General features: G+C 33.6%; 1 protein-coding gene and 5 long non-coding RNA genes across 8 annotated transcripts; 3 read left to right on the top strand and 3 right to left on the bottom strand.

Moving 5' to 3' along the window:
* Positions 1-25,400: 25,400 nt before the first annotated feature.
* Positions 25,401-34,453, bottom strand: LOC134262836 (uncharacterized). The gene is made up of 3 exons (XR_009991122.1): positions 34,329-34,453; positions 26,256-26,311; positions 25,401-25,552 (listed from the first exon to the last, which is right to left on the bottom strand). It is a non-coding gene; the product is annotated as an uncharacterized LOC134262836 (long non-coding RNA).
* A 3,536-nt stretch (positions 34,454-37,989) lies between these two features.
* LOC134262816 (uncharacterized) lies at positions 37,990-121,268 on the top strand. Of its 3 annotated transcripts, none has more exons than XM_062745145.1 (8): positions 37,990-38,056; positions 67,833-67,934; positions 81,791-82,017; positions 82,255-82,371; positions 102,513-102,684; positions 105,934-106,052; positions 106,152-106,190; positions 121,065-121,268. In XM_062745145.1, the coding sequence occupies exons 2-8, from the start codon at positions 67,891-67,893 to the stop codon at positions 121,184-121,186; spliced, it is 840 nt and encodes a 279-aa protein (XP_062601129.1). In that variant the 5' UTR covers positions 37,990-38,056; positions 67,833-67,890; the 3' UTR covers positions 121,187-121,268. The 3 variants fall into 3 exon arrangements, with proteins under 3 accessions (XP_062601129.1, XP_062601143.1, XP_062601135.1); XM_062745159.1 differs by lacking the exon at positions 106,152-106,190 and adding an exon at positions 116,041-116,069 and having other exon boundaries at positions 121,065-121,097; XM_062745151.1 differs by lacking the exon at positions 106,152-106,190 and having other exon boundaries at positions 121,065-121,267.
* On the bottom strand, positions 72,177-74,052 carry LOC134262802 (uncharacterized). Its single transcript, XR_009991110.1, has 3 exons — positions 73,966-74,052; positions 73,047-73,117; positions 72,177-72,564 (listed from the first exon to the last, which is right to left on the bottom strand). It is a non-coding gene; the product is annotated as an uncharacterized LOC134262802 (long non-coding RNA).
* LOC134262794 (uncharacterized) lies at positions 74,316-75,248 on the top strand. Its single transcript, XR_009991109.1, has 3 exons — positions 74,316-74,422; positions 74,600-74,743; positions 75,087-75,248. It is a non-coding gene; the product is annotated as an uncharacterized LOC134262794 (long non-coding RNA).
* Positions 98,739-100,629, top strand: LOC134262808 (uncharacterized). Its single transcript, XR_009991112.1, has 4 exons — positions 98,739-98,895; positions 99,116-99,240; positions 99,596-99,676; positions 100,215-100,629. It is a non-coding gene; the product is annotated as an uncharacterized LOC134262808 (long non-coding RNA).
* An 11,224-nt stretch (positions 121,269-132,492) lies between the features above and the next one.
* On the bottom strand, positions 132,493-134,292 carry LOC134262843 (uncharacterized). The gene is made up of 3 exons (XR_009991123.1): positions 134,217-134,292; positions 133,803-133,973; positions 132,493-132,594 (listed from the first exon to the last, which is right to left on the bottom strand). It is a non-coding gene; the product is annotated as an uncharacterized LOC134262843 (long non-coding RNA).
* Positions 134,293-135,627: the final 1,335 nt, after the last annotated feature.

Here is a 135,627-nt window from a genome sequence, read left to right on the forward strand (position 1 = left end):
TGAACTAAAACATTACTGTTAATTTTAGATTTCTATATTTCCATGCTGGTTGTACATAAAGCTGTGTTTTGCTGTGAAATGTTTTATGCTGGTTCTGAAATATCTATCAAATTATTTTTTATGAATTCATTCAACGAATTGTGACAAATATTGTAAATCTATTCTGAAAAACCGGGGAAAAATTGGGCAAATTTTAACCTAAAATTGACAATTTTTGAAAAATATCTGAAAATTTACATCAAATACCCCAATTTTTGATGGTGTTTTCTAAATATTTAAGATAACTTTGAACTGTTTGCCTAAATTCATAGAAGGTGTAAGACTTTAAAATAATTTTCAATTTAAAAAAAAGTAGCCAAGTCTATAATTAATTTTATTACATTCTGAATGACAGAAAAATCTCATTTTTAGTGCAGAAAGGTCAAATAATAAACTATGCGAAGCTATTTGAAGCTTGTTTTTAGTCACAATTTTAAAGTCTCTTTTTTAAATAGACTTTGAGTTCATTTAGTTTCATGCTTTAGTTCGATAAAAATATTGGACGGGAAACGTAATTTTTATCTAAGACTCAAATTTTAGTGCAAAAACGTCATATTAAATGTACTGTAGCGCAAAAAGAAGCATTATAACCCCCATTTTTTAAAATGAATTTTTATAAACAAACTATGTATGTAAAAAACACACCTGGCAAAAAATGTCTAATACTTTAAATATCAGGATCCAACGTCGTTAAGTCTCCTCCAAAAAATTGTTGGAATCATCTGTCCTCAAAATTTTTGAAACGAATACTAGATGGACTTTGACATTATGAGATTTGACAGTTGTTTGTCTCCTATTACGAAAGCTGTTCAAAAATAATTGACACATTTTACTTTTCCTCCATAAAAGGCCAGGGCAGAGATAAATACCTTTAGGTTAATAAATTTCAAACAGCCCTCGTATAACAAGAAAAAAACGAATTGGCTGATTTATCAGATACATCACGATACATGTATATCTCTATTTTGGAATATCATTAGTTGTGTAGACCAAATATGGAAAAAGAAATTTCTGACCAAAACCTTAAGATTGGCTTGATCTCGTACTGGTTAAAATTGCTTACCCCGAATTCTTCAGAAAATAAAATAGTTTGTGTTTTGTATAAATATCTATATTCTCAATATTTTCAAGGAGGTCCAAAAAATCCATGGGTAGATTTCATTTATAAAATTTTAACCTCTTGTGGGTTCTCTAACATTTGGTATGAACAAAGTTCCATTGACAGAAATTGGATACTTGCCAGAGACCAGTTTATTCAAAAATGGCATAGTGATATTAATAACTCATCAAAAGGGCAAATTTACAAAATTTTTAAAATTGATTTTGGATTTGAAAAATATCTAAGTATTTTACCAAGTAAACTCCAAAAAATATTAATAAAATTTAGAACCTCAAACCACCACCTCCCAACTGAAACTGGTAGATGGTCAAATATTCCATTAGATGAAAGAGATTGTAAACTGTGTAATACAGGACAAATAGCAGACGAATTTCATTTCATTTTAGAATGCAAAACATTGAATAGTGTCAGAAAGAATCTTTTACATCCCAGATATTGTAAAACGCCAAATACACTTAAGTTTTACGAAATTATGTCAACGACAAATTTAAAATCTCTTAAAAACCTTTGTATATTTATTTCTAAAATAAACGACACCGTCTGTCCTCCATAAGTTAAATGTTACCATATCTTCTTTTCTTTTTTTATTCTTTTTTCAATGTATGTTTATTGCTATACCTTGCACATATGTTATGCCTCTCATTTATGCTATTGTATCATAATTATATTTATTATTTTTCTTACAATTATGACGACTAATTTATATATTGTATCTCATGTACCACTGATGTTGGTGTGAGTGAATAAATGAACTTGAACTTGCTTTCTATAATATTGGGTAATGCTAAATGATTACAAATTGTCTTTGTCTCTTTCTGTCTGTCTGCCTGTTTTACTCTCTATCTTTCTCTCTCTTTACAACTTTAGTAGATATAACTCAATACTATATTTTGACAAAAATATTTGCAAATGTTTATTATTTATATTATGCCAATGTTAGACAATTTTTTCGCTTCAGAAAGGGAAAAAGACTCGTCTCGGTACATATGTTGTCGCCAGCGACAGTATACATATTTATTTTGCTCCTTATTATTAGTATAAGCATCATTCGAGGTTGACAACAGCATTCTATGACATTCTTCTCATCGAATCGTCAAGCAACGTGATACTTTCTATAAGTGTTCTACACTAAACTGCAATGATTTTGTAAAAAAAAAAAAAAAAACAAAAAAAAAAAACAAACAAACAAACAAACAAACAAACAAACAAAACACGAATTCTTTGGAACCTTTCAAAATTGTGTAATGTCATTACATTTTTCATGAATACGTCATGCACAACTACAAGGAATACCCTTAGATATTATTTATTTTTCATTTTTACTCATCAAAAATATATCACTTTTATGTTTTGTGCCTAATGGGCAAACCATGTCAAAGAATATCTCAAATTTTCTTTATAAGTTTAAAAAAAAAACATTTATTATGATTATAAAAAAAAAACAACAGGGCACTACTTATTTCCGAAAAAAAACCCTCACTTATATTTTAACAATTACTCTTCGAGTTGAATGAACAACCCCTTGTATACACATGAATACTTGATATAGATTAATATGGTAATCAATTGGGATACAACTGCGTACCAGATGTAAAATACATGTATGTACATCCTGTAGACACATTACAAAGATCCGGAGAACAATTGCAGAGCTTTTGGCATCTTTTACCATAATGAGGATAGGGGCATTGTTCACTGCAATTCTTTCCAACATATCCATCCATACATGCTACAATTAGAAAATCAAAGTACAACAAAATTGTGTCATGAAAAATGCAAAGCCATCAGAAATTCAATGTAAATACCTAATAAACTTAATGCATGTCTGTTCTTGGTCTTTCGGGACTTCATGTACTAAGGATAGACATTTAGGTTAATACTTAATATTTCACTTTAAAAGTTACAAAAAGATCATAATTAACCTGAACAATTTTGAATCTTCTCAATCCATTCATATCCTGAACAACACCCTTTATATCTAAAGAATTAAATAAATTGGATGCATAAATCGATGACAGGAAAATATTGTTGGGAAATATCAAGGCAGAAACAAATGATAGTTATCAATTTTTAATATCTTTTAAACACATTTTAGGATTAATCATTTAAAGTACATGTACAATACTTGCCCATCGCATTGTTTGTCCACACAACTAACAAAATTTATTACAAGGCATGTAAAAAAGTTGGTCTGCGCCAAATTAAAAATCATTTTATGTTGAAACTAATACTACTGATCGAGTGATCTTTGTCAATATTCCTCATACAGTTATTTTAAAACTCATGATTTTCCTATTTGTCGATTGTTATTTAAGATCATAATAAGGAAATTTTGCTATCTAGTTTTCAACATCTTAAACGCGGAAATGTGTCATATAGTTCGTACAATGCAGAGCTTAATTTAACTATAAATATTAATTGTGTAAATACAGCTTTATTGGAGAGTTTTAAACACTTAATTTTTTTTATTGAGGCGTTGAAAAATTGTATAATGACAAGGTGAAAGAATCTGACAATATTGAAAAAAATCAAAAAGGTTTAAGCATTCCTTTATTTAAGCATAAAATACTTTAAAAACCACGGTTGCTTACTTAAATAAGGAAAGAAATACATTTTAACTTTCAAATATGTTTTAGACTGCTCTTGTACGATGTTTCTGATACTTATTTACATTCCTTTCAATCTATATCTTTTTCTTCATTTCTACATCAGAGCCAGATATTTCTATGGTCCAACGCTTTCAGTGGAATTTATTCTTTACCGTATGCAGTATTCAGAAGATTGACTTGTTAAACGCGGGACTTCAATAATTAAGTCGTTAACCAAGAATTACGATATGCTAACCATACTAACAGCAATTCCTTGCAAAAACATTGAAAAAAAAGTATTCTAGAGGTGGCTTTAGGAGGATGGAACGCCTTAAAATGTACAACCCGAAGAGAATCTAGACCCAATATTTAAAAGATGTTCTTTGATCTTTATCCTACCACAGAATTATAGCTATTCTCAAAACTGGTATTGTCCTGAGAGAGTTTAGCGCAGATCAATTTTATTTCAAGTTTGTGAGGAAATTAAATCAAACAAATGTTCAGACATTGATCCCTTGTGAGCAAGTACACGTGTAAGTTCAGGTATCATAGAGGTTTAAGCAAGTCCTGTTGACCGGATGCTACAGCGCTGTTCTTGATCTGGAGTCATCTCCTGAGGAAAGTCTCTATGAGAAAAAAACCCAATTTGTATTATAAACGTCAGTGGTCATTTCAGAAAACAAGTAGTTGAAAAATTACCGGTTAGACTTTCTCAATTGGCGGAATGTTCGTTGTGGTTGCTGCATGTATACCTTGTTATAACTTTTGCATTCAAGACAGAAACGCATATCGAGGGGTTGGATGAAATACATAAAGATAACGAACAATATTTAAGATCAAAAATCCATTAAAGAATACAAAATAGGAGCAGACTAAATACATACCCACAAAACATCGTTGGTGGGATGAGGTACCACTGAGGAGTAAGCATCCCCTGCCGGCCGGTCACACATGTCTTGTGCTCCTTGTCATGATCGGGAAATCATGGAAACACCGGTCTTCAATTCGATGTGTAAATAATGTACTAATAATAAGTATAAAAAAAGTCAGTCAGCAGTTGACTAATGATAAATTGTATTTTCTGTCAAGGTAATTGTATTGACCATAGATCTTACGAATAATAGAAGAAATGACTTTAAACGAGACAGCTGAAATTCTTGTTTCATCAACTTGTTTGACAATAATTTACCTCGTTTTAGAAATTGTTAAAATGCAGAGCAAGCTTTTGCGTATCGAATTATCTGAGATATATAAACTCCGTATGCAGGTATATTGCTCCACAAGTTAAGGTGGATGACGATTGAAAAGTCAAAGTCATCACGTTTATCATAGAGCTTTGATGTTAGACTAGCATGAACGACTTTTTACGTAAATTATCCAAATAGGAAACAAATGTGTTAAACTCTGTGGTATCTATAATCTCAAACTCTCCAGGATATATCGTATCGACATACGAATGAAAATTACTATTGTACATGGATAACGCATTCTCAATTTATAGTGCCAAATCAATTTTGGGAAAAGTCAAAAAAAATTGTGAACTGTAATTAAAACTTTTATACGTCATTTGAAACATGAAAATGTATAGTTATTAAAAATCACAATTTGATTTACATACTTCATACTGTGTTTTGTTGACCTCCTTCGAAATGAATGCGGTTGGAGGGCTAATTTTACACAAGATATTTACGTGATTTTGAAGCCATATGTGAAAATGAAAGAATTTTTTGAAAAATACAAAATTGAGATAATACACATCAAATTTTGTTAACTATAAACATGTATGAAACTGTTTAAGCACATTTGTAAAAGGGTGTGAAATCTTTGATTCAGTTATTAGTAAAAACAAAACAGGCATAATTTTCATTTAAGTAATGGATATATGCCGAATACTGTTCTATATGTAAAATTATCAGACTGTTTGAGGCCCGTTAGGGCCGAAAACTGTCTGATAATTTTACATATAGAATAGTATGAGGCATATATCTTACTTAAAACATTGCCATTTAAATGTCCAAAAGTTACCTGGAGGAGTCCGATAATAACACAATGGGAGTTTAGGCATCCATTGTTTTCTAACCATCTGATAAGTAGATAAAAGAAATGAGTGAACTCTTGTTTCATTAATTTCATTCATTCAATGGCAGTCGTTTCGTTTAGCAGGACAGGGGTACGGTGGTGAAAGATTTTTTGGGGGAACATTTTTATTTATATATGATGTGCATAAATTGACATTGATACTGACATAATTTTGGGTGATATTTTTACCATAACCATGGCAAGTAAAATGCGGATTTTTAACTTAGCTGAATTTTTAGCTTAGATATTGGAAATTCTCAGGTTTTGAAAGTGTGGCCATTGGGGAACAAACATAAAAGGAGATAGCAGAATCTTTTTTTTCAGAAATGGATTTAAATTCGCTTATTCAAAGTGCTGAATCAAAAACTCTTAAAGAGTGAAAATTAATGTTGTGGAAGATTTAAACTCGGATATTTTTCATGAATTTGCTAGTTTGTATTGTGATCAACTTAATTTCCTTGCGTTAATTGGTTTCCCCGAATTTTTTTCCTAACATTTTTATTGGGGGTTTGTGGACATATTTCATCTTAATTTCACTGTTCTTTTTGTTTTTTAAATACCGTCCGATTTTGTTATCATTGCCGTCCGATAATATATTATCAGACTGGTAAGTAATGGATATATGCCGAATACTGTTCTATATGTAAAATTATCAGACTGTTTGAGGCCCGTTAAGGCCGAAAACTGTCTGATAATTTTACATATAGAATAGTATGAGGCATATATCTTACTTAAAACATTGCCATTTAAATGTCCAAAAGTTACCTGGAGGAGTCCGATAATAACACAATAGGAGTTTACGCAGCCATTGTTTTCTACCCGCCTGATGAGTAGACAAAAGAAATGAGACAGTAAAAAAAGTGAGTGAACTCTTGCTCCATTTCATTCATTCAATGGCAGTCGTTTTAGTTTAGCAGGACAGGGGTCAGGTGGTGAAAAAAATTTAGGGGAACAATTTTATTTATGTTATGCATAAATTGACATTGATACCGACATAATTTTGGTTGATTTTATAACCATCACCATGGAAAGTAAAAATGCGGATTTTTACCCTGAATGGATTTAAGAGGCAGTCCACTGAAAATCAGGCAGGGTTGTATTAATAGGCGGCACATCGAATGTGACGAATATTTGAAATTTTATTGAAAACAATATCAATGTAGTCCAAATGGAATAATGTAATCGAAGATTTGTTTTAAAATTGCTTATTTAGTAAAATATCCTTTTGTTTCGTGTTCTTGAATTCCCCTATATAAACCATTGAATTTAGGTCAGAAACAACGAACTGTAATTTCCAATACTTATTTAACAGGACTATAATTCATGCTGAACTAAATCTAGAAATATTTCGTCTTTCAGTTTCAAAAATAAAATTGGTGGGCAAAACACTTTTGATAGTAGTTTTCTGTCAAAATATATAGACGTTTTTATGAAATTTTGCGATGTAAGAGTTATCTCCCGTGGCATCGGTAAATCTGCTAAACACATTACTATCGAAATCCTAGTGAAATATTTAGAATATATACAGAAAATAAAATTATTTAACAAAAACTTACTACTTTATTTTCAAAATAGAATTCATTTTCGCCTCCAAACGTAATATTTAGATTAAGATTGGCAGTATTATTCAGGTTGAATCCACGTTTCCATTGATGTATCAGTGACGTCATTATACCTGGCTAATATTGCGTCACAATTAAATAGTTACAAGTTTTCCAAAGAAGTTTGTAAATTCTTTGCATAAAAGCGCAAATAAAACGATTAAAAATAATTTCTCTTTTTCTGTTCAATTACTTTTCAGAGTGCATTATCCTACATGTTAAATAATCATATATGTATTTTTTTCACGAGCGACGTCTCAGCTAGAAGTCCCTTTTGAAATGTAATTTTGTACATGTCCGAGAACTAATTTTTTAAACTGATTTACTAGGCTATGCGTACAAATAATTAATTGTTTACATTGAATATTTCTTATAAAATTGGGATGTGAAGAGATTTTATTTTCTTCTGATTATCAAGGAAAGATGAATATTTCAGATTTACGCAACATTTAATTCAAGTCAACGGAGTTGAGATGTTTATTTCATAACATTTGAAAATTATAAGTATTTAGGTATAACATTTACGCACACAGGTAATTTCATGAAAAACGCAGAAAATCTTGCTAAAGCAGGGGGGCGTGCACTAGGGAAAATTATATCTTCGATTCATAGTAATAAAGATTTCAGGTTTAATGCTTATGAAAAACTATTCTACTCTTGTGTCATACCTGTTTTGGATTATGCATCCAGTGTCTGGGGTTACAAAAAATTCCAGCCTATAGATAATATTCAGAACAGAGCTATTCGTTATTTTATTGGGGTTCACCGTTTTGCTCCTACATTGGGGATTTATGGAGACACTGGATGGATTCCAAGTCAATACAGACGTTGGATAAATGTAATCAGATATTGGAATAGAGTTTTATCCTTTAGCAATGATCGTATTACAAGAATTGTTTTTGAAGTTGATTACAATAAGTGCAAGAATAACTGGTGCAGTGATTTGAAAGATATATTACACCAACTAGAGCTGGATTACTATTTCGAGTCAAAGCTTATAGTAGATATAAATATGGTTCAATCAAAAATACACAATTATTACTCAAACCTTTGGAACAGTGAGATTTTAAGCATTCCCAAACTGCGGACTTATGTTAATTTTAAAACAATGTTTGGTAGGGAAAATTATGTTGCACTTGATATGCCTAAATATTTACGTTCAATTTTAGCACAATTTAGATGTGGCATTTTACCTTTACGAATAGAAACTGGTAGATATCATGGTGAATCTGTTGAGGATCGAATTTGCACACTTTGTTTTAGAAATGAGGTAGAAGACGAAATTCATTTTTTACTGCATTGTCCTTTATACTCTGAATATCGATCAAAACTTTTTGAAAACACTAGCATTAATCATATGGGGTGGTCAGATATGGATTTACTATGTGAACTTATTTCAAATTATCCTAGACAGGTTGCAAAGTACTTGTATTTTTCATTTATGCTAAGACAGTCCGTCATGTTCAGAAAATAATAATGTATTTCAATTTCATTTTCAACTACCAATAATCCTTATAATCAGACACTACCAATCTTACCATAAAAAATGTATAGATATATATTTATCACAATTATGTTTATTTTTCATGCACTTTTTTGTTATTCTCTTAACGTTGTGCTCCTTATTTTCTTTATATATTTCAATTTTGTGTTTAAAGTGGCATATAGGCCCGATGGGCCGGGTGTTGATTGTTATTTTATACAGTCTGTAAACAAAAGAATTTAATTGTACACATGTCACTATAAATAAATAAATTACTTACTTACTTTACTTACTTACATTTGTACACACACACACATACACACACAAAACAAAAACAAAAACAAAAACAAAAAACAAAAAAAAAAACCACTTGATTATATTTACATGTATCTACGCAGTCAAACCAAAGTATACGATCCGCGGTACGATTAAAAATATTTTATTAAAAGAGTGAAAAATAAGTTTTAAAAAATATTTATTGAGTAACTTACTGTTGAACTCCCCACTTCAATTTGCCACTAAAAGAAGATTTCGTGGGCGTATTTTTTGTTTTGTATTGTTTTTGTTTGTTTGTTTGTTTATTTCTTTTTTGGTTAAATTTGGTGATTGATACAATCACATACTCACATTCAATATGAAGTTAAAAAATGTGACCATGTTGGTCAATTCTTAAATGTTTTCCCATTAATGGAAGTTTTTTTTTAATATGCCGCCTTGCCCCCCCCCCCCACCCACCCCGTCCCGGTTTTTTGCTTGCGATTTAAAGGCTCTTAAATAATGATACTATATATGAAATAACTTATTTTCTTATTAAGATAAAATAAAATTTTATAAGATGAAAATATAGGGGAAACGGCTTTTATAGATGACAGGTTTAAAAAATTTGGATAAAGCCGAGACTGTGCACATTAAATTATTTTCTGCATTTAGGTACGTGCAAGTATATTTTCACCAATGATAGAATTGAACTCTTTAATTCACGAGAGAATTAAAAAAAAACTTTAGTCGGAAATAAGATATTTAATAAAGATAAGCTGTTTACTCTCAGTTGTTGCATAATGCATGTACAAATACTTTGATTTTTTAATACCGAGTATCAAGAAATCAAACAGATGTAATACATGATTGTAATCTTCATGTACGTAAAAGACATTAGTATTTTAAATACATTGTATAAACATTTGAATCCATGGATAGAATAATTTTAAAACAGTTGACTAACTGAACAGAAATAAAAGACAAGCATATTTTTTTTCTGATACAGAATATTTAGAGTTTTAGAAACCGATCCCGATTGAAATAAAACCGATCCCGATTGAAAATAATGCAAAATGTGTAAAGTTATAAAACTAAAGACAACTGCCACCCATAAGACATTTAAAAAATAAATCAAGTAATTTTTTGACCATATTACAACAAAAGAGTCAAATTTAACATTACAATCATAGTATTTCCTTCTTTATATAATTCCGGTCGGGATCGGTTTAATTGTGAAAAATTGTAAAACATAGGTAAATTTGACTCCTTTTATTTCTCTCAATATACGAGTGCCCACTGATTTTATTGAGTGACTCAAAAGTTTGTACTTTGTATTCATAATAACATGAGAAAAAAAATCTGTCATTGAAATGTATTGGGTTTTATAACGTAATGAAAATTGGATGGTGAATTCAAAAAGTTACTTGCTAAACTCAATTTTGGACCACATATTTTTTTCTAAAGAAATATAAATTGGAGTCTTATTCATTACTAAAATTAAAGATAAGAGTCTATGGTATAAATAATATTGATAGACACGTCCAGGTTTTGCGTATCTGGTACATATAAAACAAGATAAAAACGTAGTAATTCTTTTAACCCCCATATTGACCTTTTTGCACTTAAAATTGAGCACTTACCAAAAATAGGACTAGAAGAGCACTAAAAAATTTTTTGATGTTGTCATGTGTAAACACTCGCTTTAATAAGTCTATATGCAAGAAATAATAAAAATCCATGACATGCGATGTGCCACCCATTGCCTGATTTTCAGTGGACTGCCTCTTAAATTCGCTTATTCAAAGTGCTGTATCAAAAATTCTTTTAAAGAGTGGAAAGTATTAATTTTGTGGAAGGTTTAAATTTGTTTTTTTTTGTCATGGATTTGCTTTTTTGTAGCAATTTAATTTCCTTGCGTTTGCTTTCCCAGTGCTCTTAAATTCCTAACATTGAATGTGTGCGGCATAAAAAACCGACTCAATTATAGCGAGTTTTCAGAGAACATATTAAAATACGATGTGATCGGATTCACCGAGACCAAAACAGATGACACGGACAGTATCTGTATACCTGGATATGTCACGTACGTTAAAAATCGACATAAGTTAAAAAAAACTAGATCTGGTGGAATTTTAGTAGCAATAAGGGACAGTATTGTGAAATATGTACAAATTATCAAAACTGATTGTAAATATGTTTTGTGGTTTAGAATCAACAAAGTTCTTTTTAACACAAGTGATGATATATTATTCGGGGTTTGCTATATTCCTCCCGAAGGAAGTAAATATTCCTCTAATGATTGTTTTTTAGAAATAGAACAAGAATTGATTACTCTAGCAAATGATAATAGAAATGTCTGTTTAATGGGAGATTTTACTGCTAGAACTGGTCACCTACCTGATTATTTTATTCCCGATAGCTTTTTGTCAAAAGAACATATAAGTGATGATTTTTCTCACAATGAAATTGAAGCACGAACTATTATTTTTGAGAAATATTCAATACCTTTACAAAGAATTGTCCAAGACTCGAATATTAACAATTTCGGATATAAATTAGTAGATTTTTGCAAAAACAATGATATTTATATAGTCAATAGCCGTTTAGGAAATGATAAGAACATTGGTGCTGTCACGTGTAAAAACTGTAGTACGGTTGATTATGTCCTAGCTAGCGTGAAAGTTTTAGAAGTTATACAAGATTTTAATATTCACGATTTCTGCAATTTATTTTCAGATGTACATAAACCGTTATCTTTTACAATTTCCAGTCTTGATATACGGTCTGAAAATGTTCGCGTAGGTGAGAATCAGTCAAGTGTGAAACTGTGGTGTCAAGACAAAGCAAATCAATATAATAGTAAAATCTCACTGCCCAGCGTAGAGGCTATTGAAAACTTTTTGAATGAATTATCTACTCGTGATGATACAATTAGCGGAGCGGACATTTCTAAGGTAGCAAATGATATAAGTAAGGTTTTTACAAATGCAGCCAGAGAAACATTTGGATTGCAGAAGAAAATAACACCAGATAGTAAACAAAGTAAACCGTGGTTTAATAAAGATTGTAGAACTGCTAGGAAAAAATATCATTTAGCAAAAAGAATGCACAATAGACAAAAATCAGTAGAAAATAAACTAAATCTTACTTCCACGAGTAGAGAATATAAAAAGACCATGGATAAATGCATACAGAAATATAGAAATGATCTATCAGATAAACTAAAAAACTTACGCTCAAAAAACTCGAAAGATTACTGGAAAATTTTAAACGCTTCCAATAAAGAACAAAAATGTACAGTTAATATTGATGACATGTACAAATTTCTGAAAGATATCAATGAAAATGACTATGAAGAGCAGAATTTATTTCAAGATAATTCAGCACCTGTTGAAAATGAGATTAATGACACACCAGATATATCTGATGAGATTTTAAACTCTGTTATCAGTGAAGAAGAAATAAGGAAGGCGGTTAAAAAAATAAAAAATGGAAAATCTCCGGGATTTGATAGTATTTTGAATGAACATATTTCATCAACATTATCTATATTTATGCCAGTTTATATTAAATTCTTTAACATGATATATGAAAGTGGACTTGTCCCAGAAGAATGGTTAATTGGTTTAATTAAGCCAATATATAAAAACAAAGGCGATCCCACAAAGCCTGATAATTATCGCCCTATTACTCTACTAAGCTGCCTAGGAAAAGTGTTCACATGTATTCTTAATAATAGGTTAGAAGATTATGCAAATGAAATTGATTTATTGAAAGAAAATCAAGCTGGTTTCAGGAAATACTATTCTACACTAGATCATATTTTAACATTACAGTTTCTATCAAATATTTTAATGCAAAGAAAGAAAAAATTATTCTGTGCTTTCGTTGACTTTAAACAAGCCTTTGATACTGTATGGCGGAATGGCCTTTGGGCCAAGTTACAAATTAATGGAATAAAAGGCAAATGTTTTCAATATATTCAAAATATGTATAAAGGTATTAAGTCTATGGTGAAAATGAATGGCATGTCCACAGAATTTTTTAGCTGCAATGTAGGAGTAAGACAGGGAGAAAACCTCTCGCCATTTCTATTTTCCATGTATATTAATGATCTTGAAGATTTTTTACTTAACAAGAATGTTGTAGGCTTGCAAAGTATTTCAAGTACTATTGAGAATGAATTACTAATGTATTTTAAACTGTTAGTGCTTTTATATGCAGATGATACTGTTATTATGGCTGAATCAGCCGATGAATTACAACATGCAATTAACGAATTTCAAAAATATTGTTTGCAATGGAAGTTAAAAGTTAATGTCGAAAAAACGAAGATCATGGTATTTTCAAAAGGTCCAATGATAAAAAGAAAATTTTATTACGACAACTTAGTTATTGAAAACGTTAAAGAATTTAAATATCTAGGCGTTGTATTTTCACGCTCTGGTTCCTTTTGTAAAACAAAAAAACACTTATATGAACAAGCTCAAAAAGCGATGTATGGAATTATAAGAAAAATCAGACAATTCAAATTACCAGTTGACTGTCAATTTGATCTTTTTGATAGAGTTGTAGTACCAGTCTTACTATATGGCTCTGAAGTATGGGGCTACGAAAACCTTGATATTGTAGAACGTTTACACTTGAAGTTTTTAAAGCATGTATTTAATTTGAAAAGTTCCACGCCATCATACATGGTCTATGGTGAAACAGGTCGCTTTCCTCTGTACATCTCGGTATACTGTAGAATGATTTCATTTTGGGCAAAGCTTTTTTCAGGCCCACCAACTAAAATTGTAAATGTTTTATACAAACATATGTTTAAACTGTACTGTGATGGAAATTTAACAAACCCATGGTTAGATTGTATACAGAAAATATGTAATATATGTGGTTTACCAAATGTATGGTACGAACAGAGTGCGAATATGAATTATAAATGGATAACTGCTACCGTAAAACAAATATTACAAGATCAATTTATTCAAAAGTGGTCTAGTGACGTTAATAATTCTTCAAAAGGACAAACTTACAGAATCTTTAAACAAAATTTTGGATTTGAAAATTATATTAATAAGTTATCTCCTAAATTTAGAACAATATTTATGAAATTTCGTACCACAAATCACCGTTTACCAATAGAGACAGGAAGATGGCAAAGTTTACCACTGTGCGATAGAATATGTACACTTTGTAAAAACAATCAAATTGCAGATGAATTTCATTATATTTTAGAATGTAAAACTTTATCTAATGTGAGACAGAATTACCTGGGCAATTATTATTCTTCTAGACCGAATGTTATTAAATTCATGGAAATTATGTCAACCTCAAACGAAAAAGTGATGAAAAAACTTTGTGTATTTATCCAAAAAATCTATGCTGCTGTCTGTCCTCCTTGATATGTTTCCCCACTCCTTTTTTCTACCATTAATCTTTTGTTATGTTTTTTATATTGTGTATGTATACCTCTGACCAGACTGTTTATATTGTATATAATGTATATATGTTATTTATGCACAATACCCCATGTACCAATAGATTGGTCTGGGTGAATAAACTGAACTTGAACTTGAACTTGAACTTGTTTCCTAACATTTTTATTGGGGGTTCTGGACATATTTAACCTTAATTTCACTCTTCTTTTTGTTTTTAAATACCGTCCGATTTTGTTATCATTGCCGTCCGATAATATATTATCAGACTGGTAATTATTATTATCGGACGGCTACAGGTAAAGTTTTAGACTGCAAGAACAAAGGCATGACGTCACAGCAATGTTTTAATTATTATTATCGGACGGCTACAGGTAAATTTTTAGACTGCAAGAACAAAGACTTGACGTCACAGCAATGTTTTAAATGAAATTATTTTCTTTTTAATTTAAAAAGTTTTGATCAAATCTGACGATAAGCTAAATAATGACAATATTCCCTAAAATGCTTCATTATTTGATTCTTTTTTAATCTGTTCAGAGAAACGCACATTATTTAAAATATCAGAAGGTAAAATATTTCGTCATTACCTGATTACGAAGTGTTTGTTAAAAATCATGTAAATATCGCACATAGATATCATACAAAAATAAAAGTATATTCGGGGAAAAATGAATATATTATTTCAAATTATTGAATTTTATGAATTTTCTTATGTGTGTTCTTGACAAAGGGTTGCATTGAAAATTCATGTTATGACTTATCTATAGAGGATTCATTTAATTTATGACCCCCCCCCCCTCTTCCACCATTTAATCTTTTGATTATTTCCACTGGTTAATTGCTTGTGAAAACTTTATCGTCAAATGATCTCAAAAACAAAACAAAGTTACCATCACCACCCTTAAAAAGGTTTGTTGATAATTACAGTTGCATATTATATGTGCTCTATAGAGTAATAAACGTACATTCTACATTAATATGACGTAAATTGAATTTTCAGTACCATTAAAGCATAGACGCATACGTTCTAAGTTCTATGTCCAAGCAACAATTTAAATGGGAAAAATTTGGTGCACAATTTAATACATAAATTTCTTGCAAAGCAACAAAAATGGAAATGGATTCAATTTCGACCAGTTTCTTGACATCCAACACCCACAGCTTTTTTTTCTTTAACCCGAAGTGGAAGACCCCCCCCCCTCCTTACATGCAGCGCAGCGCCTATTTTCTGAAATTATATTTCCTACGAATAATGATATTTTCTTCTTTAAAAATATGTTTAGCTTGGTAAACAATTTAGGTGTATATAACGATTCTTTTAAGTTGACGATACACTATCAGTTCAAACAAACAGCAAAATACAAACTTTAAGAAAGTTTTGTTTCAGATTAACGTTCTGAATGATAACATGCATCACACTTGACGCTATGCAATATTAAACAATTGCTCAAAATGGAAACATTCGATCATTAAACCACAATTCTACTTGTGAATAATATTATGTCAATTCGATTTTCAAATCACACGAATGCACAAGATAATGTGTAAAATATGTTCACCTTTGCATGTGCACTTCCATTTGCATTTCTGCACTCTTGTTACAGAAAAAATGCCATTTTAAGAAACAATTTATTTCTTCATGTATTTAGTTTTTAAATCATTAAGATTCACTCGCAAATCTGTTCAAACAGCCTTAGAATTTAATTCTAATTTACTTTAAAACATGGCCACGTAAATATTGGTAACGTAAATATCGGTAACGTAAATATCTTTCTGAGATTTATCGTAACTTTTAATGCTTTTGTTTAATTATTCCACTGTTAATTATAGGCAATTTCTAGTGCCTGAGTGTAAGGTAATTAGACCCATAGGAAACAGTGTAGTTCTCTTACTTAATTTGTGAATAAATACTAACACGTAAATATCGATGAATTTCTTAACCATTGGACTCATTAGAAAAGGGGGGGGGGTATTTTTTTTTTTATAAATACAGATAAATAGTGTCTTTTTTACCATTCCATCGTTGGAACAGATTCATGATGTTAAAAAGTTACAACTTAATCTTATTGAGTCAGTTTAGCAATCCTTCAAGTCCTTTTGAATTTCCAAATAGAAAAGTAATAATTTTGCGGTGACATCAAAATTTGATAAATATATTAATTTTTTTTAAAAATTTGTGCCACGCATATGTGTGAAGGGTGTGATTTTCAGAAAATATAACTCAAATGTAGGACAATCTTACTAAGATAAAGATATGTAAGTGATTTAAAACTTCTTTTTGGTTTAAAATAAAAACTACACTATGAACGGCGACAGTAAGGTAAATATTGATTTCTGCTATAAAATGCAATTTCTGCTTAAGACAATCATTCAAGTTACAACAAACAATTGTTGTATTTAAATCAACAACCAACAATGGTTCATATGACCGGCAAAAAATAAAATTTATTATAGAAATATTACATTACTTAAAACGTGGTACATTATTTAAAGCGAATTGAGACTATAAATTGAGAATGGGTGAACTATGTCTTCGATATCAAAATATTTAAATGTCGAAAGTAAGTCTACTGCAAGCATTCTTCTTTTCACGCATAAGATTTTGAACAAATTCTACTCCATATGAAAATAAAAAAGCTCTGCTAATTTGGCACCCATGGGAAATCCATTAGACTTTTGAAAAACCTGGTCTCTATAACGACATAGATATTGTCAATCAAGTATCCATGTAGGATTAATTTCTATATAAATGAGACTTAAACTATATATAATTTAAAGTTATCTTATCTTATCGCGTTTATAAAATTACTTAGTCAAGTTTTGCAATGATATTGGTGTAAAGACGAGGCCATGAACATACTTATTACCGTTTTCTGTGAGACTGTAGGCAATCTGGACACATTTTCTTTGTCGAATATGAAAAAAAATCCCATATTCATGATTGGATATCTCAATTTTTATTGAAAATGACAGTTTTTCATCTTGTTTACCTACATATATGCCCCGATACACCTTATTTTGACCAAGCTAAAGTTGAAAAGCATCGATAAAGGAATTTATTTCTCAAATTTGACAAATCTGTAGGCACCTTTCATTTACTAGATCTTGACCTTAAAAATAACAAGAGGCCCAGGGGCCACAGCGCTCACCTGAGCACCCGGGCTTGAATTTACTCCCCCCTCCAGGCATTCATCATTTGAACAAACTAGAATCTACACTACCTGACTATGATTACATATAAATATCACTAATCATAGCTTTGAAGTACTTGAAAAGAAGATTTTTAAAGATTTTTCCTATATATTCCTATGTAATACTTGGGTCGGCCATTTTGGCCCCACCCTTGCCCCGGGGGTCATGATTTGAACAAATTTGAATCTACACTACCTGAGAATGATTCCACATGAGTTTCATCTTTCCTGGCCCAGTGGTTCTGGAGAAGAAGATTTTTAAAGACTTTTCTTATATATTCCTATGTAAAACTTGGGTCAGCCATTTTGGCCCCACCCTTGCCCCTGGGGTCATGATTTGAACAAACTTGAATCTACACTACCTGAGGATGATTCCACATGAGTTTCATCTTTCCTGGTCCAGTGGCTCTCGAGAAGAAGATTTTTAAAGAATTTTCTTATATATTCCTATGTAAAACTTGGGTCGGCCATTTTGGCCCCACCCTTGCCCCGGGGGTCATAATTTGAACAAACTTGAATCTACACTACCTGAGGATGATTCCACATCAGTTTCATCTTTCCTGGCCCAGTGGTTCTGGAGAAGAAGATTTTTAAAAAATGCCATTAATTTTTAACAAATTCATGATTATCTCCCCTTGGAAAAGGACGTGGCCCTTCATTTGAACAAATTTAAATCCCCTTCATCCAAGGATACTTTGTACCAAGTTTGGTTGAAATTGGCCCAGTGGTTCTTGAGAAGAAGATGAAAATGTGAAAAGTTTACGACAACAACGACAACGACAACAACGACGACAGACAACGGACAAATTTTGATCAGAAAAGCTCACTTGAGCCTTCGGCTCAGGTGAGCTAAAAATTAAAACTTATACCAGGGATGGGGTGATCGTAATCAGTAATCGTAATCAACTGTAATCGATTACAGTTTGCCAAGTAATCATAAGTAATCAGTAATCATCCATTTTTCTGATTACAAGTTATCGTAACTAAATCAATTACTCTGAAAAAAGTTCTGTAATCATGATTACTTTCCGATTACTTTATGATTACAATATTAAAACGAAGTTCATAAAATTATGATTTTTGATGATATTCAGTGAATATTTTTCAGTGAACAAATTTGTTTTTAAGCAAAAGCTATGAAAAAATCATAGGTATCTTCTTCTAATGCTTTCAAAAATGCTTATAATTAATTACATTGTCCAGACATTTAGTAAATCATACCAGTTTCTAGCTATATTCAGTAGTCATTTCAAAAACCTTCAGCAGCTTAGCAATTCGCCATTTTTGACTAGATATACGTATATACTGAAAGAAAATTCCTACAGGATACTTTTAAAGTTTGATTTTTTTTTTTCAATTAATTAAAATGTGTTTAATGCAACATTTTGTTTTCCCTATAAATCTTAAAATGCCCTTGTAATTTTTTTAAATATCAAATGTTCCTTTATTGAGATGTGTATTCTAAAACCACATTGTTTGATTTACAATGCACATGAAAAGATATGCTAATTAATTACAGGTACATGTATACAAAAGTTAGGTCAGCTTGGGTAATATCAATTATTGAGCTATTCATGCTTGTCCGGTCAATCTGTTAATTATAGTAAAAACATCTAATAATTGGCAGCTAAATTGTAAAGCTCATCACTCATCAAGAGGGTAAATTACTTGTGTAAAAGTTCACTATCGAATCCCTTTAGGCCTAGAAAAAAAATATGTTTGTTTCCGCTCTCCCGACCGACACTAATTTATAGTGCCGACCCTAAAAATCTTTTTAATGCTTTTGTCCCATGAAGTGCAAGATTTCACCCAGGGAATTATAGTCTCCAACTTTGCAAGCTTTTCAAGACAGAAAGAAATTTGGGTCACCTTTCTATTATAAGTTTAAGTCACAGAAATGCTTGAAAACACCATTTCTTTTGTCATTTATGTTACTTCTATACACGTTTTGATTAAAGAAGATTAAGAAGTAAAAAAAAAAAAATTCAAAAAAAAAATTGCCTACCTACCTACCTACCCTATATTGTTTTTCAGCCTGAAAGCGGAAACAAACATATTTTTTTTCTAGACCTTATCCCTAACTATAATTATGTGCACTTTGATTCATAATTTTTTTTTTTCTATCTCCCTCAACAATAACACATATATTTACTCGTATCAAAAGATAGAAATCACATGATATAAGATAAATCTCATGCATCTATGTAAATACATGTATCACCAAACTTTGTCTGAATTCTACGTCATAAATAAAAAATATTTTTAAAAAGAGAAAAAAACATACTGTTGTTCTTGAACATTAAAAGAAAAATAATGTAATCTTAAATTATCATAAGTAATCATGATTACATGAAGGAAAAGTAATCAGATGTAATTGATTACTTTGAAAAATGTCTGTAATCAGCTTGTAATCGATTACTTTTAAAATACAAAGTAATTGTAATTTAATCGATTACTTTTGAAAGTAATCGACCCCATCCCTGACTTATACTGTATCTTAAGTCCCCTACAGTAAAACTCGGTCATAACGAAGTCAGAGACAGCTATGAAATAGCTTCGCTATAACGGTAATTCGTTATTACCGTATTATTACAGAATTCCTTATTTTTTTTTATCCAAGATTACTTCGCTATATCCGTGAATTCACAATATACGTGTTCGTACTTAACGATTTTAATGTATTTACAATTCCATCATTTGCCTTAAATAAAAAAGAAATATTTTAGTTTGAGGTTCAAACAAGCCATTGTCAAAAAAACATATATATTTCGTACAGGATATTGCATTAATTCATCAATTACAGTTTTTAGTACAAATAATTATTATGAAAACACAACCCTTTTATTAAGAGGATATGTCAACTTTGTAATCCTTTCTCTGTACAGTTTCGACGACGGATTTTAATATCGTTTTAGAATTCTAGGAAAGAGAAGCGCATGACTTTCATGACTTCCAATAATTTCCCTCCCCGAGGTGATGATATATTTTTACCACTTATCAAAATCATTGTGTAATTTCTTGAGTTCTGTAAAAATTTTCATCTGATCTCTGTGTCAGGATAACTTCGATATTTTAGTTTACAAATATGTAAATGTAAAAAAAAAAACAATTTATGGTTTTAATATAAATCTACCCAAGTATATTTTTTTCCTAAAATTGGACTTGATGTAAGAACTTCTCTTTTGGAATTTTAAGACCTATTTTTGTATTCATATGAAGCAGAATTTGTCAAAATCAAATGCGTGAAAAGTAGAAAACAGTTGCTGTGGCCGTCTATTCGACATTTAGTTACAGTATATTGACAACGTATTGTCCATTGACAATGGTAATTTCCATTCTTATGTCGATACGATATATGTATATCCTGGTGAGTTTGAGATAAAAGATACCACAAAAACAGTCATCTGTTTCATATCATGTATTGAAATTCCATAAATTGATTTAAAAATTACAATTAATAATAACGAACAGTATTAAGCTCGAAAGTTCATTTAAAAATTCAAAAATAGGAGCATGACAAACAAGGACCTAAAAAACATCATAGCTACACGTGTATGTTATAAACAAAATAAAACAGCATTTTCCACGTCATGTCCTGAATCACCCTCTGGCTGATATTTGTGTCTCAGGCTGATAAAGAATGTTAAATGGATTTTTATCATTTCAAGTTGTCTCTTCCTTTCTGTGTATATCTATATGAAAGGATGATACTCTATTTCAAAGTAAAGTGTTTTTCGCTGAATATCCTGAATTGACTATATCCTTTGTGAAAAAAAAGCAATGAAAACAATTCTATCCATGTGTTCTTCTATCAACCTGCCCTTGCCTGATTTTGAATATACATATACATATACACGAGGAAATAATATTATTATATAGATTTTCCAAAGGGCATACTTAAAATTTTTAAATATGGCAGAAAATGTACTTGACATGACAACATTGTTTTAGGGCACACATGTAACGGAGCTTACCATGAACAGCTGTTCAGTTCGATAAATGAATAGTAGAACATGACAATCTACTACATATTTGTATGTAATATAAACGTTTTAATTTTGTGTGGTAATATTTTTTTTTAAAGCTGAATCATAGTATTTTAAAGCTAATTCATATGTCGGAGGCGATATTCTGGAGGCCACCTATGTTGCCTAATTATATAATTATATTTTGTTATAGCCACATACATTTTTTGTACTGGGATGAGAAATTGTTTTGCATAATGAATTGTCTAGATATTTTCCACAGAAATGGTGGTTTTATGTTAATTGATCTCCCTGTCTTTTTTTACTTTTACGCAGTTTAATGTTTTATTTGTAGTAATTTTATAACAAGTGACATTTTTGGAGGAAAAATGTCAAGTTATTTGACAATAAATAAGCTCAATGTGGCTTGATGAATGTTTAATCAATTCAATGCAAGAAAGCTGAACTTCAATACTTTTAAAGATACTCTGTGCTCAGAATGGAAACTAATTTTTTCTTTGTTAAAAACTGACTGTAGGAAAATGAAAACAAAAGAATGTCACAATCTCACTGAAAATAGAAAATTGTTTAAAAGTCGTCTCAGGGAATAGAACAGGAGAATAGAATTCTATGTTACGTAACTTTATGAATCGAATATTTGTAACTGTAAACCTTGGAAAAAGATAATAAATAATACATATTGTATATTATCTGTTAAATGCATGCAAAAATGTGTTATACATGTATACAGCCTAAGTAGAAAAATCAAAGTACTTAGAAGTACAGAGAGCGGAGCTCATTGTATATTGTATTAACAGATAAAAAAAAGGAATATCAAATTTAAAATTCTTATGAAAAAATCATTTTAAATCTATCAATATAAATGATAAGACACTGACAGTGAGTTTCTATCCTAATACCATGGTCCGATTTTGTCATAATCAAAATTAATCTGGTACCGCAACTGAAAATAAACAAACAGGCCAGTCTGGTTCCCTCTCCTGCTTTTCTTTGTATTATCAAAACTCCTTACACCAATGAACTACAACTGTATGTTCTTTGACTTAAGACTAAAGTTTTCAAAGGTACTAAATATGTTTATGTATTTAGATAAAACTTCGTTTTATTTTTGTTCCTTTATTTAGCGTTTGTATTGTCTCAAAAGCAGTTGAGAGTAAGAACTATATTTTTACTAGTAACTTTAAAATGGCGACTATGGGGTTAACATCCTGTCTTGAACAGGATCACATAAGCCGGCAATTGCTTTTTGACCAATAAGCCTGGCTAAAAACATATCTGAAGTATTCTCTTAGAAACAAACAGATATGGCATTTCATGTGTTTGGTATGTACATGTACATGACTGTGTTTAATGGGCTTATTAAATACAGTGTCCTTGATCTATTACTTATATCTAAATGAAAAATGGGCCCAAAGCTCAATTCCAAACTATCCCTATTAACATTTTTTTTATTTAAGCGCAAAAATTACATATGTCGAATAACATGTTTTTTTTTTCTTTTAGTTTCTCTTAAATCTTGCTTTAAAAGCAGTATGACATACACCCGATAAAAGAATTTCCGTCCATTCTGTAAAAAAAAAAATCATGCTTCCATGCATGATTTACTTATGCTTCCATGTATAATTTACTCATAATTTCAATAAATTCTTCTGGTGTCATTTATGACTGTAAAAATACACTCAAATAAAATATTTATTTTAAAAAAACACGTTGTCTTTTGCGGCTGTCCCTTTGTCTTTCTCGCTGTTCATCAGTCTGTCTCTCGGTTTGTCTGCAACTCGTGGGTTGTCGCATTTATTCTAAATGCTAGCAAATATTCAGATGATATTTTGCAAGTAAATGTATCTTAATGAGTTATAGATGGGATATGAATTTTGTTTCGCTTCAATGATTTTGGTCCAATTTAATTTTAAATGAGAATCCTATTACACTTACCGGTAGGGAACAATTATCACATATGCAAAATCCTCTGCTTGTTTTATAAGTTTATCCTTCATTACTTTCCTTGTTTGTTATTTCAAAAATCAATATTTACAAGGTTTTAGAAGTAAGTAAGGAAAATTGTTAAAAAACTAAAAGACCTTTTTCCTTTAATTTAAACTTTATCTGTAACTTGTCAAGATAAATTCACATACCAATTATCAACTCGATATAACATACGGACGGAGATACGCAGAGGAAACCTACAGTCCACTCTAATTTCACCGGCAGGAGACTACTAAGCATGAATTCAAAGAAGTGTGGTCTCCATGGTCTGTGGCAACGCACTATGAAAAAATTACGCACTTTGAAATTTTTTTTCAAAGTGCGTTAAAATTGGGACACAATCAACGCACTTTGAAAAAAAATTTTCATAGTGCGTTAAATTTAGGACCAACTCAACGCACTTTGAAAAAAAAAATTTCAAAGTGCGTTAAGAGTCTACATCAATATATTTTACCATGGAGACACTTAACGCACTTTGAAAAAATGGTATGACGTTGAAAACTTTCAATATTAAATGAGTTAATTAAAACAGATGAAAACTAGAAAATTTTAAGTACAGTAAAACGTATGAGAGAGAAATTTTTTTCATAGTTTTGAACAATCAAATTGCCCCCTTTTTTAATGATATATGCTAAGTTGCTTAAAGCTGTCCACCGTTAGTGCCCCCTTTACACCTTTACATCTACTTATGAATGACTAGAATTTTAAAAAAAAACGAAATTTTTTTCAAAGTGCGTAATTTTTCAAAGTGCGTTGTAACAATGGTGTCCAGCGCTCGGTGACTTGGTCGACGGGATGCCAGTATTTATGACATATTGTGTCAAACATAAAAAAGAATCTCCTTTTTTTAATTAGGTCAAACATAAAGGTGAAGGTCAAGATGAAAAAAAAAATCATAAATGTTCTGAAATATCTTGTTGATAATATATACACATGTCAAATATAGCCCCATAGTTTCATCCCTTCTCAATTAAACGTTAATTAAATATTCAATTCCCGAAAAGAACGTTAAACTTCCAGGTCAATATCACAGAATAAACAATCAATTTGAAAGTTGTTTTAGAAAGGCTTTATCAAAGGTTACATACACGTGTAAATAAAAGCTCTATTTTTTTTTTTCGAAAGTTTGAACTAATCTAAAGTAATGTTAAATTTTTTAAAAGGGTATGTCAAACTTTAAAATCAAGGTCAAATTGTCAAATATCATACTATATTAAGCAGGGTCTTACCAAGGTTATATATGTTCATTCGAAATATAAATGCACTCTCCTTTCTCATTCAAATGATTAAGATTATAGTTTATGTGACAGACAGCAAGCCTTGCAGACGGATGAGATTAATTTTCCCCCCACTTTTGCGAAAACGGGGGACATTAAACCCAAGTTATACACACATTTGAAAAAGCAAACAAAATAGTGACTGAAGGCAGAGAGATGTAACAAACTGGTATATGCTCCAATGTTGATATAAGGGAATTAAATGTGGTGTGTGATTATTTGGGTCTTGTTCAGGCTTAAGTAGTATGCTAAAACTCATTTTAATAAGTATGAACTAATAAAAGTATTTTCTAACAATATCAAGAGTAACATTTATCAATTACAGACAAGTGCTGTAGGTTAGTATGAAGAAATAAGTTTAAACCCACTAGTGAGAAGAAAAACACAGCCTGTTGATACATGGCAGTTAATCTGATAACAGTTGCAATTCTGCTGGCATCTAAAACCATATTTTGGATACAGACAGGTCTTGTTGCAGTTAAGTCCAACATATCCATCCATGCATGCTGCATTAAATAAAAAATAATAACAAAAATGTGTTTGTGAAACACTGAATCCCCCTTCGTCAGTTTATGGAGAGGATTTAGGTTACTAAAGTGCAAGTCCAACTCCAAAGGTCAAGGTCAAAAGCGTTCGTACCGAGAGGAAGGTTTTGTCAAAGGGGATACATCGGTAAAGTTGTAATTTCAAAAATTGTTGCCAAGGTGAAAATTTTAAAAAGTAAGTCAACTCAAAGGTCAAGGTCAAAAGAGTATATTTTTATATCAAATGAAAGTTCTTGTTACAATGAATACACGTTTAAAGAATTAAAATCATACTACCAACTGTTCTAAAATGATGGCGAATTTTAAAATATGATATTTATGGCAAAAGTGGGTCAAACTCCATAATCATGGTCAAGAGGTCAAAGATGGTCCCAAAAGTAGGCCTTGTACCATGTAGGGAAAAAAGGAAATACATTTGTGAAATATGAAAGTCATAGCCTTATCTGCTCAAAAGATATGATAAAAGTTTTTAAAGATATGATAAAATTGTTTGCGGAGAAGCAGGCAAACAGAATAACAGACGACGGACAGGATAAAAACTATATACCCCTGAAAACTTGATTGCGGAGGTATAAAACGAACGTAGTGATCAATTAAATTGACCATAAGAGCAAATGAGAAAAAATGTCAAAAAACTTTACAATTTCAGTAAATAATAACTTACGCAAACATATTTGTGATGCTTCATTCCATGCTGATCCCGAGCAACAACCATGATTTCTTTAAATTAAAATTTTGATGCAGAACTGTTACTATTAACATCACAACACTTCTAAACTTCTGTTTGAATTTATATATATATCGTGAATATTACTCTTACATTGTATCAATAATCGTTTTAGCTCAACTTAGCCGAAGTTTCAAGTGGGCTTCTCTGATCACATTTTTCCGTCGTCTGTCCGTCTGTAAACTTTTCACATTTTCGACTTCTTCTCAAGAACCAGTGGGCCAATTCTAACCAAACTTGGTACAAAGCATCCTTGGGTTTTGGGGATGTATTATTAAAATAACGGGCCAAGACTCCTTACAAGGGAAGATAATCCAGGAAAGACAAAAATAAGGTGGGGTCATTAAAAAAATCTTCTTCTCAAGAACCACTGGCCAGAAAAGCTGAAACTGGCCAGAAAAGCATGTGATAGCATGCTTGGGTAGTGTAGATATTAAATTGTTAGAATCTTGACCCCTGGGTCAGGGCAGGGCCACAATAGGGAATTCCAAGTTTTACATAGAAATGTTTAGAACAAATCTTTAAAAATCTTCTTCTCAAGAACCACTGGGCCAGAAAACTGAAACTTATGTGGAAACAACCTTGGGTGGTGTAGATATTAAATTGTTAAAATCATGACCCCGGGGGTAGGGCGGGGCAACAATAGGAAATCCAATTTTTACATAGATATATTTTGAAAAAAAATTAAGAATCTTCTTCTCAAAAACCATTGGGCCAGAAAAGCTGAAACTTATGTGGAAGCATCCTAGAGGAAGTGTTGATTCTAAAGTATTTATATAATGAAAGGGGGTAGGGGGCACCATAGGTAAGGCAAGAGGGGAAATCTGGTAAAGAACTGCATCACCCAAGTTACTATGGTGAGCGATGTGGCTCATGGGCCTCTTGTTATCTAAAACCATGTATGACTATTGTAATGTTTTATACAATGTGTGACTTTATACCCTACTGATATGCAGCACAGTTAAGGCTACAAAGAGGGTCGAAGCCTAATTTGTACTGGAAAACTTAACTATGACATCATACGAAACCAACAGTTCTTAAAAATGCCACAAAATGAGGTAATTTGATATTTTAACACGTAAGAAACCATATAACTACATCAAAATTTAACACAGATAGCTGTGTTGTCGTTAGTTAAATCCCACATAACAAGCTATAAACAAGTCACTGATCGCAATGTACTTGTCGATGTAATGTCATTTTGTAAAACATGACGAAATTTGTATACAGTGAGAGGCAAATAAGGTAATATTTTCTAAACAAAGCATATCTTAATATTCTATATAATTAAATGAAATATAATTTACAGATATTTTGTACGTAATTAACTTAGATTCAATGTCTTCAAGATTTTATTTATAAATATATTTTCCGTATATTTCCTATAAAATTGATACTGGAGTATATTTGTCTGCAGGTAAATCGGAGAGTAACGTGAGGGTCTTAATTAATCGTTCTAGTGCAAGGGCATACACTTAATGGATCAAAATTAGCTTTAATAAATCAACTCTAGAAGTATTTGGATATCAAAAAAGTGCTGCTGATCCTGATGCTTTTTGAAAATAATTTAATCATATCAATATTTCATGCTATTACCCAGCAAAGGATACCGCAGTCGGTCATACTGTTGTGTATTTACTCGAATAAATGAGATTTATAACTCAGCACAACATTAAGAACAGGTTGGACAACGTTTTTAGGCGGAAGCCGCCTTTTACTTTTGCTTTGTTGACCTTTCGACCTCTCAATATGTTTGCCCCGTTTCATGGTACTCCAAACGGATGTATCTTAAACTAAGGGCAGACAACCCGCTAAATCATATTCGACCCCTTTCACAATCTTTATCGTTATTATCATATCAAGTGTGTTATGGCAAATTTATTTGAACAATTTATTTTGATTAATGTTAAAAAGTCCAATAAAAATAAAAGCCGAATAATAGAACGAATAGTTATTTTAGTACTCCTGGTACGTTTCACGTTTGAGAGAACACATTACGTTAAACAAATCGGGTTCAACATTTGATTAGCACGGGGTCCTGACGCGATCTCTAGAAATACTACGAGGGACAAAATAGTTCAAGTAGGTAATTATGTTTCAGAATTAATGACAGGTACATATCTACTGAGGAACTAATCTTTTCAACAATCTTGTATAAAATAGAAGAAAAGAGGTATGTAACTCCTTTTATCAATTGTTTATTTATATGTATGTACTACATTAGCGTAATAATCTAACACAAGACGATTCAGCGTGAAATTACTGTCAACAAACCCACGTGGAGCACAAATGTTTTACAATGGTTGAATGGAAGTGACAGGCTTTCTCTTCAAAATAAGCAAGGTAACTCACGCTGTGTGATTAGCCAATCTTTTATTGTTACCCTTATCTTTTATTGTTTTAACTTGAAAATGTCGCCTCCCTATGCAGGCATGCTTTAGCTTTCGTAATATGATAGCTGTTATGGTTGGGTCTTATCGAAGATGAACGAACTGGTACTCTATAATTACCATGATTACATGCCTGGGAGAAATTATTTGAGGAATTATCATGCCGAGTTTCTGTATACATTTATATATCCTATCTCATTTAATGTAAATTAATACATGTGTGTTGAAGGATGGGCCAAAACTGTAAAATTTGGACAGAAATTAAGACGCAAGCATAAGAACTATGTGTACCATTGTATTTTAGTCTGAATAGATGTGTCCCTACGGAGGCAGCTAACAGAAAGTGGGATATAATTAAGATTGAATGGTGAATTTGCTCTGTGTAACCTCTAAATAGCAGAAAAAAACTCAACTCAGCACAACTAGAAAAACTTTTCTAAAGGTGAGTACATCAATTTATTATATTTCTTGTGGAAAAAATTTTCATAAGTTATGATACATGTTTTTGATAGCATTACAAAATTAATGTTCTTGTTATGATGGCAAAAATGAACCGAATACTATTTTTGAAAGTATATTTTGACATTTCTTATTTTTGTTGACTTGGGTATTTTCTTTTCATTTTTTTTTAAATACATGCAAATACATGATGAATAGTATATGCGAGAGAAAAAAAAATACCAAAAAATATTAGGGAAGTCAAATCGGTCAATATTTAATATCGCTTACTCTGATTTTTTCCAATTGAATACACAGTTACCTGGTAAAATGTAGGTAAAAGTTTGATCTTGAGCCCAGTTAATTAAGCTCTGTTAACCCACAAAGCTGAATTTCTCATGTTTATCAATTTAAGACATGTACAAATAATTATCCATTCCACTGAAAATAATTTTTGGTACTAAAATTAGTTATCAAATAAAACACAAATGCACATTGCACCCAAAATTAAAAAAAGGTTGTTTTGAATTGATCTATTTGACAAACTGCTGTGTACACATGTAGGTTATATAACTAGAGAAAGAGAGGGGATGGATGTTATTGGTCATGATCGCTAGTCTTATATTATATCATTCGTTGGTTGTTTCTAGTATACATACACTAAACTTACTACACAAGTTGACTTTCAGCAGTTTTGCATCTTTCGTTATTTCTATATACCCACTTCACTCTTGAAGTGGGTATAGTGGCATTAATTTCTATGCATGTCAGATTTAACTGAATGAATGAATGATTTACCATTTGCATGTTTTAGTTATAATTGTTTTCGATAAAAATGTGTACCTTGAAATAAGAAATAATATACATCTGAGTAACCGAGTAATTTTTGTTAAATAAACATAATGAGATATTCTTAATTTTTTTATCAGTTATAAACTTTGTAGAAAATTCTGCCAAGAGACAGTTGTGAGGGAAATGGTGTAGATAATCTCCAGAAAATAAATCAACACTGATATTGGGATGTCTGTACCAATATTTTACAAGGACTTGCCATGGTAGAAGCTATCCTGAAAAATATTCCATGTGGACATCATTACGCTGGGTTCACCTGTCTTCAGCATTAGAGACTTGTGATTTGTTCTACCTGGGCCATATGTGTATTAAATGAAAACAATTAATAGAACCACAAGCACATTGTAAATCTATGTAAGGTCTTCTATGTATGTTGCATCCTTATTTAATTAGCTGTTTTATAAAAATACTTTGTTTCATTTGTACTAAAACTTAATACACATAAAAACAATAAAGCAGTTGTGATATTTATTGTTTTCTATTACTCATTAGTACTCATTTTTGTGTGAAATTTTATAATTATCCATTTCTTGTTCCCCAAAACCATATCTAACTAATTTTATGTATTGCAAAGTGCATTTTAATGTTAACTTGTTATACTTGATAAAACCTAGAGGAACTGTGAGCGATGAGCTCACTAAATGATACCCCCACCTCCCATATGAATATAATGGCAAAGTCCATGTTTTGCTGTGGCCGGGAAACCCAAAATATGTGTCGGATCAAAAAGTAAAATAGAAGTTGCACAATGGCAATATGTAATAAAGATTCTGTAAAGGTTTCATTAAATTTCACTTAGATGTACACTGTATAAGAGGAGTTGCGGATAAGAGATGAGTACCCCAAAGCGTAACAGACGGACGGACGGACAGCTAGACGTACAGACGGACATACCGATTACAGTATACCCTCCCGATGTTCAAGCGGGGGTATAATAAATGTAAAAAAGTTCATATTGCTATTGACGTCACTTATTCTCATGTCTCCGCTTCAAAAGGGAGACATATTGTTTATCTTTGTTCTTTGGTTTCAATACTACAATCCATCAAAATATTTATTACCCCCCTCCCCCTTTAAAACAGATTATGCTCCAAATATGTGTCATTAAAGTTTTGCACCTGAGAACTTGCAATCATGCTTCCGCCTATCAGTACTCTCAGTACTTTGATTTGGATACGAAAGTTGTTGCCGGTCAACATGTCGGCATAGGCGTCAGTTCAGGTGCTTGTTTCTTGGTTGGGGTTGCGAGTAACTTATCCCCGTCACTGTCATGGTCATCTGATGTTTCGGCCGACAATGTATTATCATTCAATCGAATTAACTTTTGATCTAGATTCAGGGTTGGAGGACTGGTATTTGCGCAGAGTTGTTGAAATCTGCAAATCTTATCTGGTCTGTATGCCGACGCCATGTTGTCCCTGGTGTAATTTCCACTTTGTATGAAAGAGGTCCTGTTTTCGAGTCAATAGTCCCTGTGATCCATTTCTCACTATTACTGCGATAGTCGCGAACAGAAACCGGTGTTGAACTGTCGAACGGGTTCGGGTATGCGGTAATGCATGCTTTCTTGTTTAGCTTCCACTGTGTTGCAAACATTCGGCTTCAGTCGTGTGAGTCTGGTACATAGTTGACGTTCTAAGAAAAGTTTAGCTGGTGTTTCCCCTGTTGTCGAATGCGGCGAACTTCTGTACGAAAGTAGGAAGTTGGCAAGACGCTTAGTAATAGAAGTTTCTTCCACTTTTGATGCACGCATTGACTATTTCAGTGTCTGGACTAGTCTCTCTGCTAGCCCATTTGTTCTCGGATGATACGGAGCTGACGTAATATGACGAATTCTGTTGTACTTCATGAAGTCTTTAAAGGTTTCGGAGACGAACTGCGGTCCGTTGTCTGATATTAGTTGATCTGATAGGCCATTCCTTGAAAATATCCTACGCAGTACATCCACTGTGCGGTCTGCCGTTGTTGTTGACATCTGGACAACTTCGGGCCATTTTGAGAATGCATCAACTACGACTAAGAACATGCTTCCTTGGAAAGGGTCGGCGAAGTCTACGTGTATCCTTTGCCATGCACTTCGGGGCAATTCCCACGGATGAACAGGTGCCTCTGGTGGCATAGGTCGGTTTTTCTGACAACCTTTGCAAATTTTCACCAGTGTCTCTAAGTCTTTGTCAATACCTGGCCACCATACCAAACTTCGTGCCATGGTTTTCATCTTGACGATCCCTGGGTGCCCTTCGTGTAGCTCCTCTAAGACACGTGAACGAAGATCCTGGGGAATGCGAGAAAAATATGCCTTCAGGTCTTAACTTAAGTGATTTGCAGATACTGGCCATCCTGAAGCTGTCATGTCATATACCACTTTCAGAGCGGTGTCTTTTACTGTTCCCCTCTGCGCTTCCTTACTATTAACAGGTAGGCTTTCAAGTTGCTGAATCATATACTGTTCAGTCACATCATAAGCGTCTTCGTTGGATCCTTCGCTTTCTGGCGGCACAGGATGTATTGATAAGGCATCAGCATTGCTATGTTTCTATGTGTTTTTGTATCGAATATCGTATTGAAATCCTGATAGAAAAAGCGCTTATCTCTGTAGTCTAGCTGCTGTATTGACAGGTAGTCCTTTCTCGGGGTGAAAAATTGATACTAGAGGTTGATGATCAGTCACTAAGGTGAACTTTATCCCATACAAGTATGCATGAAATTTCGACACTCCCCAAACTAATCCTAGCGCTTCCTTATCAATTTGTGCATACTTCCTCTCCGTTTGACTAAGTGATCTTGAAGCGAAAGCGATCGGCTTTTCAGAACCATTCGGCATCACGTGAGAGAGCACGGCTCCCAGTCGGTAGAGAGAAGCATCTGTTGCCAGTGTTACAGGTTTCTGGTGATCTAAGTGCACGAGTACTTGGTCTGACGTCACGAGATCCTTGATTTTCTCAAATACTGCTCTGCATTACTTTGACCATACAAATTTGCAATTGTCCTTCAGAAGGTCATAAAAGGGTGCTGAGTGAGTAGATAAGTTCTTCATGAATCGTCCATAGTAGTTTACGAGTCCTAAGAAAGCTCTGAGATCAGACACATTCTTTGGTTCTGGAGCATTTAGCGCCGATTCAGTTTTCTTTGATGTTTTGTGGAGTCCTTCTGCATCTATCACATGGCCACAAAATTCAAATTTATCTTTTAGGAACTCATTCTTGTCTATTGTTTCATGGATAAATCTGCAGTCATCCGAGGTATGGTTTCTATTACATCTGTAACACCGCTGGGTGCCGTAGTTTACTTTTGTTGAATTCTTTTCTTACTCTTAGGTGCACTTAGCTTGTGGACACCAGAATGTGTTTGTTTTTTAATCCACACACAAATCTGTCCCGTAATGTGTCATTAAGGACGTCTTTTAATTCACAAAATTCACTAAGTTTACGTAGAGCTGCAATGTACTCATGGACGCTCTTCCCCACCTGCTGGTCTCGCTTGTGAAATCTAAATCCTTCCACTATAACCAACGGCCTTGGAGAATAATGTTCCTTCAGCGCTTTCGTACGTTGCTTTTATGTCCTAGCCTTAGGTAATTCGGGTGCTGTTAAGTCTCTTAACAATGCATATGTTTTGGGGCCCACGAGGCTCAGTAGCGCGGGAACTTTTTTGTTGTCGTCCACTGTGTTTGCTGTGAAGTAATTATCCAGCCTTTCCTCTTATGCTGTCCATGTTTCGATCGCCGGATCGAACGCATCAAATCTTCCGATACGTCCAGTGGTCATCCTCGTCGCCAGATATGTTGTATATTCACTCGAATAAATGAGATCTATTACTCAGCAATACGGTTACAAACTATTTATAACGGAAGTGACATGAATAACATCTAAAACCCAAAACGTATAAATTTACAGAATTCCGGAATACTACACATACAAATTTGTTTTAACAATGAAATGGCAGAATCAAGATAGGATTGCATCACTTTTCAGAAAAGTGTTGAAAATACTTATAAAATAAACTTAGAATTTTAACTTGTTTTCGTGAAATTTATAATACTGTGAGCAAATGTGCTAAAATCACGTTATATTTACTACCGCATGACGTGACAAGTCTAAATATCAAATCTAATCGTTCTCAGGATTTAGTTATTAACATTAATAAAAATTATTCGATATAAATTATGTACTAATATAATCGTCATCCTGATTATGAATGCAATTTTAATCACAGAAAATTGTCGATATTCCCATTCTGTACCTTATCTGTACTGCGCATCATATTAAGTACAACAATTATGCTAGAATCATTATATAAAAAAGACTTACAAAAACTACAAATTACATACCCATCACAACCCTGAAAATTTGCACAAGGAATAAAGATAAATATTATGAAAGTTCGCAGTGCTATATATCCAGACATGCAAAAAATCATGTTGTCTTTAAATGTTTATATCCAGCACTCTGTCAGGTCAAAAACGTTAGGAAGGTTTTTTGCTACGTTATTTAAATAACAACAGGGAAATAAAGGCATGCACTTTGAAAGCTGAGTTAATTAATCACTGATCGACCTAAAAAGTAAAATCGAGTAATCCCAAATATGTACAGTGTACTATGTTTAAGATCAGGTAAAGACTTTTATAGTGATGCGTATCATTTATTATGTTCACAGATGTAACATGTGTAAAGGAATGAGATAAAGTTAAATATATAGCGCTAATTTGTCCGTGAGCAATTGCTAACTTTTTCTTGTGATGTTTTGTTTGTCTTGTTTTATATGTACTTTTTTTAGTCGTTTATCGAGGAATCAGATATTGTAATATTTTACGTGATTAATATACGTACGTTTACGTGAAAATTATTGTTTGTTATCTCTTGTTTTTTACCTACAGACAAAGAACAGAATAAAATTTGTGCTGCATGTAATTTTATAGTAAATTAAGTTTGTCAATTGAATACTCTTAATATATTTAATAACATGTTTTTATACTCTATAGTTTGAGCATGTTGAACGATGAACATTTTTAACAACAAAACGCGATCACTACACTATTCATTTCATTAAACGCCTCAAATTTTGCTACACACTACTCATCATCACAATTAGCAACTAGTCTCTGCTAGATCTCATGCATGAGATCTAGCAGAGACTATAAAAGGATACAGTTATGTTTGTGAAAATATATCATTAAGGACTGGTGATACGGTTTTATTTCTTCGGAGGAGACTTGATCATGTCACATCATGTCACAGATTTAAAAATAAAATGGATAATTCCTTGAATATTTTTTTTCTTTTGACTTGTTAAATGAAATAGACCTGGAAAATATTAGTTAATACTTTTAAGGAAATATATGGGCAGCGGAAGGGGCAAAAATTACCATAATGAGAAAACAAACGATTATTTTAATTTCAATGACCATAAAAACTTAATAAATGATATACAATGCATAATCAACAGACGTTTTCGCACAACAAATATACACTAAAGCAAAACCAACGACCACGTACGTAACAAACATGTACCAATGCAAAACCAACAACCATCTTTGCAGTACAAACGTACATAAAAACACGACAAGCGAAAAAAACTTAACAAACGTGCAAGCGGTAAATCTAGTCTTCCCGACTGCCGGCGGTCCCGTTTTTTGGGGGGTGGGGGGTGGGGGGTGGGGGGGGGGTCTTTTTTGTCGGTGCACAGAAACTCTTCAAACTTTTTATGCATATATCCTTTTTAAATTAATTCATTAATATTTATTACTGAATAAGCAGCATCACCTTCCAAAAGAGTTAAATGTAGTACTACGTTATATATATGAAAACTAAGAGACGTAGAAAGTAAAGGTGCATGGACTCAGATTTGGAGTTAATATTTTCTGTATAATATTGCGACTTTGTAATAGCATTTCACACAAAAATATATTAAAAATCTTATTTCATCTAAAAGTTATTAAAACTTCAAACTTTTAGACGGATCCTTGCAATCTCGCAAATTTTAATTTTATTCTTAATACTTAGGAAAAGTAGCAATCATGTTTCAATAACTTAAAGATGAAATAAATTGAACTTCAAATCCGTGTCCATGTATCTTTAAAGATATTAAAAATATTGATATTGAGAAGATATTTCTTCACAAAAAACTGGAACACAGGGGCTTATGTAGAGAAAATAAATCAGTTAAAAAAATTAGTACCTCGGAGAAAAATACACTGTGTATTTTTCTCCGAGGTACTAATTTTTTTTAACTGATTTTTTTTTGTCTACACAAGCCCCTGTGGATATCGATGGAATTAGTATTTCAAAATGAAAGTTTAAATTCTATAAAATTCATAACATCCAAATGATTTGATTCCAAAAAAGATTTTTATCAAAATTTTCATAATAGCTAAATCTAACATTGCACATATTGTAAAACCATGCAAAATGAAAATATTGCATTGTTATACATTGACGTAGTGCTCATCGTTTTTGAAAGGAGAGGGTAATCAGAGCAAAAAATTCAAACAAGCTGAAAAAAGATTTTAAAAACTTGACAAGCAAAAACAAAAAGGAAATTAAAATGAAATAGGCCAAACTCGAAAAACTATCTTGTGTGTGTGGAGGGGGGGGGGGGGGTCGGTTCAACTTCTTTCAGTACCATTTTCCCCTAATATACATGTACATGTATATACTACGTACCCCCTTTTATTTTAGCTTTTTCATAAAATTGGGAAATGTTGCTACGTGCCTGTAATATGATATGTCACTGTTATGTAAATTCTTGTAATATTCAAAGAATTGGACAAAACAAAAACAAAATAAAAAATGAAGAAACGGCATTCAAGAGAATGAGATATTTTTTTTTCATTTTATGTAAATTCTTTTCTTTTATTTGAAATTTTAAGGATAAAACCCAACTCTTAGCTATCTAATAAAATTAGATGTTAGATCCGCTCGCAACATCTAATTTTAATTAGATTGAACTCTAACCAAAGGAAAAATTAAAGGGGGATCCGAGGTAGAACCACGTCCATGTTGTAGAGCCTGGGAACATAAACATGATGTGGCCAAGAGTTCTATACTAAAAAAAATGTGGGGGGAATTTTTGTGCATACAAATTATCTTGCATGCAAATGAGGGTTTTCATTTATGAAAAAAAATATACCTCATTTTATTGTTTTTAATCGCGATTCTACGAAAACATCGGTATCCTTTTCTTAGTGGTTTTTGCATTTATAACTGAGTACTAGATTTACCGCTTTTTGACAGGTGATACTGCGGACACAAATGTAAAGTTTTTATAAATACATGTATCAAATTTAATTTTTTTTTTAACTTAGAAATGTGCCTCAGAAATGTGAAGAGTTTCTGTGCGCCGATAAAAAGGAAATCGCCAAGAAAAAAACACAAACAAAAACCAGGACCGTCGGGAGCCGGGAAGACTAGATTTACCGCTTGCACGTTTGTTAAATTTATTTCGCTTGTCGTGCTTTTATGTACGTTTGTACTGCAAAGATGATTGTTAGTTTTGCATTCATACATGTTTGTTAAGTACGTGGTCGTTGGTTTTGCTTTAATGTATATTTGTTGTGCGAAAACGTCTGTTGATTATGCATTGTATATCATTTGTTAAGTTTTTATGGTCATTGAAATTAAAATAATTGTTTATTTTCACATTATGGTAATTTTTGCCCTTTCTGCTGCCCATAGAAATAAATTTGAACAAATCACACTCAATAAAGGTTTACGAATAAAAAAAATAAATATCATAATATGTTAGCTTAATCAATTGGTGCTAAAATTGCAATATAAACTCAAAAAAAAATATACCAAGCCAAGTGAATTTTATGGGGAAAAGTAAAATGGTAAAAATCAACCCATTTAATTTTTCTGATTTTATCATTATGTTTTTCCTCATAAAGAGGGGTGTTGCACATTCTATATCTAAGAACTGTAACTCCTATTCTCATTTACTAGAGTTGCCTCATTGATTAATATACTGATGTATATGTACTTGGGAAAAACACACCCATCGCCATCTTTATTGTGACCTGCTACACTTGAAATACAATCTGGCGGGTTTGTTACTCTTGTGGTGAGTCCGATTACGTGACATTCCTTTATCAATATTCATCGATATATAGAAAGAGAGCGTGTGTTAGATTTTTCGTCCGCCGTTTGTATTCATACTGACAACTGCATGTTATCATCCTCGTCGTTCTACACTTAATCACAAGGCGCATTCGCCATGTCATGCTCTTCAGCAGATGCATGTTTACAGTTATACAGTGAGCGCATTGAAGTGGTAAAATTGTCCTTTTTGGCTTTATTGTTATTTCTTTGATCTCGTCAATAACTGTAGTATAAATGCCATGGACATTATTCTCCAATAAATAAGTAATTTAGGAAATTTTCCTCACAAAACTGAAATATGATTAACACAAATATGCAGCACTTCTAATTTGTTTAATGATACTTTTGCGTAAATAAGTCACAAGACAAGGTCCGTAGATTAAAGGGTTGTGTTCATAAAATCATATTTCTTCACCATGTTCACGTATTGATAATTAAAATTTCATTATAGTACTAGTATTCATGATATTTTACTCAACATATTAAAAATGAAAATTTTGCATTATAAAATATGATTAAAAAATGACATAGAGGCAAGATGTTTTGCTATTCATCACCTCTCAAAAGAATCGAAGGAGGGTCTTCAAGCGAGCAGCCAAATTAAAGCATTATGCAGCGAACGGAAAATCATTACGACGGTCTATATATAAACTATACGCCCGACAAAAAAAATCCTTGTTATGAGTCATTATAGATCTAGAACGCCGGGACTTTCTTATCTGAGGATTTAACATTATATGCAGTATTTCCTCCATTATATGCTGTTCTTTTTTAATTATATGAAGTTTTTACATTATATCGTGTGCAACTTCCATCATATACAATAAATTCTTTCATTATAAATGATGTACACAAATGTAGTTATGTCATTATCTTATGTTCATCCATCATTCGATCAGAAATTTCTAATTATCATTATATAAAGTGCTTTTAACATTATATGCAGTAATTCTAACATTAAATGCAGTGAACACAACAATTGTTAATGTACTTATCACATTAAATTTAGTATTTCTAACTTGAATAATTTTATTGTTCCACTGTATTGTAAAACTATATGGCTTATAAAAAAAATGCGGAAATTGTCTTTAGTTATACAATGTAAAATTTTCATGTAATGTAGCAAGGAGATATAAATGATTTTCAGAACAGAAGATGTATTAAGTCGTGGGTTGCATTTTGTAGTCTACAAAAGACTACAATAAAATAAATGTACATAAATATAGAACTCCCTCTAGTAAATCATGTAAATAGAAATGAGAGATAAAAAGTTAATGTGCTTTGTGACCATCTACATGTAGCACACCCCTAAAAATAAATAAATAAATCTGTGGTGTTTTCTACAAGTCGTTTTTAAAGCCTTGCGTGTTCGAAGGCATAGGAATCATGCAGAATAGGTTTTTTTTTTTTTTTTTTTTTTTTTTTTTTGACATTGATTGTCCTATATGCGAAATGAATCTCTTCAAATGTCATATTGTTCACAGTAATATAAAAAATACCTCAAGACTTTTCGCACTGCCAAATATTTGTAACATATCCAACAATTTTCTAAAGTTCTCTTTCTTTTGGTCATAAATAAAATAAAATACATGGTTACTGTCTTGAAATATAAGCGATAGTTGGGCGAGGGTAAGAAAACGTGATAGAGGGCGAGGCTTGCCGAGCCCTCTTACGTTTTCGACCCGAGCCCAAATATCGCTTATATTTCAAGACATTTATCATGCATTTTGCTTATCCTGCAACATATTCTTTACATTTTAACTCTCAAAACATGCTATTTCCGACAGATTTAGGCACATCTCTGGAATTCTAGTCAACTCGGCACCTGGTATACTCGGCATCTGGTAAACTCGGTACCAAGTAAAGTGAATTCGGCACCAGGTATATTCGGCACCTACTAAACTCGGCACCTGGTATGTTCGGCATTTAGTTAGTTCGGCACCTATTTTATCCGAGTTACTTGTCACTTATTTTTTTATATTTCTTATCACAAATTTATTCAATTTTTGTAATGTTAAGGGTGAATTGAGGATTTGCGATTATTACACACCAGATTTTTTAAAATATATCTCTAAATGATTTTAAAAAATATTAAACAGCAGCGAAACAATGACAATGAAAGTAAACAAGTACATGTTACAAAATACTCGAAACGGATCTAGAAAAAATTTGATAATAAAGCAATGTTTTTTTAATATCATCAAAAAAATTATCATTGATTTATATTTAACTTTTTGACAGATCATCAGGCTCCATATTTATTAATATTCTTTAATTAAATATGAAAAGAAATGGACATAATGATTATAATTTCACTTCAATAAAAAGTCTTCTCAAAGCAGCAGGCTTGGTAGGAATCTACATGACGTCGTGTAATTTGTGTTGTAAACGCACATGTTAAGTACAGGTCTCTGTAAGAATCAGACAAAAGGTGAATCATGAGGGTTCTCAGAATTCGATGATTTTACACGCATAGGTTTCTCTTACACTATGAACCACGTATGTAAAATGAAAACTATTTTGGGTCCCGGTTACTATGAAAACATGGCCAAAGAAATTTTCCCTAGCAACCGGTCAATTTTCCATGTTTATGGACAAATATATCACTAAATTTAGAGGCTTGAAATTGAATGTGAATATTACCAGAGGGGTTCTTAAATAATGTTATCATCAAGAAAAACATTTCAAGTGATAAAACCATGCAATACATACAATTTTTATTTTAAGATATTTCTATTACGGGCAATGGAAGATATGCATGTTTTGCATTTTTTGCTGATTCAGCATTTTTGTAAATTTGGGCAATTTTCAAGGCCATATATCTCAAACTTCCCGCACAATACAAGAGTATGGTATATTTTACATAAAAGCAGAGGAATTTCCCTTTTGGAATTTAAATTCAAAAACGTGTATTTTTTAATATTTACAATCGGTTGCCTAGCAACAAAAATGGATGTTTTGATTAAGAGAAAGAGACAAATTGTCAAATATGCGAGTTATTTATGGAATTAAATCTTATTGGTGGATACCAAAATCAATTTTTAAAGTAAAAACATATTTCTGAGACTTCTTTATAAATCCAGGAATATTTTGCAAGTACTTATCGCCATAGCAACAGAAAATTCCCCTTAGCAACAAAGAAAATAAATCCACTTTTGACATGCACTCATTCACAGATTTGATTATGTTCGTCTAGAAATGATGACTTGGTAAATATTAAAAAATAGTGTTGAACTCTAACAACAGTAATGTTTGTTCTTAATTAATGCATAGCAATATTACTGAGCTTATAACGTTAATAAAATTATACATTACAAGGAGCTAAAGTTATTCTCTAAAGTCTATGTACATAAGCATTTTAAGACCAATTCTCCGTAATTATCAAAATTGTTTGGCAACGCATAGTTACAGATTTGATTTTTTTCTGTCATAATTTTAAACAAATGTGTGATTGATTGTGAAATGTAGAAGTATTTTTGAATTATAACCTTGGTTGCCATGGAAACAGGATACAGGAGATAATTAAATTTGTGTTTAATTTTTTAAACCAATGCTAAAGATTCAAACAACAATGTTTACGATTCAATTTTAATTTCACACTTGTTAATGGTCATGCTAGGTACTGGGAACTATCAAAATATGGTAATTTACAAATTAAGCATAGAAAAATGAAGGTCAATATTTTATTATATTTAACATTTTAAATAGAAATTCGGTGGGCAATTGATATGCATAAAAGAATTTTAAAGGTGAATATTGATTTTTTTTCTGCATTTTGAAGCATTTTTGCTTCCCAATTACTTCCCTTGGATTACTATCTAAATGATTTTTTTTTATAAATAATTATTACACGCTGGGAGCAAGTCCCTGTGCTTTTCTTTCCATTTTGTGGCTTTCATGCATTTAACCCGAGATTCCTCTGCTTTGAAAAAAAAAAACTCAATTAATAATACATGTGTGGATTTATAAAAGAAAAGTGCCGAATTTACCAGAATCTGATGCCGAATTAACCAGATTCTTGTGCCGAGTTCACTGGGTGCCGAGTTCACTAGATGCCGAATTCACTATTTCTTTGAGTGCCGTATTTACCAGGTGCCGAATTTACTTGTACCCCATCTCTGCAGTTGAAACTATGACGCCATGACGTAAACATTGCAATATACTTGACGTCTGTTAAAGTGAAATTTTGTGTGAAATTGTTGTTATAATTAATGCTTGATTTATATATTATTTTAATCTTGTTGATTTGTAGCAATTGCTCTAAGCTACAGACTGCAGTGATCTGTTTATGTGATAAGGTCTTGACCGCTCATTAAGATTTGGCTGGGAAATTTAGCTCTTGTATCAGCATTGCTGACATTTATCACCCGAGTCTCAGGGGGATTGAGTGTCCGAAGTGCTGGCCATGAGAATATGCAGAATTCATAGTGTTCACAATTAACGGGTTAATTTAGCAGTGATTGACAGTCTGTAGCTAGGTTGGGCATTTTCAAATATTTAGCGTAGAATTTGTGTGTTCAATCAGTTACTCAGTCAGGTCGTATGTGTAAAGTGTTACATGCGAATACAAAATAAACTTTATTGGGAACTTTAATTGGCCGTTTTTATTTAAAAACAGAAAATTTCGGTGTAACATTTTAAGTGTTGGCAGCGGTAAAGGATCCTAATTAAATGTGAAATACTGTTTGAAATTTTATACATATGCATGTATTTGGATTTAACAAGCGGAATTAAAATGCCTAAGAAACAGGACTTGGAATTGGAATTTCAACTTTCTAAACAAAAACAGGAAAATGAATTACGTTTAAAAACACTTGAATTGGAACATGAAAAAGAAATTTTGGAATTACGTGTTCAGCTAGAGAAGGCCAATTCAACACCAGGAGCACAATCGTCAGGAATGCCAAAAATTAAACTTCAACCATTTAATCAGGAAAAGGATGGCATTTTGTGCTATCTCTCTGAATTTGATGCGGTAGCTGAGCATGCAGGTTGGACTGAGAACTAAAGGGCTTTACAGCTTAGGTCACTTTTAACCTGAGAAGCTCGAGAAGTGTCGCAGCAAGTGACTTCGGGATACAGAGATCTGTATAAGGCTCTTTTGAATCGATTCGGCAAGCGCCCAGCAGACTACTTTCAGTTTCTGGAGGAAATTAAACGTAGACCAGAAGAAACTTACAGAGGATTAATGTCGAGGATAGATCTGTACTTGAGTCGTTTTATTGATGAGAAAGATCCCGTACAAAAGTTTCGAGAAGAGTATTTCTTAAAGGCGTTATCTCCTTAACAAGCCCAGTGGATTAGACGGAATAAGGGAAGTAGTGAGTTAATTGAAGCTGCTGAGGATTACATCCTACCAACAAAATCGGCCGAGGACAGAAAACTTCAAAATCCTAAAGTGTTAGGTGAGAAGAAGAGCCAGGAACAGGGGAACTCCGGAAAACAGAAAAGTTTGGAAAAAGTGAAATGATTTAGCTGTGGGAACTTTGGAAATTATGCAAACAAATGCCCAAAGAAAGGTAATCTAGCGTCGTGTTTCGTGAAAGGAGATTTATGGGGTTTACATTATGTTCCGGGGAAAGTGGATGATGTGGAAGTGTCAATGGTCAAGGACACTGGAGCATCTATGACGCTATTGCGGGAGGATCTTGTTGATCCAAAATGTGTTCTACATGGACAAACTACTTCCTTGGTTCCAGCTATTGGACATCCATTCGAGGCTAAGTTAGCAGTTTTTAACCTGGAAACACCAATGTTTAAGGGACATGTTCAGGTAGGTTCAGTACCTGATCTGGTTGCAGATGGTTTATTGGGAATAGATGTTCTGGAGAGGAACAAAGTTGCAGCTGTGGTTACGAGAACCAAAGCAAAAGAACAAGAACAAAATGAATTTAGTGGCAAAAATCGCATGAATAAATGTGATGTCGTACCAAGGGACTTAAACGTCGTGGCAACTAACGATGATGCTGGTGAAGTTAACCTTGATTTACCGGAAATTTCATTGGAAAAGTTGAGCGTGGTGAATGGAAATAAACTATCGAATCTTCAGAAACAAGACCCTACACTCAAAAATTGTAGGGATAAGCATTCAAAAATGTATCACAAACTGAGACAGAACATAAAGCGTTTTACTGGGAGAATGACATATTGAAACGAAAATGGACTTCCAAGAAAAAGAATCTGTCGGGAACACAAGTGGTTCTTCCAGCATCGCTAAGAAAAGCAGTGATGAAGCTGGCACATGATCAGCCAATAGCTGGACATTTAGGAACTAAGAAGACCAAACAACGTATTCTTGCGTCATTTTTTGGCCTGGATTGTTCCAAGATGTGTCGGACTACTGCGCAGAATGTAACACCTGTCAAAAAGTGGCAAAAAGAAGTGCGGAAAGAGCTCCTATGGTCAACACACCTATCATAACTGATCCGTTTTCAAAGATCGCAATGGACATCGTTGGCCCACTCAATAGGACAACTCAAGGTAACAAATACATTCTGACTGTCATTGGTGAAGCTACAAGATACCCAGAAGCTTTTGCTTTACCAAGTTGTGAAGCTGAACGAATAGCCGACACTCTCATTACATTATTTAGTCGGGTTGGAATTCCTAAAACCATACTCACTGACCAAGGATCAAATTTCACGAGTGCGCTCTTGAAAGATTTATATGAGAAAATCAAAATCAAGGGGATAACTACAACACCTTATCACCCGCAGGCAAATGGCAAAGTTGAAAAATTTAATGGAACGTTAAAATCAATGTTGAAAAAGTTGTGTATGGCGAATGGCGAAGATTGGGATGTACTACTTCCTTATGTACTTTTCGCATACAGAGAAGTCCCACATGAGGAGACTGGCTTTTCACCATTTGACCTGTTGTACGGATGACCAGTACGTGGTCCTCTTAGTGTTTTAAAGAGCTTCATGACTGGTGAGGAGGAAATAAAAACATCAGAGATGGATCATGTCGTCATCATCCGAAAAAAACTGGCTGTTGTGACACAACTCGTGCAAAACAACTTGGAAATGAGGCAGTCGAAAATCAAAGATTGGTATGATCGCTCAGCATCCAAAAGGACCTTGCGTCCTGGTGATGAAGTACTCGTTTTACTCCCGACCGAACCTGGCAAGATGTCCGCTCAGTGGAAAGGACCGTTTCGTGTGGTTAACAAGGTAAATGATGTTAACTATAAAATCAATGTTGGAGGATGATGTGGACTTGTTACTTACCATATCAATTTACTTCGTCCTTATAACCGGGCTACAATTCTGGCAGCAACAGAAAATGAAATGGCTAACGACACCACAGAAACCATTTCAGATCTTGTCTTTGGACATGGGCTGAAACAAGTGCAGAGACAGAGTTTAAGGGCTGTTTGTCAGAAATTTTCAAGAATTTTCACATCAAAGCCGGGAAAGTGTGATGTTATCTCACATACAATCAGAACAACGTCTGAGAATTCAATTACTCAGAGACCTTACAGAATACCGGAAGCTAAGAAACAGGAAGTGAAGGAGTCTTTGAATGAAATGTTAGAACAAGGACTTATTACACCATCCAAAAGTCCGTGGGCCTCACCAATTGTCCTTGTCAACAAGCCTGATGGGACAATTAGAATATGTGTTGATTATAGGAAATTGAATGAAATAACTCTCACGGACCCATATCCCATTCCACGCATTAGTGAAATATTTGAGAAAATTGGAAGTGCAAAATATTTGAGAAGATTTGATCTTACAAAAGTCTACTGGCAAGTTCCGCTGGCAAAGGAAACACGCGAGAAATCTGCCTTCATCACCCCATTTGACCTTTTCGAGTTTACAGTGATGCCGTTTGGTATGAAGACGTCTCCAGCATCATTCATAAGACTTATGGATCGTATTTTAGATGGAACTAAAAATACTGTTGCGTACTTTGATGACATAATTGTCTACAGTCAGACGTGGGAAGACCATATCAACCATGTAACAGGGCTACTTCAGCGTATTCATGAGGCCAATCTTACCATCAGACCATCAAAATGTAGGTTGGGAGCAACAGAAATCATCTGTTTGGGACATATAGTTGGAGGGGGATCAATTCGACCAGACCCTCGGAAATTAAAGGCCATGGAGGATTTTCCGCTTCCCTTGACAAAGAAAGAATTAAGATCATTCTTGGGGCTAACTGGATACTATCGCCAGTATATAGGAAATTATGCAGACATAACTGTACCACTGACTGATCTACTGAGAAAAAGTCAACCCGCAGAATTAAAATGGACGGAGAGGGAAGTGCAGTCATTCAAGAAACTGAAGGAGGCCCTGATGACAGCTCCTGTTTTGGTCAATCCGAACTTCAATTTACCGTTTGTACTACAAACAGATGCGAGAAATAACGCAATTGGAGCTGTCCTGAGCCAACAGTTGCCAGATGATAATCACCCAGTTGCTTACCTTAGTAAGAAGTTACTTCCAAGGTAAAAGAACTATTTAACGATAGAGAAGGAATTATTAGCTATTGTTTGGGCCATTGGATCGTTTTCGTATTACCTAGAGGGGAGGAAGTTTTACGTAGAAACAGATCACAATCCACTAACATGGTTGCATCGCTTGAAGAATAAAAATCAGAGACTTTTACGTTGGGCCCTCGCACCACAATCGTACACCTTTGAAGTTAGATATAAGAGAGGAAGCAAAAACACAAATGCAGACGGATTATCAAGAATCTGAAAAGTGAAATGTGTTTTATATACATAAAATTCAAGTGCATTCAGTTTGGATTTACAGTGAAATTCATTTTGGATTTATATTATTCTTTTGACGATTAATTGCTATTAACTGTTTAATACTTATTTGGACTGGATAAAGTGAATTTAGTGACTGGTTAAATTTAATGTTGCTATATACAGAATTATGAACTTGAAAAAAATTCAACTATTGACAGTTAAATTTTTATCTTTGGAAGAGAGGTGATAAAGTGAAATTTTGTGTGAAATTGTTGTTATAATTAATGCTTGATTTATATTATCTTAATTTTGTTGATTTGTAGTAATTGCTCTAAGCTACAGACTGCAGTGATCTGTTTATGTGATAAGGTCTTGACCGCTCATTAAGATTTGGCTGGGAAATTTAGCTCTTGTGTCAGCATTGCTGACATTTATCACCCGAGTCTCAGGGGGATTGAGTGTCCGAAGTGCTGGCCATGAGAATATGCAGAATTCATAGTGTTCACAATTAACGTAGCAACCCAAGCTAATTTTTTGTTTTTGAGTAATGTAATCAAACTTTATGCCATTAAAAAGAGCTCATTAAATGCTGTACAATACTTTTTATTTCAGGAAGATACCTTTATTAGAAAAAAGTTATGGCATTTTAAAGTCATGAAGTTTCGGTCATTTTCTAGAATTTTATGCCTTAATAATGACTAAGCTGAAAGCGCCCGGCGGCGGACCCGGCGAAGACTAAAAAATCAGTTATTTTGATCCTAATTTTTTATTTCTTGTCAGATTTTCATGAAATTTGGTATCCTGACTGGAAAAGTTCTGATCTTTCTAATTCTGCCATTGTTTCCTCTCTATCTATAAGCATTAATAAGGAAAAAAGGAAAAAATGTTCATAAGTTTTAATAAATTTATTGTAAAAACAAGATTTTTTTTTCATTGCATCAAAAAGCCATCATGATTAAAGAACTAATATCACATACAATCTACTTGTCATTCATAAACAAAATAATGAATTTTTGCAGCATTAGTACATATCAAATACTGATTCTTTGCAACTTTTTTCTTAACATGACAAATTGATCATGATGACATAAATATGTTTATCACGAAAGCGGAATATCACATAATACATGCATAAGGAACATATCTAGAATATTAATATTATTGAAATGCACAGGGAGCATCATGATATAACTCTGTAACAAAAATCAATAAATAAACTTATTATGCTTCCAAAACTATTCAAGATGAACATTCATTGCCATAAAATTCAACATTCTTTGCCATAAAATTATACAAGACAATTTATAAAACATTGCACATCATAATATTAAACTACTTTGATGATCAAGCAAACATTCAATTAATCACTGTTCAAATGAATCAAAATCATAGGTAGCTCAGAAAAAAACTGCCTTATAATGTTAGTATAGCCTTTCAATGTCACTGAATTCTGAAATCCTCCACATTCGTCCTGAATTCAAACACTCTGGAATGAAACCTTTCTTCAAAATGTACCGCACATTGACATCCTGAATATGTCATCACGACGTGGCCACTGGTACACACCTTGGGTTTTTGTGCAGTCAAGGAATTTAACTACAACAGAATTCACTTTTATCTGCATCACAATTCCAGGATACCACATGTCATCATACGCCACTGCAACATACTCGTTCACACGCACATCATTTCGAGGCAACTGTTCTAGGAGTTGGTCATTATTCTCATTTTCGGTGTCTTCTGGCTCATCTGCGTCATCGGGTCGTCTGTTTCTCTGCCTGCTTTGATGGTTTTCTTTGTTTTTCCACTTCTTGTTCTTTGCTTGCAACATTTCAGCATGAAGTTCTGTAAGTACGCTCCTCTCCTTTGCGATATGGGCTTCTCGAAGTGTTTTACCACCCTTTCGTGCTGTTCTCAATAGATCCTGTCTCTTTTCTGGGGTCATTTCACCTAACCAGTCCATCATTTTTACTCTATTCCGTTTAATCAGCTGTACAGAGGAGTGGTGATGCATTGTTGCTCTTGGGCGCCTGCGCTGGCTACTGTCTAAGTCACCAAAATGGTGTTCACATCCCAGATTTGTGACATGGGCAAATGATGTTCGTTCCAGCTCATTCTTCGATGGTGGTTTGCAGAATTTTCCACCTGGTAAGAAATCCTTGAGTTGTTTGTCCATTGTTGCTTTCATTGCCTTTGCGACAGTTTTGATGGCAGTAAACAGATGCTGTCTGTGATTTTCATGAATGTGGAACACTGCATTACATATTCGGTTTCTTTGTGGGATCCTTGATAGGTCAGAGGGGTCATCTTCGCTCCAGTGATGAACGATGTTCAGAAGATGGACTGGATCACTGATGCACTTATCCAGAAACCCATGCAATTCAGTCATGTGCCTATAAAGGTACAAGTACGGAACTTCTGAGTTGGTTAGGAGATTCCAGTAAGGACCAGTCACTTTCACATAAAAGAGTCCAAAGCATTGTAAGAGGACAGCAATCACATCACATTTCAAATCTGCTAAAACAGCTTTAAATTTTAAATTGGGCATTTGGACTGTTTCAAGCACTTTTATGAAATCCTCACGATGCACAAGTATTTCTGCTGCCGTTTGGAATATTGCATTAAACCGGTTGTCCCTGTAATTTCCAATCAGTGATTTAATGCCATTTTCTGCGCAGTGAGCTTCCCATAGGTCTCGAACAACATGGTGGTCACCAGATGGACCAAACACATCTGAAACTGTCCGCACCACTCTCTCCACTACTGTTCCTTTCTTGCTCCAATATTTAAATACTGGGAAATTGTCTCTGCCTAAGGGTCCAATCTCAGAAACAAGGTGATTTTCAAACTCCTGGAATTCTTTACTTGAGTATGAATGAAATCCAAGGAGGACATGGGCCATACAGTAAAAGTTCAGGACCTCTGATTGCTCGTGTTCATGTTCACATTGCTGCAAGATGGTATTCCTCCAGCTGGTAAGTAATTCATTTGCCTTCTTCTCATTGGCTGCTCGGTCACTCATGCTCTACCCAAGTTTTTCTAACGATGATCTAATGAAGTTCTGATGGTTGCCTTCTGCACGTATCTCATTCTGCAAGGAAGCTAGCTCGCTAAAATGTTCTTTAGTCGTGTCGTTAATGGCAACTGCTGTCTCGTGTGAAACTCGAGTAAATCCAAGACTCATCACTTCACCAGATGATAGCGTAATCGATGTATCTAGAATCTTTTGCTTCTTCCTTGTGGTGCCGTCCCGGTTTAATCCCCAGTTGCTAGTGCTCGCCAATTTCTCAGAAATGAATGCCTTGGCAACATAGTGGCCCTCATCAACAATTGTCTGCACAGTCTTGCTAGATGGAAGGTCCCCCATGGCAAATTCCTTTGAAAATAAATGTTTTGCCACTGAGCAAATGACAGGTGAAACCTTTTCATTAGCTACTTCCAGACCAGTCAGTTCTATCACACTAGTTCTAATACTGTCGGCAAAGGATCCATCTTTATTGCGTGTTTTGACGTAGTTTTGGAGCAAGTCTTGCAGTCTCTCAACTTCCAATGTCAATGCGTCAATTTCTATGGACTTTTCTTTATCTTCGTTGGTGACAAGATCTTGCGCAGGTGAATTCAGTAGTTCTTTCCTGTGCTTTGATGACTGTTTGTAGTACCTTGCAGACTTTTGGGCATTCACTTTTTTCTTTTCTTCGGCTTTAAGTGCTGCCTTTGTGTCCTCATAGTCTTTCATCTTGTTCACAAGGTCTTTGTTCACTGCTTCCAGGTTTTTGATTTTTTCATCGCTTGCATTGCAGGCTTTTGTCAACGATTTGACTACTGTTGTTAGCTTCCTCACATCACGTTGTGAATCCCGGAGTAGGTGAAGATTTTTTCTACTAATTTCGTCTATCTTGTTCATGTTCTTCACAAAGTAGTGTCCAACTTTAGATTGGAGGGCCTGGAGCTTTTCCGAAGCATGTTTCACTTCACCATTTACCACTTCCAAAGCTTTCTTTCGTTTCGTAAGTTCGTACTGTGCAGAATTGGACTCCTTCGCATCTATATCAAGACAGTTCTTAACACTTTCACTTGAACTTGGAAAGGAGGGCACGATGGGAAGTGGTTCCTGTGTAGAGGAGATCTCGTCTCGGCTGTCAATCTCAGAAATTTCGTGTAGAGCGCTAACATCTTGGACGGAAGTCGGTGATTGAATAGATGGTATGGTAAATGATAAGGGCGGTTGGAACTGTTGATCCAGAAAGTCTTGTAGTGATGAAAAACCTTTGACCTTCTTCTTTGATGATAATTTCTTACGAATGTCTGCAGTTCTTTTAATTTTCACAAGGACTGAATTCTGGTTCACACTTTCAAACCTGTCATTTAAAGATGGTAAAATCTTGAGTAGTTGGCCAACACATCCATTACCAAAATATGACTTCAGCTCCAACACAAGTCCATTGGTTATCTCACATTGTGCAACACTGAATTTTTCCAAGTCCTGCTTACGAATGTTAACTTTTTCGCAGTACGGACCAGGAAAATCCATGGTGTCTTGCTGGGGGTGGGACAAGGAAATCAGCAACAGGCATGACCCCAACAAGGTGTGAAAACATCTGAAATTTTCAGAAATAAAAATCAATACATTGAATTAAAAAAAATTAAAGTAATGTAAAAAAAAATGGGCAGAGTAACCCCTATGGGTGTAGGCCCATGAAACATCCCCCCATTCTCTGTAAACCCACAAGAAAATAAAACTTCAAAGGCATGAACTGATGAAGCATTGGTTCCTAGTCCTACACAAAAAAATCTAAGTTTAAATATACAAAAAAATTGGACAGAGTAACCCCTACGGGCGACGGCCCATGAAACATTCCCCCCTTCCCTGTAAACCCATAATAATTAAAAAAACAAAACAAAACAAAACCCCAAAACATTAAAATATTGGTCTAGCATTAGACATTTGATATGGATTCATTTTCATTCGAAATGGTTTTATAATGCAGGCAAAATACATAAATATTATAGGCCTATATAGCAATAGAATGAAATGAAATTATTCATTATATTATGAAAATCCATAAAAGAACTAGTGCTAATTGTAACGGGGACCGTTACAGATGTTCCCCAAACGCTCCCCAACTCCCTTTTGGTGCCATATTCCCTGTAAGACAAACTCTATGCATCTGAGATTTTAACAACATTTACTAAGAAGTGTACAAAAATCATTTAAACTTTAGCATTGCACGCGTGCACATGTGAATGCATTTGCGTCATGAACATATCATCTTGTCTACACAATCTACATTTTAATACACTGAATATTAAAGTATTTAATCCAAAATTATTTAAAAAATACGCTCATTCAAGTGTATGTTTGATTTTACTCATTTCACGTGCACGCACGTGCATACATGAGCAAAGTGACCATACCTTCTTGTAGAAGTCCATTACATCTATCTATGTTCTAAATTCCACCATGTTTGGGTGAAAACTAAGGGAATTTTAGCTGTTTAGAGTTTCAGCCAATCAGATTATTGCAGCACATGTACACGCACGTGTTTGCATGTGCATGGTGACCATACCTACTTGTAGAAGTCCATTATATCTATCTATGTTCCAAATCCCATCCTGTTTGGTGAAAACCAAGGGAGTTATAGCTGTTTAAAGTTTCAGCCAATCAGATTGCAGCACATGTACACGCACCTGTTTGCATGTGCATGGTGACCATACCTACTTGTAGAAGTCCATTATATCTATCTATGTTCCAAATCCCATCCTGTTTGGTTGAAAACCAAGGGAGTTATAGCTGTTTAAAGTTTCAGCCAATCAGATTGCAGCGCACGTGCATGCACGTTATTTCATGATAATTGCTTTATTTCATGTTGTAGGATATCCTAATGCATGGCTATGTTCAAAATTTCAAAGGATTTCGTCAAAAAACAAGAAAGATATTGAGACTTTAGTTGCAGCCAATCAGAGCGAAGTGCACGTGCATGCGCGTGAAATATTGCTATTTTCACCATGTCGTCATGTCTATACTACTAATATATCCTCACATTATGAGTTTCAAAGCATTTCATCTAAAAATAGAAAAGTTGTGGCTATATCTATTATATTGGTCATTTCACGTGTTGCACGTGCACGCTCTTGCAAGCACGTGCGCGCAAAATGACCTTGATTCCACAAATCTACATAATATGTCTACTAACCCTAAAAAGGTTTTATCTACATCGGACGAACAGTTTACAAGATCATTCCCGGACAAAAAAGTTCCAGGAAGAAGAAGAAGAAAAATAATAATAACTAGATACGATCTCGTTGCGAGCAACGAGTGGGTCTTCCGTCCGATTCTCGATGAGATGAGATAAAATTTTGATTGAGATTTTCGTTCTAAAATAATGATTTTCCATAATCTGTTAAAAGACACTGAACATTAAAGATTTTAAAAAATCGGCTTTTGGTCCCTCACGGACCCTAATTTTAGGAATCAGCCCTTTTTATTCATATCATCTTAAAGCTCTAACGATTTTGATCATTTTTTGTTCCACAACTATTCAGAGATTCTTTTTCGTTGTCGAGTTATTTGCATAAGAAATATTTAGGGGCCAACCCTTCAACTCCTTAATGGGGTCGTTTAACGAAAAATGAAACGTTGCATATTGTTCAAAACATTATTTTGAACATCTTTTGCTCAATATTATTTCATAAAATATTCCCAACTTTTGAGATATAAAGCGTCAAAGATTTAGCATTCTGGCCCCTTATGGCCCCTGATTATGTAACATATGAAATTAAAATCATAATATATAATTGTAGATTGTTGAGATAAACAATTTTGCTTCAATAATGTATAACAAAATATTGACTGATAAAGAGTTATCGATTGAAGACTTTTGGCCCCTAATTTGAGTGCCCAGCCCCTTTTTCTTGATTTTGCCTTAAAGTTCTTAGGATATTGAACACTTTTTGTTCAAAAACTATTCAGAAATTCTTTTTAGTTTTAGAGTTATTTGCAAAAGAAATATTTAGGGGCCAACCCTTCAACTCCTTAATGGGGTCGTTTAGCGTAAAATAAAAGGTTGCATATTGTTCAGAGCATTATTTTGAACATCTTTGGTTCAATATAACTTATCAAAATATTTCTCACTTTTGAGATAAAAAGCGTCAAACATTTAACATTCTGGCCCCTTATGGCCCCTTATTATGTATCATATGACATAAATATTATATTACATAGTTGTAGATTTTCAAGATATACATTTTTGCTTCAGTAATGTATAACAAAATATTGTCTGTTAAAGAGTTATTAAATGAAGACTTTTGGCCCCTCTTGGCCCCTAATTTGAGTGCCCAGCCCCTTTTTCTTGATTTTGCCTGAAAGTTCTTTGGATTTTGAACACTTTTTGTTCAACAACTATTCAGAGATTCTTTTTCGTTTTAGAGCTATTTGCAAAAGAAATATTTAGGGGCCAACCCTTCAACTCCTTAATGGGGTCGTTTAGCGAAAAATAAAAGGTTGCATATTGTTAAAAACATTATTTTGAACATCTTTTGTTCAATATTACTTATCAAAATATTTCACACTTTCGAGATATAACGTGTCAAACTTTTAGCATTCTGGCCCCTTGTGGCCCCTAATTATGTAACATATGACATAAATATAATAATATATGGTTGTAGATTTTCAGGATATACATTTTTGCTTCAGTAATGTATAACAAAATATTGTTTGTTAAAGAGTTATTCGATAAAGACTTTTGGCCCCTCTCGGCCCCTAATGTAATGAGTCAGCACTTTTTTCTTGATATCATTTTAAAGATCTTGTCATTTTGCACAAATTTTGTTAAGTATGTTTTAACAAAATCGTTATACTTCAAAAGATATGATACAAAATGTCTCGAAAATTCACTCTTGATTCGTGTCCTAAATTTTGACCCCTAACGAGCTTCCATACTATACAATTTTGGAAATTTTCAAAACTATTCTGCAATTTACCAAAGTGTCGTCTATCATCGCTGAAAATTTCAGCTCCCTAGCTTATGCCGTTTTTGAGATTACTCAAGGACAAGGAGACCCTCTAAAAATCACTGAAAGGGCGATAACTCCCGACCGGAAGTGATTTTTTCAAAATTGAATCGGGGGTACAAACTTCAGATAGAAACACATAATCTCTGAAAATTTGAACAAAATCGATCGAACCGTCTTCGAGAAATCTTCTGCAAAAAAATTGTAAAGAAAAAAAAAAGGAATAATAATAAAAGTGAAAAAGAAACAATAGAATAATAGAAGGGTCTTCCGTTGGAGACGGAAGACCCTTATAAGAAACAGAGTAAAAACAATATGTTCCCCAACTTCGTTTGGGGAACATAATAAAGCATTAAATGATATTACAATCGAGTTCGTAAACATACGATGTACTGAAAATCGGAGGAAATTCGTTCGACTATCAACGACATTGATTGCCTAAGTTATTTATAAAAATCAATAAATAAAGTTATTGTAACAATCCTAATTATCTACATCCTTCATAAATAATAATGTTGTGCCAAAATATGCTTTATTTTTAAGAGTAAATCGTGTTTGTGAGAGATATAGTATTTGCGAGTTGTAAAATTCCAAGCATCATCACACCAGAGTATTACCCTGAAGAACCAACTTTCTTTCACCATGATAACAAATGCACATCACAGATTGACTACCTTCTCAAACTACAAGACCAAAGTGATGATGGTATATAGCAGGTCAGTATACGAGGTAAGCAAAGTACCAACACATCCGATCTTGTCCTTACTACTGGGAAAATCTACATAAAACCACACAAGAAGGCAAAGACCGAACCACCTACAACAACTGAATACCATAAACCAAAGTGGATTAAATGTGATGATTCCAGATACCAATCCTCTATTGATGAATATCTAAACGAAAAACCCAAATGCCAGAACGACAACACCAATATTCAGCTAATATTATTAGTTACACAGTCAGTTAGTGACCTAATACAGATTCATACAGGGTGTGAAATGGAAATCCGTATTGGGCGAGGCGAAGCCGAGTCCCAATACGGATTTCCATTTCACACCCTGTATGAATCCGTATTAGGTCACTAACTGACTGTGTTACGAATTTATCCCGCTGAAGACCTTTATCGATAAAAAATAACATATTTGTGCATATTATGAAAATATTAAGTTTTAATCCAATAACAATCAACATAAACTATCGTTACAGTAACAAGAAATTTAACTAAACTACCTACGTAAACCGTTTATTAGCCGCCATTTTTATTTACAATAACAACGCTGCGAACGGAATCGCGTGCCCGATTTTCATATTACGCCTCGACGGAGACGTAATACGGAAAATTTCAGGGCGTCATGTGATCAGCTTTTATCCAATCAGCAATCTTCAAATTTGTCTGAAGCGGGATAATGGATATTATACACCTCAGCAATACTCTAGATCTACATACAGCAGCTGAAACTGCAATACCAAAGCATAAAGCCAGCGGTAAGAGAACTCAAAAGAAGAAAGGACGAACACCCTGGAATAAGGATATTGGACAAGCTTCTAGGATAGTTAAGAAAGCACACTATGACTGGGTTATGGAAGGATCTCCAAAAGGACAAAACTGTATGCTATTCAACAACATGAGGGCAACAAAAAAAAAACGTTGAGACAGAAACAGCGGCAAGCCCAAGCTCGCATACGTGAAAAGAAGTACAGCGATATAATGGAATCTGCAGATCTCAACCAAAAACTGTTTTTCAAGTTGGTACGAGAACAACGTATTTCACACTGCGCAGAAACTGACACCTTATACCTAGACGGACACGAACTACAAGGAGATGAACAAATTTTAAAAGCCTGGAACACACACTTCAATAGACTTGGAACTCCTGATGCCAACCAGGAAAATGAAGAAGAATATTTACTCATCAAAGAAATCCTGGAAGACCCTAAAAAGAGATGTGAGATCCCAGATATCACACAAATGCAAGTGGAGAATGCCATCAGTAAGCTAGCCAACAACAAAGCACCTGACCATCTAGGGCTTACAGCTGAACACTTCAAAAAGGGTGGAGCTACTATAGTAAAATAAACAACTGCCATCTTAAACACCATTAAGAGAGAATGTAACATTCCAGAAATACTCAAGACTGGGCTAGTAACTCCCGTGCTAAAGAAGGATAAAGACTCCAAAATCCCAGGTAACTATAGAGGGATAGCTGTTACCCCTGTACTTGGAAAAATACTTGAATCAATCCTAAAAAACCATATAGAGCCAACCATAAGAAAATACAGAACCCAATGCAACGAGGATTTACTGAGAAAACTTCACCTGTAAATGCAGCCATACTCATAACAGAAGGTATTAATGAGGCAAAAGATAAAGGTTAAAGTGTTGCGATCACCACCTTAGACGCTGAGAAGGCATTTGATAAACTGGACCATGAGATTCTATTCCAAAAGCTCTACCACTATGTCATTTCAGACGACTCATGGGTACTGATGAAAATGTTACAGACTGAAGCCACTACAAGAGTAAAGTGGAAAGGAGGATTGAGCACTGGTTTTGTTGCCCAGCAGGGAATCCGACAAGGAGCCAAACTCTCACCGACTCTTTACAAAGCTTACAACAACCAGCTTCTTGATATTCTCAGAGCGAACAAAATTGGAGCCTCCATTGGTACCACCTTTATTGGATGTCCTACAGTTGCTGACAACATAGCCCTCATATCGCATAACCCATCGGACCTACAACAAGCGCTACATATCGTTCACAATGAAACCAAGCGGGATAAAGTCACCATCAACTCTTCTAAAAGCGACGTTATAATAATCAACGCGCACAAGAACAGACCAACCCAGACCTGGACTTTGGGTGATAAGGAGATAGAAGAAGTGGAAACGACAAAACATGTTGGATTGATAAGATCATCAAATGGCAAAAACGACATCCATAGTAGAATCCAACTGGGTAGAAGAACGATGTATGCACTACTTGGGGCAGGACTACATGGAAAAAATGGTATCAATCCTAAAGTCTCTTATAAGATCTACACCACATTCTGCTGACCAAGAATGACATATGGATTAGAGGCTGTCATACTATCTAGAAGCGAAGAACAAGAACTGCTCCTTTATGAGAGAAAGTTACTGAAACAGATCCAAGGGCTATCAGTAAAAACACCTATCATTGCTGTGTACTCACTCCTGGGGGCTATACTAATTACTGTATGCATAGAGAAAAATACACTAACAGCGTTCTACAAGATCATCAAGAATCAAGACAGTGCAGAATATGAAGTAGCCAGACGTCAACTTGCGCTAAAAGATCAGAACAGTAATAGCTGGTTCACACATGTAAGGAAACTCCTACAGAAATACCACCTGCCTACTGCCTACGAACTAATGGAAACACCACCCTCCACAGGAAAATGGAAAACCATGCTAGACCAGGCTATACAGGAAAACCAAACAACCCAATGGCAGAATGAAGTTACAGACAAACCATCCTTGAAACACCTAGCACTGCAACCAAAATTAACAAAGCAATCACACCAACTATGGGACTATGTACCAAACAACACCAGAGCAGTAGCAAAGGCTTCCATCAAGGCAAAAATTGTAACCGGAACATATATCCTACAGTCCAACAGAGCTAAGTTCAACCAGCACACAGTCTCTTCAACCTGTCTTCTATGCAATGCCGCCAGTCAGGATAGAGAACACTTTATTCTCCACTGCTCCACATACCAATCCATCCGAGATAAACATCTAGATGCACTATACCAACTACTAGTCCAGCACTATAACCCTCAGACCGTCAGTAAGATTATGTGCAATTCAACTAACCTTTTACAGTGCCTGCTAGACAGTTCTAAGACTGAGATCTTGGACATTCTTGGAAAAAACAGTGTGATAACAAGTGATATCGAAGAAATAAGCAGGAACCTACTATTCGATATTCACAACAGTAGGGCAGTGAACATATCTCGATTATAGACACTACTCTGATAATGACATTATTAAACATTTTTTAGAAATCTACCTGTCCTCACAGGGTGCTCCGAAGTTAACGGAGGAAAATACAAGAAACAACAACAACAACAATGGCGCCCGGTGACGCGTGAAATTTTATGAATGAAATTGACCTTTAGGTCAAAATGCGGTTGCCTAAACCGGAACGTACAAAATCGAAAGTTATATCAAATAAAACTTTGGAAAGTGTAGTTTTAAAATATATATGTAAGTAAAAGACTTACAGAAAACTTTTCATGCAGGACTGCAAAAACTTTGGTGTTTTGTATCTTGCGTAATAATAGGATTTCAGCTAACTTTCAACTTCCGTCTTGTAGGAAATTCTTACATGTGATTGGTTGGAAAGTTTCATGCATATTCATTAATATTTAGACCACCGCATTTTATTACACGTGAACCCCATGAATGAAGCCATGCGCGCCGAAGTTAAAACTTCTTCATTGACGATAATTACCCCTGTGTATTGACTTTATCGCTTCAAAACACACTTTTATCAACATACAAACTTTAAAATATGCACATAGATCGAAAGTTTAATTTATTCTCTTTCAAACAAGGTAAATCTTATCTTTTTTAATAACTGGGAAATATTCTTTTGAAGATATTAAAAAAAGGTGATGCTATATTTTGCCCAATTCCTAACCAATATCTGCGATCTGCACGGGTCGCTAATTAACGGGTTAATTTAGCAGTGATTGACAGTCTGTAGTTTGGGCAGTTCTTAATATTTGCGTAGAATTTGTGTGTTCAATTAGTTACTCAATCGGGTCCTGTGTGTAAAGTGTTACACGGGAATACAAAATAAACTTTGTTGAAAACTTTGGGCATTTTTATTTAAAAACAGAAAGTTTCGGTGTACCAACGTCACTATGCTTTTAGAACGTCAGAATACATGCACGAGGCTTTATTAAGGCAGTGACCCGGTTAAAGCTTTGGTTTATTAGGTTACCTTTATTAGGTCAATGTAAGGGGTAGTTGCAGGATAAAATGAATTTTATTCTACTCTATTAAATTCATAATATCTTTAAAAAAACAGATTTTAATTTTAACCTGTTCAAGAGCATTAATTATGAACTGCTTTAATGTATATACGCATGTTTCTATTTGTACAACAGGAAAGGACCGAAGTTAGAAAACAAGGGTGATTAAAAAAAAAATCAAATTTAAAAGAGGGCTTCGAAAGATAGTTTGCGAAAGATAATGTACACATAAAAAAGACAGCACAGCATATACATGTAATACTGTTTCTACATCATACATGTAACGAAAAACAAAATCTACCGCATGGAATGCTAACATGACCGAATATATATTTAACGATCATCATCAACATAATCATTATGACAGAAATAACACATATAATAATAAATATAGTGTATATAGTTTATTACCTATTGCTTTGTTCTCTGCATATTCGGTAAGAACTTCAGCATTAAATTTTATAATCACGGCATATTATGGTAAGGCACTTCATATAACGATAAAAACACCTCACAGAATGAGAGATGTACATAATATATATTGGCATAACTACATCATATAATATAAATGGATTGAATTTAATGTAAGTTGTGTAATGATCATAAGTAAGAACCATAACTTTATATCGTATATTGTTTAGAGCTATCGCACTTGATTAAACTGAGTCTGAAAGCAGTCATGTTTTGACCATGTGGTAGGTCATAGAACAATTGTAAAATATCCGGAATCCAATAAGCAAGGCTACTTTATTGGCACGAGGATTGAGAACAGATTCAATGAAATAATATGGCTCAGTTAGTTACATGTACAACTGAATTAGGAGGAATTCCTACCTTTGATTGTGATGGGGGCTATACTAATTACTGTATGCATAGAGAAAAATACACTAACAGCGTTCTACAAGATCATCAAGAATCAAGACAGTGCAGAATATGAAGTAGCCAGACGTCAACTTGCGCTAAAAGATCAGAACAGTAATAGCTGGTTCACACATGTAAGGAAACTCCTACAGAAATACCACCTGCCTACTGCCTACGAACTAATGGAAACACCACCCTCCACAGGAAAATGGAAAACCATGCTAGACCAGGCTATACAGGAAAACCAAACAACCCAATGGCAGAATGAAGTTACAGACAAACCATCCTTGAAACACCTAGCACTGCAACCAAAATTAACAAAGCAATCACACCAACTATGGAACTATGTACCAAACAACACCAGAGCAGTAGCAAAAGCTTCCATCAAGGCAAAAATTGTAACCGGAACATATATCCTACAGTCCAACAGAGCTAAGTTCAACCAGCACACAGTCTCTTCAACCTGTCTTCTATGCAATGCCGCCAGTCAGGATAGAGAACACTTTATTCTCCACTGCTCCACATACCAATCCATCCGAGATAAACATCTAGATGCACTATACCAACTACTAGTCCAGCACTATAACCCTCAGACCGTCAGTAAGATTATGTGCAATTCAACTAACCTTTTACAGTGCCTGCTAGACAGTTCTAAGACTGAGATCTTGGACATTCTTGGAAAAAACAGTGTGATAACAAGTGATATCGAAGAAATAAGCAGGAACCTACTATTCGATATTCACAACAGTAGGGCAGTGAACATATCTCGATTATAGACACTACTCTGATAATGACATTATTAAACATTTTTTAGAAATCTACCTGTCCTCACAGGGTGCTCCGAAGTCAACGGAGGAAAATACAAGAAACAACAACAACAACAATGGCGCCCGGTGACGCGTGAAATTTTATGAATGAAATTGACCTTTAGGTCAAAATGCGGTTGCCTAAACCGGAACGTACAAAATCGAAAGTTATATCAAATAAAACTTTGGAAAGTGTAGTTTTAAAATATATATGTAAGTAAAAGACTTACAGAAAACTTTTCATGCAGGACTGCAAAAACTTTGGTGTTTTGTATCTTGCGTAATAATAGGATTTCAGCTAACTTTCAACTTCCGTCTTGTAGGAAATTCTTACATGTGATTGGTTGGAAAGTTTCATGCATATTCATTAATATTTAGACCACCGCATTTTATTACACGTGAACCCCATGAATGAAGCCATGCGCGCCGAAGTTAAAACTTCTCCATTGACGATAATTACCCCTGTGTATTGACTTTATCGCTTCAAAACACACTTTTATCAACATACAAACTTTAAAATATGCACATAGATCGAAAGTTTAATTTATTCTCTTTCAAACAAGGTAAATCTTATCTTTTTTAATAACTGGGAAATATTCTTTTGAAGATATTAAAAAAAGGTGATGCTATATTTTGCCCAATTCATAACCAATATCTGCGATCTGCACGGGTCGCTAATTAACGGGTTAATTTAGCAGTGATTGACAGTCTGTAGTTTGGGCAGTTCTTAATATTTGCGTAGAATTTGTGTGTTCAATTAGTTACTCAATCGGGTCCTGTGTGTAAAGTGTTACACGGGAATACAAAATAAACTTTGTTGAAAACTTTGGGCATTTTTATTTAAAAACAGAAAGTTTCGGTGTACCAACGTCACTATGCTTTTAGAACGTCAGAATACATGCACGAGGCTTTATTAAGGCAGTGACCCGGTTAAAGCTTTGGTTTATTAGGTTACCTTTATTAGGTCAATGTAAGGGGTAGTTGCAGGATAAAATGAATTTTATTTTACTCTATTAAATTCATAATATCTTTAAAAAAACAGATTTTAATTTTAACCTGTTCAAGAGCATTAATTATGAACTGCTTTAATGTATATACGCATGTTTCTATTTGTACAACAGGAAAGGACCGAAGTTAGAAAACAAGGGTGATTAAAAAAAAAATCAAATTTAAAAGAGGGCTTCGAAAGATAGTTTGCGAAAGATAATGTACACATAAAAAAGACAGCACAGCATATACATGTAATACTGTTTCTACATCATACATGTAACGAAAAACAAAATCTACCGCATGGAATGCTAACATGACCGAATATATATTTAACGATCATCATCAACATAATCATTATGACAGAAATAACACATATAATAATAAATATAGTGTATATAGTTTATTACCTATTGCTTTGTTCTCTGCATATTCGGTAAGAACTTCAGCATTAAATTTTATAATCACGGCATATTATGGTAAGGCACTTCATATAACGATAAAAACACCTCACAGAATGAGAGATGTACATAATATATATTGGCATAACTACATCATATAATATAAATGGATTGAATTTAATGTAAGTTGTGTAATGATCATAAGTAAGAACCATAGCTTTATATCGTATATTGTTTAGAGCTATCGCACTTGATTAAACTGAGTCTGAAAGCAGTCATGTTTTGACCATGTGGTAGGTCATAGAACAATTGTAAAATATCCGGAATCCAATAAGCAAGGCTACTTTATTGGCACGAGGATTGAGAACAGATTCAATGAAATAATATGGCTCAGTTAGTTACATGTACAACTGAATTAGGAGGAATTCCTACCTTTGATTGTGATGGGAAGCCGACCACGGTAAAATGGCATAAATGGCACAGAGCTTTTGAGCTTTTTGTAGCCGGTAAAGGTACATGCATCGCAAATGCGGTACAAAAGAGAGCTTTGTTATTACATTGCAGAAGTATGAAGATGCAGGGTGTTTATTTCACATTTCCCGCGGCTTGTTAACCCGAAGGAAATGAGACAGTATACTACATATCTATGGAGCAGCTTGACAACTACTTTCGACCTAGAGTAAACACACCATTCAACACCATTCAACAGTCATGGATTTTGATTGATGACACAGGAACCGAATGTGAGTGAAGTACATTGTAATTTTCATAATGCGAACGGACATATTCGGGATAAACTCATCGAAAATTTAATTGTCACACCTGCGTAGGTAATTACTTAAAAGACGGGGTGACCTGACACTTTAGCAAACGTTAACGTTTACTATAGGAAGGGCTTTTGAACAAAGTCAACAACAAGTGGATGGAATTGAACGAGGACGGAATTCAGATACTTTTGTGAATAAAGAACAAATGTAAGAACAGGCACAAACAATACACATGTATAACTTGTTATAGATGTAGGAAACGGGGACATATTAAGTCTGATCCAACATGTACTGCCCTGGGTCAAGAATTCCGTAAGTGTCATCAGCAAGGTCATTTCGCTAAGTGCACTAAAGTGCAGCGAAGACTCACAAAAACTCGGGACAAGCAACGAGTTGACTGGTGGAAACAAGAAATCCACAGGATTTCGAAGAAGCTTATGCATTTACCTTAATTATGAATACTGTAGATTGGCAAATATTCACGATGTTTTTAATTTTGCTATGTTCGCTATTTATTAATTTTCCGCGAAATTAAACCCATCGTGAATGTTATTATTTGTTTTTAATAATGTTAAATTGTTTTTTTTTTGAAATTTTGAATTAATTTCTTGCAGCGTGAAATTAAAACCGTCGCAAATGGTACTTTTTGAGATATCGTGAAATTTTAACATTCGTGGAATTAAAACGATTTACAGTATTTGAAGGGCCAAACACCCAACATTGACCACAATTATTGGGGGATATTTCAATGATCATCGACTCTATGCCAGCTGTAATGTCATTGACAGATACCTATCGGACGAGCTAAAGAAGAGAAAGGTCAGATAAGAATTTTTATTCGTATGAGAGTTCCAAACCTTTGGACACTTTAGGAAGTTTTATTGCGGATATTGTAGTGGGGAATTCATCAGTGAAAAAAGAATTTATTGTAATCCAAGGTAAAGGACAGGCCCTGTTAGGATATAAAACGGCAACAGAAATCGGAATTCTGAGTGTGACGCATGTAAATTTTACTGTCGGAGGCTGACTTTTAAAACAAGTATGAGAAGTAATTTAAATTACTTTGAAACCAAACTTAAAGAGATATGGATATTATTGAGCCGGTCGAGGGACCATCATCCTGGGTCATCCCTATCGTTGTTTCACCCAAGCCGTCAGGAGATATTCGTCTATGCGTGGGCATAAGGCAAGCTAATGAAGCCATCATTGGAAAGAGATATCCCATACCTACCATTGAAGAGATTTTGCACGAGCTCCATAGGAGTTGAATTTTCAGCAAGCTGGATCTTAAATGGAGTTTTCATCAGTTAGATCTGTCTCAAGAATCTCGTGACATCACCACGTTTGTAAGTCACGTTGGAATGTTTCGATATAAAAATCTTAGTTTTGGCTTCACTTTAGGACCCGAATTTATCAGCGCATCATCCAGCAAGAACTTAAAGGATACGACGGAGTAAAAAATAAGTCGGATGACATAATTGTGTACGCAAAAAATGTGGAAGAGCATGACCGCAAATTATTAGCTGTCATTGAGAAACTGGGTAACAAAGGATTGACATTCAACAAGGAAAAATGTTAACTTCGTCTCCGGAAACAAAAGTTCATGGGACACATCTAATCAGATAAGGGAATCGACCCAACCAGGGAGAAAGGTAAAGCTAAAGCAGAAACTATACCACCAGGAAACGCATCAGAAGTCAGAAGTTTCCTTGGACTGGTTACCTATTTTGGAAAATTTATTCCTCCGATTGCCCGACAGTGACAGCAATGTGGAGCGACAGACCTTATTATAAGCTATTAGGACTGCTCATGTTGAAGGATTGATGAAAGAAGTTACCAAAATTCCTATCAGCCTACAGAAGCACACTGCACACAGTAACTGGATTTGCGCCGAACAAACTCATTTTCCGATATCCAGTGAAGACAAAGATTCCCAGCCTTCAAATGAGAGAGGAGGAAAACATCCAAGTTAAAGACTGGATGAAAAAGAGGAAAGAGGAAGAAGATGCATACAAGAGTAGAAATGCAAAGGCCAGTCAAGTACAAGTTGAATACCAAGTGTTGGTTCAACAGCCAAAAGAAAACAAACTTTCACCTGCTTTTGAAACAAAACATTACGAAGTCATCAAACGAAGCGGAAACGAAGTTCTGCTGAGAGCACTATATGGAGGTACATATCTAAGAAAGGTAAAGCAAGTGAAAAATCTGGAGTTAGTTGGTAACATCCAACTTGACGAAACAGATGAAGCGACTGATGTAGATGTTCAACAAAGTGTAGTACCAGACGATGATGCAAACGACCCTAAGGTCAATGATATGGAAGACCCTAAGATCGTGACCTACCATGGAGACACTCTGCGTACAAAACAAATACGGGACCATAGGCTACCAACTCGTTTCACAGACTTTGTTTTGACATAATGTGTAAATTTTATGAACTGTATTAATGTAATTAATTCCAGTGACTTTTATTGTGACTTGAACTTTAAAAAAACCCAGAATTTTCAGTATTGACATTTTATTCAAAATAATTTGGCTTAGGTGAAAATCTAAGAAAAGGAGGAATGTAATGATCATAAGTAAGAACCATAACTTTGTATTGTTTGCTGTTTACAGTTATCGCACTTGATTACGCTGAGTCTGAAAGCAGCCATGTGATGGGCTTTTGAATCATTGTATAATCTTTGGAATCCACTTATCAAAGCTACTACAAGTTGTGCACGATATAATGAAAAACTACTTTATATAACTAAAATAGAAGCGCATATATCGAATGAAATACTGCATATAATGCTTAATCCTCGTATAAGACAGTCCCGGCGATCCATAAGATATGCTATAGATTTATGTTATGAAGTACATGTACAATTGTACAACTAACAATTATTTGACATAAACACAATAAAAAAGTACATAATTATCTAAATTGGTGGCCTTAAATTAATTAATTTTTTCAATGTAATATTGTAATATTTCTATTTAAATACACCGATTTTCTTCTTTAAAATATTCAGCAATCATTAATAAAAATAGAGATACTGATCATGGTTTTTTGCCATACAAGGCCCCTTGAGGCATATAGCAATGAAACGGGTAAAATTATGCATATTACAGAGATTTGTATTGAAAGTGTAAGTATTAACAAAATGTTGCAATACCAAGGAACAATACTACAGATCTGTTACAGTGAAACATTTTTTTTTTTACTTTTTAATCCCAAAATTGTAATTTTAAGAATGTACTTAAATACTATTGTGATTATAACAGGAAGGTTTTTAATATGTATTTCAAAATGCATCTTCATTTGAAATTATGAATTTTAATTAAAAAAGAAAATAAATCCAGGTTTACTAACCCCCCATGGTTTGTTTCTCATTTCAAATAAGACTATAATATATGCACTGGATAACTTCCATCGAAATGATAACTGATCAATAGATAAGCAGTAAAATTATGGAAACTGATCAAAAAATTATTAAAAAATCATTGAGATTGGTGTTAGTACGTATACGTGGTTGTTGTAATGTCTATATTTACAAAAGAACAAAGAAAAAAATCAATGTATTTGATCTACTAAGGATTTGAAAAGGGAAAACAAATTTCAAAATTTCAGAACTGAATGTAACAATCAAATACTGATTATTGAGGCCAAATATTCAATAAAGGTGAAAATTGATGCTTGACAAACTTTGAAAACCAGGATAAAATATGATTAAGAACTAATTTAGAGGCCGAGAGCCGAAATAGAGACGAAGGCAACTTTCTGGCAGGCCAAAGAAGCTACAGTAACTATGGGTTTTAACTATACGTAAACATTGAATTAATTAAAATATAGTTGATATTGTACAGGACAAAATCCTAATCAAAGCATATAGAGGTAATTAAGCATGTACGCACAAAAATACGTTTGTGTGGTGTTGCAACCACTAGGAAAAAAAGAAATACGATCATTATAGTAATATCTATTTCAATAAAGTCGTATTTCAATAATGGTTGCAACCTATGTTTAATTTTTTATTGGAATACATTTTCAACCACTATTGAAATTATTATTATTTCAATAGTCATCGTATTTAAATAGTGATTTAATCAATTATATATATGAAAGCTCGTGCAGATAATGTGAAATAAAAAAAAAAAAAACAAAATCACCTAAAATATCTAGATTTTAATTCATGGTCTATTTTTTTCTATTTAAGGTTTTCCCCAGACATGTGGAGGATGTAATGATGGCGTGGTGCCCTGTGTACATATTCAATGGCTTATCGTCTCTTCACATTGCTTATCCTGTTCATGCAAGGGTATTTATAACCTATTCGTATGACTGATCATAATTATAGCTCAGTTTTATTGTTTACATTCACATCTGTTCCATCCAAATCGACTCAATATTCCCCAGTGAGCTTGAAATTAAAAACACCGATGAGTCTGTCACAGATGTTTCAAATTTCGACGTTTTACTGCAGACGACCTATGACTGTTACCGATAAAGAATCAATAACAACTAAAATGTGTTTAAAATGAGATGTTATAATTGCATGGTCTCTGAGACCTAGGCAGAAAAAATATTTATATGTTGATGGTGCGTCCGTTAGGGCGATCACAGATACTTAATCAGTTTTTATTTAGATCGGGCTCTTCACACGACACATGGCATTATAAGTTTGTTGCGTCTAAACTGTAGACTCTGACGCCACATGACGTCGTATTAAATTGCATTATCAAACCGAAAGCTGAAGTGTGCTTACTTTAAATGAAGAAAATAATTATTTTATTTAATATTTATCTGAAATATATTCAATAATTAAATGCGATTTTATCTTTAAATAAATTTGTTCGATTACCACGTTGATTTATTAGAACGTTACCTTTGATTCCCTCAGTGTAACATTAAGGATAGGATGACATGTTTAAAGGATTAATTTATTTAAAGAAAACATTAGCATCCCATCATTCATAATTTGAATATATAATTTCAATCAGTCCATCTTACTCAAATATGTTTTTATTTTTAATGTTCTATTTTGACTGTACACCACATATTGCATGACTGTAGATATATAGCAAAAAAATCATTGAACTTTTTCGATCTTTTATTACTGACATTTTTGCGCAAATTTTTTCCTTCAAACCTTATTAGCGCACCTAAACCGAGGCACGCGGGTGAGCTTTTCTGATCAACATTTGTCTGTTGTCTGTCGTCGCTGTCGTCCTTGTCGTTGTTTTCGTAAACTTTTCACATTTTCATCTTCTTCTCAGGAACCTCTGGGACAATTTCAATAAAACTTAGCACAAAGCATCCTTACATAAAAAGAAATATTCAAGTTTGTTCAAATGAAGGGTCACAACCTCCTCAAAGGGGGGGGGGGGGTAATTAAAAATAGATAAAAATAAATGGAATCATCGAAACATCTTCTCGAGAACGAATGGACCAGGAAAGATGAAACTCATGTGGAAGCATTGTGAGGTATATGTAGCGTAGATTCAAATTTGTTCAAATCTTGATCCCCAGTGGTAGGCACAATGGACGCTCAAATTATTATATAGGAATATAAATGAAAACTTTTTCAAAATTTTGTTCTCAATAACAGAAAAACCAAGATTCGCCATATTAGTGTGAAAGCATTCTAAGGTATGTAGATTCAAATTTTATCAAAAACCATGATCGACACCCGAAGTAAGGTGGGGCCCCGATGGGCGATCAAAGTTTTACATAGGAATATATAGGTAAAATCTAAAAGAGTATTTTCAAAAATAGCAAAATTATATTGTTCACACCCTCACACACCCTCTCACACACACACACACTATATATATATATATATATATATATATATATATATATATATATATATATATATATATATATATATATATAGAAAGCACAAAGAAATTCACTTTTACATGGATAGCCACTTCCGCCCCAGCCCGAGGTTGAACTCCCGACCTTCGGAATCTGTCTCCTAGCAGTGCAGGAACAGCGCGCTAGACCGCTTGGCTATCTAGGCAAATTAAAAGCTTGTTTTCGATGCCGATGGAATTCTCGCGGCGCTGCCCTACACTACACGGTCATTGAGAATAGAAGTGAGATACAGTTATTTGGACATTAGTTTTAACAGAGGATTGTTACCAATACATGTTGTAACGAAATTAATTATTATCTATAAAGCACATTTTACAACAACTCTTAAACTAGCATAACTGCCCTAAGTGAAGAAATATTGATATAGAAAACACAAAGAAATTAACTCGTTCGGCCTAATCATTACCCCAAGGGGTAGGGTAGGGACACATTATGAAAATTCACATTAAGTCAAAAATATGTAAATACCAGTATTCTTAATTGTAAGGATCTGATTCAACTTTATTCAAATTTTAACCCTCCATCTCCCTTTTAGTGGTAGGTCGGGACCTTCTAGTTATGCACTTATGCTTTTCAGTACTAAACTGATGATTTGATTTTTTCCTAGAAAATGCTCAGGTGAGCGATGTGGCTCCGTAGCCTCTTGTTAAATGATAATTTATGTGCAAAATTTCATGCAATAATTGTTCATTTGATGTTATGACCCCATCAAACTGAGAAAAATATAAATTGTCAAATACATTTTCATAATCGTGAAAAAATTGCTACATTTCATACTTTCCATAACGTTTTACAGAATCTCATGATATTTTGTTTCATCGAATAGAACCTTAAGACCACGTATTAATATATAGTGAGGTTTATCAGATTCTATGGACAAACGTCAGATTAGGGATGCGCACACAGGTGCTTGTGGACAGGATTATTCTTACCCCCCTCCAACCCCTCAAACTTTCAATATTAAAAAAAAAATTTGATTTTTTTTCTTCATTTCTAATCTCTGACAACTTAATCTATATGTTTCTTTTTGAAAATCACATAAATCTATCGATCATATGCACAGTGGTTTCACGTATATATATAAAGAGAGAAGGTACGCAACTTAGGTTTGTTTACATCGAGGTATATATATAAAGAGAGATTTAGTGTCAGCTATTTTCCACAGTAGAGACATTATTTCTCTTTCTGAAACCGTTCACAGTAGCTCAGTTGGTAGAGCGCTCGCTCCGTGATCGGGAGGTCGTGAGTTCGTATCTCGGCCGCGACTGACCCAGTCGATAAAAAGATTCGGCACTTTGAAGTGAAATTTTAAAATGCTTTAAAGACCTCACTGCTCAATGGCCCTGAGTGCCGAGCATAGGTCAAAATTTGAAGCCCTTCACCGGCATACGGTGACGTCTCCATATGAGTGAAAAATTCTCGAGAGGGACGTTAAACAATATACAATACAATCCCTTTCTGAAGAATTAATTCAATTGTCATGTTGAATCGTAAATAGTCCGATAATCCATCATTTATCACTCGCAACTTTCATAATTTTGAAATGGCCCTACTTGTCGCTACGGAAGTAAATGATCAGCGACACCTGCGCGACGAACGACAACTTTCCTCTTTATTCCGAATGTTATCAAAGTCACAGTAAAAGATGAGAGTTCCGAAAAAAAAAGTTCGGGAAAAAAATCGAAGGAAAAATTGAGGCATTTGATATATAATTATGGTAGAAGATCAATTATATGCGTTTGAATTCGCTGTTAACGGCCACAATTTGGTTTTAACTGGTCAAGCTGGAACAGGTAAAAATTATCTTACCAAAGAAATTGTCAAACATTTGCAATACAAATTAAAAAGCAATTGTGTGCTCTACAGGTATTGCTGCAACCCATTTTGGGGAATTAAAAGCACAAACACTCCTCAGATGGGCTGGCATTGAAGATAGCAGGTATCTTAATGAAGAAATATTACCATAGTTGAACATGATGAAAGATTTCAGACAGCAAAAAAAAAAACATTCTATCTGTTGAAACCCTGATTATTGATGAAGTGTCTATGATCAGTGCAACATTTTTTAATCAGGTTCAATATTTATGCAAACATGTCAGAAAGTCATCTGAACTGGTTGGTGGCATTCAATTTATTATAGTTGGAGATTTTTACCAACTTTCTCCAGTGTCTAATGAGCTTTATGGTGATTCGGGTAATCATTGTTTTATGTTGCCATGGTTTGATGAATTCTTTCCTCATAAAATTAATTTAAACATTATCCATCGCCAAGATGAACAACAACTTATAAAATGTGTAAATGAACTAGAAATTGGTATTCCCTCTGATGAAACATTGACTTTTGTGAATTCACTTGACAGACCCTTGGAAAATGAAGATTCATGTGTGCAACTCTTTGCAAGAAATTATGATGTGGACATGTTTAACTACACCAAATTGCAACAAGTTCCAGGTGAACTAAGAGTCTACAAATCAGACGATGAAGTTTCGGAAAACTATCTGAATCGCTTTCCTGCACCTAAGAATTTGGGATTGAAAATTGGTTGCCAAGTCATGCTTACCAAAAATCTAAGTAACTGTTTAGTAAATGGGCTCGGAGAAACAGTTTCAAATTTGAATGAGGGTTCCATTGATGTAAAATTTCAAATTAAAGCCAATATATACTCGGTAATAATTGTGCCTGTAACATTCACCACCTATGATCCTGTTGACAAGATTGTGCTTGCTAAACGAGTACAGCTTCCTATTAAGGTAGCCTATGCCTTCACAATACATAAGTCACAGGGTATGAATTTAAAAAATGTCATTGTTTATTGTCAATCTTGCTTTCAACCAGGACAATTAGGAGTTGCAGTTGGACGTGCCGTTTCTGTTGATGGATTAAAGGTTGTGAATTTCAAGAAAAAATTATGCAAAAAACATCCCAAAAATGTTAACAACTTCTATGCAGCATTGACACTTGGTGAGTTGCAACCTGATTTATCGTGCTGTAGAAATCGAAAGGATACTGAAAGAATAGTACCAGACAATTCAGATACTGACACAGGATCAGAGTTTGAAAGTACAAACTGTGACATTAAAGACACATTAAATGATGATGATTAAGATTTTTTAGATTCTGAAATTGATAAACTTGAATATTTAGAAAATATTGTTAATGATTTTGGTTGCAGAGTGTTTGAAACACAACCTTCACTAACTGCATTTGAAAATGTTTCAATGGAATTTATGGATACTCCAGTAGAGAAACAAATCATGGACTTTAAACGAAGTGTCTTGAATAATTACAAGTTATTTGATGACTGGTTTATACAGCAATCTTCCCTTATAGATGACATTGGACTGATTTGTTTTCCTGAGGAGGAGAAGAAATTCTCACAAAAGCACAGAAATGACTTTTTTTTATTAAATTCCATAAGTACATGAACTCACAAGAATACAAACATGGTACAACAACTTTACTGAATTCATATAAACAGGATGTTGAAGGACCTGCTTCAAGAGTTTTAACATCAATATTGTTTTATCTTGAGAGAAACTTTTTCCTTACTTTATCTGCTCATCTTGAATTAGCTGCTCCAGAACATTTGACAAAACCTGTTGTAGATAAGGAATTGGACTCTGCGGGCAAAGGAACATAAGATATGTCAGTGGATTTGTCATAGCTAAAATAAAGCAAAATCTATCAGGAAAAATAAGAAACTCATTATTTGTGAAGGGAAAAGAACAACAATTGAAATATGATCAAAATCAGATGGATATACTGAATTCTTTGTGTGCATCATATGATGAGCTACAGACTTCAACTAGTGATCCAGAGACTCTTTTTTAAATAAAACGGAAACAGAATCAAAGAGAAGGGCTGACGAATATAACACATTTAGCATTTGTTTTATTTCCAAAAACTAAAAATTTCGTGTCGTGTAAAACTGACTCATGAAAACTTAGTTTCTGTTGGGAAAACTTTATTTCATAAAGTTAAAAAGCAAATACTAAGTGATGAAGACTTGTTTAAATCATGGCTGAATTTTGTCTCAAATACAAAACACACTGGAAAGGAGGACAGTATTGAAAAACTTATGGACATACTTGTTATGATAAGTGAAAATTTCTTGGACTTATTCTATGGGATTGTCAATTTATTTCTTAAAGTGAGTTTTAGTCAGTTTCGCAGGGACTATCTTGCATTTTTGAAAAAGGAAAAGGGAAAGGCCCTGCGCGAAAAAGGTGATGGAAAAATCCAAAAAGGTAGTGAGGAACTTTAACATGAAATTTTACACTGATGACAAATTACAGAACAAACAGGCTTCTCTTTTGCGTTTGAAAAGTGAACTTATGCAAAATGGAAACTATCTGAATGAATGTTCATTTACAAGGACTTGAACCTTAAGATTTCTGGTCAAAAGAGGGAAAATGAAATAAGTGATTTAATTTCCAAAAAATTTTGAATAGTGATATTGGTAACATACCTGCTGAATCCAATACGGTTGATACCGAAGAACCTGGACCAAGTGGATTATCTACAAGACCTTTGAATCCTGGGACTGTTCCTTCAGGGCTTTTGAATTCTGGGACTGTTCCCTCGGGACCTTTGAATTCTGGGACTGTTCCCTCAGGACCTTTGAATTCTGGGACTGCTCCTTCAGGGCAACCTAAAATACCAGTAAGAACCGAAAAAAGACAGTCAAAAAGAAAAGGAAAAGGAAAGAGAAGGGGGAAAAGAGCAAAAACATCTGATGAATCTGAAGATAGATGTACAGTTTTTAATAAATCATCTGTGGAGGGAGAATTTTGGATATGTTGTGATGAATGTTCCTTGTGGTACCATAGAGACTGTGTACATCTACATGATGAACAAGAGTGGTTAAGACTTACAGAGTCAGGAGAGCCTTTCTCTTGTCCTATGTGCATTTAACCATGTATAAGGTAATTTACTTTAACCCCGCCCCTCAATGATGGTGATATATATTATGCAGAAACATTAATTTTTTTTATCTATAATTTTATCATTTCTTTAAAACTGTAATTTTATGCACATTTTTCTTTACAATGATATATAAATGTAGATTTTTCTGTAATTATTTGTATATCTTTCTAATACAGAATTCCAATAAGAAAAATAAATTGACCTTTTGTGGAATTTGATGACATTCAGCAGTCTGTGCAGCCTCTCCACCAGTAATTTGATTTCCGAGAAATTGTTGTTTGTCCTAAGATGACAGAGTTCATGGAATGGCAGTAACCAAGGTAAGTAGGGTTTATGTTGGCCCCATTATGCAGGGTTCTTTGTTGACAAAATATGTTTTTATGTAATGACATCACTGTTAAGTCTGCATGGAATAATAGAATCACTGTGCTTTTTGATTTTATACATACAAATCCTAGAACACTGGAAATGATGTCTTGCATTGTCTGATATGACATCAGACATGAACCCTTCTTTTTTACACTCATCTGACATAATTTGTTTTTCCCAATTTATGAAAAAGTCCATTGCATCATGATTCTGTTTGAGTCTATCATCATTGACATCAATTATTGGCCTGTTATCTTTGAAATTTTTTATCAAAACACTTGTGTTTTTTAACAGTTTTATAGTGGCAATCAATTCAGAACCTGCGTCACCAAGACTCCTTTGGAACATCTCCATCAGATGAAGCATTTCAGTATTCAATACCTCTTCGGCCAGGTGATTACGCATTTTGGCTTCTGATGTTAAGAACAGATGCTCTTGTGAAAGTTTATGGTGAATAGGGAAGGGGTGAGTGGAAATATACCATAAATATGCACGTATGAAATGATTCCATTCAATAAAGTGGTCTTCAAATTTCAGATGCCGTTTGCAAGAAGCTTCTCGTCCACTCTTTGAAATATTGTTTCTTAATTTCTTTACAACATGAGAAAAATCCATTATGAAAATGATTTTTTCAGAATGACAGTAAATATTTTTAAATGACAGGTAACTGGATTTGCAGACACAAATTCTGGTAATTAAAGTTCAAAGAGATCTCTATTTTTCTGTGCTCCATCAGTACTGACATACTGAATTTTGAACCCAAAATTTAATAAATGTTCACAGATTTCCATAGTAATAAATATAGTTTATGGCCAGATGCTGTGTCTGTTGCAAAATGGGCAAATGGGAATCTAAAACCAGTTGAGCCCAGAAACACAAGCTGTAAGACGTGTCGCCAAATTTTTTTTTCATTTTTGTTTGACTATATTTGATAAAAACTATTGATTCTGGTAAAAGTTCAGTAAAACTAATAAGTTCTATTTCTCATTTTCTTTTTTTTAAATTGTAAGTCAGACTGTATTGACATTTCGCAATAAATAATCCCCCTTCAAAACCCTCAGGAGGTATATTTTTAAGATTGGCTTCATTTGACATCCAATGGAGGATATCTTTATTAATTCCTGCTTTTTGTTAACAGAATTTTAAAAATTTTGCAGTAATTTTTTGATGGAAGAAATAAAAATTTGCCATTTCTTAAATCACTATAGCCTCTTGGACTTCTACACCATAGAGTCAGACACAGGCGGATAATATCTCTATCCCACTGTCTTCCATGGGGGTTTCTCCCCAGGGCCATATTTTGTGAAAGTAGAAATTTTTTCATCTTCTTACTGCATTCAGGGAAAACAGTTGCAAAGACTTTAGACATATCATCATCATCTCTTTCACATAATAATTACTTACTACTGTCATCAGTATTAGTACCAGTACATGCTGAATTTATTTGAAATTTTTGGTTTCTATTGACATCAGAATTTACTGGTTCATTTTGTGTCTTTGTAGATTCCCTCTCATGTGGAGGCTTTCCCAGATTTTTGCACTTCACACACGATTTGCTTGCTTGATTGGAATTTTTAAACGGGAGGATGATGACACAGTTATTTGATCTGTAACGAACTTTTACACAATTTTCATCAGAAACATGTGATACATGTTTTTTAAAAACATTTTCTTTAACTTTGGACTTTGTAATTGTCTTTGCACCATCACAGTAACATAATTGTAACTCAATGATATCAAATATTGTATTTGCACAAAATGTTTTTTGTAAACTCAACATATCAGGCAAAATTTTCTTTCCCATAACCTGCCAGCTCCATGTATAGTCTGACATCACTAGAATTTCAGTCAGCACTTTCATCCCATTGATTTTGATGCCAATTAAATATCCTATTGTGAGAGAATTGTGTGATTTTGACAAAAGAAAAAAATCTTCAGGTACATGAGATGGCAATGAGCTAAAGTCAGTCTCAATAGTTTCTTTCCATTTTAAACCATGTTAACGTTTGGTCATTTTTGCCCAGTTGTCCTTACAACGTCCGTTTTTAATTTTGACATTTTTGAAATGTTTACTTGCGAAATTGCCATTGGAAACACTTGAGGCTTCACCAGGATATTTTTGCTTAATATCATTTAAATCAACAAAATCAACGATTGTACCTTCTTCTGAATTTTTGAGAAGCCAACTAGATATTGGAATTTCTTCTCTGTCCCCAATTTCACTGTTTGTATTTCGTTCGTTTGTAAAAACGTTTTTTTTAACTTCGTATTTTGCGCCTAATGATTTTTCCCGAACTTTTTTCAGAACTCTCGTCTTTTACCGTGACTTTAATAACATTCGGAATATAGATGAGAGTTGTCGTTCGTCGTGCAAGTGTCGTTGATCATTTACTTCTGTAGCGACTAGTATGGCCATTTCAAAATTATGCAAGTTGCGAGTGATAAATGATGGTTTATAGGACTATTTACGATTCAACAAAACAATTGAATTAATTCTTCAGAAAGGGAAATAATGTCTCTACTGTGAAAAATAGCTGACACGAAAGGTAAAGCATTTTAAAATATAATAATCTTTTGATTTTGCCAGGTGGTACCTCGATGTAAACAAACCTAAGTTGCGTACCTTCTGTCTTTATATATATATATACGTGAAACCACTGTGTATAGAAATTGCATATGATCGATATATTTATGTGATTTTCAAATAGAAACATATAGATTAAGTTGTCAGAGATTAGAAATGAAGAAAAAATCAGATTTTTCTTTAACATTGAAAGTTTGAGGGGTGGAGGGAGGGGGGGGGGGGTTAAGGATAATCCTGTCCACGAGCACCTGTGAAAAATGCTAGAAAGTTCGACTTAAGACAACTTGCCCGTAAAACTATTAGCATTACTGGAATTAGAACATGCCATTCAATGGCGAATTTCACTTTTAAATCTGCACTTCGTTTTTATATATTTAATGGCGAATTAGAAATTCTCTCATATACAAATACTTTTAATTAAATACAAATTAAACATTGTTCTATGGCACAGGAATTTAGGAAGGACTTGCAATGTATAGATAACAACAAATTGAATTAAAATTTCCTTCAACAAGTTCTATTTTTGAAATACAGATGATTCAAACAATTTTTTTCTTCGGAGGAAACTTAATATCATCTCGCAGGCTTTGAAAAGTGGATAATTCCTGGAATTTCATTTTAAAATCTATATCAACTTTGCAGTTTTCATGGCAACAATGGTTATGTTGAGAAATTTAAATAATATTTGCACACCTTTAGTTTGTGATCCTTATTACGTAGAGTTTCATGAAAATATGACAAAGGCATCTATGAGAAATTGTGCGGTCTGTTTTGTGCATCAAAGTTAGCAAAATAAATTGAAGTTCACCAATCTAAAGACAGCTTGATACAGACATGTAGCAATGCTTTTTCGGGGGAGGGGGGTACTACATATCTATGCTACACTTGCACCATCAAATTCATCTTTCCACGACGAAGGACGTAAACGGATTGAAAAACCATAGGTCACTTCAATGACTCAGGTGACCTAAAAATTGTTCTCTTCAATACCTTGAATTCGTCTCTGAGAGTTTTTAAAACGTTTGCAAACTTATCTGTTTCTTTTCATGGGGGACCTATGTCGTTCTACGTCAAAGCAGCGTTATGTGACGTCACAATAGCGACGTTGTTTTTTATTACCTTTTGCAACTGTGATATAGACATTTCATTGTTATTAATCAACAACGTACACAATTTACAAAAAGAAAATTTATTCACCATTGATAAGAGTTTTATTTGATTTATGGAGGTTGTTAATATTAAAATTTTCTTCCTTTGGTAGATAATTCATAGCAATTTCAGTTTTGAAGAAACACCTCGACGATATGCTGATATATAAGTGTAAAAAGATTTAAGATAAAATTCAGCAAGGAAAGCGGCTTAAATCAAGAAAATATGTTAAATTTTATGATTACCATTAATTGTATTTTCTGGATAAAACTAAGAAAAAAATTAAAAATATGTGCTTGCACCTATATTTGCTGTAGTACATGTAGAATTTTTTGTATAAAGTCGTTCCTAGGTTCTAATAGGTGTTGGTTGGTGACGGGGAAATGGGGGGGGGGGCAGAATCATTAGAATGAAGAAGAAAAGAATTAATCTGATTAAATTGTTTCTAATCAAAACAAAATGCTACAATTTTCGCACAACAGTTTTATATTCAGATGTTTGTCAGTGCTAACTTACCTTTTTTAGCGCAGAATGGTCAATATTTAGGACACAAGAGTACGAAAATAAAACAAAACGTCATATTTCTCGTCTATTTTATCATAAAGGTATACTTTTTCCTTTGTTAAAATAAGGAAATGAATCGTTTCTTTCAAAAAATGTGAATGACGACAAAAACATTTTACACAAAGACTTTTTAAGATATTACCTGTAATGCATGTCGGAATTGTAAAGAATATGACAAGAAAAACGGGGTAATACTTACATTGTGCTCCTTTATCATTTTTTGCGAACTAAATTTCAAATTTTTTTTATATATATTATAATATATTTGTATATTTGCCTTCATTTTAAAGATACAAGTCATATAATTAAATATATATTGATTTCGAATGAGAATTGACATTTTTGGTTCTTTTTAGCGCATATTTGGAGAAGTACAATAATGTCTGAAAATAATCTATTTTTAGCATTTCATACTGTTTTTGCACGTGCTCCTGTTTAAAATAAGCAAATAAAGGTATTGCTTTTAATACCTAAAAATTAAGAGCAAGTGGTCAGAAAAGAAATGTCATAATTTTGAAAATTTCACACGAAGACTTTTCGGACATGGTCCCCCCTTAATGCCCCCATTCGATTGATTGATTGATTGTATATTGTTTAACGTCCCTCTTGAGAATTTTTCACTCATCTGGAGACGTCACCGTATGCCGGTGAAGGGCTTCAAATTTAGACCTATACTCGGCACTCAGGGCCATTGAACAGTAAGGGTTCTTCATCGTGCCAGCGCCTACCGTGACACGGGACCTACCTTTTTAAGGTCATATCCGAAAGACCCGTGACTTTCACTTCTAGTGCCGAACGCTTGGCGAAGGAACAGTCACTACCTTTGTTTACGTCTTAGGTATGACGCGGCGCCGCGAACGAGAATCGAACCCGGGCCTCCCGATCACGAAGCGAACGCTCTACCACTAGGCTACCGTGACCGGTGCCCCCATTCGAAGAAGAGAAGACATTATACAGTTATTGACTGGGTATGAGGGCAACATATGATTGCCTGCGGTCTCGGGCAACATTTTCACCTTCAGGTCCAACAAATTATATGTTGCCCGAATCCTAGTCTATAACTGTTTTGTTATACCCTTCAATGCTCACTTAAGATTGATCAATTTAATCAATACACGCTATATTATACAGTTATTGACTGGGTATGAGGGCAACATATGATTTGTTGGACCTGAAGGTCAAAATGTTGCCCGAGGCCGCAGGCCAAGGGCAACATTTTGACCTTCAGGTCCAACAAATCATATGTTGCCCGAATCCCAGTCTATAACTGTTTTGTTATACCCTTCACTACTCATTTAAGATTGATCAATTTAATCAATACACGGTATATTATCAATTATTTTACATGGAAAATTATAGCTTCTTCAGTAAATATAAAACATCAAGCTGAGAAAGAACAAACTCAGTTATATATCTATTGTATCACAAAAATTATTCATCACAAAACGTACTATTCCCTTCTTCATTACCTTGCTGTAAGCAACAACTCTTGTAGGTCTTAACTTCGGCTATTTTCGCGTCGCCGATATCGAACTTACTTGTGACGTAACAGACGAGTGACGTTGCGGTCTAACAATTCTTATGTAAGACCGGTCAATAGTGAAATTGTAAGACCGATGTAATAAACAGCTCTTTTGTTGGACTTTTTATAAGTAATAAATATATAGAATAATATTTATAAGGGTATAACAATATCAATTATTTTATATGGAAAATTATGGCTTCTTCAGTAAATATAAAACATCAAGCTGAGAAAGAACAAAATCAATTATATATCTATTGTATAACAAAAATTATTTATCACAAAACATACTCTTCCCTTCTTTCTTACCTTGCTGTTAACTGTTCTTTTGTTGGACTTTTCATAAGTAATAAATATATAGAATGATATTTATAAGGGTATAACAAACTCCTTTGCTGCTGTCTGCCGATCCACAATCAGTTTCCGTTTGATTTCCTATATCGAAATCAAATTAAATATACAAATTTATTATCTAGGTCAACTTCTGTTTCAAGTAATACTGCGTCATTTTGAACAGAGCTATGTCCCTTGGACTTATTAAAACTATGATAATTTGCAGTTGTCGTTTATTTTATTTCCAGAGATTGGAAACATTGAAATGAATGCAGATGGTAGAGAGATTTATCTTGAGAATATCTAGGTCAAAAGTTATGTTTTAAGCTCGATCGCACCATTTTGGACAGAGTTTTGTCTGATTGATTGTACTAGAATGGTATTTAACACCCCTTTCATTTTCACTCATACGAGGACGCCACCACCTGCCGGTGGAGAGCTATACATTCGGCCCTATGGTCTGCACTCAGAACCATTAGAAATCTTTTTTTGTGCCAGCGCCTACTGCGATACGAGACTTTGGGTATACCAGTCTCCATGTTCCACAGTGGGAATCGAAATCAGGACGTAAGGATAGACTCCCCACTTCACGTATCTTAGAGCTTTAACACTGCGACATGCAGGCGGCCCTTGGATATAGAAAAATCCCCATTATTTGAAATGTTCGTTATTTTTTTTTTTTTTGCAGAGATTGCACAAATTAAAAAAAATTGGAATACAGATTTATTTTGAGAATTATTAAATGTAACATTTTTGCAGTCATTGCAAATTAATTCAAGAGAAACTTTAATTCATTTGATTGATAAAGATGTGATTATGCTTGATCTCAAATGTAATTCTTTGTAGAAAATTGGGATCTTGTGGTATATGCTCTGCTTCTCCGGGAACAGTAGTTTATGTGCCGTCATGCCCAACGATTAAGGATGAATGGGATAAAGCTGCCCACAAAAAGAACTGTTCTGCTGTGAAGCAAAATTGTACAACAGCAGACAATTTTGTGTATCACTGCCTTGCCAACCCTTTCCAGGATTTATTAATTGAAGTTTGTAGTGAACCTGCAATAATTTCGTTTCGTAGGTATTTTTTCAAATCATTTGATTTTGGTCATCGATATCGGTTGTTGATTTTTTTCAAGGCGTCGACCGAGATTAGGAAGTTTTATTAGAAATTGTAAGTGGTTTTACGCAAGCAAAGTTTTCATTTTAAGAATCTGCAAAAGTTGTTATTAATTGTACAACCACTTATTTTTTATAATCGATAAACAGTCTGGAAACTTATATTTCTGCTCCATTTTTTCGATTAACTTTCAGCTGTCTGTGCAGAGTATAACGAAAGAGGGAATATTGTTCAAGAAAATCACTTTACAGATTGCAGCTCGTACGACCCTCCTTGTCCAAATAGGTATATTTCTACCGATACTTTTAAATGTGAGTAGCATTTTTTAAAAACTAATGTTCTATATTCACTGCTTTAATAATGCTTTAATAAACTGATGTATGAAGGCAAGTGCGCAATCACAACTTGTACTAAGCGCGCCCGTCATAATGTCATTCTGAGTCAGGCGTAAAACAATTATGGCGCTGCAGTGTAAATAATGTAAGACAGAAAGTATTTGAATACTTGCGTAATTAGACTCATTAATTTTTAAGATATATTATGTTATTTAGCTAAAATAATTATTTCACTACTTTCTTATTTGAGGAAGAAAGGAATTATTAAGTTATCATGGTTTATAGACAGGAAACATCGAAGTGTATCCCGTCTCAAATTTGCTTGGTGTTTTATGTTTTCCTACATGTTAGAGGTTTAAACGCCAAGTTTATGATTATATTATGTCAGTTCAGGTTGTATTCTCGTAGGGAGATGAAGGGTGTTGCTAAAACGCGGAACGGAAAACGGAACGGAATACGGAATATATAATTTTATATTTAATCACTTAAAATGCACAATTTTTATTATAAACGATATATTTTATTCATATTAAATCTCCTATTATTACAAACAGGCTGTTAAGTCATGTTCGGTCTCTTATTCACGAAAATCGCTGACATAACAGTCACGTAGAATCGAATTTGAAAGTGGGGGGAGGGGGAGGGGGGTAAACTTACTTGAAAATAGTTTGACATGCGGAAAAGGCAAAAAAAGAGACAATTTTTGTTCGAAGAAGGGGGGGGGGGTCTGTTCTGAGTCCAACATCTTTCAGTACTTTTTAAACACAATCTTACTACATAAATTGCTTTAACAAAAACTGTTGGGTTTCAATGAACATTTAAATTTCAAGAGAAAAAAGTTGTTTGGAGCTAATATCAAAAGGGTAAGGGCGGACCTTTTGCAATTTTCCAGACCTTTCCAAAGAACGGAAAAATAAACACAACATTCAAATCCATCCTGCCCTACCCCTTACACACGCACACATGCATGTACCACATACAAACTATAACTTCATGAAATGAAAAGATGCTACATTTTTAACACAGAAAACAACAAATGAACTTTACGTATTGGAGGTGCTAATCCGAGCTTGCCGGAAAGGTCTGCTCTAATCGTAATCTTAGGAATTGTTTAAACATTCTCTTCCTCTTTAAACGTGATTTCCATATGATATATAATATTATCAAATATCCCCCCTTTCAAGGCATAGCGTTTTTCTTACTATAGAAATGTTTATTGAAACCTCCACAAGTTGTTTATTAAAGTAGTAAGTAAGTGTACAAAAGTATTGAATAACATTGGATAAGGAACTGATTCACCCTCCCGAATCATATATTTGTTTTTTTTTCGCTTGTCAAATTTTTTTCAAATAAGTTTACCCCCCCCCCCCCCTTCCACACACACACACACACACTGACAATTCAATTCTATGTCACTGCTACGTCAGTAAATTTCATGAATGATTGATATGGAGATTAAAACAGTATTCAATATCAAAACTCCATAAAACAATACAAGAATAGGAGCAAAGCAAACACGGACCTCCAAAACATCAGAGGTAGGATCAGGTGCCATGGAGGTGTGAGCATCCCCTGCCGATCGGTCAGACCCGCCGCATGCTCCTTGTCATGATCGGGAAAAAATGGAAAAATCCGTTCTCAATTCAGTGTATAAAAAATTAACTAACAATTAGTATGAAAAACGTCAGTCAGCATTTGACTCAATGATAAATTGTATTTGCTGACATGGTCATTGTATCTACTGTCGTTTACCGATTTTAAATGAAAAATTAAAATAAGTTCACAACTATATTTTAATTTTCAAATAAAAATCAGTAAACGACACTACCATAGAACTTACGAGATGATGTCTTTAATTAAACAAGACTGCAGATATTCTTGTTTCATCAACTTGTTTGTCAATAAAAAAGGGTGAACATGAATAAATCAACTTATTTTTTATAATATGAGATTGAATGTGTTTAAAATATATTGTTTATGACAAAATTTGTGTACTTTAAGTGATTTAATCTATACTAATATATTCCGTTTTCCGTTCCGTTCCGCTTTCCGTTCCGTTTTCTGTTCCGCGTTTTAGCAACACCCGGAGATGAATGGCATATACAAGTTTTATAGTGACTTGTATTAAATATGCACTATAAAGATTAAGATGCTAATCCAAAGTTGTGCTTCAATGACCCTACAACCAGGACATTTTTTTTTATGAAAACATGGCTGTCATTTGAAAATTTTTATGAAAATGTCATTTTAGTCATATTTATAAAACAGAAACATGCAGGTAATAGACAAAGTATTTTTCACATAATTAGCACTAGACGGAATACTAGTAAATGTGTATTTTGCATAACTTTTCAACTCCATTTTGTTGTACAAGACAATATTACTTTAGTTATTTTGTAATTACATGCAATTAAAAAAGATGTGTTAATTATCTCCCCTACATAATAAACGCGTCGACCTCCATTTGGCAGATTTGAATCCCCTTTACCCAATAATACTCTGTTGCAAGTTTTGTTGAAATTGGCCAAATGGTGCTAAATAGATATTAAAGGTAGAGACCGATAGCAATCACGTGATAGAAAGAATTCGCATATTTGCACGTGCTTTTTTTCCGGATTCCGGAACGCCGTCAAATAAAAGTCTCCATTTACACATTATTGTCTATGCTACAAGATGGCCGACGAAGCGATCGAGAAATTTCCTCGACTTAGGCTAGAAGACAAAGTTACAATATGTATTAAATCTTTACGGTTCTCGAAATTGAAGCATCTTCATGAGAATCAAAATAGAAGTGAGACTGAAGCCGAACATGAACATAATTTTGGTGAAACTACTCCTTGTCCAGTGTCCGCTGCAGCATCACGTGGGTACACCGGTATCGATCTGTGCCTGATGTTGTTTTCTGTATAGACATTTTAAAGACCATGACCATACAGATGTTAACTGGTATGATGGAAGAAGTGAAATTTTTGCAGAACAGATTTTTTGTATGCTGTGTCCGTGTCAGATACATAGGTAAATATTTACGACTTAGTATATCGATCATGACTATATGGTGCTTGTTTGTTTACGCACAGGTCTGGTACAACCAGTATTTAGTACTAGTACTAGTACTAGTATTTAGCTTCAATTACCAATAACCTTCATAGATTTTTTTTTCCTTCCTAAAGTAGTTTTATTTAGCTAAAATTTAAAACTTATTTCATGACCAGACTGTAACTTCTAGAATAGAAGAATAAAACCGGACATTTCTGGTGTCAGAACATGATAAAGGCCGGATTGGTAAATAATGTAAAGTAATCATACTTATCTGTGCCTAACACATGAGGTGGTGTTTAGTTACTCAGATCAAAACATGGAAAAAAATATTTTGCTTAAATTGTTCAAATGCAGAAATGTATAAACTTTCTCTGCTTTGGATGGCAGATGCTTTTTAATTTGTAACCGGAAGTAGAACTCTTCAGTGTATAAATTACCAAAGTTACTAACCAACTTGGCTGAAAGGAGTAAACTATCTCCAGTTATAAATGATCAACCCAGGTAAGGGGATTTCTGAACTATGGTCAACGCTAAATGAAAACACAGTTGTAAGTTTTATCAATTTAATAAAGTGAGAATTAACCGTTGTAAATGATAACAAATAATAAATAATGATCAAAATTTAACAAACAGAAAACGTCTTTGAAAATGGCACAGGATAAATAAAGCTTTATCAAAAATGTAATTTAATCTGAAAAATGAATCTCAATAATCTCAATAAATAAATAATTGAAAAATGTAATGAAAAAATGGGAGGAATGTAGCAAAACTATGAAAAATAATCTATGTCCCTACTGGGCTTCCATACTTATGAAAATGGTCAAAAATCCTAAGGAGATGAAAAAAAATGTAAAGGGAATGAGCTACATCACCCAATATGACTATTATCAACACTCTAGAGTTAATCTGAAAATATCAATACTAATTCTAGGCTCTAAAAATAACTGACCCAAAAAAATAAACAACACCCAAAAATAAATAATAAATAGTGGTTCTAGAAAATAAACCTGTTATCTACATATCCCTAGACCAGGCAGGACTTGTAAAGGGAAACCTAATTTACTTTTAATAACCTACATCCTAACCTATCAAAAAGTGCTCACTCAGCACGTGCTAAAAGAAACCTATAATGCCGTGTACCTTGAGGTTGGCATCAAATCAGAGATAATGTGCCATGAGGCTTATCCCTAACCAAGTGAAGTAAACTGCTCGAACACAGGTTTAAATACCCTAGCTAGGCCCAAAATAAAAGCCAATGACTATCAAAGATCCTAAAGCTAAGTTAACCAATCAGAACGCAGCTATCAAAAGTACTACGGAAAGACTGCCAACATGGATGACACTTCCTGTTTAAAAAGTAAAACATGTGGAATGTCAACTCATGTCCTAACTTACAAAAGACAAATAATAAAGGACTTTACGTAAGCAACAACTGAAAACAAAAGGTAAATAGAATTATCAGACTGAAATACCAGCAAATACTTGTACAGTGCAGGGAACAAATTTTGTTACATAAACCAGCATCAGGATCAGCATAAGTAGGATCAGGATAGAACTAGTATCAGCATCAGCATTTAAAAAAACAGCATTACTTGGATCAGCATCAGCAAGCAAAGGATAGAACTAGCATTGACCATAGTGAAAACAGATAAAGGAAAGTCATTTAATACAAATTACAAATAAAAATTACCCAAAATATTAATTTAAATGGCTTAAAATAGCGATGCTGTTTTTGAATTATCCACTTCCGGCAGGATAATCCTACTTCCGGTAGCATTACTAGCATTGACCTAGTTTCAAACCAGCATCAGGATAAGGATCAAACCAGGATCAGGATAAGGATAACTAGCATCAAAATCAGCAAGCAAAGAAAGCATCAAAATCAGCAAGCATAGGAAGCACCAAAATCAGCATTGATGCTGTAACAAAATTATTTCCCTGCACTGTAAATTATGAATTACGAAACGATGGCTATGAAATGAAAATCTAAACCACTACATTCCAACCCCTTAAAAAAAAACAAAATTTACACAATAAATTTTCGTTTTCCAAATAATATGATATAAATGAACAAAGTTAATGTTTATATCCCCCAGGTGGAAAGCTCTCATCTCTAGGATTGGCATTATCTGGCAGTGTTAATAAAGGTTCTTGAGAGGAACGCTTCCTAGCTCTGGCAGCCAAGTCTCTAGCCTGCTCATGAATCGCTGGTAGAGGCATCAAGTATCCCTTGGGATCGATATAACGAGGATTAGTTGTGTACCTCTTCTGAACGCAAAATTGAAGATCCTGATGATCTTGATGAATGTGTCGGTACATGTCATTGCACTTGTAGAAAGTTTTACGGCAGACTACACTTGGACAGTAATAGATCGCACACATGTCCTTATGGAAACTCAAGTAGTGAGCTCTGTAGCTTCCGAGTTTCAGAAATAGATGCGGACGAGACGGACAGTGCTGTATCGGGCATATCTAACCTGCCTCCGGCCATACTGTAGCCACTGCCTCCTCGGCTTCAAACTTTTGCAATTCCAACGGATCCACATTTATGTCTAGAGTATCCATCTGTGAAATTTGGAGAAAATTGTAAAACAAAGATTAGAAAAGTATTAAAGCAGATTAATCACCATCAATGCAAGTTTTGATGTCAATTTATTTCTATGAAAAATAACTTTTAAAATTAAAATCTTAAATTCTAAGACTTTGAATAATTTCTGAATATTATATGGAAAGTTAATCAAAATAGTTATCTACCAAATTCAGAATCCACTGAATTTAAACCAGATATGTTATCAAGTAGTGCACATACTTATAACATAAGCTAAACAAGGGATGACCATGCATCACCTCCCATAGATAAACTATAAGAAAAACTTAAGTGTTGATTTCAGCACAGTACAAGGGAGATAATTTAAAGATCATCTACGGTCAGTATTAAACTAAGAATACCAAGCTCTCAATGATTCATATCTATTATTACTGTTACTGAATAAGCCGATAGAACTGAAATATACTGTTATGACTTCTAGATAACTATAAATCATTGCCAACTACTGTGTCTCATTAAATAAATAAAACAACTATCATTGACCTTGTATCCACTAAAGTTAAATACAGAGCTAACTTGAATGTTATTCTCAAAAGAAAATAAATGACTACCAAAAACTACCTCATTAATAAAGTAATTAAGATCTACTCTTAAAACTAGACTGAGATATTTCAAAAATTAAATATCACTTGTTATCACTACAAAAGGTCAACTCAAACCTTTTATATCAAATTATATTATATATAGAACTCAAAAATAAAAATAACTATTTACATAGGCATTTAAAAAATATAAAAAAAATAAAATGCCTAGATACATGCCTGGTCTCAAGGAGAGTAGATAACAGGGGGTTTGATTGTTCTACCCCACCTTGACTGTCTAAGGGGTTCAGGACTACGTAAATTAAAAACAGGAGGAACAGTCTCCTCAACTTCCTCTTGATCATTAAAATCTACAGGAGTATGATCTACAGGGGGTTCTAATGACTCGTCAAAGGAAGTAACTACTGGTGTCCAGTTTTAAGGAGGTAAAATACCTTCATAGGGTTTTAACTGATCTACATGTACAACAATGAGAGGGCTCTTAGTGTCTTTTTGAACTTGATAAGTTACATCTGTGATCTTCTTGATAACCTTATATGGCCCTATCCATCCTAACCCTAACTTAACACCAGCTGGGGGTGGATACCACCTCCAGACAAAGTCATTTTCTGTAAACTCTCTGGGTTTTAATCCCCTATCATAGTACTTCTTCTGTTTTGATGCTGCCTGCCTAAGATTTTCTGACACAAAATTGTAAGAATCAGATAAAACTATTCTTAACCACTCTACATATTCTACAGGGCAAGTGGGGATAGGTGAAGAAGGAGGATTCCCTAACATCAAATCAACTGGGCTAATAATTTAATGGCCAAACATGACTAAATTTGGTGAGCAACCTGAACTTTCTTGAATGGTTGACCTATATGCCATAAGAGCAAAGAGTATACAAGTGTATTGTCATACCAATTATCCCTATTTTTATTTGCATATTCATCCTCTCAACTAAACCATCTGACTGTGGCCTATATGGAGTAGTACGTGTCTTTTCAATGCCTAACTTTTCACATAAGACAGAAAATAGTTCCGACTCGAACTCGCGACCTTGGTCTGAGTGAATCTGTTAAGGGACACCAAATCTACAGATGAATTCATTAACTATCTTATCTGCTACTGTCAAAGCTGTGTGATTAGGTACTGGATAAGCTTCAGCTCACTTAGAAAAATAATCACAGAGAACTATGATGTATTCATTACCATTACTTGTTCTGGGTAAAGGGCCCAAAATATCAACTCCTAACCTATCTAAAGGAGCACCTATGACTGATTGATGAAGAGATGACCTCCCAAGACCTGGATCAGCTTTTGCTCGGGCACAAACATCACACTCTCTACACCAGCGTTTAATGTCTGAAGACATACCAGGCCAATATACCCTACGCTTTATGGATTTAATGGTACGTTCCCTACCTAAGTGACCAGCAGTTTTATTCTCATGCAGCTCATGAAATATCTGAGATCTAATGTGTCTAGGAGCAATCAAGAACAAAAACTCCTTATCATCTAATGACTTCCACTTGTAATACAACATGTTTTCTTTGACTTCTAGAGATTCCCATAATCCCCAATAAGTTTTTAAATCAGGAGAAGCATCCAAAACAACATGCCTAGGGGGTTTAACAATGGAACTTTCTTTTAACCTAATAAATTGCCTAATTGCAGGTTCTTCTTGTTGCCAAGTTCTCAACTGATCAACTTACCAAGTATCCAACCAGTTAGGTACAGCATCACAACTATCATCACCATTGTCATCAACAGAATTGTGGGACCCTGACTCCGCCGAGTTGAACCATTGGTCGGTTCTCACAGGAGCAACCTTAGCGGCCGAGGCCAATGATATGCTGCCCATTTGCTTCGGTGCACCTGTTCGACCACCAGAATCCACACAATCCCCCAAATGACAATCAGGACAATCCTCACGCTTACAATAACTGGGAGGCCTTCTTGACAAACTATCAGCATTGCAATGAAATTTCCCTGGCCTATGTTGAATGGAAAAATCATAAGTCTCCAAAACTGAAAGCCATCTAGCCAAAATTCCTTCTGGATTCTTAAAGTTCTTCAACCACACAAGGGAAGCATGATCTGTTCTAACCGTGAAATGTCTACCCCAAAGGAAATGTCTATATAGGCGAATGAAAGTAACTACTGCCAATAACTCCTTATAAGTGGTACAATATCTGACTTGGGATTTATTCAAAGTCCTACTAGCATAAGCAATAACCTTCTCCTCGCCATTTTGCACTTGAGATAGAACAGCACCTAAACCTGTCAAGCTAGCATCTGTATCTAAGATGAACTCTGAGGTACTAGCAGGGTAAGCTAACACAGGAGCTGAACAAAGGAGTTCCTTAAGTTTCTCAAATGATTTCTGACAATCTGAAGTCCAACAAAATTTCTTCCCTTTTCTTGTCAAATATGTTAAAGGGGCTGCAAAAGTGGAAAACTCAGGAATAAACCTCCTATAATATCCTGCTAACCCTAAGAAGCTTCTAACCTCTGTGACATTACTAGGTACAGGCCATTTCTTAACTTTGTCAATTTTACTAGGATCACACTGAATTCCTTTATCAGACACCACATGACCTAAAAATGACACTTCTTTCTGGAAAAGTACACACTTTGAATGTTTCAAGGTCAAATTTGCTGACCTGAGTCTATCGAACACTAGCTTAAGATTTTTCAAAGCTTGGTCAAAACTACTTCCAAACACAATGATGTCATCTAAATAACATAAACATTTCTCCCATCTGAGACCTCTAAGAACTAACTCAATTAACCTCTCATAACAACTAGGGGCATTGCACATGCCAAAGGGCATCACCTTAAACTGGAATAAGCCCATATGAGTTGAGAAAGCTGTTTTAGGTTTATCCTTATCTGACATTTCCATCTGCCAATACCCAGAAACTAAATCTAATGTACTGAACCAGGAAGCTCCAGCTAAAGAATCAAGTGACTCATCTATGCGGGGCAAAGGATAAGCATCTTTCTTAGTAACTGAGTTAAGTTGTCTATAGTCTACGCAAAATCTCCAAGAACCATCTTTCTTAGCAACAAACAACAAGGGAGCTGACCAAGGACTATCACTAGGTTCTATAACATCATTATCAAGCATCTTTGAAATCTCCTTCTCTACAATTTCTCTCTGAGCATAAGGTAGCCTACGAGGTGGGATTTTAATAGGCTTAGAATCACCAGTATCTATACTATGTTTCACAAGATTTGTTCTCCCAAATCTACCATCAGGTCCAACAAAAATATCCTGATAATGTATCAGTAATTCTAACAACTGAGATTTCTCTTTTTCAGATAACCTCTCACAAGATCTATCGAACAATGATTGCAAATGTTCAGGAAGTTCTACAGAAACTTGATCACTCATAGATTTATCAGACTCTACAATGTCAACTTGCTGTACAGAAGCCACTGTTGTGTGTTTATTGATCCTAACAGCCTTGTCTGAAATATTTACAACAGAAAATAAAATCTTGTCAGGATTCACTAAAGTTCTAGCAACTAACAGACCCTTTTGATTTAAAAACTTGAACGGCTCAAACAAATTATTTACAGAAGCGTCCAAATCACCTACAGCATACCCTGGTACAAAAACTTCACAATCAGGGGGAATAACTATGTCCTTTGCTACTTTGACTCTAACACAAATAGGAGTTGTCTCCCTCTCTAACTGAATATGCTGACCACCTATCAACATGAGACACCTAGAAACTTGAATTGTCACATCATTGTTCTCCAAGAAATCCATCCCAAGGATTCCACACAAGTCTCCTAACTCGGTAATAATAAACTCATGACAAAACAAATTATCTCCTATTCTAAACTCTAAGTCAACTTTTCCTAACACTTTCATAGCACTACCATCTGCTGTGGTTAATGACAAAACACAAGGTTTCAAAGGGGGTCTATTCTAAAAAGTCATAAAAACATCTTTGTCTAACAAACAAGCCTGAGAACCAGTGTCGACTAAAAACTTATTTACATGTTCTCCTACAGTACAGCCTACACTCAAACATGACTTCTGCAACAAACTAACTCTTAACTTCTGAGTAGCCCTATTATCAACAGAATTTTGGGTCACACTGTGGGCTTCGAATGCAACCCCGGGAAGTTTTCCTTATCCCTAACTGCTGGTGTGTGAGAAGAGGGTGTTTTATCTTTTTCTACCCTATCACTAGTGTTTTGTGTGTGACAGTATCTGGCTGTGTGACCTAACTGATGGCATTTGTAACACTCTATGACTTTCCCTGTCTGTTTTTTACCACCCCGATAACTATTGGCCATTTTATTAACACATTTCTCTAGAGTTTGAACCAAACTTGATAACTCATCAGGGGTCGTAACAGGTGTAGTTTCATTATCTGTCCTAACACTATTTATACTTGGCTTAGTGATGGAGAGTTGTGGCCCCTTAACTGCCTCAAATTCTGTTGCTAGTGAAATAGCAGTCTCTAAAGTCTTGGGATGGTGTAAAATGACATGAGATCTAATTTCAAAATTCCCTATTCCACTCATAAACTGCTCTAAAACAACTATCTCCCTATCTGAATAAGCCATATCTGGAAAAGCTAAGTTTCCTAACCTCCTAAGTGCAAAACCATAATCTGAAGGGCTTTCATTCTGTTTTCTAAGACGTGATCTAAAGTCTACCCTATGTGCAACTACAAGTTCTTTCGGACAAAACCTACTAGATAAGATAGATGTTAAATTGTCATAATCTTTTCTCTGTTCTTGAGATAGGTCACCTAGAATTTTCTGTGCCTCCCCCCTTAATGACATAACTAGCTGCTGGGACTTTTCTTCATGGGACCAATTGTTCCAATTAGACACTTGCTCAAAATGAACTAAGTAATCTTGCCAGGCTACATTTCTACCATCAAACTTGTCTGGTTCTTTTTCTCTACGTTTAGGTCTACCAAGATTTACAGGGGTACTGGGCAGTGAAGACATATTTGTCTGTGACCTACTGAGATTCTCACTTCTGTCTCTCTGTGCAAAGTTTATTTGTGCAGGTGAGGTACTCAAACTCTCTGTTTCTCTCACTCTATCTAAGGGTGTCACTGTCTCTATTACAACTTCATTCTGACTTGCTTGTCTATCCCTATCATTACCTTTAGCAAATGACACTCGACGTTTGCGTCGAAGAGTTTCCTCAATCTCATGCTTACATTTCTCAAAGTCTGTAGTGAGGTCTTGCAACAGTTGTTCTAAATCTGAAACCTGTAAACTCATGCTAGTATCTAGTTTACTCTCATGCATCTCAATCTCACTCACAGGAGAGGACAAAGAGGGCTGATTGCGCATGTGAGTTAAGGCTACATATGTAAATTTCTTTACAAAATATCTAATTAAATTCCATAATTGCTCTACCTACCGCACAGAAAATGCTAAGACTTGTTTACTTATACATTCTTGGTACCCACGACATACGATAGCCTGTACACATTATGACGTCATATTATGACGTCATCGACCTGTACTACACAAGTTTATAAGAAACATTAACAAAATCGCTTCGGCGCAAGGGCATACCTTACTTTGATTTACAGAAACAAGGTATCAAAAGACGCAGGATATTCCAAGGATTTAAGATATTGCTGCACAAATGTCGGCACTGCAATTGGTTACTTACTATCCGTGCAGTTTTAAGTTTTCACAGGGTAAAAATTCACTGTCCAGGGTAAGTTTCCTAAAATTTTTATCAATTGAGAAAGTGCATAGGATTTGTGCAGCAATTTTATTAATTTTAAGAATATTCTCCTTAATTTCATATATTGTTTATTTTAAATTAGATAGGATAGGCCCTTGCGCCGACGTGATTTTGTTGATATGATTTGATACCTTGAATGGGAGAGAACAATGACGTCATAATATGACGTCATAATGTGCACTTGCATTTATAAACTGTGGGTACTGAGTATGTAGCAGAAAATCAATTTGAACCTTCTCTGGACATAAATAATACAAATTATGAATTTTCATAAGCTTATTTGCGTAAAAATATCCATATTTAGCCTTAACTCACTTGCGTGACTCTTAACATAAGCTTAGGTCTAGCACCTTGACTTGAACTTAACCTATCAACTCTAGGGGTTGATGTAGCTCTTTCTACTCTATCAGAATCTGAATTTAGCGAAGCCATGGTTTCTATTCAGAAATCCTGGTCACGGCACCAAAAATTATGTAACCGGAAGTAGAACTCTTCAGTGTATAAATTACCAAAGTTACCAGCCAACTTGGCTGAAAGGAGTAAACTATCTCCAGTTATAAATGATCAACCCAGGTAAGGGGATTTCTGAACTATGGTCAACGCTAAATGAAAACACAGTTGTAAGTTTTATCAATTTAATAAAGTGAGAATTAACCGTTGTAAATGATAACAAATAATAAATAATGATCAAAATTTAACAAACAGAAAACGTCTTTGAAAATGGCACAGGATAAATAAAGCTTTATCAAAAATGTAATTTAATCTGAAAAATGAATCTCAATAATCTCAATAAATAAATAATTGAAAAATGTAATGAAAAAATGGGAGGAATGTAGCAAAACTATGAAAAATAATCTATGTCCCTACTGGGCTTCCATACTTATGAAAATGGTCAAAAATCCTAAGGAGATGAAAAAAAATGTAAAGGGAATGAGCTACATCACCCAATATGACTATTATCAACACTCTAGAGTTAATCTGAAAATATCAATACTAATTCTAGGCTCTAAAAATAACTGACCCAAAAAAATAAACAACACCCAAAAATAAATAATAAATAGTGGTTCTAGAAAATAAACCTGTTATCTACATATCCCTAGACCAGGCAGGACTTGTAAAGGGAAACCTAATTTACTTTTAATAACCTACATCCTAACCTATCAAAAAGTGCTCACTCAGCACGTGCTAAAAGAAACCTATAATGCCGTGTACCTTGAGGTTGGCATCAAATCAGAGATAATGTGCCATGAGGCTTATCCCTAACCAAGTGAAGTAAACTGCTCGAACACAGGTTTAAATACCCTAGCTAGGCCCAAAATAAAAGCCAATGACTATCAAAGATCCTAAAGCTAAGTTAACCAATCAGAACGCAGCTATCAAAAGTACTACGGAAAGACTGCCAACATGGATGACACTTCCTGTTTAAAAAGTAAAACATGTGGAATGTCAACTCATGTCCTAACTTACAAAAGACAAATAATAAAGGACTTTACGTAAGCAACAACTGAAAACAAACGGTAAATAGAACTAGGAGACTTATTGTTCACGGAACAATAAGAGGTCTTTCCACCTTCTTTGAATTTTTAATTTGTTTCATATCGGACTACTAAAAATTAAATTCCAAGAAAAAGAAAACAAAACTCCCTTAAAACATAGAAAAAATGAAAATAAAAAAAATGAATGACCTTGACCTTTGACCTTGAAAAAATATTCAAGGTCAAAGGTCAAGGGTCACAATGCAGTTGTCCCAATTATTCTATGATTTAAAGTGTTCAAGTTATAAGGTTTAATAGTAAGTACAAAACACTTAAAGGGCAATAACTCATATAAGGGGTCATCAGATCCATTTGCACTTATACAGTGAAGTAAGGCCTAAATACCCTTAAGATATTAGTGTCGGTTTGGTGTCTCTACAGTCTACGGTTTCGGAGAAGTAGCGATAACATGGTTTTTCGCACAAGGGGCAATAACTTTTAAAAGGGTTAATATTAGGGGACAAGAGTGAAGTCTTTGAAATAATTTTAAGAGTACATATTAATGATGCATAGACATTAAGTATATGTTAAAAGACAAAAGAAATATAAAAAGAGATAAATTTCTCATTTTTGGAATGACCTTGACCTTTGACCTTAACATGAAGTTTAAGGTCAAAGGTCAATGAATCTTATGCAGGTGGTCTCATGTCTCTACGACTTCTTGTTTTGAAAATTTTTAATTATTTGTAAAATTCATAAAGTTTCAGGGGCAATAACTCATTGAAGGGGTCACCGAATACTTTCGCAATGAATAGATTGAAGAGTCCACTAAATTAGTCGAAGACATTCATGAAGGTTTCATACCTCTGCGGTTTACGGTTTCTGAGGAGTAGCGATAACAAGCATTTCTTGCCAAAGGGGCAATAACTTCGAAAGCGGTCAAGGTTCACTTACGCAGGGTCAACTGCAAACATCTTTTACGGAGTACATTCCTATGAACTATAAATCTTTTCGATATATCTTCAAACAAAAAAACATGCGGCGGAAAAATAATAAAAACTAGGAGACTTATTGTTCACAGAACAATAAGAGGTCTTTCCACCTTTTTAAATTTCTTGTAGTTTTATATTTTACTCTCCAATTTTATTTTAAGGGAAATGGTTTAAAAAATGAAAATTTTAAAAAGAAAAATAATTTTTTTAGATGACCTTGACCTTTGACCTTGATCAGATCTTCAAGGTCAAGGGTCACATTGCAATTGACCCCATGTCTCTACGACTTTTAGTTCTAAAGTTATAAGTTTCAATATTAAGTGCAAAGAAGTTAAAGGGCAATAACTCATATAAAGTGTCATTAAATCCTTTAGTACTTATACAATGAAGGTGTGCCTAAAGACCCTTAAGACATTAGTGAAGAGTTCATGCCTCTACGGTCTACAGTTTTGAAGTTGTAGCGATAACAATGTTTTTCGCATAAGGGGCAATAACTTTTGATAGGGTCAATCTTGGGGAACAAAAATGAAATCTTTGAAATAGTTTTAAGAGTACATATTAATGATGCAGAGACTGTTTGCATATGTTAAAAGACAAAAGAGATATAAAAAGAGCTTAATTTCTAATTTTTGGAATGACCTTGACCTTTGATCTTGACAAAATATTCAAGGTCAAAGGTCAAGGGTCACAATGCTATTGACCCCATGCTTCTACCATTTATAGTTTTCAAGATACATATGTACAAGGTTTAATAGTAAGTATAAAGAAATTATAGGGCAATAACTCATATAAGGGGTCATCAGATTCTTTTGCATTTATACAGTGAAGTTAGGTCTAAAGACCCTTAAGATATTAGTGAAAGTTTGGTGTCTCTAGGGTCTACAGCTTCGGAGGAGTAGTGATAACAAGGTTTTTCGCACAAGGGGCAATAACTTTTAAAAGGTTTTATCTTAGGGGACAAGAATGAAATCTTTGAAACAATTTTAAGAGTACATATTAATGATGCATTGACATTAAGTATATGTTGAAAGACAAAAGAGATACAAAAAAAGCTAATTTTCTCATTTTTTGAATAACCTTGACCTTTGACCTTTACATGAATTTTAAGGTCAAAGGTCAATGAATCTTATGCAGTTGGTCCCATGTCTCTACAACTTTTTGTTTTGAAATTTTTTAATTATTTGTAAAATTCAAAAAGTTTCAGGGGCAATAACTCATTGAAGGGGTCACCGAATACTTTCGCAATGAATAGATTGAAGAGTCCCCTAAATTAGTCGAAGACATTCGTAAAGGTTTCATACCTCTGCGGTGTATGGTTTCTGAGGAGTAGCGATAACAAGCATTTCTTGCAAAAGGGGCAATAACTTCGAAAGCGGTCAAGGTTCATTTACGCAGGGTCAACTGCAAACATCTTTTACGGAGTACATTCTTATAGACTATAAATCTTTTCGATAAATCTTGAAACAAAAAATCACACGGCGGAAAAATAATAAAAAAGAAGAAACAGAAGGAAATCAATAGGTCTTTCCACAGAAAGGTGGAAAGACCTAAAAAAGAATAATAAACAGAAGAATATCAATAGGTCTTTCCACAGAAAGGTGGAAAGACCTAATTATCAGACTGAAATACCAGCAAATACTTGTAAATTATGAATTACGAAACGATGGCTATGAAATGAAAATCTAAACCACTACAAATTATTATCCCCCTTTTATAAATGATAGTGGACATTTACTTGCAAATCTTTTGTCTTTTTGAAATAACAAGCAAATTGTAAAAAGTTGCATTGAAAAAAAGAAACAACTTTAGGATCAAGTAACAGAAAAATAGGGTCAGTCGGGTAGCAGATAACAAGACTATTTTTTTTAGCCTCATGTAATATTTATGTACCTGTAATAAATTTATGTATGTATTTGTTTTATGCTCAAAAGGACCCTGATTATAAACAGATATCATATTCATAGATTATAAAAGAAATATTTAATACAACAGGTGAAGCAAGCTATGAACTAGACAGTGTATTCAGCTTTCTCTGCTGAAATAATGTGACCAAATCAAGTGTCACCTGGAAAGAGGAATGTCAAGGGTGCTTTCTACATTAACTCCAAAATAGCCATCGGTTTGTATTTTTTTCTTTCAATTTACACTTGCACATGTATCAGGGAAAATAAAGAAATTTTCTTATAATACATGTATTAAAAATTTAAATTTATGATTTTTAGTCCTTGTATTTTTAATTTAAACACCATAATGTACATACAGTATTATTGTATACAATGTACATATAGAAGCATTTTCTTAAGTCAATAATCTCTCAAAGATCATATCAATATTTCAAGAAAGTTCAAGCCAGATCTGCTACAGCAAATTGAACATAAAGTGGCATACTTGTGTATCAAGAAACGAGGAACATGTATGGCTGGACTGAGAATCTAACCGGGGATCCCTGCATCACTACTTACATGTAGGTGTTCTATTGACTTAAATACATGTATGGTTAAATACTTGTGTATAAACATATAAAAAGTCATGTTGTAAATTGAATTCAAAACTGAATAACCAAAAAAATTGTAAAATATCAAGATGTTTTTTAACTTGAATGAAATTGTTTCAACTAAAGCACCAAAGAATTGGTAAGATAATATGAAGAAGTCAGTATTGTTAAAAAACTTGTAATTGACATGGTTTTTTAACAATATTGACCTCTTCACATTATCATAGCTAAATTTGCGAAATAAATCTAAATTGTTAATAAATTCTACATTTTTTTTAAAAATAGATCAAGCTATTTACTTTATTTTATTTTCATCATGTTACAGATCCCATGGAAATATAGGATCCTTGGCTAATCAAGTGTCATCTGCAGTGTTACAAAAGAATATTGGATTTATATCAATAAGGTAATTAGGGACAAAACTGAATTAAAAAAAATGGAATAAGATGTAAAAGAAAAGTATTTTAATTCCACATATAACAGTTAGGTTGCTAGTTGTATATGCATTGATGTGTCACTGACAGGTACATGTAGTTTTTTTATTTCCACAAAAACTTGATCCTTTGGTATTAACTCTTGAACAGTTTGTGCTGAGTCTTTGTATTTCACATTTATTTCTTTTCCTTTAGCCCCATGGTCTTGGCCTTAGAGTGTGGCCTACATTTAGAAACTAAAATATTTGATCTTTATCCTTATATACCAGTTTGTTTAATTAAAACAATTCATTAATCGAAATAATTTCCTTGGGAGCAAAAGTGCCCAGATTAATGAGGCTGACTTTATATGCATTTAATTTAAAAAAAAAATCATGACATTATATAAAAAAGGTATCTCAAAAGTGTCTTATATTCATATAGACATAGTCATACTATGTTTGCAGTGTAAGAAAGAAGTAAAACATGTATTTTCATTCTTATTGTATTAAAATATTTTGTTCTTTTCAGAAAAAGAACTACCAGAAGGAGACGGTAAAGAGGAACGGACATATCACATCATAAGATGTGCTTCAAAATCTGAATATACAGAGTGAATTTTGCTTACTGCAGATCCTTGTGAAAGAACACCTTTGTTGTATTGACATAAAAACAACGAAATTGTCAAGATCCTTGAACATGACGCAACTGGCTGCATACAATGGCAATTAAAAATGCATACATGTTTACATTGATCTTTGTTAGCCAATAAGACAAAAAACAAAATAGCAAGTTTATCCTATTACTGTACATGTACTGAATGTATTCACTTTATTTTGTTGAACTACATCATGAGTTTAAAAAATTGTACAGTATCACATACAGTTTATAGTGGGATTCCTCTAACTTTTATGAATCTGTTTGCAAAATCTATACTTTAAAGTTACAAATTTTTACATCTAATACATTGTGTTTTTTTTTTTTTTGTAAATTATCAGATTTATTACACTATTTTTGTATGTATGTAATGATAACCAAATCACCCAATTTTCCCGCACTTTTTGCCATGTATTTAGCATTTGTTAACCATGCTTTAGTGTATTAATATCTGACAACTGATGACCATCATTTAACAGTGTAATACATAACACATTTTTATCTGAATATTTTTCAAACAAGGATAACATGCCATGGATTGATTCTGTGTTCAAAACTTCATAATCATTGGGTTTTCTTATTTATGTTGTACACGTATTTGGAATAAAAAAGGAATTGTTAAAAGAAAAGTTAAATTAATCATTCTATTGTTGTCATAGGAAGATAATAAAACCAGTTTACTTATGCACAGAATTGGTCAAAACATATTGTCATTGATAATTCATCCAAGAATCATATGTATAATAAATCTACAAAGTCAATTTCAACGATATCAAGGAAAGTTCTTATCTTTTTTTAATATAAGTGCAAAAAGGTCAAGCAGGGCAACATGTGTCCAGGTGTACGTGTATAAATGTTTTCTGTGATATAGAATGTAATTTAGAAGAATATTACTTGGAATTTTACTCATTTTCTTTGAAATATTTTGATTAATTCTATCTATCAAAGTCAATTTGAACGATATAAGGAAAACTTCTTATCTTTTTTAATATAAGTGCAAAAAGGTCAACCAGGGCAACATGTGTCTAGGTGTACATGTATAAATTGTTTTTTTTTTTTATACAAAATGTAATTTAGAAGAATATTACAAAGAATTTACTCATTTTCTGTGAAATATTTTGATAAATTCTTGATAATCTCTCTTAGTCACCATATTCTTCAAAACTGCATCCTTCTAAAGGAAGGGGGTAGGGTAGGGTGTAAGATAATAAACTTGTTCCAGGTTGAATTGAAACCCCATTATGTAGTATGATTTTTTTTTTAATTTAAGACACTTATAGGCTAACTATAATATGCAATAAAAAAAAGAAATTTGATGGGTAATTTTTTCACAGTGGAAGCAGAAGTGTGAGACTTTGTGCAATGAATAGGCAATATTTTAACCCAATTTGACCATGCATCTTGGTAAATGTAATTCTGTTTTTTGCTTACAATGCTTGATAAATTTAAGATTGATGTAAAATATAAACCCATACAGACAGATGTTTGAATTCATATAAGACAAATGATAATTGATATAGCAATAGAAAATTTACAGCCCTTTTCATATCATATTCTTATATTATTTTACCCTGCTTTTTCAGCTCTTCAGTGGTTGATGAAGGCTATATTAAAATTGTCAAATTTCTCTAAAACTAGCCCGATGACCTGCCTTGAATTTTTGATATGATTTAAAACAAGGACTCAACACAAACATATAAAAAATTCAGAAAAATTCAATGGGTAGTTTTTTTGTTGACAAGCTATCAACTTCTACCTTAAAAAAATGTATCAAGTTTGTATGTATACAGAAGAACAGCTAGTCAGTCGGAGGGACGTCGGACAAAATGTGATCTGAAAAGCTCACTTTATGCAATGTAGAAATCTTTAAAATTCAATGGATGTGCCAAGTTATACAATGTTAATATTTATATTTACTTAACTTACTTAATTGTCACATTCAGAAAAGAATTAAAACTTTAGGAGGTTAAATGATTGCAGCGTATTTGTGTTCTTTCTACATGTATTTGCATTTCAAATTTCAAATTGCTTTAAAATTGGATCTCATACCCCATGCTTTTATTTTGCGCATATGTACGTGTTAAGTATAATTTAATACAATTTTACAATGAAAGTATGAAAATCGTCTTACGAGCAAAGCGCAATATAATAACTAGTTTGTTATTTTTACAGATCGCGGATGCTACAATATTACCCAGCGGACGACCACTGTTACAACAATTTCTACACAAGAAACAACAACAAAACATTTTACAAGAATTTCCAATGTGAATACCACAAAGCCAACTGAATTGTCGTCTTTCCAAGATTCTTTCCATATGAAGCATCCTCAACTTGTTTTGGCGTAAGTACATTTTAAAACTCTATCTTTGATGAAATCGTTAATGTCTACGTAAGAAATCTCCTCCGGTTTATTTTGCGTCATTCTAACTGTGACTGGTCTCACTGAAATTATTGAAAGTTCCCACAAATTTAAAAGAGGTATATTCAATTACTTGAGCCAAGATTCCAGTATGCTTTCTTTCTTCCTTTAGTTTAATTTTATGACGGCATTTGTACCATGATTTTTCAAAGCTTAACGAATCTAAACGAATCATAATGAATATTGAAATAAACAGAATTCATTTTTGTTGGGGGGGGGGGGGGGGGGCGTAGGGGCGAAATAATAAGACCTCCTCTTAGGTGGACCATTCATGGTAGCGAAGACCATATAGGGCTCACGAGAATGTTTGTGATTTCGAATGTCGGCCACGACTTACCTTAGGCGAACAAAATGGTAAGCAAAATTTCTTCCGCCATGCACCCAGAACGTGAAGTCGCTCGCGTGGCGCAGTGGTTAGAGCTTCTGCTCTAGAGTCGCGAAGTAAGGAGTCAATCCTTACGTTGCGGGTTCGAATCCCACTGCGGGACGAGGAGACCGGTCTTTCGGATGAGACCGTATAAACCAAGGTCCCGTGTCGCAGTAGGTGCTGGCACGAAAAAGACCACTCACTGCTTAAAGGCCCTGAGTGCAGAGCATAGGACAAAATTTGTAGCCCTCCACCGGCAAGTAGTGGCGTTTCCATATGAGTGAAAAATTCTCGAGAGGTACATTAAACAATATACAATCAATCAATCAATCAATCGAAACATGAAAGTAATGGGCCTCTCAGATGAAACCATAAATCCTATCCGCGCCTCACAGCGTCACGATCGTCATTAGCATGATAAATATCCCTCACTGCTTGATGACCTTGAGTGCCGAATAAAGGTCAAATTTGAAGTCCCTTATTTCTGTTTGGTGACGTCCATTTATGAAAAATTGTTGCGAAATGCGAATTGTCATTGCACAAAAAAAAATCCATAACAGTTTTTAAGTTTCGCGTGGTAATACAATAAATTACGCATGCACGATGGTTGTCCATAAAATTCACGGACAAGCTAAATAAAATTTAAATACAATTTGTGTCATACAAGTAGATAACTATAACATGTATTTACATATTTATAATCCTTTACTTAATGTAGGATATGGAGATAACGAACAGTATTCAAAATCAAAGTTTATCAAACAATACAAAATAAGAGCAGAGCAAACACGGACCTCCGAAACATCAGAGGTGGGATCAGGTGCCATGGAGGAGTGGTATCCCCCGCCAACCGGTCACACCCGCCGTGTGTTCCTTTTCATGATCAGAAAATAAAAGAAAAATTCGTTTTCAATTCATTGTAAAAATAATGGTCTAAAAATTAATATGAAAAACATCAGTCAGCATTTAACCCAATGATAAATTGCATTGATGACAAGATTATTGTATCGACCATAGAACTAACGAAATGATGACTTTAAACGAGACTGCTGATATTCCTGTTTCATCAACTTGCTTGTCATTAATTTACCTTTATTTTTAAAAATTGTTCATACGTAGAGAATGCTCTTGCGTATGGAATCAACTGAGATATACACAGTGACTGTATATACTCCGTATGCAGGTGATTAAGGTATATTGCTGCATACATAAGGGAAGTTGACGATAGAAAAGTTAAAACCATCACGTTTATCATACAGCTTGGTTGTAAGATTAACATGAACATCTTTTTCAGGATGTGAACAACAAAATGCAAAATCGTTTTAAATTTCAAATATATAATTTCGGTTTTGGCTTCATTATTAGACTAAATTTCATTTCTATTTTGTGAAATTCCACAGAAATTTGGATTGCTTTTACATTGTGAGGTTGACATTCAAAAATTTAATTATAACTTCAAATCTGCAAAATTTTGATGCTCAGGGTTTCGAAATGGATGAAAAATTATCGAAGTTAGAATTTATCAAGACAGGATCGGCATTATTCGAAAAAGTGACGTTTTTGGAAAAAGTGGAGCAGAGAGCAGTGATAAAAATCTGCGTAGACATCGAAGAAAAAAAACATGAACAAAGACCCATGAATGCTGTTAAAAGTTTATTTCTTGCAATATTAATCACAATGTAAAGGTTACACGTGTTTTTGAACATCATTCTACAAATATTATTTGCGTTAAAGCTAATAAATTATTGCAAATTATTGAATGCTATGAAATAAAGAAATTCAAAAATATATATAAACAAAAACCATTCCAGACAACATATCTCAATTTTTTTGATTATTGACCCCATATAATGTTAATACTATGAGAATAAGGGCAACAAAAGTAACCTGATGCTATAAAAAATTTAGAATTCTTATCAGTCAGATTTTTTTAATATTCGATTATAAATGGGGAAAAAATATAAATATAAAGGAGGAAATTCGGACTGTAATAATTATCAAATTTATGGCCAAAACTCTAATCGTTTCTTTATATGAAGCAACGCTGTTCAATTGCTTTAATATTTCATTATCTAAAAAGCTTTGTTACTTGTAATATTTTGTGAGTGAAGAAAATTTGGTCATACATGTAGTGTGGAAAATTGAGGTATTTCCCACGAAATACTCAGGGGCCACTAGCATGAAAAGTAGGTCATTGACCTAGTAATTTGAAATTGAAATTTAACCATTTCTGGTTAAGAATATTGACAATAAACGAGCGATCGTCGAAAGAAATTAATCTGAAATAAGAATGATATTAAAAGAAATTATGATTTTTTTGGTATTTTCTCTACGAAACATATGAAGATAACAAACAATTACCAGAACCAAAAGTCTATAAAACAATATAAAATTAGATCATACATGTAGCAAATACGGACCTTCAAAACATCAGAGGTTCATAGTATCAAGTGCCATGGAGAAGTGAGCATCTCCTGTCGACCGGTCACACCTGCCGTGTGCTACTTGACGTGATCAGAAAATAATGGGAAAATCCGACTTCAGTTCAGTGTATAAATATTAGACTAAAATTAAGTATGAAAAACGTCACTCAGCATTTGACTTTATGAAAATATGTATTCGTGATAAGTGCATTGTATCGACAATAGAAATTACGAAATGATGACATTAAACGATACTGCTAATACTCTTGTTTCATCAACGTGTGTGTCAATAATTGACTCCATTTTAGAAACTGTTAATAGACTAGGCATAGAAAAACTGTACAGTATTTTTATTAACAATGGCAAAATTATTTGTTCTAGGTTTCTGGTTGCAATTGGAATCACTGCTCCAGTTTCTTCAATCCTTTGTTTCTTAAAATATTTTGCTTCTATTAAAAAGACACCAAAAATGTACACAATAGTAAATGCAGAGGACACAGGTGTGTAAACATTTCTTTTCTATTTTTTTTATTAACAATATTGATTTAACTTCTAGTTTCTCAAATGTCATGATATTTCTTTTATGCTACTCTTTCAAGCAAAAATTAAACGGAGATATAAGCTATATCATAACACAGGTATGTGTCGTTATTGTTGTTTATCATAGCTTAATAGATATCCAGCTAGTATATTCAAAGGTTGATAAGCAAGTCACTACCTGAGACTAAGGAAAAAATACATATAAGCAAATGAAATGTTCGCCTTTACACACTTACACATCATTTATAAAAAGATAAATATAAAAGAATCATCTTTTTTAAAAAAATGATTACCTACATCTATTAGTAGTATCAAAAACTTTGATTTATCATTGTGGCACCGTTTTGCATAGATACTAACACTGAAATGTATGATGCAAAATTAAAAAAAAAAAAGCGTTTACACTGTGGAGATCAATACATACTATATTATAACAACGACAATTATCATATTATTAAATAATTTCCATCTCTCTGATTGGCTGAGATCCAACTATGTTAGAAAAATACTACGTTGTATCGACCTGCACGTGACTTTCCAGGTGAATAAAAGGATTTCTTTCCTCTACATTGATCTAAAATAGATCGGGAAATTCCAAATTGATACAAATTGTTTTGGAAAGCTATTTTAACGACTATGACTTTTCAGCTCATTTGAGCCGAAGGCTCAAGTGAGCTTTTCTGATCACATTTTGTCCGTCGTCCGTCCGTCTGTTCGTCTGTCTGTCTGTCCGTCCGTCCGTCTGTAAACTTTTCACATTTTCGACTTCTTCTCAAGAACCACTGGGCCAATTTTGACCAAACTTGATACAAAGCATCCTTGGGTGAAAGGGTATTTAAATTGTTAAAATGAAGGGCCTACTCCCCTCACAAGGGGAGATAATCAAGAAAAGACAAAAATAAGGTGGGGTCATTAAAAAATCTTCTCAAGAACCACTGGGCCAGTTAAGCTGAAACTTATGTGGAAACATCCTAGGGTAGTGTAGATTCTAAATTGTTCAAATCATGATCCCCGGGGGTAGGGCGGGGCCACAATGGTGAATCAAAGTTTTACATGGAAATATATTAGAAAAATCTTCAAAAATCTCCTTCTCAAGAACCACTGGGCCAGTTCAGCTGAATCTTATCTGGAAACATCCTCGGATAGTGTACATTCTAAATTGTTCAAATCATGACCCCCGGGGGTAGGGCGGGGCCACAATGGGGAATCAAAGTTTTACATAGAAATATATAGGAGAAATCTTTGAAAATCTTCTTCTCAAGAACCCCTGGGCCAGAAAAGCTGAAACTTATGTGAAAGGATCCTGAGGTATTGTAGATTCTAAATTGTTCAAATCATGACCCCCAGGGGTTGGGCGGGGCCACAATGGGGAAACAATTTTTTTACATAGAAATATATAGGAAAAATCTTTGAAAATCTTCTCCTCAAGAACCACTGGGCCAGAAAAGCTGAAACTTATGAGGGAGCATCCTGGGGTAGTGTAGATTCTAAATTTATCAAATCATGACCCCCGGGGATAGGGCGGGGCCACAATGGGAAATCAAAGTTTTACATAGAAATATATAGGATAAATCTTTGAAAATCTTATTCTCAAGAACCACTGGGCCAGAAAAGATGAAACTTATCTTGAAACATCCTGGGGTAGTGTAGATTCTAAATTTATCAAATCATGACCCCCGGGGATAGGGCGGGACCACAATGGGGAATCAAAGTTTTACATAAAAATATATAGGAAATTTTTAAAAAAATATTCTTCTCAAGAACCACTGGGCCAGAAAAGCTGAAACTTATCTGGAAACACTCTGGGGTAGTGTAGATTCGAAATTTTTCAAATCATGATCCCCGGGGATAGGGCGGGGTCACAATGGGGAATCAAAGTTTTACATGGAAATATATAGGAAATTTTTTTTTAAAATTCTTCTTCTCAAGAACCACTGGGCCAGAAAAGCTTAAAGTTAAGTGGAAGCATTCTGGGGTAGTGTAGATTTCAAATTGTCTAAATTATGATCAATGGGGTAGAATGGGGTCACAAAAGGTATTACAAGGGGGAAATCTGGTAAAGAACTGCATGGTCAAAGCTATTCATGTGAATGATGTGGCCCATGGACCTCTTGTTTTTTTTTCATGTGAACAAAACTTTAGCGAATATATATATTTTCGGGTGAGGTTGGTAAGAGGGGATGCAGGGATACCCCTCCAACACTTTTGTTGAACAACAATTTTTACTTTTTGGCAGTCAGTTTTCCCTGATAATACTCTTTCCTTTCAAACTCTATCCTATAAAAAAGACTCACATATTTTTTTCTTGGCAACTAAAATTGAAAAACTTCAAATTGATACCACTCATAAGGCTTATTTTACATTTTAGTTCTGCTTCTCTTTTGTATTTGGCAGGGCTTAATGAAATGCAAGCAAGTAATGAGCTTTATCATTTAATAAGAAAATCATATAATAAAACAATTATTGCTGTTTTTTCGGCCAATACAATGTTAAGCCATCTTCGAAGTACACTATTCATCTCGCCCTTCGAGGTCGGTGAATATTATACTCCTCAGATGGCTAAATCGTTGTATTGACCTCAAAAAACAGCAATAATTGTATTTTATTTACACGATTCTTTACACAGGAATATATCATGTGTATATAGGAAAAAATGTTTAAAAATGTTTTACTGACAAGAAGAGCAATGTCATGATTTGTTATATTGATCGAGAAACATCTTTGTGCATTGTAAATTAAAAGATTGTTCATATCATGACCTCAGGGTTGGTTCACAATGAGGGGCCAAAGTTTTACATAAGAATATAGAGGGAAATTTGAGATTGATTTCCTCTGGAAACTTTAAACCAAACCATAGTTTGTGAATGGTAGCAATTGCGTATAGTGTGGATTCAGACTGATCAAATCCAGAGACCACGGGTGAAGGTCCGCTTGCAATTTGGGATCAAACTTTACGTAGAAATTATATGAAAAATCCTTTACTCAAGAACATAAAGGCCATATTTAGTCATTGATGAGGAAGTATTCTCAGATGTGTTGCTTAATGTTTATGTGAAGGATGACAACTGGGAATAGAGTGGGCCTTGAATGAGTATCAAAGATTACAGACAGAACCATCTTTAGTCTAATTGATAAGGTACTAGTAGTATATGCAGGTTGTGCAGTTTCAAGTTTGATGAAATAATGACCCCCGAGGATAGTGTGGGTCATAATGGGCAATCACAGTTTTACATAACAATTATCTTCTTCTCAAAAACAGCAAAGTCATCATTTGTTATATTCTTATTGAAGCACCACTAGGTAGTGCAGGTTCAAATTTAATCAAATAATGGCCACCATGGATAGGGAGGGACTATCATGTGAAATCCATTTTTTACACAGCTTTGTAAAGGTCTTGCAAGAATTTTTGGTATCGTATCCTCAAGAAAAGCTAAGCTTTTTGTTTAATATTTAAAGAAAAACATCCCCGGTATACCATTCAAACCCCCTGCCCATATTTTTATTTCCTTATTTCTATCCAGTGCGCTTAAGAGCACTATTATGTTTCACAAGGATGTCTTGTTTAAAATGTAAAAACTTGGATAGAGTTGTATACGACTGGAAATGTCTAAGAGGACGGGAGACATTCTGTCAAACAAAGCTAGATGTTTTAATATAAAAATGAAAATTTGCTTTTGTGTTCATGGTGTTTTCTAGTGTAGGTGGATAGATTTTAGTTTTAATAATAATATTTCACATAAACCTTCTTCCAGAGAATCATTGAAAAAAAAATTATAAGTGCTTATTAATCAAAGCAAATTTTCAACAATTTTCAGTAAAGATAATAAATAGCAAAAGTAGTGTTAAGTCATAAGTAATAATAAATACAACATAAAATACCCTCACAGTATCCACATGGCAGGAGATGATTAAAAAAAGTAAAATTATTGCTAAAAATATACATCATCATGAAATGTTATGTTTAGATCCCATGTGATGAATACTTGCAATCAAGAATACTAAACACTTTAAACTCATGTAAGACTTAAACAACCCAATCTTGTAAACTTGACATCAAGAGAACATTATAAGTTGCTGACTGGGGTTGAGGGAACAGTCGATCTGTCGGACCAGTGTGCAAACTGTTGTCCAAGGCCGAAGGCCATGGGAACAGTTCGCACACTGCTCTGACAGGTCGACTGTTGCCCGAGACCCTTGTCAACAACTGTTTTGCTATACTCCTACCGAATCAAATTTTAAATGAAAGTAAAATATTGTTTTGGGAGAGAGAGAGAGAGAGAGAGAGAGAGAGAGAGAGAGACTTTATCATGTTTATGTGTATTTATATCAACATTCATGAAACATAACAAACATTGACGTAACAAACACTTCTGAGGCTGAAAGCTAATAACTAGAACTTGTAGAGGAATATATTTCAATTTTTTCAAATAAATGTGAACACATCTTAATTGCAAATGGTAACGTTATATCCGTAAAAGATTGATTTTGTGGAATACCGCTGTCTGTGTTCTCAAAATTTCCAAACATTTGGTTGTCAAGAAGGAGAGCAAGTTCGTCGCCGTTAATATCAACAATACCTGAAAATTATGGTAGCATATTTCTGCCCTCTACATGCAAGATAAATTATGTGAACATGCAACATAATTATGTAGACATGCAACATATTTATGTCAACATGCAAGTTAATTATGTTTACGTGCAAGTTACTAATCTTATAAGAAAATATAATTTTAATATGGGTATGGGTATGACCCCCATCCAACTAAAAAACACATTTGTTCTATTCCAGATATTTTCAAAGAAAAAAAAGCATAATGGAGGTTGGGCTTTTAAAGATTCATACCTACAAATTTGTAAACCAATTTCACATAGATCTATATTTTTGAGGAGAGGTCTGCGTTTCTAGGGGAAAGGGGATGTGTGGCTCAAGGTCACTTTAAGGGGGCTCTCTACACCTGTAAAGTATAACTGATTTTTGTTGCATGTATTTGTTTCTAATAATAGGCCCCATATCCGATAAAACAAGGTTCCAAAGTATTTCAATTTATTTTTTAGAAGTATTTGAAATATGTTATTTATTTTGTTAAAATCCCTCCTATCTGTATTTTTAAAAGCACAGTGCTTTTAATTTCTCTTCAAAGTTTAGTGTTATAAAATATTGAAATAATAACCAACAAAGTTTAAAATAAAATCAGCATAATTTTTATTTAAATTTATAAAAATAGACAAAAGAAAACCTAAAACAGCATTTTCTTGAGAATAGCTGGTTGGATCCTCTTCAATATCTGAAAAGATATATAATATGAAAGGGTAAAAATAATGAAAAAAAGAAATTGAAAAAAATTGAAAAACTGTCAAAAATTTATAAACATCACAAAAATTCAGGTGTGAGAGATCCGCTTTAATAGTGGACTCAAATATCTTGGTACTGTTAACGTTTTTGTTAGGTTTTTTATAAACTTAAAATAAACTCTACTTGCATAAGTATTAAACAAATGTCACGCAAGGACATTGAAAGAAGTTCGTATTGTACATGTATTGTTTTTCAATGAGTTTAAGCGAAAATCATCGCGTTTCCAGTCAATGACAAAGACATGTATTTAGTAGATTCATGGTATCGTGAAAGGTATATTAACTTACCGTTTTTATCCAACTTGTATGTGTTATCCAGTGCTAGATATAACAAAACAAGTTAAGATGGTAAATGGTCAAAAGCGGTAAAAGAAATTCCTATAACCAAATGCACACTTCGTCTAAAACCTGCACGTTTCCCATACTTGTAAACAGCTGACAATCAATGTTGATCAAACGTTTGGGTCATGCGAAATTTCACTGGGAATAACCATTCATTCGGATGTATACAAATCGTGAACAGAGTATCCTATAGTCGATGAAACGATAATACATATGTCTTATCTGATCAAATTTGCATTTTTGGGGGATATATTTTGCTGGAAAGCATGCTTATTGAAGAAAAAAGAAATTTCTGAGTGTATGGCGTTTTGACACGTAATGATGAATTAGCATATGGACAACCCATGTTTTATATCTTTTTTTTTCTCACCTAACATAGGCGTAGTCAAAGGGGGGGGGGGGGGGGGCAGCGGGGGCAATAGCCCCCCCCCCACACACTCACTTTCAGATCTGGGGGTGGGGGGGCAAGAGTATATCTGTGCCCCCACACACTTTATGTAGAACAAAATCACAGCTATGTTGAAAAAAAAACCTTATTTTATTTCAAATGTATTTTAATTTCAACAACCGAGTAAGCATTTCTCTTGAAGTAATAGTTTTAAAATATAGTAATGAAATATTAATAGTAATTAAATCTGTCAAGACCTCTTGTGTTCCCCGGTTTTAGATAGTGAGTGCGGGTCATAAATTTAAGTTTAGACGTTTTCTGTTTCACTCAGCAACTGTTATCTAACAAAATTAAAGGAGGATCACAAGCTGCCTAGTGTGTTGACATCTGAAAGTCATTATCTATTTGCTGAATCGCATTTCTTGTTAAACACATGGTCACAAAGTACGTTTTGTCTAACCTCCGAAGTTTTGATTATTTATATTTGCTTATAGGCGTCGGAACCGGGGGGCTAGGTGTGGCTTGCCCCATCCGCCCCCCCCCCCACTATTACCCCCAGATATATTTTTAGTATAGACATTGAACATTGCTTCATGGTCTAACCCTCCCCCTTTTTTTTCCTCCACAGAGACGTCGCAAAAATTTAATAATTTAATAAGTAGAAATTGAATAAATTGACAAACAATTCATTTAAAGAAAGGATACGTATTGGGCAATACACTGTATTAATTGATGTGATATAATGTACATTCCATCCACAATATCGCATGTTGTGTTATACTCAGTGATTTATCTGTGTTAAGTGAATTTGAATCTGATCATTTGGGATCAAAATGGCGTTTTTACGGAAGTACGCCATGTTGTGACGTTGTAGAGAGCCCCCTTAACTTGGTTTAATTTATACATTTAATAACTTTGCAAATTTTGGGAGCACCTGACCTCTTTAGATCCGGGCGTGAAATGGCATTGGATAAGAGGCAAAATTAGTTTCTAATTGTAGTTACGTGATAAAGATTAGACATGATGCATAGCAAATGTTGCTAAAAATACTTCACAATTATGCTCATTCAGATCGGTCCCTATAATGAGACCGCATAAAGTGAGGTCCATGGACGCAGATGATACTGGCACGAATCCCCCCCCCCCCTTTCTCAACTGAGTGGCGAGTATATGATAAAATTTGCAATTGTCAACCAAAAGAGATGGCATCTCCATTTGATTGAAAAATTCTCGAGAGTAAGGTTAAACTATACACAATCAATCATATTTATAGGTTTATTACCTGTATCATAGGTTCTTAACGAATGTGCTTAATTTGTTATATCACTGACAAAGACATGTATTTAGTAGATTCATGGTATCGTGAAAGGTATATTAACTTACCGTTTTTATCCAACTTGTATGTGTTATCCAGTGCAAGATATAACAAAACAAGTTAAGATGGTAAATGGTCAAAAGCCGTAAAAGAAATTCCTATAACCAAATGCACACTTCGTCTAAAACCTGCACGTTTCCCATACTTGTAAACAGCTGACAATCAATGTTGATCAAACGTTTGGGTCATGCGAAATTTCACTGGGAATAACCATTCATTCGGATGTATACAAATCGTGAACAGAGTATCCTATAGTCGATGAAACGATAATACATATGTCTTATCTGATCAAATTTGCATTTTTGGGGGATATATTTTGCTGGAAAGCATGCTTATTGAAGAAAAAAGAAATTTCTGAGTGTATGGCGTTTTGACACGTAATGATGAATTAGCATATGGACAACCCATGTTTTATATCTTTTTTTTTCTCACCTAACATAGGCGTAGTCAAAGGGGGGGGCAGCGGGGGCACTAGCCCCCCCCCCCTCACACACACTTTCAGATCTGGGGGTGGGGGGGGGCAAGAGTATATCTGTGCCCCCCCACACTTTATGTAGAACAAAATCACAGCTATGTTGAAAAAAAAACCTTATTTTATTTCAAATGTATTTTAATTTCAACAACCGAGTAAGCATTTCTCTTGAAGTAATAGTTTTAAAATATAGTAATGAAATATTAATAGTAATTAAATCTGTCAAGACCTCTTGTGTTCCCCGGTTTTAGATAGTGAGTGCGGGTCATAAATTTAAGTTTAGACGTTTTCTGTTTCACTCAGCAACTGTTATCTAACAAAATTAAAGGAGGATCACAAGCTGCCTAGTGTGTTGACATCTGAAAGTCATTATCTATTTGCTGAATCGCATTTCTTGTTAAACACATGGTCACAAAGTACGTTTTGTCTAACCTCCGAAGTTTTGATTATTTATATTTGCTTATAGGCGTCGGAACCGGGGGGCTAGGTGTGGCTTGCCCCATCCGCCCCCCCCCCCACTATTACCCCCAGATATATTTTTAGTATAGACATTGAACATTGCTTCATGGTCTAACCCTCCCCCCTTTTTTTTCCTCCACAGAGACGTCGCAAAAATTTAATAATTTAATAAGTAGAAATTGAATAAATTGACAAACAATTCATTTAAAGAAAGGATACGTATTGGGCAATACACTGTATTAATTGATGTGATATAATGTACATTCCATCCACAATATCGCATGTTGTGTTATACTCAGTGATTTATCTGTGTTAAGTGAATTTGAATCTGATCATTTGGGATCAAAATGGCGTTTTTACGGAAGTACGCCATGTTGTGACGTTGTAGAGAGCCCCCTTAACTTGGTTTAATTTATACATTTAATAACTTTGCAAATTTTGGGAGCACCTGACCTCTTTAGATCCGGGCGTGAAATGGCATTGGATAAGAGGCAAAATTAGTTTCTAATTGTAGTTACGTGATAAAGATTAGACATGATGCATAGCAAATGTTGCTAAAAATACTTCACAATTATGCTCATTCAGATCGGTCCCTATAATGAGACCGCATAAAGTGAGGTCCATGGACGCAGATGATACTGGCACGAATCCCCCCCCCCTTTCTCAACTGAGTGGCGAGTATATGATAAAATTTGCAATTGTCAACCAAAAGAGATGGCATCTCCATTTGATTGAAAAATTCTCAAGAGTAAGGTTAAACTATACACAATCAATCATATTTATAGGTTTATTACCTGTATCATAGGTTCTTAACGAATGTGCTTAATTTGTTATATCACTTCATCTGTTAAAACATTTAATCTGAAAATTACATTGGACATATCATGTGAAGGACCTATTGTGAGAGTGAAAGAATATTATACCCTTTTTAAATACAAATGTACTTACTTTTTCAATTAAAATACACACAAAAAGGGTTTCAAAAATACCCAGAAATAGCATTTTAAAGAAAACATAAACTGTGCATTTGCAGTATTTCGTACCAAATTACTCATCTTAGTAACATATATTTTTTCACGTTTTTTTTTTACCAAATCAAGGCACAATATTTGGAAAAAATTTCCCTTTCCTAATTTTCAAGAACTCGCGATACAGGATAAAGTACCAAACTCTCAAGAGATATATCAATGAAATTTAATTTTTTTCAACTTGAAAACAAGATTCCTGATTGAGGGTAATGCAGTGTGTTCTCTAACATTTGGCATTGGACATACTTTTTTGAAGAAACAATGTATTTAGCATTTTAATAATGTAAATACTCTTCTTATTTAAATCATGTTTTGTGTAATTGAGATGCATTTTTTATTGACTTTCTCTATTAAGATAAAAGTTCATAATTTATAACATTTATACATACATAAAATTAATATGTTTCATCATCTTACATATAACAAATACTTAAAAAGTTAAAATTTCAATAAATACTATCAATAAAATTTTGTAGGAGTTTTTGAAATATTGTTGTTGTTTTTTTTTATCATTTCCACGTGTATATCTTAGAGCTGAAATTAAGTGCTTCAAAGGACACGGTGAATTAATGCATGACTGAGTACTATGGGTTGCTGTGTATTTGATGTTATACAACGGATTTTTACAACAAAAAACTGAAATCTTCCCAAAGATTTAAATATATGAAGTATTTTCTGTTTGAAAACAATTTTACTCAGTTAATTTTATAAACTCTAAAAAAAAAAAAAATAATGAACATTTATCGAAAAAAAAAAAAACTAAAAATGAAAAATGTATTTACATCAAATGTGACGGCTCCTTATAGTTATACATATATGTAATATGTGTTTATAATTGACAATGCTGTTGTTCATCTAACATTTTATCATGAACGGCTTGCCTTATTTCCTCCTGCCATATGCATTGTAACCACATTATGTATGCTGTAATTCATTAAAAGTATAGTAGTAAAAAGAAATGTAACATTTACTGAAGTTTAGTATTATAAATGAAAACACTTAATTAGTATTCACTTTTAATTGTAAAAAGTACAGCGTAAACAATAAGCTTGAACTTTATTGGTTCTTTAAATGCAAAAAATTAAATTAAATAGTATTACCTTTCCTAAATGAGAAAAAAATGCTTAACTTTGCATGCTAGACGATTGGAGTTAGCTAATTTTACCTTCGCGCTTAATATTTCCTAGCATCCGTTGCTGACATATCCCTATAATTGCTCTACAAATTCCGCTACAAAACAAATGGAACGTTTAATGAAAACTCCATAATGAACCCTGTTTTAGTGACTCGCAACAGTAAAATGTTCATTACTTATAGTAAAAGTTACTTCAAAGCAACAATCCCCAATAAATTCATAGAAGGAATCATTTTTAAATCAGGGAATGGTAATACATGTATTTTGATTTGGACAAATCATGTGTAGAAAACAGATAAATGAACCGATTTGGATATCATTTATTTCTTTATAAATTGTCTGATGATTATTTTACATTTTTTTTGCAGAAACAATCTGCAATTTCAAAATTGCGTACTACGAGGGTTGTTCGAAAAGTTCGTGGACGATGTCAATCTTCGTTATATTACTCACTGGAAATTTAAACTACGCATTATATGATATGTAAGAATAATTGTTTTGTTGATTTTATAGAAATCAATTAACTTCATTTTAAAATCAACATGATTTGTACCCGCGGAGCACACTTAGCGGCAATGTAATGTCAAAACATAGCGTCAAGAATTTATTTAAAAAAATACTATCAGTATACATTTCACACAGAATAATCCAATACCCACTCATTGAATCCTTGTTCTAATACTTGACATTTATTTTTTTAAAAATGGCTCTCGTTGTATAATTTCCTTTGTTAAGGTTGTAATTCGTTTTATTACTTAGAGTTATACTTAACTCTGCTTTCACAGGATACGCAACTCTCAAGCGCCGTGTCTTTCCTTGACGTTCCAAAAAAGTTTTTGTTAAGATTTTTACAGTTATATCACAGATTGGTCGAATCCGATGCAGAGTCTCTGTCACTCAAATACTGCCCGTACTACCTGTACACACATGCATAACTCCCTTTTGACATATTTTCTTGATTTCTCCAACATTTTTAGAGTTTATTCAGGGATTTTCCTAAGTGTAACACAAAGTTGCATCAAAAATGCTGCTCCGTGACGTTCTATAGGGACTACTTATCTTCTCAAGTTGATTTCTTTTCAACAAAGCAAAATATAAAGCCATTATTTGGTTAACGAATCTTTGTTACAGTAACAATTCTTAATTTGAATTTCTAGGTTGTTTTTCGTTTTGAATAAATCATATTATTTTGGAAAAAATGAATACAAATCGTTTGGATTTATTGTAAAAATATTTCTACCAAATTTGGATAACTTATGACGTCAAATATAAAAGATTTGACAGTTGTCCACGAACTTTTCGAACCACCCACGTAATTAAGAAAAAAAGATGTTAATTAACTGGTGGTCATTTATTAAAGTTTTCCCTTTTTGTCAGGAAGATATGTAAGTACTTTATACTGAAATGTGTTATATTTATCGTGTATTCTTTTTTTTTTTTTTTTTTTTTTTTTTATTATTATTGATTATTTAACAAGTTAACGAAGATTTGACTTCGCATTATATTTATATTTATAATTTCATTAGCGTGGAATTTTAATTCATCAATAGATTTTAAAGAAATACACAGCTAAATATAATAGTTTACAGTATTCCATTTAATTTTTTTTTAAATCTAAGACCGAAAAATGAGAACATATTATATTCAACAATTCAATTTTTAATAATAAAGGATTTTTAACTTGCTTATTACTATAAGTAACAAATACAAGCACATGATGTAAAGTTTGTTATTTTCAAAATAATTTCAATAGTTAAACCAAGGTGAACTTCTAACTAAGTGTTCTCAATTTATCGTCTTGGTAACATCAAATTTGAGTGGAAATCAACTTTTTTTTAAAAAAGGAAATGGGACGCAAGATTCAATCTTTATATGCACTAGGAGCAGATGGACATTAACAGGGGCTAGGGTTTACCTGTACATTTAAAAGTAATCCTTTCCTTAGCAAATACAAGAGATGATTTTAAAAGTGAAGATAACAGATAGGAAGAACATATCAATTTTTTTTTCATCTTCCAATACGTACCTTGTACACATAATAAACTCAATTGAATCAGTTATACTAATGTCAACTACCTTTATTCATGTACATGTAGTAGTTAAGATTTATACCATGAATATTTGTACATAATTTGTGTTAAACACTCATTTGATCTGATATGTAGGAGTATGCTTTACATATGAACGATATATTTATTGAGACAAACCAATGAAAATTAAGTTGATGCAACAAGGTTATCAATAGTGAATGACAGTTAAAAATGATTGCGAAACATATAAAATGAGAAGGAAATAAATATTATCAAGGACAGGCTTCTTTGATGATTGCTTTCTCCAATCTAGAAAAAGTATAATCTAAATTTAGTTAAATGTCCTTTTTGGGTAATAGAATGTAATGTATCTAGAAAGTGGTACAGCTGAATATATATTGCAAAATTAAATGGTATATATTTGTTTTTTCTCTACTTTACGAAACGTACATAGATTAGGTTGTCTGTCTGTAGCACTTTCGTTTTTACGCGATAAATGTATTTCAAAAAGCTATTTGCAATAAAAATTTTCATAACAAATATTCCAATAGTGAAAAAAAACGCCTCTCAATTTTCAATAGGTCAAAAATCATTAATTAAATTTTTTTGTCTGTTTAGACACTTCCGCTCCCGTACTTTATCTCAAGAATCCTTTGAGCTTTCATACTGACATTTAATACTACAACTTCCTGTGACTTAAGGACCACCTCCTTATATTTTAAGTTCAAACACGTAAAGGTCAAGATCATAAATTCATATATTTTGAGTGTGTGTAAAACTTTCATTTCTGGGCGACAACTCAAAAAGCTTTTAATATTTTGCAGTTAAGTTGAATTTTGTATTTTAATTCCCGAAGGTCCTCTTTGTCCTTCTTAAAATCCCCCCTCCTTCGACACCCCATATCCGTGCATGCTCTTCTTTTTTCCTTAACCACTAGACACATGTTCTCTGAATTAGATTGTTATTTGTGAATTTTCCATAACAAACATAGGATTCAATCCTTTTTGGTCAATACAAGGACTTTGAAATTCCATAAAATTTCTTGTTTAAGAATGAATATATTTTTACAAAAGTATACGTCTTTTAATCATATAGTAATGTTAATCTTATGCCTTAAAGATGGTTTCATTATTTTGATGAACCTATATGAAGTTCAAATTTTGTATCTCTTTTGATCTGATTCAAAGAACGAACAGTATAATTTAGACAGATAAATAAAATTAAGTTGACTTAACAATGGTATCAGAATCTGATATCAACATCTCATAACTTCTGTTGTCGATTCATTGGTCACCTTTACATTTAAAGCCTGCTTTTTATTCGAATATTTGATTTAATAAAGAATTTTGGCATTATATAAGTCGAGGGATGCTTGAAATTGAGGAAAAGATTACAAATCATTAAGGACTAATGTTAATGTAATATATGGAGGAATACCCGCACACTTCACTGTGATCTTAAAAGCAATGGAGGAAAAGCTCGGTGTTAATTTTGTTATTGAAGGACATCTTATTTTTTTTCCTGATTCAAAGTATAGATTGATAAATTTTGTTAAGATTTTTAATGAATATATGTTATCTCCACCAATCCTCTGTCAGGATAATAATCTTCAAAAACTTCAACAGTCAACATCTGCTCCTTAACGCCAAGAAGGACTGAACTATGTGCATGAAAAATAACTGTAACTAACATATTTAAAACATTTTCGATATGGATATATAATGACATGTCCTATGCTAAAAAATTATGTGCATCTTTAATTTTCATACTGAAAAATCAATTATTTTCGTAGAGGTATTCTTCATTGTTTACATAGTATGAAGAGACCCATGAAAGCGTGCTTCCCAAGAAATATCGAACCCAAAGAACGTAGTTTGGTGTTTCTTTTTATCAACGAAGTCAATATCCTCACCACCAATTATTCTTTTATTACGAAACTTTGACACAATAAAATAAGTGATTTTTCAGTTATGTTATTGAATAGCATGAGGGAAATCTGTTGGATAAAATTCCTCTTTTAGCGTAAAATAGTATGCATTTTAACGTCATATGCATTTACAAGTGAAGGATGTTCCGAATATACACTAGCTATACTAGCACAGCTATTTGTTAACCCTAAGAATGTTTTATGTCAATTTGATATAATTCAGATATCTTTTTATATAAAAAAAAATAGTGTTGAAGCAAACCCTTTACTTGTAACTTAAAATATATATATAGCGGTACACATTGATTTATTTTTAAACATGTCATTTCTTTTCTATATAAATATAAAGTCCAAAAGTGTTTTCTATTATTCATTCAAAATAAACATAAATCGATTATGAATAAATTTGTTCTCATATTGAACTTGATATTAAATTTACTGATTCGTTTTTGTTATATTTTCAGCCACAGAGAAAAATAAGGACATTGTAGGTTTGGGTGAACTTCAAATATTCATATTCATCATATCTTTCGAATGTCGGATCATGGCGCCATGTGATTGCATTTTTAAAAGTGAAATGGAGTGATACCCACTTTGTTATATAATAATTGCTAAGAGAATATGCTGTCATTAAGGAATTGTTTCCGCCAATCATTTTTGCACTAACGATCAACCTATATGAGTGTTTTGTAACATTTTTGAGATTATTATGTCACATGACTAGTCAACAAGATCTATATATATGCTTCATATTACATCTATCCAATTGGTGCATAACTTTGTTTTAATTTCTAGGTCACCCGAGTCACACAGTTTACCTATTGCTATCTGTGTTCGTCTGCCTTCTATCGTTGTGCGTCATGTATTAACATTTGAAAAATTTTCTGCAACCACTGTACCTATTCTATCAATTTCTATGAGTGACGAGAACGAAAAAAATTAAATTTCAGGACCCCTGCTCCCCTGGAATCAGATGGTGGAGCCAAAACCAGTATAACTTAAGCATTTAAAAATTCTACTATACTCTTGGACATCCAGCAATCAAACTGTTGGCACGATTGTAATAAGCATAAAGTTATCTACACAAATTGTGAAATTTTGTGATTTTATATTTTGTGAAATATAGTTAAAAGGCTTTATTTCTTTAAAAATATTCTCTGCTTCTGGTATGAAATAAGCTAACTAAGTACATTCATGTAGTTTTTATGAACAAAGAATGTGTGTTTATAATTGTGAATTTTATGGCCCCAAGGATTGGGCTCTTGTGTTAGGACGGAGTTCCATTGATTATATAGTGAAAATGCATATGATCTTTGAAAATCTTCCCTGCTCCTGGGTTTTAAATAAAACGTCTTTTGTACATGAGCATGGATTGTCTCTTTTAAAATTGTGAATTTCATAGCACCTTGGTCAGGAGTTCTGGTATTCTGGTATTCTGGCTGGGTTCTATTGATTTTATAATGCAAATGCATTATGTTTTTGAACATTTGTTTTCTCTGATCCAGGTTAAAATTTAATTAAAGGAAGTATATGATTATGTTAAGCAAGAATGCACTTGAAATTTATGGCCCCAGGGTCACTTGTGCTTTATTGATCATTTTGAATTCTCGACATGTAAATAATACAAAAATAATAGAAAAATAAAAATGAGACAAAATTAACTTATCTCTTTAAATGTTATTTTAAGGCCAAGATAGGCCAATAAGAAAGATTGTGATAGCGTGTTAATTAAAAAAATTAATTGATATATGGCTAATTGTTCATATTTTCTTGATAATACATATACTGTAGTGGAAAATATGGGCGAGATAGACAAATGCTAAAACAACGTTTGTTCATCCTAATCGTGAAATTAGTATTGCTTTTAAGCGACAAATCTTCATTTATAAGTTTATGGATCCTCCAATTGTTGTTCTCAGTTGACCGTTAAGGCCCTTTGGCCTTTTATGATAAAAATTCAGTAAATTTATCATGTAGATTTTTTGGAGCTATTTGTTATGCCCTGTCATGAATAAGGCCGGAGCTTATAGTGTTTCTCGTCTTCCGTCTTCCGTCCTTCCGTCAGTTCTATCGTCGTGCTTTCCATCTAGCTCTATTCAAATCTCATTTTTTTAAACAAAAACTAACCAGGATATATTTATCAAACTTCATATGCTGATAGGCATTGATGAGAGCTATTCAACTGCATCAAGATATTTTGACATTTGCCTAGACCTGACTTTACTTTCCTTAAAAAAGTGTTTAGCCCAGATTAAAAAAAAACATTCAAGAAAGTGTTATCAAACTTTATATGTTGATACAACGATAAAAGTAAGCTTTTTAACTGCATGAACATTTATTGACCTTGACCTCTTCCTTGACCTTAATTTCATTCATTCTAACTTAATGTTTAGCTCAATTTAAAATAAACCATACAAAATATTTTATCAGACTTAATATGCTGATACGTATTTGTAGGAACTCTTCAACTGCACCTTGACCTTTCCTGTTCCCTCGACCTTTTCTGTGACCTTGATCTCACTTTCCCTAAATGTGCATTTTGTTTTTTCTTAAAGAAACTAGTAAAGAGACATTTATGTTAAATTATGTACTTATACATTATTTGGTGACAATTTTTCGTCTAATTAACCAACATTTTACATATCAATTTTCAAGTAACTAATAAGGATACACTTATACAAATTTTAATGATTCATTACTAATATAGCCTCGGTGTGGGAGTCATGTCCTATGGACATATTTTTAGTTTGTGTTTATAAACTTATTTTCCATATATGTAAGTTTTCCTTAATTTCTTTCCTGTATTGAAAGAGTAATTAAGAAAATGTACGTACATTTATTATACCCCCGCTTGAAAAGCGGGAGATTATATAGTAATCAGTATGTCTCTGTGTCCGTCTAGCTGTACGTCCGTCCGTCAATCCGTCCGTCGGTCCGTCTGTCTGTTCTGCTTTGGGGTAAGCATCTCTTATCCGCAACTCCTCTCATACCACTAAATGAAATTTGATGAAACTTTCACAGAATCATTATTACATGTTGTCCAAGTGACCTCCTACATGTATTTTACTTTTTGATCTTCCACATATTTTGGGTTTCCCACAACAAAACATGGACACTCCCATTATATTCATATAGGAGGCAGGGGTGTCATTTAGTGAGCTTACTGCTCACAGTACCTCTTGTTTGATTGGTTTCTTTTATCAAGGCAATTATCAATTTAACGTATTTAATACGAGGTTATGGAAAAGCTCTCTGCAAGCTTAAAATTCATTTAAAATATACATTTTATTTTGAGCTAGATTTTAATTCTAACATGTAATACTTGTTTGAACTTGCAGCCAACTTGTTAAAAGGAATAATGCATTTATTATTATAAAGCATTTTTGAGATGTCACATGTTTTTGTTGATCTTGTGACGGACACATGAAATTCTTAAGTATTGCACAGAAATCGAATTGGCACAAGTGCAAAACAAACTTCTTGTGAAAACTTATTAAAAAAGTAAATTCATCGTTACCTCCAGTATATATAAAGCGCTGGGGGTAAGTCTGAGTACATGAGAACATTTAGTAGTAAGGGATATTTTTCATACCAGCGCTTAGTGAGCCATACGACCTCGGTTTACACATGTAAGTCTAAAGGGCTATGCAGTATACTGTTGAATTCGAACCTACGACCTAAGGATCAATTCCTTACTCCGCGAGTAGAGAGCAGACGCTCTAACCACTGAGCAACGCTGTTGAATAGACGGAAGATGTGTAATTCTCTAAATAATCGAAAGATGCTTTTAAAATAATTTTTTTAAATTTATTTATAAATACCTTTTGTTAAACATTCACTAAAATTATTATATTCTGTTGTTTATTTTCTTGTCTTAGATAAATCCAGGCAAAATTGAACAGATGTTTCATATAAAAAATAAAAATGAATTTAGAGGGTTTGTAAATATTCATATATAATAGCTATAATAACAATCAATATATATATTTCATTAATAAATAGTGCTTTATTAATTTAAAAAAAAATAGAAAAATAAAATAAAAAATATACACGCACTCCGTAAAATAATAACATATGTTTTAGAAGTAGTTTAGTTCAGTTTAAGTTGAGCATGCTCCTGAGTATCGAATCAACTGGATGACATAAAACCCATATGGAGATGGATATATTGCAATTCAATTTCAATACAATTTATTTATTGTCTACCAAAAAATTCACATAAAGACGAAAATTCGACGAATTATATACCATGTTGATATTGGCAAGTGTTTTGAACATATTTTATTGACAATATGTCAAAGGGATCGAACACAAGTTCTAACAACTTAGGTAGTCCTCTCCCAAGTAGTTGGGAAGTAGTATGCTATGAGTTAGAGTTATCTCCCTTTTACTTTGCTATATATTGTCAATACACAGATTGACAGAACACATTCTGTTGTTAAACCGGGTCCGTAAGATGTATTTATAATTTTTTTTTACGATGATTCATTATGTTTAGTGTGTCACTAGGTTTCAAATCAATGAAGCTAAATGCAATCAAACTTGATCTGTAAGTCAACAAGATACACTCACATAATAAAAATCAACTCAATATCTTCAAGCGTTTAGTAGAAATGCTGAAAACCAAGTGGGACAGACTGACGGACAGACACAGAGGAAACCTTTAATCCCGGTTTCACCGATAGGTTACTAATGACCACCCCCTTAATTCAGTAAAAATCAATATTGAAAGTGACATATTCTACTTTATATACATTTAAATGAAACAAAAAAACCCCCACATGATCTATTACAGTTTACGTCCTATGATATATTGATAGACGATGATACGTAGTTATCATTTTTAAATGATTATTTTTCGTAGTTTTTAATTGTAATGTTAACGTTATATTATGTGATATAAAATGTGTTCTCTAATTTGAAATAAACTTATCATTTTTTTTTAAAACCTTCTAGAATGAAAAAGAGAAACATCAACAAATACAATCTCAACAAAGCCTCTCATTTTTTTTTCAATCTCGTTGGCTGTTGTCACCCACCTTGTTATTCCTGATTGGGATGAATTTAAATAAAGTGCATGTTGGTTAACACCAACAACATTTAACATTCTGTAAAGCAAGCAAATTATGCTATTTATATGAAAGTCATAGAATATAGAGCATAAACATCTTTTGTCAAATAAACGAATTTATGTCATACATATCGCAATATACCGTACATATGTTTACAGTTTTAACACTTTTCATAGCAAATGAATCACAGATTACTTATTAAAAGCCATTAGACAGTATAAATATCCACATTCTATATAGCAAATAACTTCAAAAATTACACAAAAATATCAGTAAACATACTTCATATATTACTATATGTGTATATCAGACTATTAAGCCGCAAACAAAACTCTGTATTGTGCAATTTTCAGCAAGCTGCTAACAAACTCAAATCACTTTACAAAAAATATTAAAAACTTGAAATAAAGTCTTTTGTTTTAAGCGTATCAAAGCCACACAGTTTTCCTATTTTTATGTTTTAGTGCTGTAAATGTACGAGAATCAAGAAGGATCAATCGAGATTCGAAGAAGGACGAGAATACGTTTGATAATAATAATAAATAATGATAAATAATAATGATAAATGAATAATAAATAACAAATTAGAGATTCAATATCTAACCATCTTCAGTAACAGGTCATTTATTTAAAAAATGCCAAAATGATTGTTAAGTGAATGCGTGATAAGTTACATGTCAGGAAAATATGCTTAAATTTTCTACAAGTACATTATATAGCAATCAAATAATTTTTTGAATATCAAACCTAGTAAAAAGAATTAATCGAATATTTGAAGCATCTTCTGGTTGGTAAATTTAAATATTGAGTTTAGATATTGTTATGGGTCAGAATAACCCTAAATGCCAGCAAAGATCAATCACACAGTTTAAACTTAACAATAATTTATTGACAGTAATCTACAAATCACTAATTACAAACTTAGCAAAAATCTAAAAATACATACATCAGAGTGTCCGTTGCTGCACACAATGTCCCAGTGAAATTCTATCCCAGTAATACCTCAATGATGCTTATACGACCAATGCTATCTATGCATCGAATTGACAGGATATTTAAAGTTTACAGTAATAAATATTTTGAATATTTACAGTAATATAAATCTAGAATATTCTAGAAGTTGTACATGATATTCCTGGAAAAGTTCTGGACATGAATAAAGTTCAAGAATGTTCTAGAAAAAATGACTAAACATATTGACCACTCTGGAATGTTCAAGAAACTTAATGTTACTAATAATATACATGATGAAACAATACACACCTCACAACACCTCCCCCCTTAAAAAGTTTGAATGTCAATGAAAACTTATATTGTCAAAATGAAATATATGTACATTAATACAAAATCTAATTTGTTTATGATACTCTAGACAAGGCATCTGCAATAACATTGTCTTTGCCTTTGATATGCTTAATTGTTATGTTGTATTCTTGTAACAACAAACTCCATCTAGTCAGTCTTTGATTCTTGTTTGACAATTTATGCAAAAATGTCAGGGGGTTGTGATCTGTATATACAAGAATTGGATGCAAAGTAACATTCAGATAAACATCAAAATGCTGTAAGGCTAACAACAAAGCAAGGCATTCCTTTTCAATGGTGGAATACTTTTGTTGACATTTTGTAAGTTTCTTTGAAAAATAAGAAACAACTCTATCTACCTTATCACTATGTTCTTGAAACAAAGCTGCCCCGATTCCAACATCACTAGCGTCAACAGTAAGCTTAAATTGCTTAGAAAAATCTGGAGTTGACAGAACTGGATTGCTCATAAGGACAGATTTGATTTTATGAAAGGATTTTTCACAGTCCTTTGTCCATTCAAAATTAACCCTCTTTTGTAAAAGATTTGTAAGTGGACTTACAACTGAGGAAAAATTTGGACAAAATTTTCTGTAAAACCCAGCCATGCCCAAAAACCTCATTAACTCTTTCTTGTTTGTAGGAATCGGGAACTTTGCAATAGCTTCCACTTTAGCCATAATAGGTGTAACATAACCTTGACCTACTTTATGACCTAAATACTCTACATAGGCATGACAAAATTCGCTCTTTTCAAGGTTCACAGTTAAGTTTGCTTTAGCTAAAATGTCAAATAAAGCACGCATGATTCGGAGATGTTCGTCCCATGTGTCGCTGTATATGATGACATCATCAATGTAGGCCTCGCATCCCTCAAGGTCTTGAAGAAGGGAGTGAATCATCCTTTGGAATGTAGCCGGTGCGTTTTTCATGCCAAAAGGCATTACTTTATACTGGTAAAGTCCATCTGGTGTAGCAAAAGCAGATATTTCTTTTGCTCTTTCTGTTAACGGTACTTGCCAGTAGCCTTTCAACAGGTCAAATTTACTGACAAATTTCGCGTTTCCAATTTTGTCAATACAGTCATCGATTCTAGGTATTGGATATGAATCAGTTTTGGTAACAGAATTCACCTTTCTAAAGTCTGTACATAATCGGTAGGTACCGTCCTGTTTTGGTACAAGAATACATGGTGAGCTCCAATTACTTTTACTAGGTTCAACAATGTCATTGTCCAACATGTACTGCACTTCCCTTCTTAGGTACTGCAATTTTATTGGATTGAGACGGTACGGATGTTGTTTGATAGGCAGAGCGTCGCCAACTATGACATCATGACAAGCTGCATTAGTTTTCTTTGGAACATCCGAGAAGATTTGATGATACTCATTCATCAAGTTTTTAACTTGTTCTTTTTGATGAATGTTCAAATGTCCAAGTTTGGCATCAAAATCAGCCAAAATTTCTGAGTTTTTCAAGCGGACACTCTGATTACAATCTTTCTCATTCATCTCTACACTCGTATCACTCTCAATACAATTTTGAACAGTCTTAGCATTGGCTAAAGTGGAAACTGGTTTTACAGAATTTCGGTCACACCTTTCAAAATACTCTTTTAACATGTTAATGTGACAAACCCGTTTCTCTTTACGTCGACCTGGTGTCTTAACTACATAGTTTACATCACTGATCTTGCTTTCAATTTCATAAGGGCCATAAAATCTGGCCTGTAAAGGATGACCAGGAATAGGTAAAAATACAAGAACCTTATCACCTGGCTTAAACACCCTATTTCTGGCATCTTTGTCATACCACATTTTCATTTTCATCTGAGAACTCTTCAAATTTTCTTGTGCTAACTTACAAGCATTGTAAAGTTTTTCTTTGAAATCAGACACATAATCTAAAAGATTAAGATCACTAGTCTCAGTCAGCCACTTTTCCTTCAACAATTTCAAAGGACCCCTAACCGTATGACCAAACACCAATTCAAAAGGACTAAACCCAAGAGACTCCTGAACTGCCTCTCGTGCAGCAAATAGTACAAGATGAACCCCTTCATCCCAGTCTTTTTCATACTGGTAACAATAGGTCTTCAGCATTGTTTTTAGGGTTTGATGAAAACGTTCTAGCGCTCCCTGGGACTCAGGATGATAAGCAGTTGATCTATACTGCCTAATACCCAACTCATGCATGACTTGCTGGAACAACCCCGACATAAAATTTGAGCCTTGATCCGACTGAATTGCCTTTGGTGCTCCTACAAAACTGAAGAACTTGGTTAGGGCCTTAACTATGCTCTTTGCCTTTATATTCCTAAGAGGTATGGCTTCAGGGAATCGAGTGGATGTACACATAATGGTAAGTAAATACTGGTTCCCAGATCTGGTCCTAGGCAAAGGTCCTACACAATCCACCAACACTCGACTAAACGGTTCTTCAAAAGCTGGAATTGGTTGGAGAGGGGCAGATGGTATCTTCTGATTCGGTTTACCTACCATCTGACAAACATGACACGACTTACAAAACTCAGAAACATCCTTCCTTAGCTTAGGCCAATAAAAATGACTCAAAATCCTATTATAAGTCTTATTGATACCTAAATGACCAGCCATAGGTGTATCGTGAGCTAAACTCATGACATCTCGACGATAAGCAGCTGGGACCACTATCTGGTGAACAACACGCCACACTTCATCTGGGGAAGCGTCAGGTGGTCGCCATTTTCGCATAAGGATGCCATCTTTCATATAGAAGCATTCTCCAACTTTAGTAGCCTCTTCTGGTGGAAGTGCCCTCTTACTAAGTTGAATGATATCTGGGTCTTTATGTTGTTCAGAGAGTAAACGTTCTCGGCTGAGGATGTCCTTGCCTTGGCTTTCTGGTGGATGCAACTCATCATCCTCACCACCAAATCCTGGTAAAAGTTCTTTCTTCTCTTGCTTCTTGATATTGTGTGGTTCCATGCTTGTTTGAGTGCCATCAAGGTCAGATAAGAAAGTGTCATTCAAATCAATATCAACAGAGGAATTCGTCTCGTCAAAGGCTTGAGTATGGTCTGCCTCCATTTCTCGTCTTCTGGCCATCGCTCTAGTAACAGCACAGGCTGGATAAATGTCATCATCTTCATCATCGCACATGACATTGGAAGTGATTTTCTCACAAACTATAGGATCAGGTACAACCTTCCCACCAGCTAAATCGTTGCCTAACAACAAAGAAATGCCTGGAACGGGAAGAGTAGGTCGAACACCTACGATAACAGGTCCAGTAACTAAATCTGACTTCAAACTAATTCTATGCAGGGGAACATCAATGACGCCTAGCTCCACACCCTGTAATAAAACTGACCCACCAGTAGAAGTCTGCTCAGACAAAGGAAGCACGCCCTCTAACAATAACGTCTGTGCAGCACCAGTATCTCTCAAAATCTGGACAGGTTTTATTTCGCTAGAGTCACCGAGTGAAACAAATCCCTGAGACATAAAGGGCTTATAATCCTCCATAGAATCAATAGAACTGGACTGTGAACCCTGGACATCAGGAGTGTCAGAACAAATTGAAACTAAGGCTTCTCTATCACCTCTAACTGCCGCACAAGCATGTGGTTGAGTTTTATCAAAGTCATTTTTTCTCTTAAGTTTAAAGCATTCACTGATCAGATGACCTTTTTTCTTACAATAACTACAAGTAGGAAGCGACCCTATTCCAGAAGATCCTTCAAAACGTCCTGGACCGGACTTAGAACCACCTTGGGATGGAGACTGGGAACTTGTGAAAGACTGAGACCCTGAACCACTCTTTTTATATGTGTCTGAATTGGTAGAATTACTGCTAGTCTGAGATCTTGATACAAAATTCTTTTATGAGACAGAGCATAAGTATCAGATATGACTGCTGCCTCTTCAAGAGTTTTCACATTCTTATCTTCTAAATGTGTTTTCAAATCTTGAGAAACACATTCCTTAAACTCTTCTACCAGGATGACTTGGCGCAAATTAGCAAAAGTTTTATCAAGTTTCTTAGATCTAAACCAGTGATCGAATAAATCTTCTTTCTCTCGTGAAAATTCAACAAATGTTTGATTATCAAACTTCCTATACTTTCTGAATTTTTGTCTATATGCTTCAGGTACTAATTCATATGCTTTTAATATTGCTGCTTTGACCTTCTCATAGTCTGAACTTTCAGCTACCCCTAGTGCAGAGTATACCTCAGCTGCTTTGCCAACCAGTACACTTTGTAACATTGTTGACCAAACATGTTGTGGCCATTTAAGATTCTCTGCAACTTTTTCAAATTGGGGAAAATATTTGTCTACAGATTTTTCTTGAAATTTTGGAACTAATCTGATATTTTTTGCTGCGTCAAATTCAGTTTTGACAACTGACGGTTCTGGTTGGTTTTGTAATTTTAATTTCTCTAATTCAAAGTTCATTTCACGCTCTCTTTCTCGCTCTTCTCTTTCTCTTTCTCGTTCTTCTCTTTCTCTTTCTAATTTGTCTAATTCAAATTTTCGCTCACGCTCTCGCTCTCTTTCTGTCCTCTTTCTCTTTTCTCTTTCTCGATCTTCTCTTTCTAATTTTTCTCTTTCAAATCGCATTTTCTCTAACTCTACTTGATACTGAAATTCTGACATTTTATAAGAGCCTAACTCTGATTTAACTGTATAATCTGGAAGATCGTATTTTTCAAAGATGTTTTCTTCTACTAGTTTGTTTGCAACCTTAATTCTAATGTCTTGCTTTCTCTGAGAGGATTTAACATCTAACCCAAAATGCAAACCTAATGCGATCAAGTTATCCTTTTTTAATGTATCAAAAACCTGAACACTTGGTGAACTAAGAAAGTCTGTGACCGAAAATACCATGTTGATTTTTGCTGGCTTATAATCAAATTTAACGATTCAATAAACAAAATTCTAACAATAAACTGCAAATGTGCAAAAAAAAAAAAAAAAAATTCTTTATCCCGGACCAGCCCCCAATTCTGTTATGGGTCAGAATAACCCTAAATGCCAGCAAAGATCAATCACACAGTTTAAACTTAACAATAATTTATTTACAGTAATATACAAATCTTAAAGTACAAACTTAGCAAAAATCTAAAAATACATACATCAGAGTGTCCGTTGCTGCACACAATGTCCCAGTGAAATTATATCCCAGTAATACCTCAATGATGCTTATACGACAATTGTATCTATGCATTGAATTGACAGGATATTTATACAGTAATATAAATCTAGAATATTCTAGAAGTTGTAAGTACATGATATTCCTGGAAAGTTCTGGACATGAATAAAGTTCAAGAATGTTCTAGAAAAAATGACTAAACATATTGACCACTCTGGAATGTTCAAGAAACTTAATGTTACTAATAATATACATGATGAAACAATACACACCTCACAAAAAAAAATTTCCTGAACGCACTTTTCTACTTAAAACATTGTCTTCCTTCCTTTTGCCAATCTGTCCAAAATAGAATATTAGTCTTTTAATGGATACTAGTTTTCATGCATAGATCTTTGTCTTGTATCGTAAAATAATGAATGTCCTCTTCTTCTTGTTTTTCGCTAATGGATGATCTCGTTAAGTATTTCAAAAGCTTTATGCTTCCATATATCAATAACGCAAGGATTGTAACCGAAGAGAGGCCCAGAATAGTTATTGAGATGTTCGACTTCATTCCTTGATCTTTCTGTGAAACGTCTGATACTGCGGCTACAGAATAATGAGTTTGCCTTTTCTCACCTGAAATATTCACTTTATTGTTGAAATGTTCCTTTACTTAATAAATTCTAAATAAAAATAAAACTTAGTGTGAAAAAAAAAATTCTGAAGTATCATGAGTAACTCCAATTTTTGTAAAAGGTTAGAACTCCTTCAACTATTAGTCTACACATGTCCTCTTTTTTAGAATACTTTTATGCACATTTTTCCCTAGACGTTTAATTATATACAAAAAAAAAAGAAAACAGAAAATTTTCAGCTGAATGATTTGATTAAAAAAGTACCTATCAATCAGTTAATATGTATTTATTTATCTAAATTTCTTGGTCATGTTTGACCATACATGTGTTCATTATTTAGAATAAGTAATATAGATCCCAATTTAGTAAAACTGATAATATAACGTCGTTGTGTAATGTACAATATTTACTTAAATTTCATTCTGATTTCCATTTCACATCAGCCAAATAAACTTCTGAGGTAAGAGATTCTTTATCCCTGGTGTGTAACAAAAGTTTCTTTTTTTAGTTGAAGGTTATGAAGATAACGAACAGTATTCAATCTCAACGTCCATAAAACAATACAAATAAGAGCAGAGCAAACACAAACCTCCGAAACATCAGAGGTTGGATCAGGTGCCATATATTTTATAGTTATCAGTAATATGTTTGTATTTAAGAACCATCCAATACGTTATAGTAAAACTTTGACAAAAATATAAAAAAGATTTCCTTAAACATATTCTTCGTGCAAAAAAAAACTTTGTTTGAATTTTAAGCAAAGCACAAATTCTACAGCATTAATCCTATAAAAGTACCGTGACATTTGATTTTACACTTGCAGTATCGTAAGAGGAAATTGTTTTAAACGATTAAGGTACTAATCACCATCGTATTGATCTATTAGAATTTAAAACAGGAATTTGGACGTCTGTACTAATTATGTATTTATTAAAACTAAATGTTTAATTGTTTATTAAATATGCTTATGGAACATGAACTTTAGAAATGATTTGAAATCTTGATTCAGTTGGCCAAACCAGGAAAATATTTTACATAAAATATTATAGTTTGTTTGCTGATATACTTACTAGTAAAGGTAGTTTCTTTCATTAACAGACTAACAGTAGAGATGTATGTGCATCCGAGAGTAAAGTTACAATTTTCCTTAGAACAAGTACAGTTCTCCTTACAGTTCATCCCATAGCTTGGATAGACACATGCTTTTGAACAGCTGATGCCAGAGAATCCAATCTTACATTCTAACAAAAAATGTGTTTAAACGTCAAAGATGTTTGCTTAAAATGCTATGTATTTCATTCTCCACTACATGTGCATGGATATAACAAGTTGGCTAATCAATTTTTTTTTTCTGTTTAAGATGAAGATTCAATGTACTCTGAAATACTGTTTTTGAGGAAGATTAATTTTGAAACTTTTTTATATTACACAAAATTAAATTTTATACATGATTTTGAAAAAAAAATAATACAAGACAATACAACCTGTACAATTTTCCGTCTTGTAATTCCATTCATATCCAGGACAACATCCATATGGGTATCTTAAACAAAAAGATAATGTATTTTGATGATAGAACCCATATAAAATTATGTTTTTGTTAACTAAGGAAAGTCAGGAGATTCACAAAAACATGCATTTGACTTTAACTGCTAAGAAGATTGCCTACCGGTCACATTTGATTGGAGCTGAAAGATATCCACATTCGCATAGAATGATCAATGTTATTATAATAAAACTACTCATATTTGGTTTGTAACTATTTGTCAACCTTTCTGAAAGACAAACGCGGAAGTATGCAACGGTTCTGAATCGTTCCACATTTAGAAAATAATTTATGAAAAGGGAGGATAATATTGAGTGAAATGTTTTTTTTAATATTTGTTTCGACATGAACTTGTGATAAAAGAGTCTGACAAATCTCTTGAATATTAAGATATTTATCAGAAATTAATGGGTAACCTAACAGCAAAATATATTGCTAAACGTGATAATTTCAAACCTTCCATTATCCCTTTTTTTATTATTTACAATGTTGCAATACACCATATCCATCTGCAGAGGAGTTTATGTCTCCGAGTTGTTTAGAAACTCAAGTATATTTCCTGAAACGAGACAACCTACGGACAAAAAATGTTTAAACAGAAATATCAAAATTCATTTTTGAAATTAACAGTTCGCAATTTCTGTGGTCAATATAATGGCTTTCTCAGCAAAAACAATTAATCCCTACATCGAATTTTAACTTTAATTTTATTCCATACAAATTGTTAGAGTATTTTCTTTATACTAAATTGCCTCTGGATTTTTCCTTTTCTCGACCATTACAAGGACATGGCTGTAGGAGTGACCAAACAGCATACTCCATGTGACACATAATTCCGTCATGTTTTAGGAGGTTTTCCTTTGCTTTGCTCATGATTTTTCAAGTGTATTTTAAAAAAATTACTGTACATTATCTTCATGTTTCTTTATTGAGTTGTATTCTTTAAATAACATCCAAATATTTTCAATTATGAATTTAAAAGATAAAAAGGTATATATTAAGGTATTAAACCACATTAACAAAACGAATTTAGCGCAGGGCCATATACTATCTAATTAATTGTAAATCAATTCTCAAATTCTAAAAATTCATAAAATTGTTGCACTAATCCTGTTAACTTTCTCAAAAACTAAACTAGATTGTGATTTTTTACCCTGTTTTAATTTAAAACTTTACGAATAGTAACTATACTATTTACGTTTTGACATTTGTGCAGGAATATCTTAAACTTGTTGGATATTTCTTGGTCTATTTATTTCGAAGCAATTTTGTTGATGTATATTATAATCTGGGATAGTTGAATTCAATGACGCCATAATTGGTACTGACTACCTTATGTTGGGGTTAAA

The sequence above is a fragment of the Saccostrea cucullata genome, unplaced genomic scaffold (genome assembly GCF_032062105.1).
Source record: "Saccostrea cucullata isolate Sc308-1 unplaced genomic scaffold, CSIRO_AGI_Scuc_v1 ctg2012, whole genome shotgun sequence".
In the NCBI taxonomy this organism is placed as follows: domain Eukaryota; kingdom Metazoa; phylum Mollusca; class Bivalvia; order Ostreida; family Ostreidae; genus Saccostrea; species Saccostrea cuccullata.

Bases quoted from the DNA above. Each gene is read 5' to 3' on its own strand.
- LOC134262816 (XM_062745145.1), top strand. From the start codon at position 67,891: ATGGCTTATCGTCTCTTCACATTGCTTATCCTGTTCATGCAAGG. The intron at 82,018-82,254 runs GTAGGTATTTTT...ATTAACTTTCAG, and splicing joins ACCTGCAATAATTTCGTTTC to CTGTCTGTGCAGAGTATAAC. The intron at 82,372-102,512 runs GTGAGTAGCATT...TTATTTTTACAG, and splicing joins TTCTACCGATACTTTTAAAT to ATCGCGGATGCTACAATATT.